Source organism: Salvelinus fontinalis, chromosome 36, assembly GCF_029448725.1.
Source record: "Salvelinus fontinalis isolate EN_2023a chromosome 36, ASM2944872v1, whole genome shotgun sequence".
Lineage (NCBI taxonomy): Eukaryota > Metazoa > Chordata > Actinopteri > Salmoniformes > Salmonidae > Salvelinus > Salvelinus fontinalis.
The window spans coordinates 8,923,208-9,057,220 of NC_074700.1; the positions used below are offsets into that span (position 1 = coordinate 8,923,208).

Consider the following 134,013-nt stretch of genomic DNA (forward strand, 5'->3'; position numbering starts at 1 on the left):
AGACCACATGTAACAACACCTGCACAGGATCAGTACATCCGAACATCACACCTGCGGGACAGGTACGGGATGGCAACAACAACTGCCCAAGTTACACCAGGAACGCACAATCCCTCCATCAGTGCTCAGACTTTCCGCAATAGGCTGAGAGAGGCTGGACTGAGGGCTTGTAGGCCTGTTGTAAGGCAGGTCCTCACCAGACATTACCAGCAACAACGTCGCCTATGGGCACAAACCCACCGTCGCTGGACCAGACAGGACTGGCAAAAAGTGCTCTTCACTGACGAGTCGCGGTTTTGTCTCACCAGGAGGCGATTGTCGGATTCGCGTTTATCGTTGAAAGAATGAGCGTTACACCGAGGCCTGTACTCTGGAGCGGGAACGATTTGGAGGTGAGTGTCCGTCATGGTCTGGGGCGGTGTGTCACAGCATCGTCGGACTGAGCTTGTTGTCATTGCAGGCAATCTCAACGCTGTGCGTTACAGGGAAGAGATCCTCCTCCCTCATGCATGTGGCACCCTTCCTGCAGGCTCATCCTGACATGAGCCTCCAGCATGACAATGCCACCAGCCATACTGCTCGTTCCGTGCGTAATTTCCTGCAAGACATGAATGTCAGTGTTCTGCCATGGCCAGCGAAAAGCCTGGGTCTCAACGTCTGGGACCTGTTGGATTGGAGGGTGAGGGCTAGGGCCATTCCCCCCAGAAATGTCCGGGAACTTGCAGGTGCCTTAGTGAAAGAGTAGGGTAACATTTCACAGTAAGAACTGGCAAATCTGGTAGTCCATGAGTAGGAGATGCACAGCAGTACTTAATGCAGCTGGTGGCCACACCAGATACTGACTGTTACTTTTGATTTTGAGCCCCCCTTTTTCAGGGACACGTTATTCAATTTCTGTTAGTCACATGTCTGTGGAACTTGTTCAGTTTATGTCTCAGTTGTTGAATCTTGTTATGTTCATACAAATATTTACACATGTTAAGTTTGCTGAAAATAAACGCAGTTGACAGTGAGAGGACATTTCTTCCTAACTAGTTCTGGAAGCCAAGCTAGATCTCTGTGAGACATTCACAGTGATGGGGGCAGACATTTTCATTAAGAGAGACCTTTAGAAAATATGCACAGTCTCCAACACTAAACATACAAATATAAATTTTACAGTCATAAGGAAGGTGAAATCTTATAGTAAGTCGTTTTATAATTTGATTATACTATATTTTGAAAGCATATAAGTAATTTCAAGCCTTATTCCTACAGTTTTGTTGAATAGGAAATACATATGAAATATTATTGTTAAGGGCCATCTCATGATAAATAATTTCTTTTTGAGATTACATAGATTACATTTAGTTACATTTAACTGGTTTTAACTTGCTTGACCATGCTGTAGGCCATGTAACTGTTTGTTACATGCAATATGCTTTGTGGACTTCACCGGACAGATTTTGCTCAGGTTTTGTGATGAAACAAAGATGTGGTTGAATTTATTCTGCCACCGTTTCTTCTTATTTGCTCGGCCTTAGGCCTATCACAGTGACAAGGCATATGAACTAACAGGTTATAAAGCAAACAACACAATTATTACAACACATAGGTTGTAATGTGGCTTTTTTATGTTGTAATATGGCATCCCCCCCCCCCCCCCCCCGGGCTTGGCTTACCAGTGATCTTACCCTTCTAATTGACTTAATTTTGTGGCTAGAGTCAAATACTTTCTGTGGCACACACTGCTGGTCAACATGAGCTACCAAAATGATTCTGAAGTGTGACAGGCCTTGCAGTCCCAAGATAGAAGGGAGGAATGGAAATATTTAACACGAATAACAAGTAAACAAGTAACAGAATCGATCTTCTCAGTACCTGTTAGTGTATTAAGTTGACACAGATCAGAATAATTATTTTATGTGGGGTCCTTTACTTGCATATTGGTTGGCCTCCTGCTACATCGTTGTGAACGTATGACAGGTATTGCTTGCAGTTGCATGCATGTTACAGAGGCTGAAGCTAAACATTTAACAAATAGATAAATAAGCTATTTAGCTTACTGTTGAAGAATGATAAATAGCCAGACTTGTCGTGTTTTACTGTAAAGCTAATATTGCATGCATTAGGACTGCTGGTGTTTTATTTCTAATGATCAGGCTTGCATTGCATACAATCATACTACTATAACACCCATTCATATTATTAAATGACTCTGATGTTCAAGATAGCTTGGTTTTATATTCAACTCATGCATTGATAACTAATATTGCTCTGCGATATGATGCAATATAACTAGATTAGAAGGCCTAGGCTACTTCATCCGCTAAATGCATTGGATACAAAACAATCACGGGCATATTGTAAAGGATAACATGTCCAATTTAATTATTTGCATGCATATAAAACAATAATATTTTACATTAAATGAATACACTACTGTAATATTATTAATGCCTTTCTCTCCTCGAAGGGAATTAGACAGATTAACTACAGCCCCCAGATGCCCAAGCTTCAAAACCAGAACTTTGGAGAATGGCGAGACATCAACACATGTCATTTTTTATAAATATGAACACGTATTGGTTTTCCTGTATCTGTGCATGAATCCTTAGAACACAGTCCATTGTACAAAATAAGTCATCCCCAAGTGGGGGACATGTGAAGGAGATGAACCTCCAACATTGTCGTCTCAATTGTAGACCATGGATAGTTGAACAAGGTGTTCATGCTGGGCAGGAATAAAAACTTGCACACAGTCCAGTACCCTGGGACACAAATCGCCCACATCTTTATTTTAGAATGAGCTGACAATTCTGCACGATAGAAGTAGATCCACACTTTATTCTCCATCTAACATAGGGATGTTGCACACTGCTGACTAAACTCACTGCTCAGATTTGACTGCTGGTTCAAGTTGTGAGAACCACAACTACCTTTATTCACGTGCAATGGTTCTGTAAACAGTTTTGCATATTCATAGGCTTGATCGAGTTATCACCGATTTATTTTTAATTGATCATTGGAAAAAATGGTCTTCATATGCAATGGTGCAACACAAGCTGGGAGGGGGAAATGACAACAAGACAGACACTGCATGCATGTATTTACTGATCACATAAGAATGCATAAATAACCTGGCTGGCTAGCAAGCCTAGATCGAACCAAACACAGCCAACTGCATTTCCTACGTTTTTACTCCGATGTTAAAACATCGTACCTCCAAACAAGTCGGACACGACTGTTATGTCCTGCCAAGCCGATGCCATGGAGTGAAATGAACACATAAGTTGCCAGCTGTCCCTGAAAAAACCCGATATGTTAGTTTTGTCTTTAGCTGGATAGCAAATTCACGAATGCAGGATTATAAAACTGTTAGTGTCTTCACAATTAACACAATGCTGACCTTAAAAGATCGCCTGTTAGCTAGCTATCAAGTCAGACGTTAGCTAGCAAGTAAGCTAACTTAGCTTGGCTAGTGGGCTGATAAATCTCACCAGTGATTCAACATTTTAATTCAAAATTAGAAAGTAATTTGTTGAACTTTAACATAATTTGGTGAATAAATACACGTAATAATTATATTTCACAAGCTTATTCCAAGTGTGAACTTCTGTCCATCGTTAATTCAGAGATTTTTGTGTCGCAATATGTTATGGGATACGGTCCCCGGCGAAGGGTTTTGACTAGAAAGAATACAGCCAAAGACAGAACAGTATGAAGATAAGTAAAAATTGAAATCCCCAATCTAAACTCATGCGTAAAAACACATTATCGGGTCTAACGGTAAATTGCGCATGTGTAGACTGTCAAATCAAAGGCAGTACTTTGATATAAAGTTGTTTTTGACAGAGTGAGGGCTTTTGCATAGGTGTTTTTTTTTGCGTGACAAAACAAAAATGCCCTAAATGTAAATTAACGTTATTAACTGGTTCCCATGCTTTTAAAATAAAGGTTCTGTTCTGGAACAGTATAGATCACTTTTGTTTTTCGGTTTGGGTGCTGTTCCTCAAATAATTTCTTTATTTTCATGTTTTTGGTTCTGTTCCCTGAATCGGTTCCAACCCTACACTTAAGACATTGGCTCGAATCTACAAAGTGAACTATAAAATATGGTTCATGCTGCTTTGTTTTCCAGATCTCCCAAGTATCCTTATAGAACTTCCGGTAAAGTAAGTATATACTTATGTTTACAGAAATATATGGATATCAATGAAACTCTGGAAAATCATCTAAACAGTGCATACTATGATTGACAGTCCATGCTGTAGGATGGTTCATGAAGTATATTTTTCATTGCGTCGACCTAACTTTTTCAATCCATTTGTCCTTAGGAATGCAATCTTTTTTGTGTGTACCCCACACGGTCCCCACGTGTTTGCCCAAGAGGGTTTCATCTACAATAGGTTAAAAATGGGTAGATGCGCGTGAGGGCCCCCACCGACCCAGGGGACTGAGTCATCTCACTCTCCAAGGCCAACAACAGTAAGGACTTTAATCAGGTCAACACTCGCAAGGACAGACGTATTCCAGGGCGCGTTCTCGCAGCATGCGCAGAACAGCTGGCAGGGATATTCATGGTCATTTTCAAACTTTCCGTGTCCCAGTCTGTAATCTCCACGTGTTAAGCTGACCACCATCATTCCTGTTCCCAAAAACCTCCCTGTAGCACTCAAATCTGTAATCATGAAGTGCTTTGAAAGGCTGGATATAGCACACATCAACTCCATCATCCCAGACACCTTAGACTCCAATATGCATACTGCTCCAACAGATCCATAGACGACACAATCTCAATTGCACTCCACACTGCCCTCACCCACCTAGATAAGAGGAATACCTATGTGAGAATGCTGTTCATTGACTACAGCACAGCGTTCAAAACTATTGTCCCCTTCAAGCTCGTCACCAAGCTTAGGACCCTGGTACTGAACACCTCCCTCTGCAACTGGGTCCTGGGCTTCCTGACGGCTGACTCCAGGTAGTGAGGGTAGGCAACATCCCCTCCGCCACTCAACACGGGATGTGTGCTTAGTCCCCTCCTATAGCCCCTGTTCATCCACAACTGCATGACCACTCACAACTCCAACACCATCATTAAGTTTGCTAACGACACTTTATGGTAGGCCTGATCACCGGCGGCGATGGGACAGCCTACAGGGAGGAGGTCAGTGACCTGGCAGTGTGGTGCCAGGACAACAACCTCTCAATGTCAGTAAGACCAAGGAGCTGATCGTGGATTACAGGAAACAGAGGGCCCAGCACACCCCCATCCACACTGATGGGGCTGCAGTGGAGCTGGTTGAGCGGTTCAAGTTTCTCGGTGTACAAATCACGTACACTTGGTATGGCAACAGCACCGCTCTCGATCACATGGCGCTACAAAGGGTGGTGCAGAAAGCCCAATACATCACCGGGGCTAAGCTCCCTGCCATCCAAGACCTCTATTTCAGGCGGTGTGAAAGGAAGCTCCGGAAAATCGTTAAAGATTCCAGCCACCCAAGTCATAGACTGTTCTCTCTGCTTCCACTAGTGTCCTTCTATAAACTGTAACTCAGTAAAATCTTTGAACTTGTTGCTTGTTGCGTTTATATTTTTGTTCAGTATATACACCTTGTTCAACTATTTATGGTCTACAATTGAGTCCACAATTAGTTGATTGAGGTGTTAGTGAAGGGCTGGAACAAATACCTGTAAACTCCTGTCCTGTGTAAAAACAACAACAACCGGTGGTTGTCAGGACTAAATTTTCCCTCATGTACTAAACAAGTTTTTGAGGTTCCTCCCCTTGTTATGTACCCCACTTGGGGATGACTTATTTTGTACAATGGACTGTGTCCTAAAGACTCATGCACAGATACAGGAAAGCCAATCACTTAATATTTCTTACAATTACAAGTATTGTCTCCCCACGGTTCTGGTTTTGAGGCTTGGGCAACTGGGGGCTGCAGTTCATCTGTCTAATCCCCTGCAAGGAGAGAAAGGCATTCATAATATTAGAATGGTGTATTCATTTCATTTAATATATACTGAACAAAAACATAAAAGCAACATGCAACAAGTTCATAGATTTAAATCAGTAAATGTAAATAATGTCAATTGGCCCAAATATATGGATTTCACATGACTGGGCAGGGGCTTAGCCATGGTTGGGCCTGGGAGGGCATAGACCCACCCACTGGGGAGCCAAGCCCAGCCAATCAGAATGAGTTTTTCCACACAAAAAGTATTTATTACAGACAGAAATACTCCTCAGTCTCATCAGCTGCCAGGGTGGCTGGTCTCAGATGATCCCGCAGGTGAAGAAGCCGGATGTGGAGGTCCTGGGCTGGCGTGGTTACACGTGGTCAGCGGTTGTGAGGCCGGTCGGATGTACTGCCAAATTCTCTAAAACGATGTTGGAGGTGGCTTATGTTAGAGAAATGAACATTAAAGTATCTAGCAACAGCTCTGTTGGACAGTCCTGCACTCAGCATGCCAATTGCATGATCCCTCAAAACTTGAGACACGTGTGCATTATGCTTTGTGACAAAACTGCACATTTTAGAGCGGCCTTTTATTGTACCCAGTACAAGTGCACCTGTAACAATTATGCTGTTTAATCAGCTTCTTGATATGCTAGTGGGTGGATTATCTTGGCAAAGGAGAAATGCCCACTAAACAGGGATGTAAACACATTTGTGTGAAACATTTTAGAGAAATAAGCCTTTTGTGCATATGTAATATTTCTAGGATATTTTATTTCAGCTCATGAAACCAACACTTTATATGTTGCGTTTATATTGTAACGAGGGTCGTTACAATATTGATGTTCAGTATATATATTCCTGTTTGATATGCATGCATATACACTGAGTGTACAAAACACTAAGAACACCTTTGTCATATTGAGTTGCCCTCATTGAAGGACTTTTATTTTAAAAACGAACAGCAAATTCCCCTATTGTGGCTAGCTTCACACAGGTGCTAGCTAGCACTATCACCTTCAAACTACTTAGCACGTTCACATACTTGTCATTGTATAAAGAAAGAGACGACCATGGCGAATTGTGACTATTTACAAACTCAGCTAACATCTGTTTTGAACTCGCTTGTTAAAATTGCGGTCGTGGAACTACTGCGAATTGTAGAGGATAGCGCCGTTGAACTTCGTCTGGAGGTGTCCAAGAGTAAATTTGAGAACGAAGCACTGAAAATTGAGAACGAATCTAACAAAAATAAGTTACAGAGTTTGGAAGCAGAACTGTGGACAGCGGGAAATCGACCATGTTCCTTATGTTATCGTTGTGTTGGTATTCCAGCTCGCGGTAAAGGTAGTTAAATTTGCTAACATAGCTAACGTTAGTTTATTCGCTTGCAATGATGGAGGCGTTACAAACTGGACAGTGCATGGATAAGATAAGCAAGATACAGTATCTAGCTAGTTAACGTTCGCTTGCTAATGGTGTTTCTTCTGTTTGTGGCCCAGGTGGATGCGTCAGTCCCAAAAGAGATAATGATGCTGCTGGTCCTCCTAATTCTTCAGAGGAGGACAATGCATCATCATGGCTGCAACAATCTGCTCATACCATGGAAGAGGTACAGTAGCTAGCTGTCTAACTTATATTGCTACCTAGCTAATGTCATAATAGCAGTCTGTTACCTAATATATTTAGCTAGCCCTTGATCATTATTCTGTTCTATTACACATAAGTCGGACTGTACAGAGTTTTGTTAAGAGTTTAAGAGCCCGACACTCAATCTGGACATTAAGACGCATTGCTTGCGGTACTGTACGGTTTTTAGAAGCGTACGGAACTTATTTTTCATATCAGCTAGAAATAATTTCCAATAAACAAAAGGTTAAATTGATACACACCTTTTTATAGGATTATCTCCATATTACAGCGTGTGTTTATGAAAGACCGAGCGACCGCTTGTGCTAATTAGCTATCTAGCGTTCTCTGAATGCCTGTGTGTAACGGAAGAAGGCCGCCAGAAATTCACGTTTATAAGAGTAACGTTACATCTAGCCCAAGAGTAAATCTTGGACTACATAGATGCATAATTTGCATCCATGTGCATATTCTTCCATGGTCTGTATGCAAACATGTGGGACTTCATTCCACTGTACTTGATTCAACACTGTACTTGATTCAGACTACAGCAGCCATGGAGAGGGATGGGATTCAAATCGTTGTCATTAAGAACGAAGCTGGGCATGAAGGCACACATCGGAAGAAGGACACACAGGCTGGAATTTCAACAGAAGGTAACAATTCGTATTTGTCTCATGTAGAAAGTGTTGTTACATCAGATTGTATCAGGTCCCATTGTCGATGATTTGAAATAATGTACTTCAAACTGTCCTACACCTGATTTACAAAGCTTGTGTCTGTTTGCAGGTGAGCAGGCTTGTCCCAAAGTGGACATGGTGTATGGCAAGGAGTGGAGCCAAAGCTTGTGGCGAGACAGAGATGCTGTCAAGGAGGACTCTGCAGGACCATCGGTGACCCATCGACAGGTCAGTTCTCTTTCTAAGGCAGAGATCCTTATCGGATAAAGGCATGTAGGCTTTACATACAGAAGCTGTTGACACGGTTCCGAGTGTCCGACTTGAGACCTACTTCCACAGAATTAGATTAGAAAATGTTTCTCCACATCTCCTGTGCAAAATGTGCTGATGACGCAAGTGCATCATATGATAACACTTTTAGATATTAACTCTACTGCTGGCATGCAAACACATTTGGGGACCATTTCAACAGTGGACTAATGAAACAATACTACACGGTTCTTTTGAGTAAAATATCCCTTTAAGTAGATGCGTCTCTCATACCTTCTCTTGCTACTTCACTTGACTGAGTTCACATTCCAATCACAACAGACTGAGATCCTTTGACAATGAATGGGAAAGAAAAGGAAAGGATGTAACGCAAACTCAGAGTTGACAGAAGTGAACTTGGAGGAGAAGGATGGCAAGAACAGTAGGGATGTAGTAATTCACTTAAATGTACAGGTCCCCGGTTCAAATGTTTAAGAGGAGCCAAACCGATTGAACATTGTGAATCACCGGTTCACTAATGTTTTTTAGTCATTGTTATATTCTGAAAATATCTCTTATCTGTTGTGACTGAATTGATGCTTCCTCTCCTTCGGTTCAGTAGCCTATGAACTTTTATGCTTGTAACTGTATGACTGTCAGATAACAACTGTGCGCACAGTTCGGGAGACAGCTGCTCGAGCCAACGAGAGGTAGGCCTATCCCTGTTCCAAGGCTATTCATACATCTGCGTGGCATCTTTAACATTCAGATGCTTATAAAATGTCTTTCACAATGTCAAATCATAGGCTTTATTAGTTGAGTGACAAGCAATGTAATTTGCTTGTCACTAAACTAATTGTAACTCAACTAATTGTTACCAAATCCACTGTAGAAAATTGTTTTACCGGAGTTGTGTAGCCTTGGGGCGTGGACGCAACTCACATCCAACTGCAGATTGGGGTTTTCAGTCAGATTTGATTTAGATTACTCAGGTTCACCATAACAAATAGTATTGGTAGTTTTTCTTTAAACAGTAATTTTTACCTGAACAGGTTAAGACGGCAACATGTTTTGGAGCTGCGCATGGTGTCATTCATTGGTCAAAGCATAAAATTCCAAACGGTCTAACCATTCGAATTTGAGACCCCATAAAATCCAAAGCTTTGTTATATTAATTGGCTAATGCCAGGCTAATTTCTAAAGATAAATATTGTCATAGGACTAGCTCACAATATTTTTTTTATCATCAGTAAAAATGAGAAGTTAATCAGTGGGTGATGGTGATTTCAGATTAAAAAGTGGGGGGTCAAAAAGCATAAATTGCACACACCCCTAATCTGATAGTGGGATGGAGGATGCTCAGTCTGCCCTATGGCTCAGGGGCAGTGCTATCCAGGATCCTTGGGACGTCCCTACCCTACTTTTCTTATTATTCTTAAATAAAAGGTTAACTACAATCTGCTTCCTGCTGTTTAGGGAAAGGCAAGACCTATTTCTAAAAAAAAAATCTTAGTTTTTTAACTAGCTCATCGGTATGTTTTTTAACTTTAAATCCTAGTCAATCCAAAAGCCCAGATTTTTATAGGTGGGAACCCGATCAATGGGAGAACCATTCAATTAATAAATAAATTGAGTGTACAAAACATTAGGACCACCTGCTCTTTCCATGACATAGACTGACCAGGTGAATCCAGGTGAAAGCAATGATCCTTTATTGATATCACCGGTTAAATCCACTTCAATCAGTGTAGATGAAGGGGAGGAGACAGGTTAAAGAATAATTTTTAAGCCTTCAGACAATTGAGACATGGATTGTGTATGTGTGCCATTGAGGTTGAATGGGCAAGACAAAATATTTAAGTGCCTTTGAACAGGGCATGGTAGTAGGTGCCAGGCACACCAGTTTGTGTGTCAAGAATTGCAGCGCTGCTGGGTTTTTCATGCTCAACAGTTTCCCGTGTGTATCAAGAATGGTCCACCACCCAAAGGACATCCAACCAACTTGACACAACTGTGGGAAGTATTGGAGTCAACATGGGCCAGCATCGTTGTGGAACACTTTCGAGACCTTGTAGAGCCCATGCCCTGACAAATTGAGGCTGTTCTCAGGGCAAAAGGAGTGGGTGGGTGCAACTCAATATTAAGGTGTTCCTAATGTTTTGTACAATGTATGTAGTCCATATGATTTTTTTGTTGTTGTGAGAATTAGAGAACAACCTATATTTCATCTTGGCCAACCAGGGCATTTCGTGAGGCAACAAAGTCAGATTGCAGCTCTAACAACGCCTGGACTACAGTTGGGGCAATGACATACATTACAGTATAGTCTACATACAGATTAATATTACAAGTTAACAGACCAATATTATTTATATAAATAGTAAAGAGAACATGTCCCAGTGCCGAACCCTGTAGTACACCTTCATTAATATCCAGGAATTTAGATTTAACACCATCAGAAATCACAATGTTCTGTCTGACAATTCTCAAGCCACTTGCAAGAAGTCTGATACAGGCCTATTTTAGTCGACCTTTGAATTCAAATGTGATGGTCAACCGTGTCAAAGGCCTTCGAACGGTCTATAAAAAATAAGGCCGCACAATGGTTTTTATGATCTAAGCAATTGAACACATCTAAAACAAGAGTAGCAGCTGAAACTGTGCTATATCTAGGTCTGAAACCTGATTGGTGGACATTAACCATAACCATTTTTAAAGTTCAACTTCAATGGGGTAGGGAAGTCCCAGGGATCCCGGATAGCACGGATCTATGGCTCAGCTCCGGTACCTACACACACCATTGACGCACACAAACACACCCTCTTTTTATTTGATTTATTTCTAACACGCTGATTGAAAAACATAGCTCTCTCTCCACAGTGGCTTACACCTGGGCAGTCAAGCTCTGTGGACTTACGAAATCTGCGCCGGCGCCGAAGAGTAAGAACTCAACCGCATCCGCAAAGGAGAGGGACCTACCTCAGGTATACTCCCGAGCAAAGGGCCAAGATTGCGCGGATGTGCATGGAGGTGGGTGCACAGATGGCCGCAGCCATGATGTCTGAGGAATTGGGAAGACGCATCAGCCCCAACACTGTGAGGTCCATGAGGATCAGCTACGAACAGACGGTCGAAAGCATGGGCGTCCAGAAAGTGGAAGATCTACCCCATTTGAGGCCATTCAGAACAGACATGTTTGATGAGGAGATTACTCGCTTCGTAATGGTGAGGAGAAGAGCTGGAGGTCAGGTTAGCCCGTCTATGCTGATGGTAGCCACACGAGACATTGTGATGCGCAGAAACCCGGAGATGCTGGCAGAGAATGGCGGTCATATCCTAATCAGCACAAATTGGGCCCGTTGTTGGCTCCGGCGGTTGGCAGGAAATAGAATCACGTCAAAGAGGTAGTGAAGATATTGCAGGAGTCCTCTACTGTTAGGACAGTGTTTTTACATGAATGACAATTCCTCATGTTTGTGTGTTGAAGTTAAGGAAGACGTGTAACATTCCGTGTTGACTGGTGTCCAGTGTGGTTAGGAGAATCTGCATGCAGTATGTAACCGGTTGCCATTGTGCTGTGTTCTCTGAAGTTGGTGTTGGCAGTTCATATCTTTAGTATTTACATTTTCTGAATATTCAAACTTTTTGAAGCGAACTATTCAGATCAATGCTTTTCATATATTTTGTAAGGGGATGGATGGGTTTGGTGTTATAACAATGGTATGTAACTTGGCTAATGTATTGTATGAGGTAACCACGTGGTTTTGTTTGCTTTTTATGTATTGTATATATTGATGTGTGTGTGTATAGTGTAATTGATGTTATCATGCAGGGCTCACCTGCAAAAGAGACCATGGTATCAGCATGACTCCCTGCTTAAATAAAGGTGAAATTAAATCAACTCTATTAGAAGATTCTGAAAATAAAAATACAAAAAATCCTTAGTGCCTCTTATGTTTTATTTCTTTAGTACCTTAGCGTGTTTGTGAGAGAGAATGTGTTCATGCGATTGTGCTACCACTACAGAGAAGCATCGGCATGTGCCATGAAAAAAGTAACAAATGAAAGCTGTAACATGTAATATGTCAAACACACAGGTCAAGACTGTTTCGGCTCAGAAAAGGTGGAGTGTTTGTGTGAAGAAGTCGGTCATAGAAGATGAACCTGCTGACTCATCAGATGCTGGTACCCAGGTACATCAAAATTAACCTCATTTTATACCACAAATAATGGAAGGTGGGGAAAGCTGCTTGTTGCACTCAGAATGTGAGAAGAAAAATTATGCTTCTGATCGGTCAAGCCCTGAGAGTGAGGCTGATTACTCAATCAGAATCAAGTACATTTACATATACCTGGAATTTGACTTAGTGAATAGGCGCTGCCAGCAATGGACAATGTACAAACAGAATACATACAATATCCATACAGTAAACGTAACGAAGATTTACAGTGAGGATATACAATTTACAGAGGGGATGGATATCTATATGCAGAGGAAAGGACGCTACCATGACAAACATATACAGTGTTGTGTACATAGTGCAGTTATTAATGAGGTAATTAATTTAAAGGTGCAGTGTTGGGCTCAAATGCGTTGTATCAGGTACAACTTCAGTTAAATGGAAATGTATGTGTAGACAGTGTGACAAACGTTCCTCTTGGTCTTTCTCCACAGCACCAGAACACCACCGAATCCTTTGATGTGGAGAAAAGTTGTGCATTTGGAAGTTTTGAACCAGAAAGTTGTTTGAACTTTGAAGAAAACCACTTCTTGACTTCACCAGTCAACATCATGGTCCCGAAATGTGTGAAGCTACCAGGTGCAGCAGCTGTCATGGACACCCAATTAGACAAGTCCATGGACATTGGCAACATGAACAACTCCGGAAGAAAGAAGAGAGGGAGAAAAAATGGCCCTTGTAAAGGCAATGTAAATTACTGTTTTGTATGTGGAGAGCCCCAATCGAAGATCTCCCGCCACTTGAAACAGCACGAGAAGGAAAATGCTGAAATTGCTTATGTCTTAAGTCTTGACATAGCTTCAAGACAGCGGAAAGTGTTGCTGGAGAAACTGAGGAACAAGGGAAATTTCCAACACAACACTAACGTCGTAAATAAGGGATCCGGGTGTCTCAAAGTAAAAAGGAAACCCAAACCGAATAGTGGCGCGAAGAGATTTGAACCTTGTCTTTACTGTAAAGGTATGTTCATTTGGCAAGATGTGCGGAGGCACATGGGAAGATGCCCTTGTAGACCTGAGGGTGGAGATAAAAACCAAGAGCATCATTATGGCAAGAAGAGGTTCCTACAGAGCTGCTACACTGGACGAGTGAGCAGCATGTTTAATAAAATCGATGTGCAGCTCACGCCTGACGGGGGGGATTAACTAGCACTTGTATTTTGCCTCGCCACGCTGGCTTCGCCCTCGAGTGGGTGCTAGCAAGCATGCTAGGCATCAACAGCCAATCCATTAGGGTCTAGAAGCTATAGTGAGCTTCAATTGGTCAATCGCGCTGCGTAATCAATCAATCAAATGTATTTATTAAGCTCATTTTATACATCAGCAGATGTCACAAAGTGCCAACACAGAAACCCTACCTAAAACCCAAAATAGCAAGCAATGCAGAAGCACGGTGGCTAGGAAAAACTCCCTAGAAAGGTTGGAACCTAGGAAGAAACCTAGGAAGAAACCTAAAGGAACCAGGCTCTGAGGGGTGGCCAGTCCTCTTTTGTCTGTGCCGGGTGGCAATTATAACAGTACATAGTCATTAAGGCCAGATTGTTCTCCAAAGTGTTCAAATGTTCATAGATGACCAGCAGGGTCAGATAATAATCACAGTGGTTATAGAGGGTGCAACAGGTCAATATTAAGAGTAAATGCCACTTGACTTTTCATAGCTGGGCATTCAGAGGTCGAAATAGCAGGTGTGGTAGAGAGAGGGAGGGTTGAAAACAGGAGGTCTGGGACAAGGTAGCACGTCCGGTGAACAGCTCAGGGTTCCATAGCCGCAGGCAGAACAGTTGAAACTGGAGCAGCAGCACGTCCAGGTGGACTGGGGACAGCAAGGAGTCATCAGGCCAGGTAGTCCTGAGGCATGGTCCTAGGGCTCAGGTTCTCCGGGAGGGGAAGGAGAGGGAGAATTAGAGGGAGCATACTTAAATTCACACAAGACAAGAGAATAACACCAGATATAACAGACTGACCCTAGCCTCCCGGCACATAGAGTATTGCAGCATAGATACTGGAGGCTGAGACGGGGTCGGGAGACACTGTGGCCCTGTCTGACGATACCCCCAGACAGGGCCAACCAGGCAGGATATAACCCCACCCACTTTGCCAAAGCACAGCCCCCACACCACTAGAGGGATATCTTCAACCACCAACTTACTATCCTGAGACAAGGCAGAGTATAGCCCACAAAGATCTCCACCGCACGAGCCCGAGGAGACGACAAACGGGACAGGAAGATCACGTCAGTGACTCAACCCACCTATGGATGGCATGGAAGAGCACTATTAAGCCAGTGACTCAGCCCCTGTAATAGGGTCAGAGGCAGAGAATCCCAATGGAGAGGGGAACGGGCCAGACTACACTCAATCATAGGACCTACTGAAGAGATGAGTTTTCAATAAAGACAAAGGTCGAGACCGGGTCTGCGTTTCACATGGATAGGTAGACCATTCCATAAAAATGTATCTCAATAGGAGAAAGCCCTGTCTCCAGCTGTTTGCTTAGAAATCCTAGGGACAATAAGAAGGACTGCGTCATGTGACCATAGCATATGTGTAGGTATGTACGGCAGGACCAAACCTTGAAATCAGCATTAGCCTGAGTATTCGAAGAGTTTTTGCATAAAGTTCAGCTTTCCGCAAATAAGGTCCCGCTCTGTTCACGCTCACATTGCCCAACGCTCCCTCCCCAATTTCACTTCTCTTCCACTGAAAATGAATGGCTTTCCGTAGTTTAATCGTCCACATCGTCTTTAGTTGAAAGGTACCGTGAGAGCGTTTGATAAAGTGGCTCAGGCTTTCTCCAGGATACATTCTGTAGCAGCTAAATGCCTACAATGACGGCCTGCTTTCGTTACGACAACGCTACGCCCCCAGTTATAGCACTCAAATCGCTAAACTCATAAACCAGGTTGCAACCATAATGTGTAATACTCTATAAATGATCCCAACAGTGTTCAGAGTGGACTGTCAGATTTGTTTCTTCTTCTGTTTAAAAAAAAAAGAATTTCCTGATTTAGCCTCGGTTTAAATTCTCCTCTTTAGGAAATGCGACAGAACGAGGTTTGGGATTCGGAGGTGTGCTTTGGTGTGTGTGTGTTTGAACATGGGAAGTGTTTGTACTTTCACCCTGCAAAAACATTACAGTCACTCACCTTTCTAGATAACGTGAAACCGGGTAACCAGGTGTTGTCTTGAAGTAGCTTAGACTAGCTAGCAAGCTTTCCAACTTCTTTCGCCAATTAGCTTCAGCCGGCAGGTGTGCGACCGTGGCAGTTGGTTTGAATTTGGTTAGCCTACCTGTGAGGCTAGCAGGAGTTTAAGTTCTCAGTCACTGCTGGTTTGGAGATGACATAGCCTAATACAGACAGAAGCATGTCTGTTCTACAAAATGTATTCCCAAATAAACGTATTCTCAAATATTTAATTTTCTCTGTTACGCTGTGTGCACTGAACTGACATGCATGGTGGTTGATGACACTGATGTTCAGATGAAGGGAATTAAATAGTCTATAATGTGCACCAAAGCAGCGCTTAACTCAAACAGCGGTGTGTAGCCTACCGTAGCTGGTAATTCAAAGCTTATACTTTATCACTCATTATGCAACTTTCCAGTGCTACTATTTTTGCCAAGTAATGTTATAAACTTAAATCAGACAGCCCAATAGTAGAATAGTTGACCTATTTACCTAGTTGGCTTGTGTGTTCTGTATGCAAGATAAATATTCCACTCGAGCACAGTAGGTTGGTGGCACCTTAATTGGGGAGGATGGGCTCGTAGTAATGGCTGGAGCGGAATAGGTGGAATGGTATCAAATACATCAAACATATGGTTTCCATGTGTTTGATGCCGTTCCAGCCATTATCATGAGCTATCCTCCCCTTAGCAGCCTCCTGTGCTCTCAAGATGCATTCAAGTTACTAGAGCCATAGGAGGGGAAAGTATTCTGACAAGCCAATGCACAAAAGTTCTATATGCAATCGCAGGAAAACACTTTTGGCCTTTGTTGCTAAAACATGTTTAATTCACACAAACTTACTCTGAAAGCTTCAGTATTGATTATTTTAAACGCAGGAACATGTTAATTTGCTTTCATGAGTTTATTCTCTCACTGCCCTGAGTTTAAGACTAGCGTTTTGCTATCTTGGAATTAAGAACATTTCCAATAATTTTATTTTCAAGAATCTAATTTCTTAACTTTTTGCTTAGTGCAATACATTTTTCAGCAACTTTTTTGAGGAATACCAACTTTGCTAAATTTTCTTCTTAAGTCTATAGTTAAGGAAAAAAATGGTAGTTAAGAAGAAATGTCTTATGAAGGTTTTGTGAATCTGGGCCCTTGACTTAATCCACATTTTGTTACGTTACAGCCTTATTCTAAAATTGATGGGAAAAAAACTCAATTTAATCTGTCTACACACAATACCCCCATAATGACAAAGCAAAAACAGGTTTTTAGAAATTTTTGCAAATGTATAACAAACTGAAATATCAAATTTACATCAGTATTCAAACCCTTTGCTATGAGACTTGAAATTGAGCTCAGGTGCATCCTGTTTCCATTGATCATCATTGAGCTGTTTCTACAGTTGACAGTGCATGTCAGAGCTAAAACCAAGCCATGCTGTTCCTAGGCTGTCATTGTAAATAGGAATTTGTTATTAACTGACTTGCCTAGTTAAAATAATGGTTAAATAAAAAATAAATGATGTCGAAGGAATTGTCCATAGGCCTCCGAGACAGGATTATGTCGGCAGAGATCTGGGGAAGGGTACCAAAAAATGGCAATGGAGTAGAATGTCCTTTTTACAAGTAATCAGAACTGAGCTTCCCAGTTCATCTACATAAAAAATATCCCGGGGAGGACCCGTACCCTCTAAGGGGACTGGAATTGGTGAAAGTCGCAGTTTAACACACATACGAAATGAACCTCTTTCCCTAAAGTATGAAGGGGGAGGTTAACTTGGCCCCAGACAATCGATATAAGATCGACTTTAAGTTTCAGTCATATTTTTTTGTTGCTTTAACCAGAGTTAGGTACCGTCAATACATTACACAATGTAAATGGGACAATATTTTCATGTTGCACACCTTTTAGTTGTCTAATTTAAAAGCGTTCAATATTTGAATATGCATTTTTACAATTTATAGTTGGTTTGAAGTTGTCATTGAAATTTTGAGCTACTGACATTTTACAATATTGTCCCATGTACATTGTGTAATTTGCTGATGGTTCTTAACTAGCCCCATGGGGGATATCGAATAGCACAACAAATTGACAATGGGCATTAAGCGTCTATCATAGTCCAAAACGTGTATGCGTACACACTGCAGTGTTGTCGAATAATGGACCGTTGACTTTCATAATTTTTTAATTCTCGGCACAGCTCAAACAGTATCTCTACCTTTCAACACGTTCAAATTAGTAGAGAACGCATACCGGAATTGTGGGGAGGTGGCGTTCAGTGTTTCAGAGCAGTGTATCTATGTCACAATGGGATGCCGGACTATCGCGTCTCAGCGTCTAGACTAGGATTTGGTATCGGGTCGCGTACAGCAGCACTCCGAATGTATGATTTACTTGGATGCTGCCAGTTGTGGGCAGGTTTGAAATAAACCCAAGTCAATGGAAATTTATGGTATTATTTATTCTGTGACTTTTTTTTCTCCTAATCTCGCAAAGCTCCGTTTTGGACAAGACTTTATGACTGAAATGATCGTATTTACACTTTGTAGTCAATTTTCACACTAGAATCCATGTTTGACTCATATCGAGGTTTATGTGTGGTGTTGTTTTAAATGCTCCCCCATTTCTACTGGTATTAGAAATAGTTGATTAGTATTGAGATTACAGTAGAGGCACATTGAGATAAATTATATTTCTAAGACATCATTTAAGAGACATTTGTAGCACATTAAGTAAACATAATATTTTGACTAGTGACATTTGACTAGTGACAGTTGCTTGTTGTGTAGTTGAATTGATGGCAATTACATTTGAAATCAATCTCAAATTAAATTAATTAAATTCGAAATGAATTTTGTATTTGCACAACACGATACTTATTGTATGACCTCGTGATAAATCTCGTCAATAGCTCCGCCCCAAATAGGAAGTCATGCACAACCATTGTTCAACCATTTGTTTTGCCAGGGAAAGGTAAACGTGGAGGATACGAGTAGATTTAGATAAAGTCTAAACACTTGTTTTATAAACAAAGCTAAAGATTTACTAGCATATGACAATGGAGAATGCTGCCCACCTTCAAAGTCAGCTAACCTCTCTCATGAACGCGGTAATGAGGGCAGCGGTCGTGGAAATAGTCCGACTTGTAGATGGCAGCGCCGTGGCCCTTCGCGAAGAGTTGTCCAAGAGTAAACGGGAGAACGAAGCACTGAAAGCCGAGAATGAGTCGAATAAAAATAAGATGCAAAATTTGGAAGCAAAACTAGCTGCGGAGCAGCGTTCTGTCGGTTGTCATGTAGCCGAAGCTGGTGGCGGTAAGGTAGTGTGTGTGGATAGTTGAAAGCTTTCTATTGTATTGATTTTGTTAACGTTACACGATTTCTTTCTGGGCAAATAAAATGTAATGGTTTCTGTTTATGGTAATTACATAGATCAATTTTTCCAAACAAAGGAAGATGTTAAGGCTTGTGCAGAGAAGACCCGTGCAAGGCTGCAATCTTTGAAGCCAGCAGGCCAATCCGAGGTTAGTATATTGTATAAGCACAGATGGAACAATGAGCCAGATATTTCACCGGATGTATATTCAATACCAAATCTAGTAAAGAGGAGTTATTGCACACGCGCTTCAGAATAGGCTTTCACAAACGGAAATATGCAAATACAAGCTAGAACGCGCCAATAGGATCTGGCTAGATCGTACTTGGCTCTGCCCCACCCTCCTTGTTTGCTCTGCCAACTATGAATAATTTGTTCCCATTGGAAATGACAGGCTGTGGTCAGTCTTGTTAGTTATAAAACATCTTTGGTATAAGGGCAGTTCCATGGTAACGGACTGATCCTTGGGAAGGCCCTATACCAGGGGTGTCAAACTCATTCCACGGAGGGCCTAGTGTCTGCAGGTTTTTGTTTTTTCCTTTCAATAAAGCCCTAGACATTTACATTACATTTACATTTAAGTCATTTAGCAGACGCTCTTATCCAGAGCGACTTACAAATAGACAACCAGGTGTGGGGAGTTCCTAACTAATTAGTGATGTTAATTCATCAATCAAGTACAAGGGAGGAGCGAAAACCCGCAGACACTCGGCCCTCCGTGGAATGAGTTTGACACCTGTGCCCTATACCATCAAAGTTCACATTTTTAAATGGTAAGCTTGGGGTCTTAGTATGTGTGCTCTAGCCAACAGCTTGCAGATACACTGCAGGTTGAGAGCTTGAAGTTCCTTGGTGTCCACATCACCAACAAACTATCATGGTCCAGACACACCAAGACAGTCGTGAAGAGGGCACTACAAAGCCTTTTCCTCCTCTGGAAACTGAAAAGATTTGGCATGGGTCCTCAGATCCTCAAAAAGTTATACAGCTGCACCATCGAGAGCATCCTGACTGGTTGCATCACTGTCTGGTATGGCAACTGCTCAGCCTCCGACTGTAAGGCACTACAGAGGGTAGTGCGTACGGCCCAGTATATCATTGGGGCCAAGCTTCCTGCCACCCACGACCTCTATACAAGGCGGTGTCAAGAGGAAGGCCCTAAAAAATGTCAAAAGATTCCAGCCACCCTAGTCATAGACTGTTTTCTCTGCTACCGTGCGGTACCGGAGCGCCAAGTCTAGGTCCAAAAGGCTTCTTAACAGCTTCTACCCCCAAGCCACAAGGCTCTTGAATAGCTAATCAAATGATAACCCAGACTATTTGCATTGTCCCTCCGCTTTTACGCTGCTGCTACTCTGTTTATTATCTATGTATAGTCACTTTAACTCTACCTACATGTACATATTAACTCGACTAACCTGTGCTCCCTCACATTGACTCTATTGGTACCCCCTGTATAAAGCCTCGCTACTATTATTTTCCGGCTGCTCTTTAATTATTCTTATTTATTTTTTAAACTTATCTATCTTTTACTTAACACTTATTTTTCTTAACTGCATTGTTGCTTAAGGGCTTGTAAGTCAGCATTTCACTCTAAGGTCTACTAAACCTGTTTTCAGCGCATGTGGCAAATTATATGTGATTTATAGCCTACTACATGGTGAGATTGTTATGGACAAAAGTGTGAATTATTTTGTCAAACGGCAGCCAATCATTGATGGTCATGTCACCAGAATAAGACCCACTATTTATTGGAATGCAGCATCAAGCTCATCGCTGTGCACTTTCACCACCCTGTGAAGTTCATAACTTATGTCATCTGTAGCCTAATAAACTACATGCTTTCCCGAGTCGTAGTGTGAGCACCACACAACATATCATAGTGTTTACTTCGATATGGTTGTTATATCAATATTTGCGCATAAAGGCATTTCTTTTTTTTTTCTTTTTCTTTTTTAAATTTTATCCCCTTTTATCCCCAATTTTCGCGGTATCCAATCGCTAGTAATTACTATCTTGTCTCATCGCTACAACTCCCGTACGGGCTCGGGAGAGACGAAGGTCGAAAGTCATGCGTCCTCCGAAGCACAACCCAACCAAGCCGCACTGCTTCTTTAACACAGCGCGCCTCCAACCCGGAAGCCAGCCGCACCAATGTGTCGGAGGAAACACCGTGCACCTGGCCCCCTTGGTTAGCGCGCACTGCGCCCAGCCCGCCACAGGAGTCGCTGGAGCGCGATGAGACAAGGAAATCCCTACCGGCCAAACCCTCCCTAACCCGGACGACGCTAGCCTAATTGTGCGTCGCCCCACGGACCTCCCGGTCGCGGCCGGCTGCGACAGAGCCTGGGGGCGAACCCAGAGACTCTGGTGGCGCAGTTAGCACTGCGATGCAGTGCCCTAGACCACTGCGCCACCCGGGAGGCCGCATAAAGGCATTTCAACCACCATTTCTCATGTAATTAATTTTACAGAAATATAAAGATCCCACCTTTTAGAAAACTAACTGACAAATTAGCTGTTTCCATCAGGCCTGTCGTGACATTTTTGTATCCGCCATGTACTTTACAAACATAAAAAGGTTGGATGGAAACCTGGCTACTGAGACTCAGATTTTTCACTTTAAAATGAACATGTACCAGTCAAAAGTTTGACACTACAGCATCCCGGGTGGCGCAGTGGTCTAAGGCAGTGCTAGCTTTGCCACCAGAGATTCTGGGTTTGAGCCCAGGCTCTGTCACAGCCGGCTGTGACCGGGAGGCCCATGGGGCGGCGCACAATTGGCACAGTGTCGTCCAGGTTAGGGAGGGTTTGGCCGGCAGGGATATCCTTGTCTCATCGTGTACTAGCGACTCCTGTGGCGGACTGAGCGCAGTGCACGCTGACCAGGTTGCCAGGTGTACAGTGTTTCCTCCGACACATTGGTGCGGCTGGCTTCCGGGTTGGATGTGCATTGTGTCAAGAAGCAGTGCGGCTTGGTTGGGTTGTGTTTCGGAGGACACATGGCTCTCGACCTCGCCTCTCCCGATTCCGTACGGGAGTTGCAGCGATGAGACAAGACTGTAACTACTACCAATTGGATACCATGAAATTGGGGTAAAAAACAAAAAAACAAGTTTGTACTCATTCAAGGGTTTTTATTTTTACTATTTTCAACATTGTTGAAAACATTATCAACATTATCAAAACAATGAAATAACACATGGAATCATGAGGTAACCAAGAAAGTGTTAAACAAATCAAAATTAAATTTTAGATTCTTCAAAGTAGCCACCCTTTGCCTTGATGACAGCTTTTCACATGCTTGGCATTCTCACAACCAGCTTCGCCTGGAATGCCACATATGCTGAGCACTTGTTGGCTGCTTTTCCTTCACTCTGCGGTCCAACTCATCCCAAACCATCTCAATTGGGTTGAGGTCGGGTGATTGTGGAAGCCAGGTCATCTGATGCAGAACTCAATCACTCTCCTTCTTGGTCAAATAGCTCTACACAGCCCGGAGGTATGTTGGGTCATTGACCTGTTTAAAAACAAATGACTGTCCCACTAAGCGCAAACCAGATGGGATGGCGTATCGCTGCAGAATGCTGTGGTAGCCATGCTGGTTAAGTGTGCCTTGAATTCTAAATTAATTACTGACTCACCAGCAAAGCACACCATCACACCACCTCCTCTATGCTTCACGGTTGGGACCACGCATGCGGAGATCATCGTTCCCCGACTCTGCTTTTTACAAAGAAACAGCGGTTGGAACTAGACATTTCAAATTTGGACTCACCAAACCAAAGGACATATTCCCACCGGTCTAATGTCCATTGCTCGTGTTTCTTGGTCCAATCAATTCTCTTCTTATTGGTGTCCTTTAGTAGTGGTTTCTTTGCAGGAATTTGACCATGAAGGCCAGATTCAGAGTCTACTCTGTTGATGTCTGTTACTTGAACTCTGAAGCATTTATTTGGGCTGCAAATTCTTGTAACTCTAATGAACTTATCCTCTGCAGCAGAAGTAACTCTGGGTCTTCCTTTTCTGTGGGGGTCGTCATGTGAACCAGTTTCATCATAGCTCTTGAAGGTTTTTGCGACTGCACTTGAAGAAACTTTCAAAGTTCTTAACTTTCCGTATTAACTGACCTTCATGTCTTTAAAGTAATGATAGACTGTCGTTTCTCTGTTTATTTGAGCTGTTCTTTCCATAATATAGACTTAGCCTTATTTGGTTAAAGACAATCTTCTGTTACCATTCCTACCATGTCACTACACACACAAATATTTTGATTAACACTTTTTTTAGGTTACTACATGAGTCCATATATGTTATTTCATAGTTTTGATGTCTTCACTATTATTCTACAATGTAGAAAATAGTAAAAATAAAGAAGAACCCTGGAATGAGTAGGTGTCAACTTTTAAAGTACCACTTTTAAAATGTACTGAAGATTATACAAAAACACATTTACTTGAACAGTGCAGATGCACAGTTTGGTAACATAATGTTTGTGCTATTTGTCATCATTCTTTTGCCAAATTTTGCATCTGCACTGTTATTCTTGTGCATAGAGTTGTATGCTTTATTTAACTCTGCAATCATTTGTTTTTAGTTTGACACATTTCAAAGGGAAATATCTGAGTCTATTATTGTGGAATTGCCTATAATTATATACTAACCTGTATATTCAGATGTGTTCAATGCATGTACTATGTGTTATGTGCAGTTGTTTCCTAGTGGAAATCATGTGGGACGTCATTGTGTTTTTGATGCAGGCTACAGCTTTCAATAAAGGGGAAGGCCTAAAAGTTGTTGCCATGGAGAAGGATGGAATAAAAGTACTTCGCATAAAGAAGGAAATAAATGAAGGCACAGAACATGACACACCATGTCCAATGACAGGTGAGTGCGACAGTAAATCATCATTGCCCCATAAGTATTGGAAATATGGATACATTACGACTCTGTTTGAGAATAGTGGATCGTTATTTTCCTCCCCTAGACACACTAAGTTAAGTTGAAGAGAAAGTAGTTTTTACTGTAATGGCACCGGTCTCTGTTTGCAGGTGAGCAGCCGTGTCCCAAAGTGGACATGGTGTATGGCAAGGAGTGGAGCCAAAGCCTGTGGCGAGATGGAAAAGAAATAGACCATAGCGACAGAACAGGGGAGAAAGAAACTCCAGGACCATCAATGACCCAGCATCAGGTCAGTCCCCTTTCCCCTCAGAGTTTCTTTTTGAATGAAGGCCTATTTAATACAAACACACGTGATGTTGACATGGTCGCGATTATCAGGTTGATTGTGACCTATACGCGCACACAACACACCAAGACGGAACTCACACAGTGCTTCATTCCATGATTTGATTCTCTTGAGCCATGTTGTGGTCATAAAATAAAAAAACAAATCAGACATTACGAAGGATGGGAAAGGGAAGTGAAACACCGCAGTCCAACAGTCAAACCAAACATTGCAAACGTTCTTCAAGAAGGAAACTTGTACCAGCTCTTCAAGTGCTTTGCGTCTCCCAAGGTCCTGCAGCAATAGGAAATGAACAACAAACTCAACAAAAACAAACTCCCCTCAAAAGACAATGGAGAACAATAAAAATACAAAAAAAACTCTTAAAGCTTATTGAATGTAAAGAAATAGCCCTTTGTATCAACATGGGCCTCAGACTACCAGGCAGGCTACTAAGTCCCTTTACGTGTTTATTTACATACAATTCGTCGTCTTCTTACAGAACGGAGGTCCACTTCAGTGCAGTAAGCTGAATCCATCCACTCCTATCTTCAAAGTCTTCTGTGATCCTGAACGAGACACGTATCCCGACTAATGACTTAAGTGGGAATTTCTGAATTCTGTTCTCCTTGTCACTGACTGGTCATGACAGATAGACGGCAACGTTAAAAATCCTTGTCTTTATTTACTGTTTGGCCCACGGGACCTCCTATAACACTGTCTCAGAGACTTTCGGAATCCCTCTGTCCAATGCTACCCGAACCCCCAACAATGTCCAGGTGAACAGCCCCTCCCTACCATCAACAGACGCCTGTGTGCCTCACACCATATCCAAAGTCTGATCAGAACCCGGAGCACGACCAGTTTAACCAGCACCACGCCAGGGTTTTCTTCCCCCATTGAGAGGACCTTTGACATCATGAGAAAGCGCTGGCACATCTTCCTCAAGCTCCACCCATTCTTCATCCTGAAAGTGCTTGCAATGTGCACCGTGCTGCATAACATCTGCCTCCGGTCCGGGGACGTGCTGGAGCCAGTAAAGATTGAGGACAGAAACAAGGTTACTGAGGCTCTGAAGGAGTGGCTAGTGTCGAATGAGACCAGTAGAGAGGCGTTGAGGGACAGTTTGGCTTAACTTCTCTAGGATAGGTGGGACGGTAGCGTCCCACTTGGCCAAAATCCAGAAAAAAATGTAGCGCGGCAAATTCAAATATATTACTATAAAAATCAATCACACATGAAAGACACCAAATTAAAGCTACACATGTTGTGAATCCAGCCAACATGTCTGATTTCAAAAAGGATTTATGGGGAAAGCACACCAAACAATTATGTTAGCTCAGAACATAGCCACAGAAAAACAGCCATTTTCCCAGCAAAAGATAGTAGTAACAAAAACCAGAAATAGAGATAAAATGAATCACTAACCTTTGAATATCTTCATCAGATGACACTCGTATGACATCATGTTACACAATACATTTATGTTTTGTTTGATATTGTGCATATTTATATCCACAAATCTCGGTTTACATTGGCGCCATGTTCAGAAATGCCTCCAAAATATCCGGAGTAATTACAGAGAGCCAAATAACAGAAATACTCATCATAAACTTTGATGAAAGATACATGTTTTACATATAATTAAAGATACACTTGTTCCCAATGCAACCGCTGTGTCAGATTTAAAAAAAACTTTACGTAAAAAGCACACCATGCAATAATCTGAGACGGCGCTCAGATGTAACAACATTTCTCCACCATGTTGGAGTCAACAGAAATACGAAATTACATCATAAATATTCCCTTTGATTATCTTCATCAGAATGCAGTGCCAGGAATCCTAGTTCCACAATAAATCGTTGTTTTGTTCGATAATATCCATTACTTATGTCCAATTAGCTAATTTTGCTAGCATGTGTAGTACACTTGTCCAAACGCTCGCGCAGATACAGGCAAACGTCGGACGAAAACTTAAAGTTATTTTCCAGGTCGAATAAACTGGTCAAACTTAGTAGAGAATCAATCTTTAGGATGTTGTTATCATTTATATCCAATAAGGTTCCAACCGGATAATTCTTTTCAGTCTCTATAAGTAATGGAATGCAAGACGATATAATGAGGAAAGCGCGTGACCAAGAACTGGCAATCTGCCAGACCACTGACTCTGTCCCATCCGGTCCCACAACACAGCATAAGCTTCATTCCACGTTCTACTGACTGTTGACATCTAGTGGAAGGTGTATGAAGTGCAAACAGAAACATATATTACAGGGAATTGAATAGGCGATGACTTTAACAACGACCACTCTCAGGAAGTGAAAATTCTGTTTGGATTTTTTTTCTCAGGTTTTTGCCTGCCATATGAGTTCTGTTATACTCAGACATCATTCAAACAGTTTTAGAAACTTCAGAGTGTTTTCTATCCAATAGTAATAATAATATGCATATATTAGCTTGTGGGACAGAGTAGGAGGCAGTTCACTATGGGCACGAAATTCATCCAAAAGTGAAAATGCTGCCCCCTATACCAAAGAAGTTAACAGATCTCTACAATGAAATTAATGGCCTCGGTGAATGATGTGCAAGGGAAATCTGCACCGGCAAACATGGCGGCAGTGCAACAAGAATAGGCTTACGACATAGTGGTGATGGAAATTGATTACTTCAGGAGCCAATAAGAGGTGGTGGAACTGTCACTGCCGACCTTTTACGTTTTTCCTGAAACAATTTAGCAAAGTCACCTCTCCTATTCTAATGCTTTTATACAGTACCATGTAGAACATCCACTTTATTTCAAATTATATATATTTTGTATACTGTACATGGTGAAGTGAAACACGATTGTTAGTTTTTTTGGTATGGTGTGAATGTGGGACTGGTATTCTAACTATTAACTTGTTTAAAAAAAAAAGCCCTGGATGTGGTATGCATTCAAGTCTTTGATGAAGCCTTCTTCATTGTGTCACCTAAAGGGACATTTTATCTTAGCGGAAAATACATGAAAAGTTCATTATGCCAGGCGTATTTCAACCACTAATGCATTGTATACCAGTGATGAAACAGACCAAACCATCCTTGTATTCTTATGTTGTTACTGAATGCTTGAACCTTGTGTGGTGTTCGGGTCTGTGGGACCCATTTTCAATGTTTACTAAAATGAAAAACCTGAGACTCATTGGCCTTGGCTTGTTTTCTGTGAACATGTAAAATAACATATTTTCATTGAGTGCACATTGTGCACTCCCCTACACATCTATATTACGTACGTGGTGTTCGGGTTCACTGGACCAGAGGGTAATAAAAGTGTGTTTGTAGGTGGAGGGAAAAAAAGTTTGCGATGTGCCTTCACTCCGTCTTCCTCCTCCTTGCGCGTGCTGTTTCAACAGCACCAAGAACCTGTAGTGTCTCCCTGCCTGTCTCCCGCATTTCTCGCACTCTTTACCCTTTGTGGTGTGTGAAAGTACACAATGTCTTGCCTGGAACCTGCACAATGTTGTTACAATTCACTATTTCGATACGTTGTAAAAAAAAAACTGTATTTTCCCACACTCTTCCCCCAGCCAGGTGCAAATTGGGGGAGGGACACAACAAGTAAATAGCATTGCGTGTGTGGCTCCACAATCGTTCAGTAGGGAAGAAAAAAAAATGTAAATAATAAATTAAGAATTTTCCAAATATGAGGATCGTGTCTCTGTCAATTCGGAGTCTGACAGTGAGTTGGAAGAGGAGGATGAGACTGACCCGCAGCCAGCCCTAGGACCAGCCTGTCAACAACCAGCTCATCAGCGGTCTGCAGGAGGAGAAATATAGATGTCAAAATTGTTTGAAATTGAATGGTCTTCTTGAACAAGGAATGAGCCACCCCACATGCCAATGTGATAAGGATGCAACCAGGGCCGACGCGGATGGCGGATACTCATGTGCAGGGCATAAAGTCTTCTAATGAACTGTTCATCCCAGACACCATCCAGAAAATCATTCTGGACTGCACTAATTTGGATGGAAGGTGTGGTTTTGGAGAGGGTTGGAAGGAGATGGACCAAACTCATTTACATGCATACTTTGGGGTTCTCATCCTTGCTGGTGTTTTCAGATCGAATGGTGAGTCCACAGAATCCCTGTGGGAGGCAGAAACTGGCGCACAACTTTTCTGTGCAACAATGTCTCTGGAAAACTTCCACATTATTTCCAGGATTATCCGCTTCTATAACCGAGACACCAAACCAGCTAGGCGGCAGAGAGACAAGCTAGTTGCAATCAGGTCAGTGTGCGACAAGTGGGTGGACAGCCTTCCACTGTTTTACAACCCTGGGCTCAACGTTACTGTTGATGAGCAGGTTACGCCATTTAGCTGCCCCTTCAGGCAGTACATACCGTCTAAACTCACAAAATATGTAATCAAGATCTGGGCTGCCTGTGATGCTGCTTCATCATATGCATGGAACTTCTAAGTGTATACGGGGAAGCCAGATGGAGCCTCTGAGAGGGACCAAGGGATGCAGGTTGTCCTGGACGTGACACAGGGACTCCGTGGCCACAACATCATCTGCAATAACTTTTATTTTCTTTTTTACTTCGCAAGCTGGGACAGGAGCTCCTCGAGGAAGCTGACTATGGTAGGAGGGATACGAAAAAACAAGCCAGAGCTCCCACCTCAGCTGTTGAATACACAGAATAGGCCTATCAATTCCTCTGTCTTCACGGCCAACACGTCCCTACTGTCCTACCTGCCAAAGAAAGGCAAAAATGTGGTGCTCTTGAGTACGCTGCATAGGGATGGGAGACTTTGTGCCCAGGAACATCAAACGGAAATCATAATGGATTACAATGCCACAAAAGGAGGGGTGGACAATTTAGACTGGCTACAGCTGCAAAAAGAAGAACCCTATGCTGGCTACTTGTGATATTCTTGGACATTCTCAGCATACAACACTTATGTCATGTGGATGGCGTTGACCCCAGATTGGAACAGAGGGAAGCTCCAGAGGAGACTGCTCTTTCTCCAGGAGCTGGGCAAGGCATTGGTAAGACCACAAATCCAGAGGAGACAACATATCCCAAGGACCTCATCTTCTGCAGCCATCGTGAGGAGGATGCTGGTGCCGCGTCCGCCTGACCCACGGAATCAACTACTCCAATACCGGAAGTAAGTTTGAGTGATCTTGGTGTGTGTGTGACTCTCCTACCTTGGCCTGCTGTAGCTATATATGTGAGTGAATGAGATGTTAGTAACATTCCTGAACTAAGTGTTTTCATCATTCTAGATTGCAACTGGTAGCAACAAGAAGAAGCGCTGCGATGTGTGTGGACCCAAGAAGGACAGGAAGACACAGTACACATGCGTCAAGTGCAAGAAATACATTTGCAGCACACACACAGTAAAACTCTGCCCCTCGTGTGGTGTGTAGACCAGCCTTAATTTGTGTACAATGCGGCGCATTTATCTTTTCCATAAAATACTGTATGTAAAATTTGTCCTTCCAATTTGTTCAGTTCAAAGTATTAAACATCGATAGTGATGAAAACCTTGTTTCATTTATTTGTTTAATATAACCTTGATTTATTCCACCCATGTCTTGATGTTAATAGATTAAAAAGCTTTTTAAATTTTTTTTTTACGAATAGCGCTTTTATTGATAAATGTGATCTAGCAGAGGTAAATGGCAAATATTAACCATGTATGCTGTATATATTGCTTGTAATTAATTTAAGTCAACATTTAAGTATTTTTATATAAATTAAGGCTGTATTGTTTTAACCCAATAATGTTGTGGGTCCATCAGACCCAAGAACATTGGGTGAATAACAAAAAAACATGAACCACCACACAACGGTTAATATGCTACTTGACTTTTTCCACATTTTGTTGTTACAGCCTGAATTTAAACTGGATTAAAGATGCAATATGCAGAAATCGCTACACCATTTCCTGATTGCTAAAATTCTAATAGTTCGCCTTATTTCAGTTTGTGACAAAACAAGCAATACAGTGTATTCAGACCTCTTGACTTTTTCCACATTTTTGTTACGTTACAGCTTTATTCTAAAATGTGTAAAATAGTTTTTTCCTCATCAAGCAATACCCCATAATGACAAAAAAAAAAGGTTTTTACATAAGTATTCAGACCCATTACTGAGTACTTTGTTGAAGCACCTTTGGCAGCGATTACAGCCTCAAGTCTTCTTGGGTATGACACTATAAGCTTGGCACACCTGTATTTGGGGAGTTTCTCTCATTCTTCTCTGCAGGTCCTCTCAAGATCTGTCAGGTTGGATGGGGAGCGTTACTGCACCGCTATTTTCAAGTCTCTCCAGAGATGTTCGATCGGATTCAAGTCCGGGCTCTGGCTGGCCCACTCAAGGACATTCAGAGACTTGTCCCCAAGTCACTCCTGCATTCTCTTGGCTGTGTGCTTAGGGTCGTTGTCCTGTTGGAAGGTGAACTTTCGCCCCAGTCTAAGGTCCTGAGCGCTATAGAGCAGGTTTTCATCAAGAATCTCTCAGTACTCTGCTCCTTTCACCTTTCCCTCGATCCTGACTAGTCTTCCAGTCCCTGCCGCTGAAAAACATCCCCACAGCATGATGCTGCCACCAACATCCTTCGTCGTAGGGATGGTGCCAGGCTTCCTCCAGACGTGATGCTTGGCATTCAGGCCAAAGAGTTCAATCTTCATTTCATCAGACCAGAGAATCTTGTTTCTCATGGTCTGAGAGTCCTATAGGTGCCTTTTGGCAAACTCCAAGCGGGCTGTCATGTGCCTTTTACTGAGTGGTTGCCGTCTGCCCACTCTACCATAAAGGCCTGATTGGTGGTGTGCTGCAGAGATGGTTGTCCTTCTGGAAGGTTTTTCCATTTCTGCAGAGGAACTCTGGAGCTCTGTCAGAGTGACCATCGGGTTATTGGTCACCTCCCTTCTCCCCCGATTGCTCAGTTTGGCTGGGCAGCCAGCTCTAGGAAGTGTCTTGGTAGTTCCAAACTTCTTCCATTTAAGAATGATGGAGGACACTGTGTTCTTGGGGACATACAATGATGCAGAAATTGTTTAGTACCCTTCCCCAGATCTGTGCCTCGACACAATCCTGTCTCGGACCTCTACGGACAATTTCTTCGACCTCAGGGCTTGGTTTTTGCTCTGACATGCACTGTCAACTGTGGGACTTTATGTAGACAGGGGTGTGCCTTTCCGAATCGTGTCCAATCAATTGAATTTCCCACAGGGGGACTCCAATCAAGTTGTAGAAACATCTCAAGGATGATCAATAGAAACCGGATGCACTGGAGCTCAATTTCGAGTCTCATAGCAAAGGGTCTGAATACTTAAGTAAATAAGGTATCTGTTTTTTATTTGTAATAAATGTGCAAAAATATCTAAACCTGTTTTTGCTTTGTCATTATGGTGTATTGTGTGTAGATGGATGAGGAAACCATGTAATTTATTCAATTTTAGAATAAGGTTGTCACGTAACCAAATGTGGGAAAAAGTCAAGGGTTCTGAATACTTTCCAAATGCACTGTATGTAGTGTACAGAATCATTGTACCATCTAAACCGCTGTGATATTTTCAATAACCAAAAATATTATATTTTCAGCTGTTTGAAGCTGGTGTACAAAACCGAAAAGTAAAAGACTCAAAAAGGAGATGGGAGGCATAGAAATAGAACACATAACACATCTACAGCTTCTTAGACTTACTTTCAATGAGTGACAGATCTTTAACTCACATTTCTATTTCAATTTGATCAAGTCGCCTAAAAAGTTATATATTGCATCTTTAAATAGAGCTTGTTGGTCACTGGCCAACACAATACCCCATAATGTCAAAGTGGAATTGTGTTTTTAGAAAAATTTTGCAAATAATAAAACAATGCCTTGTCATTCAACCCATTTGTTATGGCAAGCCTAAATAAGATCAGTAGTTAACGTTTGCTTAAGTCACATAAGTTGCATGGACTCTGTGTGCAATAATAGTGTTTAACCTGATTTTTGAATTACCAGCCTCTGTACCCCACACACAATTATCTGTAAGGTCCCTCAGTCGAGCAATGAATTTCAGACACTGATTCAAGCACAAAGACAAGGTAGGTTTTCCAATGCCTCGAAAGACGGGCACCTATTGGTAGATGGGATAAAATAATAACGCAGACATTGAATATCCCTTTGAGCATGGTGAAGTTATTAATTACACTTTGGATGGTGTATCAATACACCCAGTCACTACAAAGATACAGGCATCCTTCCTAACTCAGTTGCTGAACAGGAAGGAAACCACTCAGGAATTTCACCATGAGGCCAATGGTGACTTGAAAACTGTTTTAATGGCTGTAATAGGAGAAAACTGAGAATGGATCAACATTGTAGTTACTCCACAATACTAACCTAATTGACAGTGAAAGGGAAGCTTATACAGAATAAAAAATATTCCAAAACATGCATCCCGTTTGCAACAAGGCACTAAAGTAATACTGCAAAAAAGGTGGCAAAGCAATTCACTTTTTGTCCCGAGTACAAAGTGTTATGTTGGGGGCAAATCCAATACAACACATTACTGAGTACCACTGTCCATATTTTCAAGCATAGTGGCTGCATCATGTTATAGGTATGCTTATAATCCGTTAAAGACTGGGGAGTTTTTCAGGATAAAAAATTATCAAAATGGAGCAAAAAATCTTAGAGGAAAACCTTGTTTTCTGCTTTCTACCAGCATTAGGAGATTAATTCACCTTTCAGCAGGACAATAACCTAAAACAAATGGCCAAATCTCTACACTGGAGTTGCTTACTAAGAAGACAGTGAATATTCCTGAGTGGCTGAGTTACAGTTTTGCCTGAAATCTACTTGAAAATGTATGGCATGACCTGGAAATGGTTGTCTAGCAATGATCAACAACCAAATTGACTTGAAGAATTTGTATTTTTTTTGTGTACATTTTACAAATTTTTCTCCCCAATTCCATGATTTCCAATTAATAGTTAAAGTCTTGTCCCATTGCTGCAACTCCTGTACGGATTCGGGAGAGGCGAAGGTCGAGAGCCATGAGCCCTCTGAAACACGAGCCTGCCAAGCCGCATTGCTTCTTGACACACTGCTTGCTTAACCGTGAAGCCAGCAACGCCAATGTGTCGGAGGAAACACTGTACAGCTGGCAACCGAAGTCTGTGTGCATGCCCCCAGCCCACCACAAGGAGTCACTAGAGCGCGATGGGACAAGGACATCCCAGCCGGCCAAACCCTCCCCTAACCCGGACAACGCTGGGCCAATTGTGCGCCGCCTCATGGGTCTCCCGCTCGAGGCCGGCTGTGACACAGCCCGTGATCGAACCCGGATCTGTAGTGACGCCTCTAGCACTGCGATGCAGTGCCTTAGACTGCTGCACGACTTGGAAAGCTTGAAGAATTTTTTAAAAGAATAATGGGCAAATGTTGCACAATCCAGGTGTGGAAAGCTCTTAGAGACTTACCCAGAAAGACTCACAGCTGTAAATGCTGCCAAAGGTGCTTCTACAAAGTATTGACTCAGGGGTGTGAATACTTATGTAAATTTGATATTTCTGTATTTAATTTTCAACAAATTTGTGACAATTTCTAAAAACATGTTTTCACTGCGTTATGGGATATTGTGTGTAGAGGGGTGGGGAAAAAATTATTGAATCCATTTTGAATTAAGGCTGTAACACAACAAAAATGTGGAATAAGTCTATGAGTTTGAATACGTTCCGAAGGCACTGTATATTATTTTGACAACTGATCATTTTGATTATTTAGTTAATAAATAAAGCAATCCTTCTGCCCCCCCCCCCCCCCCCCCCCCCCCTTAAATGATCTAGATGCACTATTGTAAAGTGGCTGTTCCACTGGATGTGTGAATGCACCAATTTGTAAGTCGCTCTGGATAAGAGCGTCTGCTAAATGACTTAAATGATGTAAATGTTAATTATCATTATTTGGACTTTTCACAGAAAAGGAGAATTGTACATTATGCGGATGATTGGATTGAAGAGGACTGGATTAAAGAGGAGGGCGTACCAGTGGAAACCAATGAAAGTGTAAGTGTTTGGCGAGTAACCATATTTAGTGTTGGTGAAATTGATGTTAAGTGGTCACTTAGTAGCACCACATTTACAGTCAAAACCAAAATAAAGTTATTTTACAATTGAAACTTTGTTTGTAATAAACAAATCAGTGTTTATAATAAACAAATCATTGTTTATAATAAACAAATCATTGTTTCCCATGTTTTTGCAGATTAATACTTCAGTCATCCCATTCATGGCGGACAGTGATTTGTCAGAGTACGGAGACGGACTATCTACACTCTGCAGCCAAGCGAATTACATGGATGCCATGACAGAGAGCTTGAAAGGCAGATTAGGGTCTGTTAGGGATAAACAAACCACACGATTAAAAACTGGATTGTTGGGGAATACCAATGCCAAGAAGAAACAGAGAATAATTGAACTAGGCTGGATGGACTTCAATGAGAAGGGGCAAGAGTTCAAGCAGGTCAGGACAGTAAACGGTGGCGGTACAAGACACCTTTATGTTGACAAAAAGAAATCTGTTGAGGAAATCAAAGTAATGGCAGAGGAAATGTTTTTCCCAAATGGCCTTTCAAAGAAAAACACACAACTGGGGGACTATCACACAGAAATCAGATGGAGGTACTCTCAAGTAAACAATTCAAGCACTGTGGAAGAACTTTATGAGGAAACCAAAGTGGGATGTCTACGACTCTATCTTTGCACAAAGGCACACAATGTCCGAGATTTTGGGGTTGTAGTCAGTGCCGCCTCTGGCTATTCACAGAGTACGCGCTGCGCGTAGGGCCCCGCCTATACACAGTACACGTTGTGCTTAGGGCCCCGCGGCCCCTAGAGGGCTCCCCACCTAGGGACTTTAGGAACTCAGTCGGGGTCTCAACCTACTGTTGGGAGTTAAAACAGCAGAATACAAATGGTTGCAATTCAAAATTTGGTTGTGCATCAGCAGTTTTCTTTTTGTGTCCGTCACTGACAGTCACTCAATTAGCCCATGTCAACTAACATTTTATAGATTGCTAGGTAACTTAGTCTGGCCAGCTAAAACCTTGTAGTAATCATGGCTGAATTACATGGAGCGGGGACCCTCCAACCAAATTATTTGATCAAATATTGAATTTGGTCTTTACTACTATAGCCCATAGAAACACATTGAATAGCACATTCATAAATGGCCAAAAATACAGTCAAAAATAAATCATAATATTTTGAAGTGTCTGTCCTATGTCTAGGAGATGTAAGAAAGCTCAGGAAATATTTAAGTTTTTTGGACACATTTTAACCGCTTATTTTTGTTGGCACAACTACCTCCATTCATTTGTATGGTTTACCTTCAGACGAGTCCCGAGACACTTGTGTTGGTCATAGAGGAAAATGGAGAACACCATCGATTGGTCTGACAATCAGGGCTGGAACTCTGCCACATTCCACCGCAGATATCTATATTTTAAACTGACGGATTTTGATGGGGTTATCTTTATCACGTTAGTTAGATTGCATCAAATAGACTCGACTGCCTAATTCTGTAGGACACAATTACCATATATTTTTGATTCATTAGATTATAATGTATATACAATAATTTAGCTGGAAATGTTTACTCAATGTATTAAAACTGTGACTTGTTTTGTTTGTACCAATGATCTCAAATGTAATTTGTTTCTGATGTGGATTTTTTAAATTATCCTTTCTTTAGTTAGGCGGCAGGTAGCCTAGTGGTTAGAGCGTTGGGACAGTAACCGAAAGTTTGCTGGATCGAATCCCCAAGCTGACAAGGTAAAAATCTGTCGTTCTACCCCTGAGCAAGGCAGTTAACCCACTGTTCCCCGGGTGCAGAAGACGTGGAATGTCGATTAAGGCAGCCCCCCGCACCTCTCTGGGGGATTGGGTTAACCCTTGTGCTTTTCTGAAAAGAAATGACGTCCATTGTGACATGGGTCAGATTGACCCGCACAGTTTAAACACTCAAGACAGTCAAAGAATCAAGTGAAAACAAGACAACTTTATTTTGTCTTCTCAGACCTTTCAGAAAGAAGAAATATAGTACCAAAACTCTATATTTAATAACTATTTGTTAAAACATATCTCGCAAACAAGCATTTGTTTCCCCAAGTAGGCATTTGTTTTGTATTTCCCAGTAACAGTAACACTTAGGTGTCATTTGACCCTTTTGTTCAAAAGTATCCCTTGAGTCTTTCTCTCCGCATGTTGAACACAATGTACGTGTGTGCTTTCTGCAGCTGTATTTATTGCATTCTACACAAGTGGTGCTGGTTTTACTGTCTTGGCGAGGGATTGTTAAGGCTGCGAAGGTTCAACTGAGATAGGAACAATAGCACACCTGAACTTGGTTAAAATAATTGTTTAATTCAAAAGTTAATAAATGGCAAATGCAATTTCCGTATATACGGGTTCAATGTTTCATCACGCAGGATAAGACAGAGAACTGATTTGTTCCTGACAAAGATAATATATATACTCATGACAGAGATAGTTCCCGCTTCCGAGCCGGCCTGTCAGAGTAGAGACTGGGCGTGGTTTAGACTCACCCAGCCTATCGTTGGTGTTGGCGCTTAAGCTGGTCCCAGCCCCTTTGCGCTCTCTGGTGTCCTGTCGCTGTTGCTGTGTAGATTACGCTCCCTCACCCCAGAGACTGAGGTCAGACAGTTCTGCAACATTGTCTGAGCTATTTGCACCTGTATACAATGCCCACTGTTCTCGTTCAAGGCTAACTACAGCTTCCCAGCACACTTATCTGGGGCTAACTGTTACTTCCAGCACACACACACAGACACCCAGGCGCCCAGGCCAACAGTTTGCTAATATTCAATCACGTTGAGTATTCAATCAAATATACAGTTGCTAATATTCAATCACGTGTGTTATAGTATTGGGTTATAGTGCATAACAGAACCTCACAGATGTTCTTCGTGTGTATAGTTTACTGTTATTGTCTATTGTACACCACAGTCAGCAGTCTCCTGATTCACCCCCCTCCCTCTACACCCCTCCTGTACCTGTCTAAGATTAGCACAGTTTCGGTCACACAGTACAGTGCCCTTCTTACCACACACACACACACACACACATTATTTCACACTTCTGCTCATCCCTTACGTCCTGATACATTTGTTGCAAACACACACATATTTCAGGCTGTGGCCCCATGGTTAGGCCTTGAGCACTGGTAAGCCTGAGAACAATGGAAAATGCAGGTTCACATGAGTCAGCAATTCAAACTTTAATGCATAAGAAGCCCTACTAGCTTATAGTTAGTTGTACATGTCAAAAACCTTATAAAACCCCACAGGAGGCAGAGCAAATCCTGTAGGCCCTGGAACAAGTTTGATTACATTGGAAGCTGACAGTCTACCTTGACTTCGTTGTAGTGACGGTGACCATTCTATATTACCATCTTTAGACTTCCATGTCCTCTCTTCTCTGGATGATGGTTGTCGCATGCTCTCTCTCTCTCATCTGATGGAAGGGATGGTATGGCGGAGTCCTCTGTGACTTTTTCTTTGGTGAAGAGGATTCAATCTGGATCATCTGTCGTCCTCATCTCTGAAACCTCTTCTTCTATTTGACTGTCACAGTCCAGAACTTGTGTTAAGGCTTCATTGACTGAACATCTTTTGGAGCTCATTGTTGACTGTGTCAGAGATCTGCTGCTCTCGCACTGAGAAGGAGAAGCTTTGGAAACTCATTTTCACCCAAACACAATCATAAAAGTGCAACCAGGACCAGTCAGAGCAAAATACATCAAAGACACTTGTTTATTTTGGACCCGTGCAAATGTCGATACACATGAAAGCCTCTGGGTCAAAATGACCCACAACATCCTGTTGGTATACAAAATCTGCACAGACATTCCACAGCATATCAGTGTCCACATTTTGAAGTTAGGTTCATGACCCTAAATGAGGAAAAGGGATTTCATTTCATGGAGAAAAAGACAGGTTAACTAGTATTTTAGGCAATTCAAAAGTGGAAATGGGTCAAACAGACCCGCAACATTAAGACACATTTCCGTTGAGTGTATTCAGTTGTACAACTGACTAGTTATCCCCTTTCCCTTGCCTCCTGTGTGGGAAGTTGAACACAACAGTTCATTCAGTGCAGCCCTCTCATTATCCCTTCCTATTGCCGAACATTTTTTAGTAGGGCTGTGATCTACATTATGGGAGGAGCATCCTAGCCATATGCTATGCTGTATTTGATTCAACCGGGATCATGGAAAATGAAGGTTTTGGTGCTCGGGCCGCCTGGAGTGATACATTTACCGTTTAACAATTTGTAATTATGACCTTCGTGTTATCGCTTTGGTATTCACAACGACATCCGCTTTGTTTACCGTCGCGACAGTGAAAACATTGAGCTGACTACCACGTTTCTCGTCACCACAAGGTGAGTTGGCGCAATATGAGTCTGGCCTCTTCCGCGGCTTGATACAGAAAGCGGGAATTAATTAATACAATTGTTTCAGTTAATTGTAGCGGTCAATTGTTTGTGAGTATAATCGTGTGAATTGGTTTTCGTCATTGTCGGTCTTGCCGTTAGGTGATGCGACAGACAAAGCAGCTCTTGTTCGCCTGGCTTCTGGGATTTATAAATGGGCCCCTTTTTGTAGTGTTGCTAGAATAATGTTACAATACTGCTACAACTGGGTTGTTTAGTGAAATTAGATTATTGGTATTTAATATGCTGAAGGGAAATATACATCACATCCCCCGACATCTTTAGGCTGAGAACAAGTAACGTTACTCAAGTTCTCTCGTAATGCATATGCCAACGGAGGCATGCTGTAATTCACAGAAGTCTACGTCAAATCCTAAACTGTATTTTCAATCAACTAGATGTATTTAATTCTATTGAAATTGCATATCTGTTGAAGAATGACGCGACAGGTGCATTACGGCATGCTCTCAACATTCAGCCAGTCAGCCGAACGGAGTCTTTCACATCATGCGTGTGCCACGACAGAGCGTTTGTTCAGTCAGTGCTTGGAAATCATCACCAAACGACACGCAGTTTTGAATATTCATAATGGGAATTTCTGTAAACCGACATGCTTGCTTTCTGGACACCACATGGCCAAGACTGACGCAGTCGAGAATTACTCGTAATCCCTGATAAGAGATTCAGTGATAAACTGCGTGGCCTTTAGGCTATCTCTTCTGGAAATTCTGTGTGATCGATCAGACGGGTTTCTTTTCTGTACTGGTGTCTGCCATATGATTTGGAAGTGAAAATCAACAGTTCTACTGAGAAGGGCTCTTTAATTATTTGTTACTTTTATTTATTTATTTTCTTAACCGCATTGTTGTTTAAGGGCTTGTAAGTAAGCATTTCACTGTAATGTCTACCTACACCTGTTGTATTTGGCGCATGTGACAAATAAAATTTGATTTGATAGGCTACATTTACATCTAGGTTCTTTAAAATGTTTCCCTGTGTAGCCTAAGTAAATAATCAAATGAGCTATTTGAGTAAATAGATTTTTAAAAATCACAATGGAAACGATTTGAGAAAATTCCACCTTTTTATCATGTTAGATATGAAAACAATGACAGAATAGATAAATCCTAATCTTTCTGTTTTGGTTATGACAGTAACAACTAGGCCAGTTGGTGTTCAGAGACACTGATAAGTCAGGGAGCTGCTCCACTTCCAATCTGGTTTACACGTGTGTGTGTGTGTGTGTGTGTGTGTGTGTGTGTGTGTGTGTGTGTGTGTGTGTGTGTGTGTGTGTGTGTGTGTGTGTGTGTGTGAGTGAGATGGAGAGAAGAAAGAGCAAGAGAGTATGTGTGTTGCCCATGAAAGTAATTACACAGTGCTATGACACATCTATGGCTTGGAAAGACTGGCAAAGATCTCTTTGTAGTCCTGCTGTTCAAGCGAGCCCATGTCACCAATAAATGCCGCTTTAATCTGATGGACAGCTATTCTGTATTCAAGACGGCCCATTCGGAGTCATGGAATTAAAAACCTAAAATGAATGTCATTTATCCTACTGTACTGTTAATAGGCTACTGTCTGTGTGAACTAGTCTGCTAGTGTGACTTCTAGTCTAGAGGAACAGCAAGATGCTGAATTGGTGTCTGTGGCTAGTTTAGGGCAGTGACAGAGCGTTCCCAGAAACAGCCCAGAATCACCGTTACAAACACATTACTTACTCATTCAGGAGACAAAGGGGGTCCTGTTCATGAGGATCCTGACTGCTGTGCTTCCCTCATCAACAAGCAGCAGCATATTTACAAACCCTCTCTGGTGGCTCTGAGCCCTGTTTCTCAAAAGCTTCTTAAAGGAAAACTCTACCCCAAAACTATATTTTGGTATTTGTTTAATTAGTCCATTGTTGATATAGTTCCAAAATATTTTGCATGTTAGGAATCCGGTTTTCAAGATATGTAGCTTTACAAATACAGAAATACAGCTGGCATGATGCAAAACACAGCATCATATGATGCAAAATACGTCATACTGACAGAGCAATGGGACACGGACATCCCGCCTCCTCTTTGGTCTTCCGGTCGCTGCCGGCTGCGACACAGACTGGGATCGAACCCAGGTCTGTAGTGACTCCTTAGACCTCTGCGCCACTAGAGAGGCCCAATGAATCGAAGTTTAATGCTAGTATTATTTTCTCCTTCATGGCATGAGGAGTGGTGGCTTATAAACCGAATAGAATTTATGCGATAAGCTCGATTGGCTTTTTTTCTCTCGTTGATACGTTTCACACCTTCCCAATCCAGACCCAAACACACATTTGCGTTACACACACATGGGGACTTCATTAACATAACGTGGGATGTGAGGGATATATGGTCTTCTCTATTCGCTGTAGAAAATTGTAAAGGAATAATGTTGGGAAACGAGAATCTTAACCTACAGCGATTTGGCATAAATAGAAGCAGGCACCAACAGCTTGAGGAAAAGTGTAAAACACAAATGTCAAAGCTTTATTACAATATTAGTGGGAATATGTCCATAAAAACAAGAGCAAGGAATATAATTGGATAAATTAGAAATAAGACTAGAGATGCAGACAGATCTGTTTCTAAAATCAATATGGACAGCGGCCAGTGCTGAAAGTTGAGTAGGCACGTTATACTAACAAGAGGGCTTTGTTGGAGCACTAAGAAATAAGAGGTGTGCTTACCTGTTTGGCAGACGCAATTAGGTTTATCCATATATTTGTCGGTATAGCTATTTCCTCCAATACTGTCACCATGCACTCCTTAAATAGGCCACCTACCTCCTTTCTGCGTCGGACTCGGGCCTCATGTCTGGGGTGGAAAATGTACTTCTGAAAGTACCATGCTTAGATTCATAATTGCATCTCAGAATGAATTCCTTGCAAACAGTGAGAGTTTTGTTGCAAACAAGACACACTGGTTTGGCATTGGAGAAATGTGCTAAGATGAATATAGGTAGACCTATTAATAGAGACATTGGTGATTTTACCACTCTAATCAGATCTAAATGATTATTGTCATTGAATTGATTATCCCACTAACCCCGTGTTAAATGTGTAGTGTTATGAATTGGGCAGCGAGGTGATTTGCTATAAGTCTAATTATGTTCTGGCCCGCCGACTAGCTACAAGCTCAGGAACAAATTTGCTGAAGGCTTAACCTAGTTACCAACCCCCCTGTATATTGAAGCAATAAGGCCCGAGCAGGTGTGGTATATTAGGCCAATATACCACAGCTAAGGGCTGGTCTTGTGCAAGACGCAATGCGGAGTGTGGACCACAGCCCTTAGCCGTAGTATATTGGCGATCTATCACAAAACCCCGGGGTGCCTTATCACTATTTTAAACTGGTTACGAACGTAATTAGAAGAATAAAAATAACAGTTTTGTCAAACCCGTCGCATACGGTCTGATATACCACGGCTGTCAGCCAATCAGCATTCAGAGCTGAATTAGGATAGAAGTGTTTTTTGCTCTACATGACTGCAGTTTAGAGTGTGTGTCATCCTGCAGCACAGCATTTTGGGGGAAGTTGAGGACCGTTCCAATATTTGCTCTGCACCCAAGAGGGAAGAGATTGGGCCATCCTAGAAATGTTTTAAAGGAATATAATATATACAACATAGCTGACACTTTTATCCAAAGCGACTTAGTCATGCGCGCATACATTTGTACGTATGGGTGGTCCCGGGAATAGAACCCATTATCCTGGCGTTGCAACGCTCTACCAAGATGCATGACAAGGTTATAAATACTTTGTGAAGCCTCAATTTAATGATTTATAAAGCCTTTATTAAGCGGTGCTTATGTCACCCTTTATAAGACACAGGTTTATGTCACATTTTACATAAGTGGGTTTCAACAATGAAACCACTAATGTGCTCATGGCAAAGTGCTATAAATTGGAAGGGAAACAGAAGAAGGGGTGGAAAAGCAGATGAAAAGGAGGGAAAGGAAATCAGGAAAGAATAAGCTAAAAACCTACTTGGCTTGTGAGACGTATTATGTTGATATAGTGTGAGAACATTAGTAGACCGTTATTGCTTTGTTATTATTATTTTTCTTACTGTTCAAGTGTTGAACTTGAACCTGCGATGGGGAAAAATGCTGAGAACATTGTCCAAGCCTCAGAACGCATATCATAAGGTTATATAGCCTTCAAGTACCAATCCTCCTTACTTACACATTCTTTGCATTAAGTCATAATGCATTTATAATCCCTAACATCACCTGGCATGTGTCACGTTCCTGACCTTATTTCCCTTGTTTTGTATTTATTTAGTATGGTCAGGGCGTGAGTTGGGGTGGGCAGTCTATGTTATTTGTTTCTATGTTTAGGTTTGTTCGTTTGGCCTAATATGGTTCTCAATCAGAGACAGGTGTTTGTCATTGTCTCTGATTGGGAGCCATATTAAGGTAGGCTGTTTTCACTGGTTGTTTGTGGGTGATTGTTGCCGTGTCTGTGTTTGTTCGCCACACGATACTCTTTTTCGTTTCGTTCGTTCGTTCCTGTTCGTGCGTTCATGTTTTATGTTCTCAAGTTCAGGTCTGTTCACGTCGTTTTGTTATTTTGTATTTTGTCAGTGTTCTGTTTAGTTGGATAAATCATTAAAATTCAACATCATGAACATTCACCATGCTGCGCCTTGGTCCTCCTCTCTTCCACATAAAGACGAGTGTTACAGGATGTGATTGTGTGCTGATGAGTCAGCTAGATAGCTGGCTGATTCTGCGTTGTTCATTTTCCTCCCAAAACCTGTTTGACAGCAGCCAATGCCAAGTTATGTGAATGTGGGAGTAACATTTTGGTGTTCTTTTTGACAGATTCCATTAAATGTTCCCAAGGCCTGTTATCACATGACTACTGGCCACAGTGAAACCTTCCCCTAGTGTGACCTTGCCTGTCTATGACCTGTGATTTGTCTTGAAAGAAATGACAAGTCGCCTGAAACACTGAAAGGACAGCTTTACTGAAATGACTCTTTCATGCCTGTCACGTTCTGACCTTAGTTCCTTTGTTTTGTCTTTTGTTTTAGTTGGTCAGGGCGTGAGTTGGGTGGGTAATCTATGTTTTCTATTTCTGTGTTGGTTTTCTGTGTTTGGCCTGCTATGATTCTCAATCAGAGGCAGCTGTCAATCGTTGTCCCTGATTGGGAACCATATTTAGGTAGCCTGTTTTCTGTTGGGTTTTGTGGGTGGTTGTTTTCAGTCTTTGTGTGTCTGCACCAGATAGAACTGTTTCGGTTTTCACTTTGTTGTTTTTGTATTTTGAGTTGTTCACTTGCATTAAATAAGATGAACAATTACCACGCTGCGCATTGGTCCTCTGATCCTTCAAACTTCTCCTCCTCAGACGAGGAGGAAGACGACAACCGTTACAATGCCACAGAATCAGGTTGCCCTGTTCTATTTTTTTTCAGCGCCCTCGGTATATAGGTGTTTTCTAATGTCTCTTTCAGGAATTGAAATATTAGTCTGTAATAAACTCTATTATTTTTTTATTTTTTTTACATATTCCCCAATCCATCAATTCTTAGCCTTGAGTCTGTGAAAATAAGTACACAAGAATCCTGTCTCCAAGTTTCTGCTTAATCAGCTGCTTAAATTGTCATGGGGCAGTGATTGTGTACATGCTATTCTCTTGATCGTCTTAAGCTCCCCTTCTCTCTGGGTGATGATGTTGAGCACATCTCTCTCTCTCTCGCTCCTTCATAAGGTAGCGTTGTCCATGGTTTACCCAGTTTCATCACTTCTGCTTGACTGCTTGTCGTGTAGTTAGTTATGTTGAAATGACTTTGACCAGACAGATTCACAGCATAGCCAAACAATAGGCCTATCTCCGGTCTATCACTAGAGGACTGGGTGATCTCGGTCTCCGAGGCCGACTTGAGTAAGGTCTTGAATCAGGTCGACACTCACAAAGCTGCGGGCCGGACGGTATTCCAGGGCGCTTTCTCAGAGCATGCGCAGATCAGTTGGCAGGCATATTCACTGTAATTACACATGTAGTCCCCACATGTCTTAAAATGGCTACCATCATTCCTGTTCCCAAGAACTCTAAGGCTTCATGCCACAATGACTACCGCCCTGTTGTACTCACGTCATTCATCATGAAGTGCTTTGAAAGACTGGTTATGGCACACATCAACTCCATCATCCCAGACACTCTAGACCCACCCACCTAGATAAGAGGAATACCAATGTAAGAGTCCTGTTCATTGATTACAGCTAAGCGTTCAACAGCATTGTCCCCCTAGCTTGTCACCAAGCTTAGGACCCGGTGACTGAACACTTTTTATGTCACTGTACTTGTGCACGTGACATTAAAAACTTGAACCTACTACAGTGCCTAGTGGAAGTCTACACACCCCTTGCATACGGAACGCCGTTTTGGTCTTTACGTGTCAAATAACACTATTTGACGCGTTAAATAAACTGGTTGACCAATCAGGATCTGAATATGACGTCACATAATAATATAACACGTTCATACATTTCTTTCATAGTGTAATCAATGTGTAATAACTATCGCTCGTATTTCATATGCACAGCGATCCCCCCCGAAACGTTTGCTATGAAGCTGGTAAGGTTTTGGCACCTTCCGCTGCTGAAGAAGCGCAGACACTTCCCCAAGCTCTGGACAGTGCTGGTCATAAAAAAAGCAAGCTAGCTGATGGATACAAACCAGTGTTCTTCCCCAATATCATAGCAAAACGACAATCTAGTTCAGTAGCTACATCTTAAATACCCCTAATTTATAAGACAGTTCTTATTTGATTGATGGTGGTCAGATCCACCTATGTGAAGCTAGTTTCAATAAGGATTAGCCACAGTAGTGGAATTTGCGGTTTGCCTTCAAAATAAAAGTATGTCATTGACAGTGATACAAATAGTGGAATTATGTCATAATTGAATATATCATGCAAAACGAGGTTGGAATGTCATAGAAATTCAACTAAATACAATGTGTTAATTTGATAAAAATCTAATCACACTGGATATAATAGATTTTAGAATTGCCTTGGGGGTGTACTTATTTCACTGTACAGGATCAATGACATGGGGTATCAGTCTACTCCGTGACAGCCAGAGAACATTAACGTTGTAGCTGTTATTGCGGGACTCTGAGACCACTGAATTGAGCCACATTTATTCTACCAGTCCACCGACTATGTGTATTGAACACTATTCCAGAGGAAAAACAATACTGCGTGGATGTTTTGGAGTCTGAGAACTCTGAACTCTGAGGAAGACATGTGGGGGGGGGGGGGGGGGGGGGGCACTGAGTAGACTGATACCCCATTTAATTGATCCCCAATCCTTAGGTAAGGCTGTACAGTGCAATATGATTGTCAGTACGTGCAATAGGCTGACGGGAGGTGATTTCCCTCAGGCAAAGTCCCTGATAAGAGCTACCATGGTAATATTTGCGGAAACCTTTCACAGTTGTGTTCAGTGGGTGTCACCGAGTAGACTGATTCCCCATTTCATTGCTCCACATTACAACATTATCTAGTCTAAATATGGCATGATTCCACCAATTTGTAACCTTCTGTGTCACTTTCAAAGAAGGACCTTATAGCTTGAAGGCCAACCGCAAATTCCACTATTGTGGCTAATCCTTATTGTGGCTAAACAAAACACATAACCCGCTCCGGTCAAGCAGCCTCACTAGTCAGAGGAAGCTAGCTGGCTGCTTATAACATAAGCTTTGGACAACAAATGCTAGCTAGTTATTTACATGAACTGAAGTTCAACAAAAGTGGCTACCTAGCTAATACTTACTCACATGGATTCCTAAATCATTGCTAAGAATATTGAACATTACTGCAGTTTCTACTGGTCATTGCTGCAGTTTCTACTGGTCATAGCTAAAGCTAGCTAGCTACCGCAGAATTTGCTAATAACATCTGTATCGAAGATATTTGCAAACATTTTTTATCCTGATCTTGTTTCAAATGCTCACACAGACGTTTGCCCATTTGGTTGAACAAATAATGCCTTATTACCAACGCGGTATTGTAAACACATCGTTCGTGGCCGGTGTGTGCTTGTTTGCAGACTTATTTTTTGTACAGCTTTGACAGTGCTACTTTTAGTACTGGTGGAGCTTGGCTTGAACATGCAAATTCAGCACACACAACATTCTATAATAGAATTATGTTATTTGACGTGTGAAATTAAAATCTTATTTGATACACTTCAAATAACACTATTTGATGCATTATTTTTGACACGCAAAGACCCAAACTGCGTTCCATACTTGCACAGTCTTCACATTTTTCTGCCTTTTAAATTAAATTGTGTAAATTAGATTTGTTTTCCTACAAATCTACACAACGTACTCCACATATTCAAAGTTAGAGAACATTTTCTAATTTAAAAATAAATGTAAAAAAATTCTTGATTGCGGATGTTTTTACACCGCAGAGTAAATAGTTAGTGGATTACCTTTGGCAGACTTTACAGCTGTGAATCATATTCTACCAATTTTGCACAACTCTTATGGCAACATACAGTGCCTTCGGAAAGTATTCATACCCCTTCACTTATTCCACATTTTGTTGTGTTGCAGCCTGAATTCCAAATGGACACATTTTTCCTCACACATCTACACACAATACCCCCCAAAGCTGTTTGTTCTTAGAAATTGTTGCTATTTTAATGAAAATGAAATATCTAATTTATATAAATATTCACACCCCTGAGTCAATATGTGTTTGAATCACTTTTGGCAGTGATTACAGCTGTGTCTTTCTGGGTAAGTCTTTAAGAGCTTTGCACACCTGGATTGTATAATATTTGCCTGGATAGTATACACCTGGATAGTATAATATTTGCACATGATAATTTTTACAGTTCTTCAAGCTCTGTCAAGTTGGTTGTTGATCATTGCTAGACAGCCATTTTCAATTCTTGCCATAGATTTTCAAGAAGTTTTCAGTCAACTGTAGCTAGGCCACTCTGGAACATTCAATGTCGTCTTGGTAAGCAACTCCAGTGCATGTTTGGCCTTGTGTTTTAGGTTATTGTCATGCAGAAAAGTGAATTAATCTCCCAGTGACTGTTGGAAAGCAGACTGAACCAGGGTTTACTCTAGGATTTAGCCTATTCTTAGCTCTATTCCGTTTATTTTTGTCCTAACAAAACTCTATAGTCCATGCCGATGCCAGTGATGTTGGATTTGCCCCAAACATGATGCTTTGTATTCAGGACATAAAGTACATTTCTTTGCCACCTTTTTTTGCATTACTTTAGTGCCTTATTACAAACAGGATGCATGTTTTGGAATATTTGTATTCTGTACAGGCTTCCTTCTTTTCCCTCTGTCATTTAGGTTAGTATTGTGGATTAACTGCAACGTTGTTCCATCCTCAGTTTTCTCCTATCACAGCCATGAAACTCTAACTGTTTTAAAGTCACCATTGGCCTCATGGTGAAATCCCTGAGCGGGTTTCTTCCTCTCCAGCAACTGAGTTAGGAAGGTTCATCTATGAACATTTGAACATCTTGGCCATGTTCTGTTATAATCTCCACCCGGCACAGCCAGAAGAGGACTGGCCACCCCTCATAGCCTGGTTCCTCTCTAGGTTTCTTCCTAGGTTCTGGCCTTTCTAGGGAGTTTTTCCTAGCCACGGTGCTTCTACACATGCATTGTTTGCTGTTTGGGGTTTTAGGCTGGGTTTCTGTACAGCACTTTGTGACATCAGCTGATGTAAGAAGGGCTTTATAAATATATTCGATTGATTGATGCCTGTATCCTTGTAGTGACTGGGTGTATTAATACACCATCCAAAGTTTAATAACTTCACCATGTTCAATGAGATAGTCAATGTCTGCTTTTTTTATTTTACCCATCTACCAATAGGTGTCGTTTCTTGCGGGCGTTTGGAAACCTCCCTGATCTTTGTGGTTGAAAATGTGTTAGAAATTGAGTGCTCGACTGAGTGACCTTACAGTGCTGTTGAAAAGTATTTGCGCCCTTTCTAATTTTCTCTACTTTTGCGTATTTTTTTATACTGAATGTTATCAGATCTTCAACCAAAACCTAATATTAGATAAAGGGAACTTGAGTGAACAAATAACACAACGATTACATACTTTTTTCCTTTATTTCATAAGCAAAGTTATGCCACACCCAATGCCCCTGTGTGAAATGCCCCTTACACTCAATAACTGGTTGAGCCAACTTTAGCCAACCGCTTCCTGTAGTTGTTGCTCAGTCTCTCACGTCACTGTGGAGGAATTTTGACCCACTCATCCATGCAGAGCTGCATTTAACTCAGCAACATTTGTGGGTTTTCAAGCATGAACTGCTCGGTTCAAGTCTTGCCTCAACATCTCAATTGGGATTAGGTGTGGACTTTGACTATGCCATTCCAAAACTTAAAATGTGTTGCTTTTTAACAATTTTCACGTGGACTTGATTGTGTGTTTTTTTTAAAACATTGTCTTGCTGCTTGACCCAGCTGCGATTCAGCTTCAGCTCACAGACGGATGGCCTGACATTGTCCTGTAGAATTCTCTGATACAGAGCAGAATTTATGGTTCCTTTTATTGAGGCAAGTCATCCAGGACCTGAGGCAGCAAAGCATCCCCTAACCATCACACTACCTCCACTATGCTTGACCGTTGGTGTGAGGTTCTTACTGTGGGAATGCAGTGTTTGGTTTTCACCAGACATAATGGGACCCATGTCTTCCAAAAGGTTGACTCAAGTTTGCCAAAAAGCACCTGGATGATCATCAAGACTCTTGGAAGAGTGTTCTATGGACACGTGTGTCAAAAGTATAACAATTGTCTGCAAATCTTGGCGCTACCCACCCCACCATTTGGAAGAGGAGATATGGGAATGAAGCTGCGACTTGCTGGCATTCCACCACCATGGCAAAGACCCCACTACCGCAAGCGAGCGAAGGATCTGAAGTCACTGGTTGAGTACACGAGACCGGAGACTTACCTGAAGAGCGTTGCCTACACTTTCAAGCTGCAGTTGTGAATGCTCTAAAATCCACCCTAGAAAAAGGAGTGCCTAGCCTAGTTGGACACTTCTTTGTGACACTTATCAATTTCAACCCTTTCAATGACTCCCAAATCCTTATTAGACTAGAACACACAGCACATTCTTGGACGATTTGTTTGTGAACTTGTTTTTATGGGGCTGTTTTTTGGTTTATTGGTTATTTGAAATAAATGTTTTAGGTTGACTTACTTTTGCCCCATTTTTAGTATTTTGCGAATCTTATTTGTTAATAAATAAATGTTTTATAGTGAATGGTTGGTGTTAATGGATGGCGTAAACACTATATAAAATTAAAATACAATCTTTAAAATTAAAATACAATGTAAAAACTATATAAATATAGTATAGTCTGTTTTTAGCCTTTAGTCTTTATATAACCATATGAATGAATTTATATACAATATTCTGCCCATATTAATGAATTTATATAGCCCAGGGGTTCCCAGACCTTTTCACTAAGGCTCCCCCCTCTTCCAGCACTGGGGAACATCCCATGCCCCTCCCCTGCGTGCGCCACGTCTATTTCTATGAGCACAATTATTCTTCATGACACAAACTGTTCACACCCCTCTTCTTGGTAGAGAGAATTTTGCATGTTTTAAAGCTTATTTCCTGCAATTCTACACATTTTGTCATCACGGGGTGCAAAGAAAATGCTTCCGTTTTTTAAAGCACATGTTCATGCACTTCTATTCACTTTGCCATGTCTAATGTGTATTCATGTGATATTTGAGTGAGTAATAAATTACAACAATATCTATAGGCTAAAAAACCTACATTTAAAAAAAATAATGGTTGTTAACGGTTGCTAGTTGTTCTGGACATCTCTTTTTTTTTCATAAAAAAAAATGTTTTACCCTTTTTTCTCCCCAATTTCGTGGTATATAGTAGTCTTGTCTCATACAGTCTTGTCTCATCACTGCAACTCCCGTACGGACTCGGGAGAGGCGAAGGTCGAGAGCCATGCGTCCTCCGAAACAACCCAACCCAAGCCGCACTGCTTCTTGACACAATGCCCATCCAACCAGGAAGCCAGCCGCACCAATGTGTCGGAGGAAACACTGTACACCTGGCGACCTGGTCAGCGTGCACTGCGCCCAGCATGCCACAGGAGTCGCTAGTGCGCGTTGAGGCAAGGATATCCCTGCCGGGCCAAACCCTCCCCTAACCCGGACAACGCTGGGACAATTGTGCGCCGCCCCATGGGTCTCCCGGTCGCGTCCGGCTGCGACAGAGCCTGGACTCGAACCCAGAATCTCTGATGGCACAGCTAGCACTGCAATGCAGTGCCTTAGACCACTGCACCACCCGGGAGGCTGATCTGGACATTTCTGACAAGTTATAAATAGCTCTCTAAGGTATGCAATGACTAACATGACGAGGAACTGATGAAGCCTTGTATATTTTACTATTACAACTTTCAAAACAAAGTTTAAAGCGCGGCAGGGAAGTGCGGCAAATTGCATCCAATATACGGAGTAGAGTGTTGGAGGCTATTTTATAAATGACTTCGCGGAAGTCAAGGATCGGTAGGATAGTCAGTTTTACGAGGGTATGTTTGGCAGCATGAGTGAAGGATGCTTGAGAAACAGATGCCTCACAAGTCCTCAACTGGCAGCTTCCTTAAATAGTACCCGCAAAACACCAGTCTCAACGTCAACAGTGAAGAGGCGACTCCGGGATGCTGGCCTTCTAGGCAGAGTTCCTCTGTCCAGTGTCTGTGTTCTTTTGCCCATCTTCATCTTTTCTTTTGATTGGCCAGTCTGAGATATGGCTTTTTCTTGGTAACTCTGCCTAGAAGGCCAGCATCCCGGTGTCGCATCTTCACTGTTGACGTTGAGACTGGTGTTTTGCGGGTACTATTTAATGAAGCTGCCAGTTGAGGACTTGTGAGGCGTCTGTTCTGAAACTAGACACCAATGTACTTGTCCTCTTGCTCAGTTGTGCACCGGGGCCTCCCACTCCTCTTTCGATTCTGGTTAGAGCCAGTTTGCGCTGTTATATGAAGGGAGTAGTACACAGCATTGTACGAGATCTTCAGTTTCTTGGTAATTTCTCACATGGAATAGCCTTAATTTCTCAGAACAAGAATAGACTGACGAGTTTCAGAAGAAAGTTATTTGTTTCTGGCCATTTTGAGCCTGTAATCGAACCCACAAATGCTGATGCTCCAGATACTCAAATAATCTAAAGAAGGCCAGTTTTATTGCTTCTGTAAATCAGCACAACAGTTTTCAGCTGTGCTAACATAATTTCAAAAGGATTTTCTAATGATCAATTAGCCTTTTAAAATGATAAACTTGGATTAGCTAACACAACATGCCATTGGAACACAGGAGTGATGGTTGCTGATAATGGGCCTCTACACCTATGTAGATATTCCATAAAAAAACTGCCTTTTCCAGCTACAATAGTCATTTACAACATTAACAATGTCTACACTGTATTTCTGATAAATTTTATGTTATTTTAATGGACGAGGAATGTGCTTTTCTTTACAAAAATCGTGTAAATACAATATTTATAGCCGTACATGTTTTAATGAAACGTAGTAAGCATAACATTGTTTCACATTCTTTAACAGACTACTAAACACAATCACGCCTATAGACTACACCTCGCTTCAGTTTCCCCGGCACTTCACAGCTTCCCTGGGGAAACTCAATGTATTGTAGCCTCATGCGGAGAAAAGAGTAGCGGAGGAAGGTTAGCTTCTGTTGCAGTGTTCTTGGTAAAATATTAGCCGTTGCGGTGGTGCTTCAAGAGCTTCACTAGCGACTGTTTATAATGCTTCTGTGACTTTCATGCATTGGTAAGCACTTCAAAGGAAATGGAGTGTATGAATGAGACATCACACCAATAGAAAGCTTGGCTTTTAACTCAGCCTTAGTGTGAACATGCTGGCAAGTGGTTGGTTCTTGGTGAAAGCATGCCTCCTGGCAGAAAGGTTGCTCTCTGTGAAATGAAATGTAACAAAGCAAAGAGCGGAAGGGTTGTTTGCATGAATGCCTTGGATGTTCTCACCCACTCACATTCTGGATTGAAATATCACTCTCCAACTTAAACTCTTTATTAATATTCTCCTGGTAGGCCACAGGTGTGTGTGCATGTTAGAGCTGGGCGATATGGGCAAAAATACCTATCGTGATAAATTGCCTGAATTGATGCAATAACGATAAATTGAACGATAAGTTTGTAACATTAATGTGCTCTGCAGATTTTTTGAAATTATACTTTAAACTACTACTACTACTAGTGTGATAGTTGAATGGGTGTAACAATCACTCATATTAGCAAACTTATTTAATTTCCTACATCACATTTCACTAGTATAGGCTACTTATCGCAATGAATGATATCATCAGAATGCTTGAGATAAGTGATCGGTATGGTCGGTTTATCTTCCCAGCTCTGGTGTGCGTGTGTGTGCAGGCAGTGCTTGTTTGTGGATTGTTGGGGTTGTGGGTTGTTGTTGATGACTGAGGTCAGCTATGTCTAAGAGGGAAACAAAGCACGTCTGAAATGCGACCCAGGCTTTGTTCACTAGTGACCAAGCCCAGGAAATATTTGGCATGTGTGGTGTGGGTTACAAACACACTTTTCATCAATGATGAGACCCAAAACCCAAGAGCTTTCTGTCAAATGACTGCTCTTTTAAAATGTCAATCCTACCTCAACAACTGGGATTTGTAAAAAAAACAAAAACATTTTTTTAATGGATTTCTGCATTGAAAAGCATGTATCTGGTTGACGCTCACAGATATGGTTTCTCCCAGTCAGCACAGGTAGGTACTTGCCAACCCATCCCCTCACACCCACCCTGCCACTGTTCCACACAGACTAGTCAAAACAAGTTGGGTAGCCATGTTTTGCTCCCACAACAGAGCTCAATGGCAGACTCAGATGATACATTTCAACTGACGGGATTGTCAATGGGGTACACCTTTAAAATAGAGCTACGTTCTTCGTACGGCGGAAGCAGTAGGACCTAAACTTTTGGATAGATTTTTGTAAACTACGCAGCTGTGCTACCTGGGCAATTTCTATTTGTGTTGGGTCGTAGTGTGGAGCCTATCAGTTTGTGTGTGTACAGAACCAAGTGTGTACATAGGGAGTGAACTCTTGCTTAATCTACAGCTTTATAGAACTGACTGTTCCTATTGAAATCAATAGAGTGTGAAGTTGTTGAACTGGGAGAGGGGTCGGGTCTCTCTCTATCCAGCTAACAGCCTCACAGTGCAGGCTACTATCAAGTGGCTCTTGGACTAGGCTTGGGCCGTATACCGGGGTATTTGGAAAAAGCCACGGGAAGCTTTTTCAATAACGTCAGTACCGTCAACTATTTCTTTGAAGTTTTTCAATAAATTTGAATATTTGTAGCTACTTTAAGTTACCACCTGCAGTCAACTTGTGTAATGCGCTAGGAGGTGAAGCAGATTGTGTTCTTCATTTCACGTGTCACATTATTTTACATTATGAAGCTTACCGTAGTTCACCAGAACAGTTGAGCCAGTCACGTGTTTGTAAATAGCACAACGGGAGAAAGCGGGAGCTGGCGAATCCAGCTGTGTCTTCGGTTTAACTTGCTATTGCTAGTTAGCTATAGTGCATTCGTTAAGTATTCAGACTGCTTCACTTTTTCACATTTTGTTATGTTACAGCCTTATTCTAAACTGGATTAAATTGTTTCCCCCCTCATTAATCAACACACAATACCCAATAATGACAAAGGGAAAAACTGTTTATTTGAGAGAGAAAAAATATATATATATATATATATCACATTTACATGAATTTAATCCATTTTAGAATAAGGCTGTAACATAACAAAATGTGGGAAAAGTTAAGGGGTCTGAATACTTTCCGAATGCACTGCAAGTAAGTGGCTGAATATACAAGGAGACAGGGAATCATGTATATGTGTGTATGTAAATATATGTGTGTGTGTGTTTAGCGTTTTGCCTTGTTTGAGAAGTCAAAGCGCTTTGGATGAGTGATCTGTACAGCTGTTAACTTGATTTCCTGTGTTGATTCTTTCTCCTCCATTCTCAAGCCCGTCTGCTCCTCCCCCCTATTCCTAGAGCAGAGCAGAGCAGGCCTGTTGTCTTAGCGATTCCACACAGACACAGCATATACACATACTGCTCCAGAACCAGCCCTGTTCTTCCTTCAGACAAGCATGCGTCAAAACATTGTTCATTTGCACAATCTCGCTCGTTCACATTCGCTTGTAAATGTCCAAACTCAGTTACTACCTATACTTGTATTTATTTATTTAACTAGGCAAGTCAGTTAAGAACACATTCTTATTTATAATGACGGCCTAGGAATAGTGGGTTAACTGCCTTGTTCATGGTCAGAACAACATATTTTTACCTTGTCAGCTCGGGGATTCGATCTAGCAATCTTTCGGTTACTGGCCCAACACTCTAACCACTAGGCTACCTACCGCCCCCTGTCGTATCACGTTATGAGCTGGATTGCCTAACTTTGTGCTTGTTAGCATATTTAGCTAGCATCCTCTATTGAAATTCTCTATTAGTTTGTGACAATTTTGTTAGCATTCTGTTTATAGATGCCCAATGGGCTTTTTTGCGTCTTTAGAGCCCCTTTTATATACTAAGACTGTAATACCATAAATCCCGGGAGGAGAGAAGGCCGGTATCACGATATGAAAATCTGAATACCGCCCAACCCTATCTTGGACATGCTGTCGTGTAGTGGGAATGGCTCCTACTCCTTGCCGCAATGTTCTAGAATGTGGAAAATGAACTGTATTTGTATTCTGTTAATAAAGTGCTTAGAGAGGATAGACAAATCTACACTTGGTCTTCATGTTGACTATGTTCCCCTTTCTTTTGCCCCTAGTTTGAACCGAACCCCATAGCACAGGATGAAGAACCGGACAGACGCCCCGCGTGATAGGTGGGTCGCTGGCACCGCTTCCTCTTGCAGACTATAAGTATCTACTCTCGTTTCTTTCTCGTTTCTGCTCTCACTCTCAACCAGAGTCCTATTTTTATATTTTGAGTTGAAGTGAAATGCGCTCCAAGCGAAGCAGTGGTGCTGAAAAGGAACTTTGTGCCGTTTTTAATCAATTTACGTCGTGAATTGATTTAATTTCTGATGTACTTCTATAAAGTTCACTATTGTCGTATTTTATCTCCCTGACTGGTCGCACTTTATTTCACGGTACATAAACTACCTGCTATTTTTTTTAAGAAGCAACATGGTAAATACATATCAAAAACCTAAGAATGACATGCTTGTTTCTGATCGTTTCGTATTTTCCTCCCGTTCCCAGGGGCTGGTTGGTGGGGATTACCTTCTTCATTCTGGGCCTCGGGACACTGCTACCATGGAATTTCTTTATGACCGCCTCCATGGTAAACCCAACCTCATATGTCTTCATAACAACAGGGGGCCAGTCACACTAAATCCTTCTCGGACCAAAAAACTTGACTTGAACATACCAACAACTCAGCTAATCCTCTATGTACAATACACATACAGAACAAATACAAACAGTCAACACAAATACGGAGTCAACACAAATGGAGTCAACACAAATACGAAATTACATCATAAATATTCCCTTACCTTTGATTATCTTCATCAGAATGCAGTGCCAGGAATCCTAGTTCCACAATAAATCGTTGTTTTGTTCGATAATGTCCATTACTTATGTCCAATTAGCTAATTTTGCTAGCGCAGATGCAGACAAACGTCGGACGAAAACTTCAAAAGGTTATATTACAAGTCGAATAAACTGGTCAAACTTAGTAGAGAATCAATCTTCAGGATGTTGTTATCATATATATCCAATAACGTTCCAACCGGAGCATTCTTTTCAGTCTCTATAAGTAATGGAACGCATGGCGATATCATGAGGAATGCGCGTGACCAAGAACTGGCAATCTGCCAGACCACTGACTTAAACACTTCCCATCCGGCCCCACAACACAGCATAAGCTTCATTCCACATTCTACAGACTGTTGACATCTAGTGGAAGGCATAGGAAGTGCAAACAGATCCATATATTACAGGGAATTGAATAGGCGATGACATAAAAACGACCAGTCTCAGAATTCTCACTTCCTGTTTGGATTTTTTCTCAGGTTTTTGCCTGCCATATGAGTTCTGTTATACTCACAGACATCATTCAAACAGTTTTAGAAACTTCAGAGTGTTTTCTATCCAATAGTAATAATAATATGCATATATAAGCATCTGGGACAGAGTAGGAGGCAGTTCACTATGGGCACGCAATTCATCCAAAAGTGAAAATGCTGCCCCCTATATCAAAGAAGTTAAGCTATAGAACATCACATAACTATTCCACTTTGGAGCTGTGTAGTCAACCATGTGAATGTGTGTGTGTGTGTGTGTGTGTGTGTGGCCTAGCCTATAAGGCTAAGCCCGCTCTATGTTCAAATGTCAAACCCCACAACTCATAGGGTTAGCTTTGATTCTTGGTATACAGTACACGTTTGTAGAATGACTAGACCTATTTGTATAGCAACAAGTGACATGCGACCACTGATGTACCATTACTGTATATACTTAGCCGATAGTAACTAACAACATATTGATTGTTGATCTAAACTGGGTCATCTCTTGAGTCCTGTGTGGCTCAGTTGATCGGGCATCCTTGTGACGTACCAAAATGTGGATAAAAGTGTTTGCAAAAAGACCATTTTATCTCTTCTGTCAACAGTATTTCAATAGACGCCTCAACAAGGAAGAATGGAGCAACGGCACGGTGGTGGCCCAGAAAGAGTACTACTTCAACAACTGGATGACTCTGCTGTCCCAGCTCCCCCTGCTGCTCTGCACTCTGCTCAACTCCTTCTTCTATCAGCGGTGAGACAGCACTTCTCCACCAGGTTTACATGTCATCCAAATGCTAAACAAACACCTTTTTTTTACTGCGTACTTGGCTGACAATCTAGTGTGTGTGTGTGTGTGTGTGTGTGTGTGTGTGTGTGTGTGTGTGTGTGTGTGTGTGTGTGTGTGTGTGTGTGTGTGTGTGTGTGTGTGTGTGAACAACCCTTTTGTGTTGGCCATTTTATTCAACTGCAAATAGGTGCAAAAAAGCCAATATGCTTTGTGATATAGTGGATTAAAGTAAAAATGTGTAATTTTGTGTGAATTTGGTGTCTAATCCAGTGAGATTGTGAACTAACCTTTTTAAATGTGTGTGTTTGTGCGTAGTATATCGGAGATGGTGCGGATAGCAGGCAGCCTGGTCTTCATCCTCGTCCTCTTCATCCTCACTGCCATCCTGGTCAAGGTCCCTATGGAGGAGCACCGTTTCTTCTCTGTTACCATGGCTACCATCTGGTTCATCAACTGTGAGTAGGACATGGTTGTCTGTGTGTATGTGTGTGTGTGAAAGAGAGAAACCATTTGTCACAAGATGTGTGTGATGTCATTAATATATGCATGAGTAAGTTGTGGGCGGGGGGGTGGTATCATTAATTGTTTTTTGACGATGATGTGTGCTATATTATTAACCCTGCCTCTTTCTCTCTCTCTCTCTCTCTCTCTCTCTCTCTCTCTCTCCTTGTAGCGTTTGGAGCGGTGTTACAGGGCAGTCTGTTTGGCCTGGTGGGCTTGCTGCCTCAGAGGTACAGCGCTGTGTTTATGAGTGGCCAGGGGCTGGCCGGCACCTTCGCCGCTCTCGCCATGCTGGTCTCCATAGCCAGTGAGTCACCCACACAAACCAATATATCAAATATACAAAGAAATACTTGGAAATAAACACACACAGCTCAAATCGGATATGCTCAGTGGCTGACTAGCAAATCATTCAAATGAGGCAAATAGTCAAATGAGTATGGTGTGGCCTTTGCAACTCCACTTGGAATTGACCTCTCCTTTTTCTTTCCTGTGTTGTGTGACAGGTGACACAGACCCTGAGACCGCTGCGTTGGGTTACTTCATCACTCCTTGTGTAGGAACCCTGCTCACTCTCCTCAGCTACCTCCTCCTGCCTCGCCTGGTGAGTGGCTCAGCCCTACGAAGCACCAGGACTGGAATGTAACAGAATCATTTGATAGATATCGCACGTTGGGCCTCAGAACAGACCCTGTATCCCTCGGGACTACAGCCCAGTTTTATTTTGTAACGTAGACGCAGGGAGACAGGAAGCAGGTGCAGTTAGTGAGTTAAATAACAACGAAAATGGGCCGATAACAAAACAAGAGCAGAGTCTGACATGGAAACACAAACATACTACCGATGACTGATAACAAAAGAGTGCTATATAAAAGGTGAGTAATCAAGGGAGTAATGAAGTCCAGGTGTGACTGATAATGAGACGCAGGTGTGCGTAATGACGGTTGCCAGGTGTGCGTAAAGGCGGGTTCCCAGGACCGGTGGTTAGTAGACCGGCGACGTCCAGCACCAGAGAGGGGGAGTGGGAGTAGACGTGACATATCTAGAGAATCTGTGTCGCAGGTTCTGGCTCAGAACAGACTTTGTGTCCCCCAGGGCTGTAGCTGACCAGGACAGCATTACTATGTTTCATCCAAGGAATCCGTGGTTCAAGTTCAGCGAATGTTCTGTCTGTCTCATTTGGCCTCTGCTCCGGTCTTATCTAGGAGTTTGCCCGGTTCTACTTGGACAAGAGCAGGAGCTATGAGGTGGAGACCACAGACGAGCTGCTGAAAGGTGAGGCTGTTGAAAGGTCTGAGAGACCTATTCATTTTGTGCTCCTATATATCTCAATGACCATCCAGTACAGTGCAGTCTGTCACTGCTAGTTTTCCGCTTTATACTCAGGGGGGCTGTATGTATCAAGCGTCTCAGAGTAGGAGTTTTGATCTAGCATCAGGTCCCCCTGTCCATGAGGGTCATTGGCTGCCACCTGCCCTCCATCGAGATCCTGCACGACTCCAGGGCAAGGAAGCGTGCAGGAAAGATCTTTGCCGACCCCCTTCCACCCCGGTCACCCCCTCCTTCAACAATTCCCCTCTGGCAGGCAGTTCAGATCACTCATGACCAAAACCTACCCACCACCTGAACAGTTTCTTCCCCCGGGCTGTGGCCCTAGATGGCGCTGCACCCCCCCCCCCCTCCAACACCGGCCATTACTCCCTCACACATTTACCTCTGCCTGTTGATTTATCAATGTGAGGTCAAGTTGACCGTTTTCCCTGGCATTTTCCCCGTTCTTCCTCACCTGGCAGAGAGTGGCACGGAGCAGAACGGCACGCTGAATGGCAAGGCCAACGGCTCATTGGCCAATGGTGATGCCAGCGGCGAGGAGGTGGAGGTAGAGGGGGGCAGTCCTAAGCATAACTTCCTACCCCTGGAGCAGGCTGAGGACAGGCACCGGAAGTCCACCGTCATGGAGGTGTTTAAAAAGGTAACGCTGACCTCTGTTATTACTCAGCTGTTTCTATAGCAGATATATATATATTAAATAAATAAACTCAGCAAAAAAGAAACGTCCCCTTTTCGGGACCCTGTCTTTCAAAGATAATTCGTAAAAATCCAAATAACTTCACAGATCTTCATTGTAAAGGGTTTAAACACTGTTTCCCATGCTGGTCCAATGAACCATAAACAATTAATGAACATGCACCTGTGGAACGGTCGTTAAGACACTAACAGCTTACAGACGGTAGGCAATTAAGGTCACAGTTATGAACACTTAAGACACTAAAGCCTTTCTACTGACTCTGAAAAACACCAAAAGAAAGATGCCCATGGTCCGTGCTCATCTGCGTGAACGTGCCTTAGGTATGCTTCAAGAAGGCATGAGGACTGCAGATGTGGCAAGGGCAATAAATTGCAATCTCTGTACTGTGAGACGCCTAAGACAGTGCTACAGGGAGACAGGACGGACAGCTGATCGTCCTCGCAGTGGCAGACCACATGTAACAACACCTGCACAGGATCGGTACATCCGAACATCACACCTGAGGGACAGGTACAGGATGGCAACAACAACTGCCCGAGTTACACCAGGAACGCACAATCCCTCCATCAGTGCTCAGACTGTCCACAATAGGCTGAGAGAGGCTGGACTGAGGGCTTGTAGGCCTGTTGTAAGGCAGGTCCTCACCAGACATCACCGGCAACAACGTTGCTTATGGGCACAAACCCGCCATCGCCTGACCAGACAGGACTGGCAAAAAGTGCTCTTCACTGACGAGTCACGGTTTTGTCTCACCAGGGATGATGGTCGGATTCGAGTTTATCGTCGAAGGAATGAGCGTTACACCGAGGCCTGTACTTTGGAGCGGGATCGATTTGGAGGTGGAGGGTCCGTCATTGTCTGGGGCGGTGTGTCACAGCATCATCGGACTGAGCTTGTTGTCATTGCAGGCAATCTCAACACTGTGCGTTACAGGGAAGAGATCCTCCTCCCTCATGTGGTACCCTTCCTGCAGGCTCATCCTGACATGACCCTCCAGCATGTCAAAGCCACCAGCCATACTGCTCGTTCTGTGTGTGATTTCCTGCAAGACAGGAATGTCAGTGTTCTGCCATGGCCAGTGAAGAGCCCGGATCTCAATCCCATCGAGCACGTCTGGGACCTGTTGGATTGGAGGGTGAGGGCTAGGGCCATTCCCCCCAGAAATTTCTGGGAACTTGCAGGTGCCTTGGTGGACGAGTGGGGTAACTGCAGTACTTATTGCAGCTGGTGGCCACACCAGATACTGACTGTTACTTTTGATTTTGACCCCTCCTTTGTTCAGGGACACATTATTCCATTTCTGTTAGTCACATGTCAGTGGAACTTGTTCAGTTTGTCTCAGTTGATGAATCTTGTTATGTTCATACATGTTAAGTTTGCTGAAAATAAACGCAGTTGATAGTGAGTTGACATTTAATTTTTTTGCTGAGTTTATATAATATTTTATATATATTTTTTATATATGCCTCTGGTCTATAGTTGCGGTCCAATTCCCTACCCTTTTCCCAAAGTGTACACTTGTTCACTCCCCTACATACATTTAGAAGTAGTGTAAGCATGGACTAAAAGTTTCCACCATATTTTTTACCTTGTCACTGTCCCCCTCTCTTCAGATATGGGTGATGGCGTTCTGTGTGGTTTTTGTCTTCACCGTCACCCTCGCTGTGTTTCCTGCCATCACTGTGGACGTCAAAACCATATACCCTGGGAAATGGGGTATGTATACTCTCTTTGATAAATAGGTTTCAAAAGGGTTCTTCGGCTGTCTCCATAGGAGAACCCTTTCTCGTTCCAGGTAGAACCCTTTTTGGTTCGAGGTAGAACCCTTTTAGGTTCTATATAGCACCTTTTTGTATACTGTATGTTTAGTATGCATGTCATGAGACTTAAAAACACCTATTAACCACCTCTTCCCCCCCCATCAGAGTCCTATTTTATCTCAGTGTGTTGCTTCCTCATCTTCAACGTGTGTGACTGGATCGGTAGAACCGTCACCAGCCTGTTCCAATGGGTAGGTTTCTGATTCATTTGATCTGTGTGGATTGTCATTTTATCACACACTTGATAGGATCATGATGGATTAGATTTCTGTAAAAAAATTCCAAGTTTCTCAGTGTTTTATAATCCTCCACAAATTGAAAATCTCTCACTTTCTACCCCATGCACGAAAGCTTCAGTTATTACTCGTATTACATTTAGTTGTTATTATTACTTTGCCTTATTAGTGTCTTACTAGTAACATTTCTCTCTGTATTTGTTCCGCAGCCTCCCAAGGAGAGTCGTCTGTTCCCGGTGCTGGTGGTCTCCAGGGTGGTGTTTGTTCCCCTGCTGATGTTCTGTAACGTTCAGAGCCGCTCCTACCTCCCCGTCCTCTTCTCCCACGACGCTGCCTTCGCCTTCATCATGATGCTCTTCTCCCTCTCCAGCGGCTACTGCGTCTGCCTGTCAATGTCCTACGCCCCACAGTGAGTAGAAGTAACACACACACACACGGCGGCAGCTTACACTGCAGGTAGCCTAGCGGTTAGGGCTGCTGGTTCAAATCCCCGTGCAGACAAGGCGAGAAATCATGCCGATGTGCCCTTGAGCTAGGCACTTAACTAATTGCTCCAGGTGCGCCGTTCATAATGGTAAACCCTGGCTGTGACCCTACTCTCCAAGGGTGTCTCAGGGAGAGTGGGATATGCAAAAAAAACACATTTAAATCACAGACTTGGTAACGTGTGAAATAGGACAAGTACAAGTGCACATGTGCACGCTCCGTACGTGACAGTCCACTGTCGTAACAATACGCCAGTTATGCACATATTAACTCCTTTAATCTCATTTTCATGGCTTGTTTACACACAATCTCTCTCTCTCTGGCATGTCAGTCTGTTGACTTAATCAAATGAGGCTAATTAGCATCATAGCAAAGTTCCCGTCAAAATCCGTCTGTTTAACCTGTTAGTGTGTAGGGGGCGCTATTTTCACTTTGGGAAAAAATCGTGCCCAAATGAAACGGCCTTGTACTCTATTCTAGATCGTACAATATGCATATTATTATTACTATTGGATAGAAAACACTGTCAAGTTTCTAAAACTGTTTGAATTATATCTGTGAGTAAAACAGAACTCGTTTTGCAGCAAATTTCCAGACAGGAAGTGAAAAATCTGAAATCGAGGCTCTGTTCCAGGGCCTGCCTATTCAACTGGCTTATATCTATCGATATACATGCACTTCATACGCCTTCCACTAGATTGTCAACAGGCAGTGGGAGGTGAAATGGGGTGTCTAGCTTGATCTGAGGTCGAACAAGAGCTTTTGGAGTGACAGGTCTGTAAATTTCATTGTCTTCGAAGGCGCGAGAAGGAACCCCAGATTGCCTTCTGAAAAGCGTTCGGTATACACGGCTAATATCTCCGCCTCTGATTTTATTTGATACATGTGATAATATCATCGTAAAGTATGTTTTTTCAACCAAGTTTTATCAGATTATTCAACGTTTATCGGGACTTTTGGAGTTTTTCGTTGTTTGCGTCGAGAGAAGATGGACATGTTCGCGCCACTTGGCTAGCTAAGGTTGCTAATTCGACAGAAAAAAGGACATTCTAAAACCAAACAACGATTTATTCTAGACCAAGGACTTCTTGTACAAGATTCTGATGGAAGCTCAGCAAAAGTAAGAACAATTTATGATGTTATTTCGTATTTTTGTGTGAAATGTTTAGTCCAATTCTCCGCCCTTTTAGCGGGCGCTGTCTCGCAATAACGCAAGCTGTATGTCGTACTAAAGTTATTTTTAAAAATCTAACACAGCGGTTGCATTAAGAACCAGTGTATCTTTCATTTGCCATACAACAAGTATTTTTATGTAAAGTTTATGATGAGTTATTTGGTCAGATTAGGTGAGTGTCAGAAATATATCCGGACATTCTGGGAAAAAGTTGCTACATTTTCACAATGTATAACCACGGTTTTCAGCTCTAAATATGCACATTTTTGAACAAAACATAAATGTTTTTTGTAACATGATGTCATAAGACTGTCATCTGATGAAGTTGTCCAAAGGTTAGTGATTTATTTTATATTTATTGCTGGTTTTTGCTAAAGCTATCTTTGCGGTGAATAAATGCGGTTGTGTGTTTGGCTATTGTGGTACGCTAATATATTTCTATATTGTGTTTTCGCTGTAAAACACTTAAAAAATCGGAAATATTGGCTGGATTCACAAGATGTTTATCTTTCATTTGCTGTATTGGACTTGTTAATGTGTGGAAGTTAAATATTTCTAAAAAATATTTTTTGAATTTCGCACTCTGCGAAGGCAGCGGAATGTTGTGGGTGTTCCGCTAGCCGAACCCCGGGGCGAGAAAGGTTAAACTAGCTATATATATAAAAAAAAATTGCGTGGGTTGTGTCTCATTCCATCACATCTGCTGATTTCGGTCTTCCACATCTACGGTTGAAGGTGGCTGAGCTACAGCAGTGTTTGTCAGACCAGGAGACATAGCGAAAATGGGTCTTCTCACGAAAACGTCTGTAGTGTCTGAACGGTTTGGCCTACAAACTAGTATGCACAAAGCGAGCGCCATATAGAAATGGTTTGTCGAGATCGGTGTGGAAGAACTTGACTGGCCTGCACAGAGCCCTGATCTCAACCCCATCGAACGCCTTTGGGGTGAATTGGAACGCAGGCTGCGAGCCAGGCCTAATCGCCCAACATCAGTGGTCAACCTCACTAATGCTCTTGTGGCTGAATGGAAGCAAGTCCCCGCAGAAATGTTCCAACATCTAGTGGAAAGCCTTCCCAGAAGAGTGGAGGCTGTTATAGCAGGAAATGGGGGTACCAACTCCATATTAATGTCCATGATTTTGGAAATAAATGTTCGACAAGCAGGTTTCCACACACTTTTGGTCATATAGATATAAGAAAGATCAGGAATATACACTATCTCTCAGATATTGTCACGTTCCTGACCTATTTCTGTTAGTTTGTTATATGTGTTAGTTGGTCAGGACGTGAGTTTGGGTGGGCATTTTATGTTTTCTGTTTCTATGTTGGTTTTTGGGTTGCCTGGTATGGTTCTTAATTAGAGGCAGGTGTTTGGCGTTCCTCTAATTAAGAGTCATATTTAGGTAGGCGTTGTCACAGTGTTCGTTGTGGGTGATTGTCTTCCGTGTCTGTGTCTGTACACCACGCGGGACTGTTTACGGTTTGTTCGGTTTGTGTAGTCTATGTTTCCTATTTGTGCGTTCTTCTTGTTTTATGTAAGTTCGTCGTCTAGGTCTGTCTACACCGTTTTGTTGTTTTTGTTAGTTTAGTCAAGTTCGTGTTTTCGTTAATAAAATATGTCATTTCACTACGCTGCGCCTTGGTTCCCTCAATACTCCTCCTCTTCAGATGAAGAGGAGGAGGACTGCCGTTACAGATATAGGATAGACGCTTCAAAACAGTACAATTTTTTTTATCAAAAAGGAGTTTATATGTTTTGCCATGCAATGTTATTCAATGTGTTTCTAATCGCTAATAGCAGTAAGGCCAAATTCAATGTTTTATAAAATATTTTATATAATTCAGGGATGTTTTTAAATGTTTTACTTTTTAGTAGTTACAGTCTTGTCCCATCGGTGCAACTCCCATACGGACTCGGGAGAGGCGATGGTTGAGAGCCAAGCCGCACTGCTTCTTGACACACTGCTCGCTTAACCCGGAAGCCAGCCGCACCAATGTGTCGGACTAAACACCGTCCAGCTGGCGACCCCACAAGGAGTCGCTAGAGTGTCGTGGGACAAGGACATCATGGCTGGCCAAACCCTCCCCTAACCCAGACCAACTTCTGTGTTTACTTCCTGCATAACCTCTAAAACCAGAACCATGTACTGACACTATACACACACACACATACAGTACCAGTAAAAAGTTTGGACACACCTACTCATTCAAGGGTTTTTCTTTATTTTTCATATTTTCTACATTGTAGAATAATAGTGAAGACATAAACTATGAAATAACACAGATGGAATCATGTAGTAACCAAAAAAGTGTTAAACAAATCAAAATATATTTCATATTTGAGATTCTTCAAAGTTCCCACCATTTGCCTTGATTTGCACACTCTTAGCATTCTCTCAACCAGCTTCATGAGGTAGTCACCTGGAATGCATTTCAATTAACAGATGTGCCTTGTTAAAAGTTAATTTGTGGAAATTCTTTCCTTAATGCATTTGAGCCAATCAGTTGTGTTGTGACAAGGTAGGGGGGTATACAGAAGATAGGCCTATTTGGTAAAATACCAAGTCGATATTATGGCAAGAACAGCTAAAATTGGCAAAGAGAAACAACAGTCCATCGTTACTTTAAGACATGAAGGTCAGTCAATCCAGAAAATTTCAAGTACTTTGAAAGTGTCTTCAAGTGCAGTCGCAAAAACCATCAACCAGCTTGAATGAGTAGGTGTCCAAACTTTGGACTGGTACTTTACATACAATCATCATATACGCTGCTGCTACTCTGTTTATCATAGATCCTGATGCTTAGTCACCTTACCCCTCTACATATCTACCTCTATCACTCCAGTATCCCTGCCCATTGTAAATATGGTATTGGAACTGACCCTGTATATAGCTTACTTACTTTCCTGTGTTCTTATTTCTATTTCTTGTGTCTTTGTTCTACTTCACTTTATTTAATAGTACTACTGAAATTGAGTACTGCATTGTTGGGCAAGAGCAAGAAATACATTTCACTGTACCTGCATACTGTATCTATGTGTATACTGTCTGTGTCATCCTCTATTTCTACATCCCTGTAACCCTTTCTCTCTGTCCTCCCAGGCTGGTGGCGTCCAAAGATGCAGAGACGGCCGGGGCCCTGATGACTTTCTTCCTGGGCCTGGGCCTCTCCATCGGGGCTGGCCTTTCTTTCCTGCTGCGTCTACTGGTCTAGACAGGCACACCAGAGGGACCACCACCATCCGTCACCAGTCCCTGTTGTTTCGAACAACAGGCGCCTTCATGGCCATTCATAAATTGAGCGACCACTGCTACCAAATGCCATTTTTATACCTAGAAGGACCTAGGCTGGGAATAGAGAGCTGCCTGCATATAAAGCCTGTATCAAAATGAATTTAGTACTAACCACAATAGATATTATACAAGCGATTTGAGTGTTACCTCTCCATCTGCCACATACATACACTATACTCAATGAAATAACTGCAAGAATGGCCTTAAGAGCCGACTTTAAGGGAATAATTATATATGAATGCTTGCTACCTACTTCACAAGTGGTTTACAGTGATAAGAAGACATCACTGGTTGCCTCTCGGAATAATGGACACAGTCAGTGCCAGACCGCTCTAAACTTGGGTCGTTTTCGTTATTTTTGAGTTGGACCATTTTAAGGATTTTGAAGGGGGAAAATTGTATAAAGTTATTCGTTTTCTTAGCTTTAGAGCTTTTTATGTAAGGCATTAACTTTAGTCAAGTACTGTAGCTGTGTGAGTTTTTGGAGAGCTGATGTATTGTTACACTAAGTAGTCCCATTTATTATAATCCTGCCTAGAAACGACAGAGCAAATCATACGATTTCTGTCTCTGAAGTTGATTTACTTATTCTTTTCAACAAAGTATTTGATTTGATTTAAAACTAATGTTTCGGTTTTGATATCATGACGATATGAAATAGAACATTGTTTTACCACGGAAGAGCAATGAAATCATTTTTTGTATATTCAGTTTGGTTACAGCTAGGTCTCTTCATTATTGTTATTTACACATCAGAACAGAGTTACCATATTACACAGAAAACATGGACATTAGTCTGTCGACATCAGCACATTCCTACATTTTTAGCCCATTGGAGTGGAGGTACCACCTATGGCGTGTTCAGTAGAGTAAAACCGATGTCATGTACAGAAAAAACCCTATTCACCATTCCACATAAGATTATCGTGTCTGCTCAGTTATGTTACCTTTCTATCTGTGACTCATCGTTTCAACCACCTGACCTAGGTGTCGCAGTCATCCGATTGCCCTGTGTCTGACTCACTTCCTGTTTACGTGAGGATAATGGCCTAGTAGGACTGGTTTTAGAAACAAAATAAGTTTATTGATAGGACCACTCCAGTCCCCTGTTAGCCAAGCAGCTTCTGGGAGCCTAACCATATTCCTAACCCATTCATGTCCTCTGTTAGCATCGAGTCTGACCTTAACTCCATTCCGCTTACCCAACCTACCTAGTCACTTTGTTTAAATAGAGATTTTGCCTTAGGTGTGGTGTACACAAAGGCGTGCTGTTCCAGCTTTCTCAAAAAGGAAAAAAACCTAGGCTTCATGCTTTGTCGTAAGCAGGGTGTGCTTGTCTCGATGTAATTAAATGTTTCACTTCTGACAATGACCCCGAAAAAGTGGCAGCTATTCTGTAGTGTCGATGAGGTGAATTGGTTGGATTTAAAGTAACGGTTTTGTTTCGCTGTTGGTCATTTACTAGAGTAACCTATTTTGAAGTAGGATCACAACCTAGAATGGCTGCTAGCTGTCATTGTTTGAGGAGTTAGCGCTGGGCAAGGTGTCTGTATCTGCCAATCTTTGAGCTTCATACTTCATAGAGTGTCACACAGTGGGAGTACTAGCTAAACTGCATTACAGTAGGCCATTATAGGGCCTTACATTTTACGACATTACCATAACACTAAATCACAATTCGAGATACAATTCTCTGCCGATTTTCATTTCTTGAATGTGTCATGGCCACGATGACTGACTTGGAGTCAGATTTAACATTTTTAAAATGCCAGTATAAAGAGTGCCATGAACACAATAAATGACAACAAATCACTTTATTTTCTAAAACTGGGCTTTCAAGCTAGAGATTTCTAGGACTATAAATGTATTTATTTTTGCCCATTTCCAATTTTATTCTACGAATGAACGCAATGATTAGAACCTTAACTACTGCATGAACCATGTTGTGTGTGTTTGCTCTTTTTTGGTTTCTAGACTTTCTCCATTACTCTTATTTTATTCTCCATTGTTTTATTGTTTAATGCTCCGGAACTTGTGACTTCTAAGTCTTTCTTTTTTTAACGTTCCACTTTGGGCTGTGTCAAGGTGTAATTTATACATGTGTAGTCTATGAGCAGAATTACTGTCTTACCTCAATTAGCAACAAAATCCCTAGTTTGAAAGCCTATTTTTCGAGAACCTGTTTCATTTTCCCGACATTTTCCCCCACGTTGGGCCACTCTAGCAATTTGAGTTATAGCCAATGAGCTTCAGTGCCCTCGCCATTTGAGTGACAGCTAGCAAGATGCACACACAGCAGAGGGAGAGCCATGACGTGGTGCACATATCTGCACGTGATGTAGTGTGCAATTTTCTTTTTTGGCTCATGAGCGCTACTTTCACAACTACTAGCTAAAAGGTATACAAAAGTACCGGAGAATCTCTTTATTCTAATTTCCCTCTCATGAAATCTTTTCTTTTGATTTGATCAATGTGTATGAGTGATTTTTCGGAATGGAGTGAACTAAGTCATAAACGAGGTACCTGTGCATGAAGTGTTGTTGAGTGAAACAGCCGTTTGGTTTCAAAAGGGCTGGATGGAGGGCTGATGAGGACAATGGCCCTGTTTTGAATACACCCCAATTCTCCACCCTTCACCCAGTGTGCACTTTCTTGCATTGACGTTAACAATAGTGGAAAGTGGAAACTCCCTCCAAGCAATGCTTTTAAATCCATGGCGAGGAGTGTGCACACTTCAGGAAAATGGTGGAGAATCGGAACCATTACTATGACTTATTTCTGTCAGGAGTCAGGACTCTGGGTCATGACCTTGTCTGAATGATTTAACATGGGATTGTCGTCACAGTGAGGTCGTATACTGTAGATCACCGTTGACAGCCTAGAGTTGCGTAATAACACATTACTTGAGTAGGAAAGACTGAAATATAGCAAAGGCCAAGAGTCCGACATACTTTTGAACACCCTCTTTTTAGGGAGCGAGACCAGATCGAGGCAATAGCCATTCAATTATTAGTTGTAAGATAAATAATAGCTGTTGTAAAAGTACTTTAGGCACTAAGCCTTAACATGGTTTTTGAGACCCTGGTTATGAGAGGAGTTTTTTTCACGAATATAAATGCCATTGTTACATACATGTTACTGTACAGTGTTTTAATACAATTTCAGCTTTGTTTTATGGAACCACAATCATGCCAATCAGTTTTAGGTTGTGGCTGTGAGCAGGGATTTGATCTGTCAGGATCGTACTGTATGATTGTGCAACAGACATTTCACATGCGCTACTACAGCGAAGGGAATCATGGCTATGTCTATGTACATGTTTTGCGTCGTTATTCTGTGTTGAGGAATTTGACTTTCTGTTGGAATAGTTTTTGATGACATTAAATGGATTCTTTTTAGATTTTGGTTCATGTCTTTGTTCAGTACCTGAGTGAACATCGAAACAAACAAGGATTAATGGAGTAGGTGTTCTATTTGTTTCTGCATAGAAGGCACTATCAATAAAAAATCAAATAAAAACCGGACCATATAATAAAAAGGTTTATTCCCCATTTTTTTGTAATTTTATTGAAAACCCAGCAGTCGTCATTAACACCTGTTCTTACTGGATAGGAATGAAATGCTCAACTGGAGCTAGTAGCCGGTCATTCTGCCATAAGCCCAAAAACGCAAGAAGAAGAAAAAACACTTCTGCAAACAGAATGACTACTTTTAAAAAACAAGTGTGGTTGGTTACACAGTTGCTAAAGAAGCCTTTGGCAGGAGAGCGGCGCGTGACAAAAGTTCAGAGGGGAAGTCAAATCAAAAAACGGGTGGCGGAGGGCATAAAATCAAAAACTTTGCTTTGGGTTTTATCTACTTTCGCTAACAAGTGTTTTCTCTTGTGGAAAGCGGATGAGGGACCGTCGCTCGTCCACGACGTCCGCTCATCTCCTTCCTCGCTCTCGCTCCCACCTTCACCGTTTCTTTGGCGGGACGGCTGTGCGGGGCGGGGTGACGGGTCGGCCGGAGTTCATCCCTCCGTACTGGTACTTGGCCTTCTTCTCAGATGGCTTCAGGATCTGCACAGTTATAGTGGACAAGGACAGATACACGGATCATACATCTAAATCCCAACCAAAGGCATATACCACCTGTATAATTGTACCCAATTCTTTAATATGTTTGGTGAATCATTAATATCAATAGACACAATAAGAGACTAAACAGTATAATTATATCACACCTAAGGGTTGTTCGGCCCCAGGTGTATCCCAGTGATAGTCGTGATATAGTTACAATACAGAATGGACAAAAGGCTTATTGCTTAAACATTGTACAAACTTCACTGTGTGGAATGATACATTTTAGGGACTTATGAGAATGTTCGCAGTCAGTGTCTCGGATTTTACATCCACACCAATTGTACGCCATACAGACGGAAACCAGCTGTGGTTGTCAGTGGTGCCAATGGCACCGCTTTTACCTGGAAGGAGCACATCAGGGTCTCATCAACACTCATCATGCCGCCGGCGTTGTCAAACTCTCCACAGTAGTTAGGAGCTGAGAACAGAGTCACCAGCTGCCGCTTGGCAAAGAACTCATATCCATCCTCCACCACCTGGTGGAGACACACACAGTCAGCACATCAGAGGACCCGCAGTATCACAGTCAAGATAGTCAATGTATTTTACAGAGTTAAGTTGTAGTATTGCAACAGCAAGTGAGGTGTATAATACTTTTCATGTGCTGTTGTCTGTGTGTATGTCAGTGTATGAGTGCTTTATCTAAGAGTGAAGGTAGTCTTTTTTTTTCTTAACGAGTGGCTTATGAGCCTGGCGGGTAGGAGCGTTGGGCCAGTAACCAAAAGGTTGCTGGATCGAATCCCCGAGCTGACAAGGTAATAATCTGTCGTTCTGCCCCTGAGTAAGGCAAGTTAACCCACTGTTCCCCCGGGCGCCGATGACATGGATGTCGATTAAGGCAGCCCCCCGCACCTCTCTGATTCAGAGGGGTTGGGTTAAATGCAGAAGACACATTTCAGTTGTACAACTGACTAGGTATCCCCCTTTCCTTTATGGGAAAGATAGACAGTTGGAAAGACACAGGAAAGGTAGAATAGGAAGGGCAAGGGTCACTGGCCATGAATGTAGTAGTACATTATGATTATGAGCTTGCTTAGTCTAGAACCTAGACTAGACTAAACTATAGGCTACCTACTGGGCATATGTGGATAATTGGGTCCTATTTGGTTGAGACGTTAAAGAGTTTACAACCTATATTCACTCACTCAAAAAGACAGCCAAAATTGAATTTGCTTGAATTTAGTTGAATTTGCAATGTGTTATCACTATGCTTTAAACCACCTAAAAGCACAACCAAATTCCAATGGAAAAATTAGGTCAGATTTTTGGTTCAGTTGTCACCAGAATGTCATACGCTGTGCTTTCAACCATTTAAAAGCACAGCAAAGTTCAAATGGGAAAACAATGTCATATATTTTTGATAAGAGATGAATGTGTTATCACTGTGGTTCATCTAATAGCAGAACCAAATGACCTGGATTGCAGTTGAGATTACATTAAAAGTACATGGTACAGGGCCTCCCGAGTGGCGCACCGGTCTAAGGCACTGCCCTGCAGTGCTTGAGGCGTCACTAGAGACCCGGGTTTGATCCCAGGCTGTGTCGCGACCGGGAGATCCATGAGGCGGTGCACAATTAGCCCAGCGGCATCCGGGTTAGGGGAGGGTTTGGCCGGCCGGGATGTCCTTGTCCCATCGCGCTCTAGTGACTCCTTGTGGCGGGCTGGGCACATGCACGCTGACTTTTGACATTGGTGCATCTGGCGTCCGGGTTAAGCGAGCAGTACGGCTTGACAGAGTCGTGTTTCGGAGGCTCTCGACCATCGCCTCTCCGGAGTCCATAGGGGACTCACAAAATCAGGGCTAAAAAGTCTAAAAAAATAAATTGTACCTGGTACAAGTAATCAATACTGTTCAAGATTCTGCGCAGATTATTACAGCAATTGCGAAGTTCTCTACAGACCTGCGACAACCTATGCATGCGATCTGGAACATACATCTTTTATATGATTACAGAAGAAGACCTTTATAGAAACAGGAACCTTAAAATGTCACCATGGATGTATTACTCATTTTAAGGTTGAACGTTACAAACGTTTGTAAAAGAGCCTTAAACTTTAGTCTATTTACGGTATTACAATGTAATATTGAATCCTGTTTGGTTGACAATATAACCCAATATCAACATTTAAAGGAGATGTATCTACTGCTGGGATAGTTCCATCTGAGACACTCCCATTCTTTAACGTTCATTTTTGGTTGAGATTGAGATGTGAATCCAACATATTAATGATTCATTTGAAAACTAATTGGAATTAAAGCCAGACTAAGTCAGTGGCACAGATGGAAGTATCCAAGCAGTAGATACATCGCCTTCAAATGTTGATATTTGGTTGCGTTGCCACTAAATATCATTACATTTTAAATCAAACCAGAGCTTGTAACCCTAGGCCTATTGTATTGTCTATTTTTAGGTGCATCCTTGGTTTAATTGAAACAATGGCTGTTGATGACTTTGCAGATGCAATATAGGCCTAAATAGCATCATTGAGGATAAAAGCGATAATGTATGGTCCCATTTTAATTTGCTCTGTTAAACCTACTCTTTGGAATGACGTATAGCAACAGTGAATCTATTTAGTTTTAAAGTGAACTTCTCTCAACAATCATTCTCACGATAGCACCTTGTTAATAGTCAGTGTCAAACATCATAGCTAATCATGGCTGGGCTTGGTTAAAACCCTGGATGGGAGACTGTAGATATATCAATTCTTTAGTAGGTGCTTACCCAGCCTATTGTTTTTTCTGACAGTGGATATAACATTGAAGATCTGACATTGTTTTAAAGGTACAAACTCAACATATTTTATACAAGGTTTGTCTCTGTTGAAATTTGGTTACCATGATGACATAAATCGTGTGGTTGAAATGTTACCGTCAAAAACGAAATGTTACCGTCAAAACAACAGTTTACGGTGATGACTTTAAAAAAAATACAATTTATGTTCCACGTAGATTCCACGTCACAATGCGCTGACTAATTATGTTCAAACAATGTTGACTCAACCAGTTTGTGCCCAGTGGGTAGTCTTTTTTCCCTAGCAGAATGACAGGTCAGTTCAGTTGTACCTGGTGGGCTCTGCAGATGAGGTCCAGATCGTGGCGGTTGAGGAACTTGCTGACCACATCAGCCCCAAATGTGAACGAGACCCCGCGGTCATTCTCCCCCCAACCCTGAACGTCTTTGTCTGGGTCCGACCACAGCAGGTCACACAGCAACCCTGGAAAACACACACACACACACACACACACACACACACACACACACACACACACACACACACACACACACACACACACACACACACACACACACACACACACACACACACACAGCAGGATCTGAGACGTGAACAATGGCCTCGGTGGTTCACATCGCGACCATATAAGGAGATGTGTTCTAGAAAGGTCTGATGAGCCGATACTGGACTTGGTCAAAATGTACTTCTCTTTAAAATGAACCAGACAGTCAGGTTTCTGTGACTTATACAGTGAGTATCAGAACCTTATTTAGATATAACTATACATAGGTCTACTGTATTGACATAACAATAGGTTGTCCTGGACACATGAACAGTCTTTTAAATCATTTTTAAATAACCCATATATGGTCATGTCAAAAGTCAATTGATTTAGAGAATCAGAAAATCTTTAAAGAATTAGCTCCATTGTACAGTACAATAATCTGGGATCACACTTTACTGTGGGCAATTCAATAAAAATGTTCTTAGGAAATACTGACCACTACTGGCCGCTAAAGGAAGTAGCACTTGTTTTTGTAATGTTGTAGAGGTGTGTGTGTGTGTGTGTGTGTGTGTGTGTGTGTGTGTGTGTGTGTGTGTGTGTGTGTGTGTGTGTGTGTGTGTGTGTGTGTGTGTGTGTGTGTGTGTGTGTGTGTGTGTGTGTGTGTGTGTGTGTGTGTGTGTGTGTGTGTGTGTGTGTGTGGACCTACCCGTGTCAGGGACGTCTGTGGGTCTCATGATGCGACGGATCTGCTCCATAGACTGCAGGTCTGGAGAGAGGCCTGGTAGGAGACAGAGGAGCACAGAGACAATAGCACTCAGTCACAGTAATCAAAAACACATCCATTTAAAATCCACACACTTTCAAGGTCACTTTTCCTACCAGAACCAGCACGTTGTAGGATACTGCTCTACACGGAGTCTTTAACTATTGTTTTGCACCTAGTCATAGTCATGACTCATGTCCAATGCCTGCTTGCATTGTTATTCCGTTGTATACATATGGAACAGATGCATAGTATGTAATAATTATTGTAAAGCACTAAATAATGATTTGTTCTATAGGGTGTTCGTTTGACTGACAGTTACGGGAAAAGGTTTGCTACATCTACTTTAATATTCATTTGCTGAGCAAGACGACGATCGTTCAACAGCCAGGTCATAGACAGGGAGTTTTGAGTGGCAGCTCCTCCAGGAGTGCTGTACCTCCATGGCAACAGAAGATCTTCTCATCCACGATGGCAGCGATGGGAAGGCAGTTGAAGCAGTCAGTAAATGTCTTCCACAGCTTTATGTTGAATCTGCGCTTACCTGGAGAAACAGTGAGACAAAAAAAACTAAACTTTATAACATCTGGGCTCTTGTAATTCCAGCAACTTTACTTTTGTAACAGATGCTGCCCTGTGTTGAAGGGCTGCATGTGTTTTTCCAAATAAGCATTCATTAGTGTGCGTGTCGCGGCGGGGTATTTGGCTCAATTACTTGTATGAAACCCAGACAATTGCACTAGGCAATGTGTTGAAGTGTCTGTGTGTGCCGAGCGTGTGTGCAAGCAGGCGTGCGACTCACACTCGTCGTAGAAGCCGTAGATACGGTTGATGGAGGCACACTCGTGGTTGCCCCTGAGGAGGAAGAAGTTCTCGGGGTATTTGATCTTGTAGGCCAGCAGTAGACAGATGGTTTCCAGGGACTGCTTCCCTCGGTCCACGTAGTCCCCCAGGAACAGGTAGTTGGCCTCGGGCGGGAAGCCCCCGTACTCAAAGAGCCGCAGCAGGTCTGTGTACTGGCCGTGGATGTCACCTGAGAGAGGGAGGAGGCGAGAGATAGGAGGAACGTAACTACCCTAGCCTAGCTATCCACAGTCAGGGCAATTCATGAATAACAGGTGCAGAACTGGACATGAGGGGGAAACGATGTGCGTTCGAGATACACAGATTCTGCGCCGACCAACAGATCTTCATAATCCCCGGAGAGGCATTTACTCAATGCGCTAGACAGAGATCCTATAATAATGTAATTGTACGGCGCTATAATAAATCACACTTAATGTGATGAGGTTAAAAAGTGGAGGGGAGATGTAGTGGGGATTCATCATCACTGTCGTCATCATCACCACCTACCACAGATTTTGAGGGGAGCCTCCAGTTCCAGGAGGATGGGCTGGCTGAGGAAGATCTCTCTGGACTTGATGCAGAGGCCCCTCACCTCAGCCTCTGACATCTGCACGATCTTCCCAGGGCGACATCCCCGCACTGACACAGAGACCGACAGAGACAGTTAGATTTGATGGCAAAGGGTACTGGAACTTAAAGACACATTTCACTCAAAAGTCAGATGTTTTCAGACCTCAAAATGTAGAGTGGGGTCAAGATTAAACCACATCCCACGGCATCAGTTGTGGTTTTAATCTTGACATTAGAATACTTCAGAGGTCTGTAAACGTCTGGCAGACTTTGATTTGAAAGTGTGATGTCCCTTTAAGAACGGCATCTCATCTGTAGTGACACTTCATCTTTCTGCCAAGTGCAACAGACATACGTGTCGTTCTTTTTTGGCTTCTCAGTAGTCAGCGTGATAGTGCAGTACTACCGAGGCCTGCCTGAAGTGATGACTGAAGGGGGGTGGCGTGGAGAGGGCGGGACTAATCCAGGTTAAGAGCGCAGGCACACCACTCTACTAAGCAGGTACCCCCTACTACCCCCGAGCACGCACCCCTACTTACTTTTACTTACTTTTCACGTTTTTTTAAAATCTGTGTTTATAACCACAACAGGAACACATGGCGAGTCCGTCCGGCCCAATGTCCCGAGGGTGAGGTTTTCATGAAACAGCCAAAAAGGGTCAATATGAGGGCCTGAGTTGTGTCAACACAGTGGTCCAAATAGACTGACAGTCTATTTGCCTTCACAACGCCAGCCATTCACAATAACTGGGGCAGGGATGGGACTGTGTGCAGTAAGTGCCTTTTCTCACACTATGGCAGCTACAGGTAGACCTACTCCTATTGTAACAGTAAAACAGTACTGGCTGTGGTTGTTGTTGTTATTTTACATGACATTAAGTGCATTTGGAAAGTATTCAGACACCTTGACTTTTTCCACATTTTGTTACGTTACAGCCTTATTCTAAAATTGATTAAATCGCCCCCCCCCCTCATCAATCTACACACAATAGCCCATAATGACAAAGCAAAAATTGTTTTTTAGAAATGTTTGCAAATTTATGAAAAATAAAAACCAGAAATATCACATTTACATAAGTAACACTTTACTCGGTACTTTGTTGAAGCACCTTTGGCAGCGATTACAGCATCAAGTCTTCTTGGGTATGACGCTACAAGCTTGGCACACATGTATTTTGGGAGTTTCTCCAATTTTTCTCTGCAGATCCTCTCAAGCTCTTTCAGGTTGGATGGGGAGCGTTGCTGCACAGCTATTTTCAGGTTTCTTTCTTCCCTTTTTCTCCCCAATTTCAAGGTATCCAATTGGTAGTTACAGTCTTGTCCCATCTCTGCAACTCCTGTACGGACTCGGGAGAGGTGAAGGTCGAGAGCCGTGCATCCTCTGAAACACAAGGATCCAGCCGCACCAATGTGTCGGAGGAAACAATACCGTACACCTGACGACCGTTCCAGCGTGCATGCGCCCGGCCCGCCACAGGAGTTGCTAGGCACGAGGGGACAAGGACATCCCGGCCGGCCAAAACCACCCCTAACCCGGACAAAGCTGGGCCAATTGTACGCCGCGCCATGGTTCAGCTGCGACAGAGCCTGGACTTGAACCAGGATCTCCTTAGACCACTGCACCACTCGGGAGGCCTCTCCAGAGATGTTCGATCGGGTTAAAGTCCAGGCTCTGGTTGGGCCACAAGGACATTCAAAGACTTTTCTCGAAGCCACTCATGCTTTGTCTTGGATGTGTGGTTTGGGTCATTGTCCTGTTGGAAGTTGAACCTTCGCCCCATTCTGAGGTCCTGAGCGATTTGGAACAGGTTTTCATCAAGGATCTCTCTGTACTTTGCTCTGTTTATCTTACCCTCAATCCTGACTAGTCTCCCAGTCCCTAATGCTGGAAAACATCCCCACGACATGATGCTGCCACCACCATGCTTCATTGTAGGGATGATGTCAGGTTTCCTCCAGACGTGACACTAGGCATTCAGGCCAAAGAGTTCAATCTCGGTTTCATCAGACCAGAGAATCTTGTTTCTCATGGTCGTAGAGTCTTTAGGTGCCTTTGGCAAACTCCAAGCGTGTTGTCATGTGACTTTTACTGAGGATTAGCTTCCATCTAGTCACTCTACCATAGACTACCATAGAAGGCCTGCTTGTTGGAGTGCTGCAAAGATGGGAGAAACTTCCAGAAGGACAACAATCTCCACAGAGGAACTCTGGAGCTCTTTCAGAGTGACCATCGGGTTCTTGGTCACATCCCTGACCAAGGCCCTTCTCCCCCGATTGGTCTGTTTGGGCGGGTGGCCAGTTCTAGGAAGAGTCTTGTTGGTTCCAAACTTTTTCCATTTAAGAATAATGGAGTCCACTGTGTTCTTGGGGACCTTCAATGCAGCAGACATTTTTTGGTACCCTTCCCCAGATCTGTGCATCGACACAATCCTGTCTCGGAGCTCTACAGACAATTCCTTCGACCTCTTGGCTTGGTTTTTGCTCTGACATGCACTGTCAACTGTGGGACCTTATATAGACAAGTGTGTGCCTTTCCAAATCATGTCCAATCAATTGCATTTACCACTGCTGGACTCCAATCAAGTTGTAGAAACATCTCAAGGATGATCAATAGAAAAAGGATGCACCTGAGCTAATTTTCAAGTCTCATTACAAAAGGTCTGAATACTTACAGTACCTGTCAAAAGTTTGGACACACCTACTCATTCAAGGGTTTTTCCTTATTTTTACTATTTTCTACATTGTAGAATAATAGTGATGACATCAAAACTGAAATAACTTATGGAATCACGTAGTAACCAAAAAAAGCGTTAAACTAATCAAAATATATTTGAGATTTGAGATTCTTCAAAGTAGCCACCCTTTGCCTTGATGACAGCTTTGCACACTCAAACCCTTGAATGAGTAGGTGTGTCCCAACTTTTGACTGGTACTGTATGTAAATAAGGTATTCCTGTTTTAATAAATGTGCAAAAATGTCTAAAAACTTGTTTTGTCATTATGGGGTATTGTGTGTAGATTTGATTATGATTTAGATTTTATTTAATCAATTTTAGAATAAGGCTGTAACGTACATTTGTTTAGAAAAAGTCAAGTGGTCTGAATACTTTCCGAATGCACTGTAATTGGGTCACATTCATTTAGGTAGCTATATGTAGACACAGGTGTCCCTAAAGTATTCCAAATGAAAAAGTCAATTGTGAACAATGGGCACAATTCATCATAGATTTTAGCAAACTAGGTTTCTTAAGTTATAACTAAGAGAAAGGGTTTTTCATAGCATGCATTTGGGAGGGAAAAAAGCACCAAATATTCAGTCTGTTAAAAAATAGCACATTGCAGATGTAGATGGCAGATTCCCAAAGTCATGCACAATGGATTAGTTGCCATATCCCTAAGCATGTATACCATTTAGCAGTTTCATTGATACCCATTTAATGACAGACTACAGTTCCGGCATGAGCCAGAGAACCAGAGATTCCTAGAAGTGACTGAGCCACTGCCTAGCACCCCACCCATAGCACTGGGGTAAATCCATGTTGATTTGAATGAAACCTTCCAAACATATTTGCCCTTTGTAGAACTGCACAGAAAGCGATAAAAGCCTACAAACAGGGTTGTCAAACTATTTTATAATTGATTTAATTAAAAATAAAATAATGTAATTTTTTTAAACCTTGAAATGCTAATTATCTAAAAATGTGTATCTTAGACTCTATTTTACATCAACTGAGGTTTTTGTGTTGTGCCCGCCAACGGTTGAGACACAAAATGCTCTTGAATACAGAGTGGCTGATAAATGTACTAAAATGGGAATAAAATTACAATTTCAACTTTCGATGGTTGGAGGTCCACACATCAGAGAATATTTGTTGTTTTAAATTATACTGTCAATCTGCCATAGGAAACCTATTGAAATCATAGAAATATTGATTATAGAATGGACATTTAAGTTGACATTTGAGGGTGGGAGTACCGGTGGCCATCTTTGTGGTAGTAATTAGATGTTAAAATGTAATTCAAATGTAAATGGTGTATCAGCTAAATTGCAGTGGTCTGATGGGATATGACCATTCTGGGATTTATATTTCTATGATTGAATTGACACCCACCCTGTATTCAAGAGCATTTTGTGTCTCAACCGATAGCAAGCACAACACAAAAACCTCAGATGATGTAAACTACAAAAAGAAAAAAAGATAATTGAAGTTAAAGGTAAAAAAAAGTCATAATTTATAAAATAATTTGACAACCCTGTTTTGTAAGCTTTTAAATTATATCAAACTCAACCGTTTCTCTTTTCCAGTGATAAAGACACAAACATCTCAGTATGTTAGGGTTTGCAAAATGGGTCAACTTTGAGCACCTTTATGTTTTGGCATTCAGGTCCAAAAGTCATTTTCTGACCCCTTTTTCCACGGGCAAACATGAAAAGTTTTGTTTCAATCAAAAGGGATGCTGTCAAAAAAGTGATTTTGAATTCAAATGGATTGACCCGCTGTCGACTGATACTTCGTGTGACCCGGCTATTTCTGCATTGAGACCTTAAATCAAGCTGAATAAACATTCCCTCTTCTCCTCCAAACCCACAGGAGAACATTATCTAAACACATATCATATTTCTAGTATCCCGAAAGGAGTCATATACAATGAGGCCGGGAGGTAGACCTAAGTGGACCTAGCCTTCCTGTTGAACAGTCTGCCCTCCTAGTTATTGATTTAGACGGGGGTCTCTATCAGAAAATATAGTCACATTCAGAAATAGAAACAACACCGTCTGACTTCCAGCACACACACACACACACACACACACACACACACACACACACACACACACACACACACACACACACACACACACACACACACACACACCAGTGAGGATGAAACCCGAGGAGGATGGGGTCAGCGGGGTGTGTGCATGTCTCTGTGTGTGGTGTCCTCAGACCCTCCACACACTTCCTCCACCTCAGACCGGTGGTGAGGTGTTTGCAGAGAAGCGACTGGGAGTCCCAACATATGAGAGGAGAGAATCAACGCAGACTCCAAAGCCGGGGCTCCACCGCACTGCAACACTGGACCGGAGTGCATCGCCTTACATGTAATGGAAAGGTCTACATGACAGGCATGCACATTCGCAGCCGAAGCTACAGGGCAATTCCACGACAACGGAATTACACGTTGACTCAGATTTCTCACATTAAAAATGTCTGCCACAAAAGGATTACATTTCTTTTAGGTCCAACCAAAACTTGACTTCCACTTTTATCCCCAACCCCTCTGAATCAGAGAGGTGCGGGGAACTGCCACATTGGTCATCCGGGAGCTGTTGTCGAGGGGGGTTAACTGCCTTACTAAAGGGCAGAACGACAGAAACAGATGTCTATGACTGGCTCAGATTTGGCCCGGCCAGGGCAGACTGACCGAATTTCGACTACTTTTTTCAGAGTCCATGGACGTCCGTTGTGGGTCAGTGGTCAGTGGGTGAGGATGCTCGTCACAGTAAATGGAAAGAGGGTACATTCTTAGAATGGTGCTAACTTCCACAGAGGGTTCTATATGGAACCCAAAGGGGTTCTACCTGGAACCCAAAATGGTTCTACCTGGAACCCAAAATGGTTCTAGCTGGAATCACAAAGGGTTCACCTACGGCACGTGTCAAACTCATTCCACAGAGGGTCGCGTGTCTTCGGGTTTTCCCTCCTTCCTTGGACTTGATTGATGAATTAAGATCACTGGTTAGTAAGGAACTCCCCACACCTGGTTGTCCAGGTCTGAAAAACTAAAAACCAGCAGATACTAGGCCCTCCATGGAATGAGATTGACGCCCCTGTCCAATGGGGACATCCGAGAAATCCTTTTGGAACCATTTTTTCTAAGAGTGTGGGTGGTAGGTGTCGTGGTAGGTGTCAGTAAGAGCCGGGAGAGGTGGCATTAACTGGAGAGAAATAGGAGAGAGAAAGAGAGAGAGAGAGAGAGAGAGAGAGAGAGAGAGAGAGAGAGAGAGAGAGCGGCAGAGAGAAAGAGGGAAAGTGAGAAGGAGGGGTTGTCCAGACTGTTTTCGCAGTCTTGCTTTGACAACAGAAAGAGGGTAAAAAAAACAGTAATGAGCTGAACATAACAGTATGCCAGTGGATGGGAGAACAGTTATGAGCTGAACATAACAGTATGCCAGTGGATGGGAGAACAGTTATGAGCTGAACATAACAGTATGCCAGTGGATGGGAGAACAGTTATGAGCTGAACATAACAGTATGCCAGTGGATGGGAGAACAGTTATGAGCTGAACATAACAGTATGCCAGTGGATGGGAGAACAGTTATGAGCTGAACATAACAGTATGCCAGTGGATGGGAGAACAGTTATGAGCTGAACATAACAGTATGCCAGTGGATGGGAGAACAGTTATGAGCTGAACATAACAGTATGCCAGTGGATGGGAAAAGGGTTATGAGCTGAACATAACAGTATGCCAGTGGATGGGAGAACAGTTATGAGCTGAACATAACAGTATGCCAGTGGATGGGAGAACAGTTATGAGCTGAACATAACAGTATGCCAGTGGATGGGAGAACAGTTATGAGCTGAACATAACAGTATGCCAGTGGATGGGAGAACAGTTATGAGCTGAACATAACAGTATGCCAGTGGATGGGAGAACAGTTATGAGCTGAACATAACAGTATGCCAGTGGATGGGAGAACAGTTATGAGCTGAACATAACAGTATGCCAGTGGAAGGGAAGATAGTAGCAGGTGACACAACTGTAGTTTGTGACTACTATCATTTCCCATTGTTGCCAATTCAATTGCAGTAATTCCGTTACTGATTTGGTAACAGAACTGAGTTTTAATCACTTAATAATGAATAAATTTGACAAGGCAACGTTTCTTAAACTTACAGAAGGAAAATAATTGATACAAAACTAAATATAAATGTCGATATTGGTTTGCAAGGGTCTTTACGTCAACATGATTGTGTTTTGATGTATTTCTAATACCAGTAGATGTTGTCTAAGACCACTTTTCCATCTGGTTGACCAGAAATTAAAGCTTTTGCTTATTCCCAAATTTTAGAATGGAAAATGGTTGAAAAATGTATCTATGTCTTCATTTCCCCCCAAAATATAGACTCTTAGCTTTCATTAGACACGTAATTTGACATGCTCCTATGAACTTCACATGTTGGTGCTCATGGGTCCTTTTACATGGAAATGCCACACACACACACACACACACACACACACACACACACACACACACACACACACACACACACACACACACACACACACACACACACACACACACACACACACACACACACACACACACATCATTGTAAAATACATAAAGGTGTACACACACACAAACACACAGAAAAAGACGTGTACACTGACACGTACACTGCTCCCTGTCAGCCACAGTCTTGTGACCTTGACTTCAGATGCAACCGCTGGCGGATTCACGGGAGGTATCAACCCACTAATCCTGCCCCTTTTCTCTGCACTGCAGCGTTTCGACGGCGAGGGGCGGTACCACAGGCAGTCACCATGGCAACACACCAGGGAGGTCATCTGCGAGGCAAGGTGTTGATGAGCGTTGGTTGCTAGCTGAAGGCAGAGCTGATTGGCAGACACAGAGCCTCCACCACTCCACCTACCCCATGGTGTGAATACTAATGTGTCATGTCATGGCCACTGACTGACGTGGCGGGCAGACTAGAACAGCACACCCTAGGCCCTGGATGTTTATGAATAGGCGTCACCACTTGTTTGGTTGTGCCGAGTCAAAATGAGCCAGAGCCCTATAGAATAAACTGTAATTTTGACAAATGTGCTTGACCTGAAAAGACATTGAAGTGTGTTGTGGATTTCTATTGCTTTGTATGAGAGGTTGGTACGGGTTACAAGTTAGGTTTTTCTTTGGTTTTGTTTGAAAAGGAAATCTCTCGCTCCAACATGCAATTTATCACTCCTAATTTGGCCATGTTCTGACAGAGTGTGTGTGTGTGTGTGTGTGTGTGTGTGTGTGTGTGTGTGTGTGTGTGTGTGTGTGTGTGTGTGTGTGTGTGTGTGTGTGTGCACGCACGCACATGTACAGACTGCAAAGGGGGGTAAGAGGAGAATAGGGGTACAGAACCTGACCTTTCGTACGCCAGTACAAGATGTCCTTTCCAGTGCCCTGCAATCTTCCCTCTGCCAGATCAGATCACTGCTATGCAGCCCTCCCATCCAGACCCTCTCCTTCTATCCTCTCCTCTTCTTTCCCCCTTTCTCCCCCTCTCATCTATTTATCTTATGGTTCATCTAAAAGCTGTGGAATCCTGCCCAGCTAGCGCATAACATTCTGAGAACCATATGTTTCTTAGAGCTTGGTGAGAGCATGGTTGTCCTAATGTTATTTTGCATACAACCTTCACACATCTTTCAGGGAATGGTGCAGGATAGTTGCTTGGTTTTGTAACGTTCTCAGCACATTTAAGGAACTTGACAAAATAATGCAATTTTTGGGTAATTTCATTACTTTATCCGAACATTTCCTAAAAGTTAAAATATGGTTACATTTAATAACATTTTTGGAACATTTTCCAACTGGTTTGACATTCAGAGAACGTTAACAAACAACGTTCTTCTGTGGGGATTTCAGTATTTCATAACATTTCTTACAGGCTTCCTCATGGTTCTATTTAAAGTCATGTACTCAGAACATTTAGAAAACGTTCCATAAAAACCACAAGAAAACATTACTAACGTTCTAAGAACGTTCTAAGAATGTTATTTAAAAACATTTAATTCTAAAGCGTCAACAACTCTCTCTCTATCCTCTATTTTGTTAAGTGCGTACAGGTGTGTTGGCCACGCCCACTAATTGGCCACACCTAATCTTAATGAGTGCTTGTTTCCTTTGAAATGGGGTCTGTTTGAATAGACTAAAATGAACAGCTTTGTATGGGAAAAAAAAAACATGGTGTGCTAGTGTAACAGTATAACTTTAGACCGTCCCCTCGCCCCGACACGGGCGCGAACCAGGGACCCTCTGCACACATCAACAACAGTCACCCACGAAGCATCGTTACCCATCGCTCCACAAAAGCCGCGGCCCTTGCAGAGCAAGGGGAACCACTACTTCAGGGTCTCAAAGCAAGTGACGTAACCGATTGAAACGCTATTAGCGCGGACCACCGCTAACTAGCTAGCCATTTCACATCCATAACACTAGCTCCATCTTGGTGATGCAGTGGATTAAATTAATGGATAGAGAACAAAAGATCATAGATTCAAATCTCACCGATGCCGTGCCACAATAAAAATACATGTGTTTGCATTAATGTCTAAGCAAATTAATTTCCATGTGTTCTGTGTTTGAAGTTCCAAACACTTAACCCAAACTAAGTCAGCAGTGTTATTAAAATACTTATTGAAACATTCAGTTAAAGTTAAGTTACTCAGATAACCTCCAAATAACCTATAATTTCTGTTCTCAGAACGTTAATAAAACCTCCAAGGAAAACTCAGGGAACCATTGTAAAACATCCTCAGAATCTCCCTGCAACCTAAAAATGTAAGTTTCTAGAACAGGCAAAATTCTCACTACCGCTCTCAGAACATTCTGTTTTACCGGTCAGGAAACTTATGGCTTCGTTCCCAGAACCAACGGGAAACCAAAAACGTACATTCCCACAACTTCCAAGAAAGCAAATGTGCTAGCTGGGTGGTCCTTCCACCCCCCTCCCTTCTATCATGTATCTGTCTGTGAACTGTGTGTGACTTCACAGGACAGTCTGGCCCTGCCCCTGCCCTGAGATACACAACATTCCACATGGCCTATGCACACACACACACACACTTAGTGTACACACACACACACACACCCCCCAGCTAGCGCATAACGTTCTGAGAATCATGTTTCTTAGAGCTTGGTAAGAACGTGGTTTCCCTATGCTTATATTGTATACAATCTTCCCACAACTTTCTGGGAATGATGCAGGATAGAAACAACAATCTTCTGTGGGAATCTCAATACTTCAGCATAACGTTTCCTACAAGTTTCCTCAAAGCACAGACACACAACACAGCAGAACACCTCCTGAGAGCTAGCTTGTCTTGTCTGGGCCAAAAAGGAGAGGAGTCAGTCACGTTCCTACACTACACCCTGATGTAACAAACCCAACCAGAGAGAGAACGTTGTGCCACAAAGCGATCCCTGGTAGATGACGAGCCTGAAAGGAAGGTGTGGAGCGGGAAACTAAAGCAGAGTGCATATCTAAGGGGCTTAGAGCAGAGAGCGACAAAGGCGAGCTGCGTTCATTTGAGAGCGTTGTTATTCAGAGAGGGCTGAAGGCATTGGAGTTAGAGAAACATTTTTTCATTACTTTTCCCCTGTTATTGTCGGCTTGTGTTTTTAGTGTTTGGACAGCGGTCAACATTTTCACATTTAGCAAAGTAATGAAAGGCTGTCTAGTTGGGTAAAATATAACATTAGGGATTTATCTTTAAAAAAGGGTGGTTTTATGCAATTCAACAACATTTGGAACATGGAAGACTTAATAAACATTTGTGTGTGGGGGGGGGGGGGTTGTAATTTCAGTTTGTGTACATATGTGGTTGTATTCTAGACAACACGAAGATGGTCTTGTGGTTAGTTATAGGGCAACTTGTAGCCTACTTAGCCATCATATTTTTCACTTCCTTGCCTGTGTTTTAAGTAGGAAAGGAGTCAGGTGGGTTGAGAAGTTTTCCAGTCATTGAAAAGAGCAAGGTTCCGTTAATGTTGGCATAGAAGGAGAGAGAAACAGATTCACAGAGTCAGACCGTGCGTCTCCCAGCATTACCATATATGGGTGCTGTTTCGGAGGAGAGGAAGTAGGAAGTAATCTCTCAGGACAAATGAGGACAGAGAGAGAGCACTTCAAAAGTCTTCAGCCACGACCAACTGATGCTAAGTGCACTAGCTAGCCACTCAGGGCTGTAGCCAGGGTCTGTGTTTTAGTGAGGTTTGGAGAACAGCAAAAATAAGCTAAAATGACATCAGCCATTATCACATTAGTTGCTGTAGCTTCAATCACGTTAGTCGATCTACAAACACATAGCAGTCATAGCCTATTAGCTATACAGTTAGCCGCTACACATTAACTCAGCACTGGGATTAAAAGCTACAATTTAATACGTACAGAGGGATCTGTTAACAGAACAAGTATTTTATAAACAAAAAGGTAAATAAATACATTTGCTTTTACATCACTTTTTGTTGTTGCAGTTTTACAACTCATTTCCTGCAATTGTACACATTTTGCCATGACTTATGCCAGGTTACAGTAATATGATATCTAAGTGAGAGTGACGAAGAAAATCAATGGGATCCCCCTGTAGGTCAGGGCCCCTGGGCCTGGTTGGTAATTCGGCCATGATTACTACAAGTTAAGATTCCTGAATTAGTCTAGCCAGCTATCTAAAAAAATTTTTTTTTACTGGCATAGGCTAATTGAGTGACTATCAGTGAGTGACATAACAAGAGGAAAACTCCTGACGCACAACCAAGTTACGAAATTTCACCTTGTGTATTCTGCTATTCCAACTCGCAACAGTAAGTTGAGACCCCGACTGAGTTCCCAAATTGTATTTGATTTCATTCAAATAAATGACCGAGGTCCGGACCTCGGTGTCCTCATAGGTACTGTAGCTACGGCCCTGTAGCCACTAGCTAGCCTGGTTCACTTAACAACAGTCTGACAAGAACAACAACAAGTCACACCACTGGCAGCCATGACGACGGAGGCCCATAACAATACATCCCCTGTCAGCTGCAGTTAGCCAATCACAACATCAGCCCATTCACTATGTGGCAGAATGGGCAACTCAGACTGATGTCAAACTGACATACCACACCTAATGGGAATGCTTTTTAGTGTGGTTTTAACAGATACATTTGAACAGTATATTGTCAGATGAAATATATTTGCTTTTTCTACATCCAATCCAGCTAGAAATATTCAAACCCCAATCAAGGCATAAAAGTCTCCACAAAAACATCGCAGTCTCTTCACACCAGTGAACAAAACTCATGAATTTCAAGCAGCTTTTTCCGGGACCACCACAGGCGTAATGGCTCAACTACGGTAATAGCCTCTGTGACATTTCGCCAGTCTCCATCTCCATTCTACTTTGTTGTTGTCATGCATCTCGCTTTCTCCCCTCGGGCACCAGGCCAGGCTAGCTCAGCTGCCCCCACCATCCACTCCCGCCATACCTCCTCCGTCCTCCTCTCCCACACAGGGGATGGAAACCAGTGACCCCACAGTGGACACACAGTGGCTCGAATCTGGGTCCGAGAACAGGAGAGAATGTCAAGCAGAAATCCCAACTGCCTTCCATGGCATTTCAGAAATGTTTCCCCCCTTAGTTTTTCTTCAGAGTGCTTTTTTTGTTCTTTGTGAAGTGTCGTGGTGAAAGGCCGTCATTGTGGAGCGAAAGAAAGTAAGAAGGGGAGGGAGAAATGGAGAAAGAGAGAGTGAGGGAGAGAGAGAGAGAAAGAGAATGATGGATGAAGAGAGAGAGAGAGAGAGAGAGAGAGAGAGAGAGAGAGAGAGAGAGAGAGAGAGAGAGAGAGAGAGAGAGAGATTAGAGAATGAGAACAGTTTATCTAAAAAGCTCTCGAGCTGAAAAGCCTCCATGAGTCCAGTGCTGTGCCATGGCTGGTGCCAGGGGGAGACGCTCCACGCTGCCCGCCCTGGGCCACACACACAGGCACCACCATTGTTGTTTCCATAACAGTGGAACACCACCCTCACTGTCATTGTTGGACATCCATCCATCCTCTACCCAGAGAGGATAGAGAGAGAGCACCATCATACCCATCAACAACAACAACACCTTAAAAACCATAGCTATACTACGTATAGAGTACTGTGCTCAGTTCAGGGACGGATTATGGGACATAATCCCAATTTGTGATCCATAAGCATCCTTTATGCGCGTACATTTTCGTGTAAATCTTCCGTTGACATCAACTCAAGATTACAAGTAGGTAAGGATCTCAATGAGGTTTCGGGCCAGAATGACACAAACAGCATGGCTTGCGTCTCAAATGACACCATATGGGCCCTGGTCAAAAGTACTGCACTATCTAGGGAATTAGAGTGTCATTTTGGACACAACCCCATAGCTGCACTGTGCCCCCACAGTGAAGGCTCTATCAACTCAACTCAGTTCACTTCATGAATAGGAGAAGAAAAAAACCACCCACCTGACGCCCCGTAAACAAGAATAACACAACATGACTCCAGCTCTAACTGCAGGTCGCCATGCTCATGTACGGCCGAATTGTCTTGTTTGTGCCCTATAAAATCTGTTAAAAGGCCACGGGCCACCTGGGATGGCAACGAGACAGAGAGGCTGTTGTTGGCATGTTGTTGGTAAGCTAGGGCTTGTGGGCATACAGAGAGAGAGAGAGAGAGAGAGAGAGAGAGAGAGAGAGAGAGAGACGGGGGTGAGAGAGAGATGCAGTGGAATAGTTAGTGCTGGCTCCCTTGCATATTACACACATACTAATAAAGCTAACGAGAAGAAGGGAGGGGGGGAGATGCAAAACTGACACAAACATAAAAACACACTAGATGAAAATGAATGGTGGTATAGGAAACTGGTAGTTTGGACAACTGATAGTGTAGACAACTGGTATAGGAAACAATTAAATGACATTTTGTCCTTTGATACGCTTCCTAGCAGGCATGCACTAATGGCTGGAATTCCAATGACTTGCTCTCGTGCTCACGTTCCTGTACAAAAGCTAGGCACTAAATAACACAGATAGAACAATAGAACATATTGTATATGTACGGTATGGAGAATGAGAGAGACCCCCTGAGAGATAGAGAGTCCATCTATCAGAAGACTGTACTGTACAGCCAGAGGCCAGTGGCTTAGGGACAGACAGACAGTAAACAGATGGAACAAATGTCAAACAACCTCGGTTCTTGTGTGTGTGGCCGTGACATCAAAGACCACAGGCATGGGACTGATGTAAACAGTTCATCACACACACACACACACACACACACACACACACACACACACACACACACACACACACACACACACACACACACACACACACACACACACACACACACACACACACACACACACACACACACACACACACACACACACAGCCATTTCACATCCGTTACACGTGTATCTAGTTAGCGGTGGTGCGCGCTAATAGCCTTTCAATCAGTGACGTAACTTGCTCTGAGACCTTGAAATAGTGGTTCCCCTTGCTCTGCAAGGGCCACGGCTTTTGTGGAGTGATGGGTAACGATGCTTCGTGGGTGACTGTTGTTGATGTGTGCAGAGGGTCCCTGGTTCGCGCCCGGGTCGGTGGGCGAGGGGACGGACTAAAGTTTAAACTGTTACACACACACACACACGGCCTCACGAAGACGCACAGACGGCTTATAACAGTGGCTGGAATGGAGAATTGGAACGGCATCACGCATATGGAAACCCATGTGTTTGATGTATTTGATACCATCCCACTGATATTGCTCCAGTCATTACTACGAGCACGTCCTCCCCAATTAAGGTGCCACCAACCGCCTGTGACAGACAAGTACACAGACACACACAGACAGAAACACACAGACACAGAGCAAAGTAGCTTATTTGAAAGTATCGTTACATTACTCCTGCCGCTTTCTTCGCCTCCACATGATACGGCCAGAAGGCTTTCTCTAGTCATACAACAGGAGGGAGGGCAGATTATACTCTTATCACTAGATCAGTTAGCCAGCTATGCAGTAGAAACACAGGCTCCCCCTGTTCCTGCCTATTGCAGATCACCATCAATAAACCACAACGTGTTCTCTGTCTGTGTGTGAGAGAGACACAGAGATAGGTAGAAGTGGGTATATGTGAGAGAGAGAGAGAGATAGTCTTCGAAAGCCAAGTTAACAAACAGATCACTGACCATTTCGAATCCCACCGTACCCTTCTCCGCTGTGCAATCCGGTTTCCGAGCTGGTCACGGGTGCACCTCAGCCACGCTCAAGGTACTAAATGATATCATAACCGCTATCGGTAAAATACAGTACTGTGCAGCCGTCTTCATCGACCTGGCCAAGGCTTTCGACTCTGTCAATCAGCACATTCTTATCGGCAGACTCAACAGTCTTGGTTTCTTAAATGACTGCCTCACCTGGTTCACCAACTACTTCTCAGATAGAGTTCAGTGTGTCAAATCGGAGGGCCTGTTGTCCAGACCTCTGCCAGTCTCTATGGGGGTACCACAGGGTTCAATTCTCGGGCCGACTCTTTTCTCTGTATATATCAACGATGTCACTCTTGCTGCGGGTGATTCCCTGATCCACCTCTACGCAGACGACACCATTCTGTATAAATCTGGCCCTTCTTTGGACACTGTGTTAACAAACCTCCAAACGAGCTTCAATGCCATACAACACTCCTTCCGTGGCCTCCAACTGGTCTTAAACGCTAGTAAAACTAAATGCATGCTTTTCAAACGATCGCTGCTCGCACCCGCCCGCCAGACTAGCATCACTACTCTGGACGGTTCTGACTTAGAATATGTGGACAACTACAAATACCTAGGTGTCTGGCTAGACTGTAAACTCTCCTTCCAGACTCATATTAAACATCTCCAATCCAAAATTAAATCTAGAGTCGGCTTCCTATTTCGCAACAAAGCCTCTTTCACTCACGCTGCCAAACATACCCTCGTAAAACTGACTATCCTACCGATCCTCGACTTCGGCGATGTCATTTACAAAATAGCCTCCAACACTCTACTCAGCAAACTGGATGTAGTCTATCACAGTGCCATCCGTTTTGTCACCAAAGCCCCATATACCACCCACCACTGTGACCTGTATGCTCTCGTCGGCTGGCTCTCGTCGGCTGGCCCTCTCTACATATTCGTCGCCAGACCCACTGGCTCCAGGTCATCTATAAGTCCTTTCTAGGTAAAGCTCCGCCTTATCTCAGATCACTGGTCACCATAACACCCACCCGTAGCACGCGCTCCAGCAGGTATATCTCACTGGTCATCCCCAAAGCCAACACCTTTGGCCGCCTTTCCTTCCAGTTCTCTGCTGCCAATGACTGGAACAAATTGCAAAAATCGCTGAAGTGGGAGACTTATATCTCCCTCACTAACTTTAAGCATCAGCTATCTGAGCAGCTTACCGATCGCTGCAGCTGTACACAGCCCATCTGTAAATAGCCCACCCAGTCTACCGACCTCGTACTCATATAGTTTTTATTTAATTTTTTGCTCCTTTGCACACCAGTATTTCTACTTGCATCTGCACATCTATCACTCCAGTGTTAATTTGCTAAATTGTAATTACTTCGCTACTGTGGCCTATTTATTGCCTTACCTCCTCACGCCATTTGCACACACTTAATATAGACTTTTTCTATTGTGTTATTGACGGTACGTTTCTTTAATCCATGTGTAACTCTGTGTTGTTGTTTGTGTCGCACTGCTTTGCTTTATCTTGGCCAGGTTGCAGGGTTAAATGAGAGATTGTTCTCAACTGGCCTACCTGGTTAAATAACGGTGAAATAAATCAATTTTAAAAAGAGAGAGATAGAAGTGGGTATATGTGAGAGAGAGATATATAGAAGTGGGTATATGTGAGAGCGAGAGATAGAAGTGGGTATATGTGAGAGAGAGAGAGATAGAAGTGGGTATATGTGAGAGAGAGAGAGATAGAAGTGGGTATATATGTGAGAGAGTGAGATAGAAGTGGGTATATGTGAGAGAGAGAGATAGAAGTGGGTATATGTGAGAGAGAGAGAGATAGAAGTGGGTATATGTGAGAGAGACACGGAGATAAAGAAGAAAGAGAGCAACAGATGTGAACCATAAGAGGCAATTTCCACAACTGTGCAGTATGCTGCTGCCGTGTGTTTGTGTCACCAGAAGGAGTGTGTTGGTAATTCCTCAGAAAGGGGACAGCTGCGTCTGTTGACATTTAATGGTGGATCAGAGAGGGGTCGGGAGGAGGGGAGCTGAATGGCACTAGGGCTCACCGTTAAAGAGGTGAGGGAACGATTTGAGGGAGTAACCCAGAACCTCCAGTGTGTGTGTGTGTGTGTGTGTGTGTGTGTGTGTGTGTGTTTGTGTGTGTGTGGCATTTCCATGTAAAAGGACCCATGAGCACCAACATGTGAAGTTCATAGGAGCATGTCAAATTACGTGTCTAATGAAAGCTAAGAGTGTGATGAGGGTCTATCCATGGCCCGACTTTTTGACTGTGCGCCTATTAAAAAGGGGTATTCTGCTATTGGTACATACGTTTTAAGATGTTTAAATTAATGATAAGTACCCATTGATTCTTGAAGAATAGTACTTATAAATGCCTCATGAGCTTAGTTCAAATGTTATACTCCATCATAAACCAAAGTACGAACTGGTTTGAAAACAATGTAATTGTAAACAAACACTGTATAGCCTCAAAACGTGGTTGAAACTATAATTTTGACATCATGTATGGTCAGTCCTTGGATCCATAGCTCTGTCTATGAATTTAAGAGTGGTTACATTTCTCCAGCCCCATCCTTCAGCTGTTTACCAAAACAGTGGTAGGGTGATCGCTTTGTTGGAGTTTGATCGGTTTTGAAATTTTAACTATAGATTGCACCTTTAAGGGTTGACGTTCAGTGTTTTTCCTGCCAACAGGATAGAAAGTGGGCCAGTAGTAGTGCATGAAGCTAGCTCTCCTAATTCTCCTCCTGCTGGGTCTCTGGTGGGACACATACACACACACAGACACACACCTGGAAGCCTTTAGGAACAGATCAGGCAAATTTCCCCATCTGAGGTTCCTCAGTGCTACGGAGCGCTTGGCCAAAAATGCAGCCTGCCTCTGGCTCAGTCTCTGGGCACAACTGGCTCTGTTCTGAAGACATCCATCCTCTCCACTACTGGCTCTCTCTCTGTTTGTCCAGAGACTACATTCCACAAAGTGTGTGTGTGTGTGTGTGTGTGTGTGTGTGTGTGTGTGTGTGTGTGTGTGTGTGTGTGTGTGTGTGTGTGTGTGTGTGTGTGTGTATTCAACGTTTGTACATCAGTACTTCGGTCCATATACAGGTTTACAAAACACACAGGAAGAACAGTATCTTTGACTGTCGTTCCTAAGAGCACATAGCCACGCCTATCTGGAGATCTCTTATTTAGCCTTGCATTCGTGAGACATCATCCCCAGCTAACTCTGCTCATAACACCGGCTATGGACACAACAGGCTTTCATTGAAAAATAAAAGGTTACCTACTGGGTCAGGAGCACTTAAGAGTATTCTTATTGATGCAGTAGCTTTAAGGTTAAAACTCTAATGCTGTGTTGCATTAATAATATGACGTATTTTCTTTTGCCATGTTTACGAGATCAGCTTCTTAACTTTAACTAGCCAAAATTCACCCGACTTATTGTGGGAAGCTCGTGGAAGGCTAACCGAAACGTTTGACCCAAGTTAAACAATTTAAAGTCAATGCTACCAAATACTAATTGAGTGTATGCAAACTTCTGACCCAGTGGGAATGTGGTGAAATAAATAAAAGCTGAAATAAATCATTCTCTCTACTATCATTCGGACATTTCAAATTCTTTAAATATTTTTTTTTACTAGGATTAAATGTCAGGAATTGTGAAAAACTGAGTTTAAATGTATTTGGCTAAGGTGTACGTAAACGTCCAACTTTAACTGTATATGCAGTGTATTATAAGCATTATATAGTGATTTAGGCAAATGTTTTTTGAATGGTTCTTTGCAACCGCTGAATAGGTAAATGAAGTTGTAAAGTCCAACAATTGTTTATTTTTTTATATGAAGTTTTTTTAATAAACTGTTAATAGGGAAAAATATTTGGTGGTCTGCTTCTATGTTGTGCTTTGAGTAGGAAGGCTACTTCAGAAAGAGACAGTAACTTACCTAATTATGTAGGCTAGACTGTTCACTTTTCTGCACATCAAAACAAATCGATATCGAGATCGATTGACTGCTGTTCTACCTCTTACCATATGTGAGTAGCAGTGGTGTAAAGTACTTAAGTAAAAATGAAAGTACTACTTAAGTATTTTTGGGGAGTATCTGTACTTTACTATTCATATTTTTGACAACTTTTACTTTACTACATTCCTAAAGAAAATGATGTACTTCTTACTCAATACATTTTCCCTGACACCGAAAAGTACTCGTTACATTTTGAATGTTGAGCGGACAGGAAAATTGCCTAATTCACACGCTTATCAAGAGAACATCCCTGCTGCCTCTGATGTGGCAGACTCACTAAACACGTGCTGTGTTGGAGCATGCACCTGGCTATCCATAAAAATGAATCAAAGAAAATGATTTATACTTTTGATACTTAAGTATATTTAAAACCCAATACTTTTACTCAAGTAGTATTTTACTGGGTGACTTTTACATGAGTCATTTTCTATAAAAGGTATCTTTATATATATATATATATATATATAGAGAGAGAGAGAGAGAGAGAGAGACAGAGAGAGAGAGAGACAGAGAGAGAGACAGAGAGAGAGAGAGACAGAGAGAGAGACAGAGAGAGAGAGAGACAGAGAGAGAGACAGAGAGAGAGACAGAGACAGAGACAGAGAGAGAGAGAGAGAGAGAGACAGAGACAGAGAGAGACAGAGAGACAGAGACAGAGAGAGAGAGACAGAGAGACAGAGACAGAGAGACAGAGACAGAGACAGAGAGAGAGACAGAGACAGAGACAGAGAGACAGAGAGAGAGAGAGAGAGAGAGAGAGAGACAGAGAGACAGAGAGACAGAGAGACAGACAGAGAGACAGAGAGAGAGACAGAGAGACAGAGAGCCAGAGAGACAGAGAGAGAGACAGAGAGAGAGCCAGAGAGACAGAGAGAGAGACAGAGAGAGAGACAGAGACAGAGAGACAGAGAGAGAGACAGAGAGAGAGAGACAGAGAGACACAGAGAGACACAGAGAGAGAGAGACAGAGAGACACAGAGAGACACAGAGAGAGAGAGAGAGAGACACAGAGAGACACAGAGAGAGAGAGAGAGAGACACAGAGAGACACAGAGAGAGAGAGAGAGAGAGAGAGACAGACAGACAGACAGACAGACAGAGACAGACAGACAGACAGACAGACAGACAGACAGATTATTGGCTCAATACTCAGTTTGTTTTCCTAAAATAGAGTATATCCTTTAATTCAACCTGACAGTAACAGTCTATATATACAGTACAAGTCAAAAGTTTGGACACACCTACTCATTCAAGTCATGTTGTGACAAGGTAGGGTTGGTAAACAGATGATTGGCCTATTTGCTAAAAGACCAAGTCCATATTATGGCAAGAACAGCTCAAATAAGCAATGAGAAAACGACAGTCCATCATTACTTTAAGACATGAGGGTCAGTAAATCCGGAAAATTTCAAGAACGTTGAAAGTTTCTTCAAGTGCAGTCGCACAAACCATCAAGCGCTATGATGAAACTGTCTCTCGTGATTATTGTCACAGGAAAGGAAGATCCAGAGTTACCTCTGCTGCAGAGGATAAGTTCATTAGAGTTAACTGCACCTCAAATAAATGCTTCACAGAGTTCAAGTAACAGACACATCTCAACATCAATTGTTCAGAGGAGACTGCGTGAATCAGGCCTTCATGGTCGAATTTCTGCAAAGAAACCACTAATACAGGACACCAATAAGAAGAAGGGGCTTGCTTTGACCAAGAAACATGAGGAATGGACATTAGACCAGTGGAAATCTGTCCTTTGGTCTGATGAGTCCAAATGTAAGATTTTTGGTTACAACCGCCACGTCTTTGTGAGACACAGAGTAGGTGAACGATTGATCTACGCATGTGTGGTTCCCACCTAGAAGCATGGAGAAGGAGGTGTGATGGTGCTTTGCTGGAGACACTGTCAGTGATTTAGAATTCAAGGCACACTTAAACAGCATGGCTACCACAGCATTCTGCAACGATACGCACTGTCCTGTTTTTAAACAGGACAATGACCCAACACACCTCCAGGCTGTGTAAGGGCTATTTGACCAAGAAGGAGAGTGATGGAGTGCTGCAAGAGATGACCTGGCCTCCACAATCAAACAACCTCAAACCAATTGAGATGGTTTGGAATGAGTTGGACCGCAGAGTGAAGGAAAAGCAGCCAACAAGTGCTCAGCATATGTGGGAACTCCTTCAAGATGGTTGGAAAAGCATTCCAGGTGAAGCTGGTTGAGAGAATACCAAGAGTTAAATAGAAAATGACTCAAGTAAAAGTACTACTTGAGTAAAAGTTTTAAAATATTTGGTTTAAAAATATACATAAGTACTGAAAGTAAATGTAATTGCTAAATTATACTTAAGTATTGAAAGTAAAAGTCTAAATAATTTCAAATTCCTTATATTACGCAAACCAGACCTCCTAATTTTCTATTATATATATATATATATATATTTACAGGTGGCAAGGGACTTTATCTTGATAAGTGCGTAAATTGGACCATTTATCTGTCCTGATAAGCATTTTAAAAATTACAAGTGCTTTTGGGTGTCAAGGCAAATGTATGGAGTAAAAAGTATATTTTCTTGAGGAATGTTGAAAAGTAAAAATAGTCAAAAAAATATAAATAGTAAAGTACAGGTACCCCTCAAAACTACTCAAATAGTACTTTCAAGTATTTCTACTTAAGTACTTTGCACAACTGCAGAAAGAGGGGGTGTTAAACGTATAGATGTGCCTGTGTTTCTGATAAGTGACGGATAGTCCTATACAACTCCGGGCTCTCCTTCCCTCGAACCATGGCCTCCTGTTGTAAACTAACCACTACAAGGACAGGGTTTCAGACCGCAACGCAATGGCCAGCGCCTTGATTTGAAATGTGAAATAAAGAATGTGATAAACTCACCCTCTAACAGCCGGGCGATCAGCGAGTCGACGTCCAACTCCCCCTCCGCCATTTCTATAGTGGGTGCTGCTCTCCACTGCTCGCTGCTGCCACAGACCCTGGCAGGCACCGCCTGAACACCGGCGCCGACTCACAGCCGCGGAATGCATGCTCCCGGGTCTCTCCGCCCGAATTTTTTGTTTCTACTGAGAGGGAATCAAATGTATGATATAAGCCGATATAATACAACAGGTTCATGATAATAACATCGTTCCAATATGAACATGTAGGCTAATCATAATAGGTGTAGGCTAGTGTATGTTTTATAGATCAATAACAATGCAGTCATAGCCTAATAATAGTATTGAATGAAGCCCAATATGTCCAAAGACCATGCGTAATATTCAGTTAGGTAGGCTATAGGAAATTGCAATAAGCGATTTCTTCATTCATGGTTTGCTTATGTCAGTGCTTGATTAGGGATGGAAGAGGTCGGTCCATTAGACTAGCATATGTTAACTGAAATTCACAAATTACATTACGCTATAAAGAGCTCTGATTATTCACTGTTAATGATTCATACACAATTTGACAGATGGAATGTCATGACTTTTCCATGACTTCTCCATGACTTTTAACATTTCCATGTCCAATAATTGATGGCGTCTCCACGTAGCCTATAAATGAAAAAGTAACGTTATGCCCTTGATCAAGGCACTTAACCAAACTATAATAAATGCACTCTTATGTTATTCTTGGTTAAAGCAGAAACCTAAACAAATGAGTAAATAATTCAGTAACAATGAAATACATCTCACAGGGTCGCCTAGATTTGTAAATCACTTCAAAATCAATGGTGAATTTCATTGATATAAATACTGTCAATCTTATAGACTGACCGGATTCTATTCCTCCTGGAGTGAAACATTTTATACCTCTTGGAGTTGAGTTGACTTTCTGAGTGAGCTAGTAGAGACTGGAGAGAGTGTGATGGGCCAGCTCCCGCTTCTAAACGTGGCTTTTGGCGCTCTCTCTTGGCCTTTTGGCGCATGATCCAAGAGCGCACGAGGATAAACGCGCACACTGGTGACTTTCCCCTTTTAACTCGCTTGAAGACAGTACCAATTTGTGTTCTATAAAGAACATATACAGGTACATGTATTTTAGCACGACCCACACTACATGTAGGTACAATAAGGACTTTACCTTTTTTTTGTATAGTATAGTGATAGCACATGCCTGTAGGTCTACTGGCCCAGTTGTATATACAAAACCACTGTATTCTGCCTTGCTGACCTAGTCTCTGACGTCTCTACTCAGCTTCAACATATTAACATGCCTTTAATATAGGCTAAAATAATAAAATAGAATAGAATGTAACATACAACTAATACGGCTGTAAATTGCCCTAAACCTCGTTGAATAAGGACTTCAGCCACCTGAGCCACGGCATATTCACTCCGCTAACTTCCAGAAGGAGGAGACAGCTTCAATCTCCAGGCAATCAGACTGTTAAACAGTCATCACCAGCTAACCTCCGCCCTGTCCTGAACTTTAGACACGGTCACTAACCGATTACAACTTGGTACTCTACCCTGCACCTTTGAGACTGCATTCGGAAAGTATTCAGACCCCTTCCCTTTTTCCACATTTTGTTATGTTACAGCCTTATTCTAAAATTGATGAAATAAAAAATGTACTCAATCTACACACAATACCCCATAATGAAAAATAGAAATACCTTATTTACATAAGTATTCAGACCCTTTGCTATGAGACTCAAAATTGAGCTCAGGTGCATCCTGTTTCCATTGATCATCCTTGAGATGTTTCTACAACTTAATTGGAGTCCACCTGTGGAAAATTCAATTGATTGGACATGATTTGGAAAGACCCACACCTGTTTATATATGGTCCCACAGTTGACAGTGCCAGTCAGAGCAAAAACCAAGCCATGAGGTCGAAGGAATTGTCTGTAGAGCCCCGAGACAGGATTGTGTCGAGGCACAGATCTGGGGTAGGGTACCAAAACATTTCTGCATCATTGAAGGTCCCATAGAACACAGTGGCCTTCATCATTCTTAAATGGAAGAAGTTTGGAACCAACAAGACTCTTCCTAGAGCTGGCCACCCGCCCAAACAGAGCAATCGGGGAAGAAGGGCCTTGGTCAGGGAGGTGACCAAGAACCCGATGGTCACTCTGAAAGAGCTCCAGAGTTCCTCTGTGGAGATGGGAGAACCTTCCAGAAGGACAACCATCTCTGCAGCACTCCAGCAATCAAGCCTTTATGGTACAGTGGCCAAACAGAAGCCACTCCTCAGTAAAAGGCACATGACAGCCCACTCATAGTTTGCCAAAAGGCACCTAAAGGACTCTCAGATCATGATAAACAAGATTCTCTAGTCTTATGAAACCAAGATTGAACTCTCTAGCCTGAATGACAAGCGTTACGTCTGGAGGAAACCTGCCACCATCCCTACGGTGAAACATGGTGGTGGCAGTATCATGCTGTGGGGATGTTTTTCAGCGGCAAGGACTGGGAGACTAGTCAGGATTGAGGGAAAGATAAATGGAGCAAAGTATAGAGATCCTTGATGAAAACCTGCTCTAAAGCGCTCAGGACCTCAGACTGGGGCGAAGGTTCACCTTCCAACAGAACAATGACCCTAAGCACACAGCCAAGACAACGCAGGAGTGGCTTCGGGACAAGTCTCTGAATGTCCTTGAGTGGCCAAGCCAGAGGCCGGACTTGAACCAGATCGAACGTCTCTGGGGGAAAAAACGATTTAATACATTTTAGAATAAGGCTGTAAAGTAACAAAATGTGGAAAAATTAAAGGGGTCTGAATAGTTTCCAAATGCACTGTACATAGAGACTGATTTAACACTGGTCACCTGAATTTCTTTCTCCATATGCATATACTGCATTTTAGTCGTGGCTCATCCTATGTAACTACTGCTGTACACAACTTTTCTATTCACACATGCTACTGTCCATATTGTCTATACACACCATTCAAATACATACAGTGGCTTGCGAAAGTATTCACCCCCTTCACATTTTTCCTATTTTGTTGCTTTACAACCTGGAATTAAAATAGATTTTTGGGGGTTTGTGTTATTTGATTTACACAACATGCTTACCACATTGAAGATGCTAAATATTTTTATACCACAGATTCTCAATTGGATTGAGGTCTGGGCTTTGACTAGGCCATTCCAAAACATTTAAATGTTTCCCCTTAAACCACTCGAGTGTTGCTTTAGCAGTATGCTTAGGGTCATTGTCCTGCTGGAAGGTGAACCCTCGTCCCAGTCTCAAATCTCTGGAAGACAAACAGGTTTCCCTCAAGAATTTCCCTGATTTTAGCGGCATCCATCATTCCTTCAATTCTGACCAGTTTCCCAGTCCCTGCAGATGAAAAACATTTATTTTTTACTTCACCTTTATTTAACCAGGTAGGCCAGTTGAGAACAAGTTCTCATTTACAACTGCGACCTGGCCAAGATAAAGCAAAGCAGTGTGACAAAAAACAACAACACAGAGTTACACATGGGATAAACAAAAGTACAGTGAATAATACTATAGAAAGATCTGTACACAGTGTGTGCAAATGGAGTAAGGAGGTAGGCAATAAATAGGCCATAGTAGCGAAGTAATTACAATTTAGCAAATTAACACGAGTGATTTATTTATTTATTTTATTTCACCTTTATTTAACCAGGTAGGCAAATTGAGAACACGTTCTCATTTACAATTGCGACCTGGCCAAGATCAAGCAAAGCAGTTCGACACATACAACAACACATAGTTACACATGGAGTAAAACAAACATACAGTCAATAATACAGTGAAAAATAAGTCTATATACAATATGAGCAAGTGAGGTGAGATAAGGGAGGTGAAGGCAAACAAAATATATATATAAATAAATAAAAATATAAAAAGGCCATGGTGGCGAAGTAAATACAATATAGCAAGTAAAAAATAACACTGGAATGGTTGGTTTGCAGTGGAAGAAGGTGCAAAGTAGAGATAGAAATAATGGGGTGCAAAGGAGCAAAATAAATAAATACAGTAGGTAAAGAGGTAGTTGTTTGGGCTAAATTATAGATGGGCTATGTACAGGTGCAGTAATCTATGAGCTGCTCTGACAGCTGGTGCTTAAAGATAGTGAGGGAGATAAGTGTTTCCAGTTTCAGAGATTTTTGTAGTTCGTTCCAGTCATTGGCAGCAGAGAACTGGAAGGAGAGGCGGCCAAAGGAAGAATTGGTTTTGGGGGTGACCAGAGAGATATACCTGCTGGAGCGCGTGCTACGGGTGGGCGTTGCTATGGTGACCAGCGAGCTGAGATAAGGGGGGACTTTACCTAGCAGGGTCTTGTAGATGACCTGGAGCCAGTGGGTTTGGCGACGAGTGTGAAGCGAGGGCCAGCCAACCAGAGCGTACAGGTCGCAGTGGTGGGTAGTATATGGGGCTTTGGTGACAAAACGGATGGCACTGTGATAGACTGCATCCAATTTATTGAGTAGGGTTTTGGAGGCTATTTTGTAAATTACATCACCGAAGTCGAGGATTGGTAGGATGGTCAGTTTTACAAGGGTATGTTTGGCAGCATGAGTGAAGGATGCTTTGTTGCGGAATAGGAAGCCGATTCTAGATTTAACTTTGGATTGGAGATGCTTGATGTGAGTCTGGAAGGAGAGTTTACAGTCTAACCAGACACCTAGGTATTTGTAGTTGTCCACATATTCTAAGTCAGAGCTGTCCAGAGTAGTGATGCTGGACAGGCGGGCAGGTGCAGGCAGCGATCGGTTGAAGAGCATGCATTTAGTTTTACTTGTATTTAAGAGCAATTGGAGGCCACGGAAGGAGAGTTGTATGGCATTGAAGCTCGCCTGGAGGGTTGTTAACACAGTGTCAAGAGAAGGGCCAGAAGTATACAGAATAGTGTCGTCTGCGTAGAGGTGGATCAGAGACTCACCAGCAGCAAGAGCGACATCATTGATGTATACAGAGAAGAGAGTCGGTCCAATAATTGAACCCTGTGGCATCCCCATAGAGACTGCCAGAGGTCCGGACAACAGACCCTCCGATTTGACACACTGAACTCGATCAGAGAAGTAGTTGGTGAACCAGGCGAGGCAATCATTAGAGAAACCAAGGCTGTCGAGTCTGCCGATGAGGATGTGGTGATTGACAGAGTCAAAAGCCTTGGCCAGGTCAATGAAAATGGCTGCACAGTACTGTTTCCTATCGATAGCGGTTAAGATATCGTTTATGACCTTGAGCGTGGCTGAGGTGCACCCATGACCAGCTCTGAAACCAGATTGCATAGCGGAGAAGGTATGGTGGGATTCGAGATGGTCGGTAATCTGTTTGTTGACTTGGCTTTCGAAGACCTTAGAAAGGCAGGGTAGGATAGATATAGGTCTGTAGCAGTTTGGGTCTAGAGTGTCTCCCCCTTTGAAGAGGGGGATAACCGCAGCTGCTTTCCAATCTTTGGGAATCTCAGACGACACGAAAGAGAGGTTGAAAAGGCTGGTAATAGGGGTGGCAACAATTTCAGCAGATAGTTTTAGAAAGAAAGGGTCCAGATTATCTAGCCCGGCTGATTTGTAAGGGTCCAGATTTTGCAGCTCTTTCAGAACATCAGCTGACTGTATTTGGGAGAAAGAGAAATGGGGAAGGCTTGGGCGAGTAGCAGAGGGGAGGGCAGTGCTGTTGACCGGGGTAGGGGTAGCCAGGTGGAAAGCATGGCCAGCCGTAGAAAAATGCTTATTGAAATTCTCAATTATAATGGATTTGTCGGTGGTGACAGTATTTCCTATCTTCAGTGCAGTTGGAAGCTGGGAGGAGGTGTTCTTATTCTCCATGGACTTTACAGTGTCCCAGAACTTTTTTGAGTTTGTGTTGCAGGATGCAAATTTCTGCTTGAAAAAGCTAGCCTTGGCTTTTCTAACTGCCTGTGTATACTGGTTTCTAGCTTCCCTGAAAAGTTGCATATCACGGGGGCTGTTCGATGCTAGTGCAGAACGCCATAGGATGTTTTTCTGTTGGTTAAGGGCAGTCAGGTCAGGAGAGAACCAAGGGCTATATCTGTTCCTGGTTCTAAATTTCTTGAATGGGGCATGCTTATTCAAGATGATGAGGAAGGCATTTAAAAAAAATATCCAGGCATCCTCTACTGACGGGATGAGATCAATATCCTTCCAGGATACCTCGGCCAGGTCGATTAGAAAGGCCTGCTCGCTGAAGTGTTTCAGGGAGAGTTTGACAGTGATGAGTGGAGGTCGTTTGATCGCTGACCCATTACGGATACAGGCAATGAGGCAGTGATCGCTGAGATCTTGGTTGAAAACAGCAGAGGTGTATTTGGAGGGCAAGTTGGTTAGGATGATGTCTATGAGGGTACCCGTGTTTACGGAATTGGGGTGATACCTGGTAGGTTCATTGATAATTTGTGTGAGATTGAGGGCATCAAGCTTAGATTGTAGGATGGCTGGGGTGTTAAGCATGTTCCAATTTAGGTCGCCTAGCAGCACAAGCTCTGAAGATAGATGGGGGGCAATCAGTTCACATATGGTGTCCAGAGCACAGCTGGGGGCAGAGGGTGGTCTATAGCAGGCGGCAACAGTGAGAGACTTGTTTTTAGAGAGGTGGATTTTTAAAAGTAGGAGTTCAAATTGTTTCGGAACAGACCTGGATAGTAAAACAGAACTCTGCAGGCAATCCTTGCAGTAGATTGCAACACCGCCCCCTTTGGCCGTTCTATCTTGTCTGAAAATCTTGTAGTTAGGGATGAAAATGTCCGAATTTTTGGTGGTCTTCCTAAGCCAGGATTCAGACACGGCTAAAACATCTGGGTTGGCAGAGTGTGCTAAAGCAGTGAACAAAACAAACTTAGGGAGGAGGCTTCTAATGTTAACATGCATGAAACCAAGGCTATTACGGTTACAGAAGTCATCAAAAGAGAGCGCCTGGGGAATAGGAGTGGAGCGAGGTACTGCAGGGCCTGGATTCACCTCTACATCACCGGAGGAACAGAGGAGGAGTAGGATAAGGGTACGACTAAAAGCTATGAGAATTGGTCGTTTAGAACGTCTAGAACAGAGAGTAAAAGGAAGTTTCTGGGGGCGATAAAATAGCTTCAAGGAATAATGTACAGACAAAGGTATGGTAGGATGTGAATACAGTGGAGGTAAACCTAGGTAATGGGTGATGATGAGAGAGATATAGTCTCTAGAAACATCATTGAAACCAGGTGATGTCATCGCATATGTGGGTGTTGGAACTGAGAGGTTGGATATATAGTGAGCAGGGCTAGAGGCTCTACAGTGAAATAAGCCATTAAACACTAACCAGAACAGCAATGGACAAGGCATATTTACATTAAGGAGAGGCATGCTTAATCGAGTGATCATAAGGGTCCAGTGAGTAGAGGTTGGTTGGGGTCACGGCGATCCAGACAGCTGGCCGGGTAGCTGGCTATCGGTAGCAAGATAACATAGGATGGAGGTCTGTTTTTATTATTTTTTTATTATTATTTTTTTTTGTCACCTCGTTCGTTTCCGTCGGTAGATTAGTGGGGTTCCGTGTGGTAGAGCGGATCGATCCAATTGGCAAAATAGATATAGTGACCCAGGAAAAAAAGAAGAAAAAAAAATAAAATAGATGTTGAGTTGAGTTTATTTTATTTTTACAGGGACAGTGCACATTAATCAACGTTTTAGTAAAAGTGCCGGTTTTAGCCAGCCGGCTAATTTTCAACCGCAGTCCCTGGGCAGGTTATTAAAAACAATTACAATATAAACGATCATTGAGCAGTGAGCACACGCAGAGCAACATAGGACAAGCAAGACGTAGCATACAGACAGAGCAACATAGAACAAAAAGCAGTATGACAAAATTCATAAAAGCAACAAAGTGTTTCCAGATGATGTGTGCAGATGACATGTGCAGATGATGATGTGGAAGTAGAGATACTGGTGTGCAAAAGAGCAAAAAAGTTAATAAAAACAATATGGGGATGAGGTAGGTAGTTGGATGGGCTATTGACAGATGGGCTATTTACAGATGGGCTATGTACAGCTGCAGCGATCTGTAAGCTGCTCAGATAGCTGATGCTTAAAGTTAGTGAGGGAGATATAAGTCTCCAACTTCAGCGATTTTTGCAATTTGTTCCACATGTCTTTTGGCAAACACCAAACGTGTTTGCTTATTTTTTTCTTTAAGCAATGGCTTATTTCTGGCCACTCTTCTGTAAAGCCCAGCTCTGTGGAGTGTACGGCTTAGTGGTCCTACGGACAGATACTCCTATCTCCACTGTGGAGCTTTGCAGCTCCTTCAGGGTTATCTTTGGTCTCTTTGTTGCCTCTCTGATTAATACCCTCCATGCCTGGTCAGTGAGTTTTGGTATGCGGCCCTCCCTTGGCAGGTTTGTTGTGGTGCCATATTCTTTCCATTTTTTAATAATGTATTTAATGGTGCTCCGTGGGATGTTCAAAGTTTCAGATATTTTATTATAACCCAACACTGATCTGTACTTCTCCACAACTTTGTCCCTGACCTGTTTGGAGAGCTCCTTAGTCTTCATGGTGACATTTGGTGGTGTCCCTTACTTAGTGGTGTTACAGACTCTGGGGCCTTTCAGAACAGGTGTACATATACTGAGATCATGTGACAGATCATGTGACACTTAGATTGCACACTGGTGGACTTTATTTAACTAATTATGTGACTTCTGAAGGTAATTGGTTGCACCAGATCTTATTTAGGGGCTTCATAGCGAAGGTGGTGAATACATATGCACGCACCACTTTTCCATTTTTTATTTTTTATTTTTTTTAAACAAGTACTTTTTTTCATTTCAATTCACCAATTTGGACTATTTTGTGTATGTCCATTACATGAAATCCAAATAAAAATCCATTTAAGTTACAGGTTGTAATGCAACAAAATAGGAAACATTTTAGGTACACTGTATATACACACTGCGTATTTATTAATATAGGGCCCACTGGATTCTTGACATAGCTTACTCTAATATATCTACTGCTGTACATATTCTCAGTAGGCCTATATCTTCTGTAAATACATTCGGTGTACCAGTCAAAGGTTTGGGCACACCTACTCTTTCAAGGGTTTTTCTTTATTTTTACTACATTTACATTTACATTTAAATCATTTAGCAGACGCTCTTATCCAGAGCGACTTACAAATTGGTGCATTCACCTTAAGATATCCAGTGGAACAGCCACTTTACAATAGTGCATCTAAATCTTTTAAGGGGGGGGGGGTCAGAAGGATTACTTTATCCTATCCTAGGTATACTATTTTCTATATTGTAGAATAATAGTGAAGACATTCAAACTATGAAAAAACACATATGGACTCATGCAGTAATCAAGAAAAGTGTTAAACAAATCTAAATATATTTGAGATTCTTCAAAGTAGTTACCCTTTGCCTTGATGACAGCTTTGCACACTCTTGGCATTCTCTCAACCAGCTTCGCCTGGAATGCTTTTCCAACAGTCTTGGAGTAGTTCCCACATATGCTGAGCAGTTGTTTGCTGCTTTTCCTTCATTCTGCAGTCGAACTCATCCCAAACCATCTCAATTGGGTTGAGGTCGGGTGATTGTGGAGGCCAGGTTATCTGATGCAGCACTCCATCACTTTCCTTCTTGGTCAAATAGCCCTTACACAGACTGGAGCTGTGTTGGGTCATTGTCCTGTTTAAAAACAAATTATATTCCCATTAAGCACAAGCCAGATGGGATGGCATATTGCTGCATAATGCTGTGGTAGTCATGATGGTTAAGTGTGCCTTGAATTATAAATAAATCACAGACAGTGTCACCAGCAAAGCACCCCCACACCATCACACCTCCTCCTCCATGTTTCACGGTGGGAACCACACATACGTCGATCATCCGTTCACCTACTCTGCATCTCACAAAGACAGTTAGAACCAAAAATCTCAAATTTGGACTCATCAGACCTTAGGACAGATTTCATCCAGTCTAATGTTCGGCGCTCGTATTTCTTTGCCCAAGCAAGTCTCTTCTTCTTATTGATGTCCTTTAGTAGTGGTTTCTTTGCAGAAATTTCGACCATGAAGGCCTGATTCACGCAGTCTCCTCTGAACAGTTGATGTTGAGATGTGTCTGTTACTTGAACTCTGTGAAGCATTTATTTGGGCTGCAATTTCTGAGGCTGGTAACTCTATTGAACTTATCCTCTGCAGAGGTAACTCTGTATTTCCTGTGTCGGTCCTCATGAAAGCCAGTTTCATCATAGCGCTTGATGGCTTTTGCGACTGCACTTGAAGAAACTTTGAAATTGTGCTGTCTGGTTTGCTTAATATAAGGAATTTTTTAATATTTGTACTTTTACTTTCGATACGTAAGTATATTTTAGTAATTCTATTTACTTTTGATATTTAAGTACATTTAAAATCAAATACTTTTAGACTTTTACTCAAGTAGTATTTTACTGAGTGACTTTCACATTTTCTATTAAGGTATCTTTACCTTTATTCAAGTATGACAATTGGGTACTTTTTCCACCCCTGACTGTATATATATATATATTTGCATTTGGATTACTGTTACAGCGCTATTTCGGTAAATTGGATTCGTTCAAGATTTCATGTTTAATTAAAAAAACGGAATATGATTTGTGTAGGCTACTTGTTTGCCATTGTACTATATAGTTTTAAAGCACCAATAAGCAGTAAAACAAATTAAAGTGTTTCCCTTCCTCTGTTATGGTAGAAAGCTGAGGGATGGGGCTGAAGAAATTAGAGCATTTTCAAATTCATAGACAGAGCGATTGATGCAACGACTGACCATCCATGATATCAACCTTTTGTTTATCCATGTTTCGAGGCTACAGTGTTTAAATTGTTCACACAATTTTGAGGAAAACAAGCTTATATTTTGGGTTTCGATGGGGTTTGGAGAGTTGAACTAAGCTCATGAGGCAATTTCTAAGTTACATTTTCAAGAATCGATGGGTACATATAATGAATTAGAAATCCAAAAATTGATGTAGCAATTACAGATTGCCTTTTAAACATAGGCCTACGTCATTTGGGTATTTCCGCACCATTTGAGGGGGAGGTGGTAAGTTGAATTGGAGACTCGAAGTTGGGGGTGGCGAAAGAACAAGCTGTCAAGAGAAGGTAACGCTGTGTTTAAGGGACAAACAACCTATAGGGAAAAGGCTATTCGATTAATCACGGTGGCCGACGTTGGAAATGGATGGTAAGTTTGTTTACAAACTGATCCTCAAGGTAAATGCATGCTGGAGTCTCGTGTGAAACGTAGCAATTTGTTTGCGCACAAGGGTGAAGCCCGCATACTATTGGTTTTGTACTACATCAGGAAGAGTCAATACAAAATAATGGAGATAATTGGCGCTGACTTGCCAGCACTGTACTAGGAAGTAGATAGGCGTACGTCTATTAGGCTATAGTTCTAGAACTGCACATCATATCTAGTAGAACATATCATGGTCTATGTTCATTATGGATGCTTTAAAACATTATTTAAAATCCAAACATTAGAGTAGTGCGGCAGTCAAGCGCTTACGTGATTCTCCAAGATATTTGACTTTAGCCGCAGTGAGATATTTAACTCGTAGGTCTATGACAAGATATACAATGTTGACACTTAATTGATAAGGGGACGCCGTTGTCCCCAAAATTACGTCATACAATAAATGATAAAAGTATGCTAGCTGTGGGTAAATGTTTGCAATGTAACGTTATGAAATGATCCTACGTCATCAATGTTTTGTGCTTATACATACATATATAGGTTAATAGCTTGTTAATAAAGCCACACAACGATATGACATTACGAAAAGTTACGTTGTTTACTTCAAGGTCGACAAACATGGAAGGCATCCCTTTCTCTTAGAGAGTGGCCATTTCAAAGAAAAGTCTTCCATGAAACAGTGGTGGGTGGGGCTATGAACAAGCGCCACAAATCAAGTTTCCAGTCTTTTTCCATGAACCAGGACAGTGCTTTTAGTGAAGATGTGTTAAATTGGACACCGACTGCTCACAGACACAATAGGAGCGATGTAATCTGAGACCTTTTATTGTCCCGGTCGAAATACTTTTCAGTATTCATTCGCAGTACACTTTCAGGGCGATCCTGGCAGGTCAAACATTATGAGCGATTATGCCTTGTCTGCTACTGTGTTTAAGATCAACCTCCAGTGTTTTCAATGCAAACCTATTAACTTCTACTGTTAGTTAACACCCTTCTACATATGGAGGAGATTCATTTCTATCGCAGATCTGTGCTGAACTGTTGTGATCTTCAATGTCACCAGTTCTTGTGTGCCTTTACTTATCAGAGAGTAGTTGAGGGAAATTATAGGTTGTGGATTTTGATTGATCATCCTTTCTTACTGATTTCTTTGTTCTAGTAAATGTTTGTCAATTCCTCCCATCTCCTTAGGAATGTATGGATGGGAACAGGCCCCTTTGAACCAAGGTAAGGAGATGTCTATCACTCTGTGTAACTGTTTCCTGTTCCTCTCAACTGTTCATGTTGATGGGTGACAATCAGTGAGTCAACTTTTTGGCTTCTCTCTCATGAATGTATTGACTTGAATCTTCAGCTTTGCTTTAAAACGCATACAAACATGATGAATCACAGCTGTTGCAAAAGCTCAACACTGCTTTAGGTACATTACATTGTGATAGTTTAGAGATGCACTATGACCTTCATTACATTGGTCTCCCCCCTCTCTATCTCTCTTTATATATCTCTCTCTCTCTCATATCTGTCTCTGTCTCTGTGTGTGCAGGTAATCCCTTCATTGAGATCATTGAACAGCCCAAGCAGAGGGGCATGAGGTTCAGGTACAAGTGTGAGGGACGCTCTGCGGGAAGCACCCCGGGAGAGAAGAGCAATGACACCACCAAGACACACCCTGCCATTAAGGTGAGGGCGCCCTTTAATGACATACAGATAATTAACCTGTCATTTTATAATGATTCCATGCCATTGTTTATGTAACAGTATAACTTTAAACTGTCCCCTCGCCCCGACACGGGCGCGAACCAGGGACCCTCTGCACACATCAACAACAGTCACCCACGAAGCGTCGTTACCCATCGCTCCACAAAAGCCGCGGCCCTTGCAGAGCAAGGGGCAACACTACTTCTAGGTTTCAGAGCAAGTGACGTAACTGATTGAAACGCTATTAGTGCGTACCCGCTAACTAGCTAGCCATTTCACATCCGTTACACTTACTCTGTAGCGTAATGAATTCATTCCGAGACCTTAAAGGGATACTTCGGAATTTTGGCAATAAGCCCCTTTATCTCCTTCACCAGATTCAGATGAACTCGTGGGTACAATTTTTATGTCTCTGTATCCAGTATGAAGGAAGTTAGCATGGTCTCGAGAAATCGACCTCTAACTAGTGTTAGTGCAATGACAAAGTCTATGGGTAGTGGATACCCATAGACTTCCAGTCATTGCGTTAGGTAGCAATTGTGCTAGCACTAGTTAGCAACTTCCTTCAAACTGTACGCAGAGACATAAAAATGGTGTCCACAAGTTCATCTGACTCTACGAAGTAGATGGAAGGGCCTCATTGCCAAAATCTCGAAGTATCCCTTTAATAATTGTAGCTAAGTCACCATATATTCTGAGATAGTCGATGGATCAACTATTAATCAAAGTAAGATTTGTTATACAAATGAGCCGTTTTGTCTAGTTATAACCAAGGTAGAGCAATCTAATTACTACTACACCATGCTTTACGACACTTTATTTATCGAGATTTGAAGGTGATAAGGAAGTGGTGGAGATTCTAAGGTGAATGATGATACACATCCTGCTAACCTGGTTGGTCCCATGCAGGTGCACAACTACAATGGCCCCCTGCGTGTCCGCGTCTCCTTGGTGACCAAGAACCCACCTCACAAGCCCCACCCGCATGAACTAGTGGGGAAAGACTGCAAACATGGCTACTATGAGGCAGACCTGCAGGAGAGACGAGTACACAGGTTAGACGGAGGGTCTCTGTATGTGTTGGGGGCTTGAGGGTGGGTGTGAGGGCAGGTCTGTGAAAATTACTAGAGAGGCGTGGATGTGTGTGTACCTGTGTGTGGGCAGACTTGTTAGTGGGTGGGTGTGTGATGAAATACAAAGAAACAATGTTTGTTTAGTGCAGTGTGTACCTGCCAACATCTTGATAGAGAACATATACTTGGATGACAAAAGGGTACCAGTTAATGATTTATATAACCATTCGGAATAAATTGTTTCACATAGTCTTGGTTTTTAAAGGCCAGAAACAGAGGAGGGTTGAATAATCACCCTCTTTTGATCGATATCTACAGTATCTCACTTTCACACACGTTCACTCTGACTCCTTGTCTTACTGTCTGCTCTCAGTTTTCAGAACCTGGGCATTCAGTGTGTGAAGAAAAAGGATGTGGCCGAGGCAGTTTCCTGTAGGCTACAGACCAAAAACAACCCCTTCAACAGTGAGTGTACACACATTTGTTTTACTATCCTTGTGGGGGCCAAACAATTGATTCCTATTCAAAATTATATTTTCCCTAACTCCTGACCCCTATGCTTAAAATAGCCTTTTTCCTTGTGGGGACTGGTGAAATGTCCCCACTTGTCTGAATTGTCCTTGTTTTACTATCCTGGTGAGTACTTCTGGTCCCCTAAAAGGATAGGTAAACCAAAAACACACACACCGTACGTGACAATCCACTGTCATAACATTATACCAGTTATATAATTCACTCCTCCAATCTAATTTTCATGTTTGTTTACCTTGGTTAATTCCAATAATATTGTGTGAGTAGGAATTTATTTTTCCTCTGTTGACTGACTGACTGGCTGGCTATCTGACACCCACTGTATCCTATCTCCGATGCCACACCAATTTGCGTTGTGTCTGATGTGTTGTTTTGTCTGCAGTTCCTGAGGCGAACGTGTGGGAGGAGTTTGACCTAAATGCAGTGAGGCTGTGTTTCCAGGCCTCGATCACTCTGCCTACCGGGGAACTCTGCCCTCTGGAGCCCGTGGTGTCCCAGCCCATCTTCGACAACAGTGAGTCTGCTACACACACCAAACGCTCACTAAGTGCACACTGACTCCCTCGTCTGTCACTGTTCTGTCCTGGGTGTTCCTGTTTTATTGTGAACAATAATTTTTTATTATTTTCTGTATGAGGCTAAATATAAGCAGTACATACAAGCAGTACCCAGAGGGAGCAACATCACTCAAAAAGTGGAGAAAAAACTAAAGAATAAAGATAAGAATCAAGGAAAACGCAAAACAAATTGCATACATACATATTCAAATTTGGGCTATCAAACGTTTCAAGTAAGTGAGTTAATGGCATTAGGAAATTGTGATGAATCACAGTTTTTGAATTTGCTCAAATTTGGCGCAAAATATATATTTTTCTATTTGAACAGCAGTGCATTAAGTTGCAGGTATACTATGCTTTGATTGTAAGTGTCGGAAACAGAAGGATCTACATCAGAACGTTTTAACGTTTTCACCATGAACAACACAGAAGTCCCTGTAACATTCAGCTACTAATGCTCCCAATGTTTAAGTAGGCCTGCTCACTCTCATCAATAACACTTACACACACACTTTTAAGTACTGTTAAAGCTTCAGGCATTCTAAATGGGTGTGACTATTGGGAAAAAGACCTGGCTCTGTGGACACAAAGAGCTTTTAAACTTGTCTGACAATGTTATGAAAACACTAACCATCTGTACTGTTCAGGTAACTTTACACACACATAGGCCTACACGCTCTTCCCTTCCTCCCACACCCTCTCACACACATCCTCTCTGACACACACACACACAATCATACACACCCCGCAATTTTGGCAGTTGATCTTACGAATATACAAATGTTGTACATTTAAAACCCAAAGCCTGCCAAGTACAACGTTCAGTTCAAACCAGCTTTTGAGAGCGTTTTTTTTTTTTTTTAAATTCTTGAAAAGAAATGTTGACATTTTGGGTTATAACCACAGAGCATGAGAGCGGGACATCATTTTCAGAAGAACTTCCAACAGTTTAAACAGTGCCAAAACATATGCATGCATGTTTCACAGTTGACGGCGTGTCAGTTTTACTAATTTATGAAGCCCCTTTCGCACTCCATCTCTATCGTTTCTGTCTCACAGGAGCACCCAACACAGCAGAACTGAAGATCTGTCGAGTGAACAGAAACTCTGGAAGCTGCATGGGGGGGGATGAGATCTACTTACTTTGTGACAAAGTGCAAAAAGGTTTGTCTGTCACACACACGCGCTTCTATTTTTGTTGGCATTAATGAGTTGAGTCTTTTTAGATTCTTTAACCTTACATCAACGGCTTTGTTCATATATGCCTTTTTTTCTGTAGTTCCTCTTTGCCAGACACAGATTTGAAAGTCTTGTGTATATAAGCCCACTGGTAACCAGTTATTTAATTGGTTAAACTTAACCTAGTTCATTGGTTCTATCTCCTTCCTGTATGACATGGAAAGGCGGCCAATGAAAGAATGTTGTTACAGAATGTTACCAAGGCAGTTGCCAAGGTCTCTCACACCTCACTGTCCCACCCCTCCTCCTTCCCGTCCCCTCTCCCACCCCATTCTTTCTCCCCTCCACAGAGGACATTGAGGTGCGGTTCTTCCAGGACTCGTGGGAGGGGAAGGGCATCTTCTCCCAGGCGGACGTCCACAGGCAGGTGGCCATTGTGTTCAACACCCCGCCCTACTGCGACACCAACCTGACCGAGCCAATCCGAGTGAAGATGCAGCTCCGCAGGCCCTCGGACCGTGAGGTCAGCGAGCCAATGGACTTCCAGTTCCTGCCCTCCGACCCAGGTCACTTCCCTTTCCGTTACAATGGCGATCCACTTTATTTTCTGTGGCATAACTCCTGTATCCTGTGGTTGTCATGCAAAACATTTTACCCAGGCCAACTCTAGAATTTTTCACTGTACAGATGAATATGGACTGATGGAGAAGAGAAAACGGACAGAGGGAATGTTACAGAATCTGAAGCTGGGGTCCCTGATGTCAGGTAAGTGTCTAAAATGATCCATGTCGCTGAACTAGACAGCTGTGTCCTCTGATGGTTTTAATGTGTGATGGTGTATGTTTGAATTCCAGGGGCCATGCCAGCAGGGACAAGGCCTTTCAACATTGCCAGGAGAACAGTCACCGCCAAGCCAGCAGCTAGCCAGCCTGGTAAACCTTACTATTTATTTAGCTGTTTATTATTAATGGGTGCATTTATACGTTAAAGGTTGTTTGTCTATATGTAACATTCTATATGTTATCAAAAGTTAACATAGATACTACTGTTTAGAGACCCTACGTTTATTTGTACATTTGGTAGTATACAGAATTGGGTAAGGGACAGCGGCATTGACTGTTTGTCTCTTGCAGTGAACCCAGTGGCGCCCCCTAGTGCCGTCTCTGTGAAGCCCCAGCCCTACTACAACGGCCCCCAGCCAGGCCAGTTGTTTCAAACCCAGCCAAAAGCAGAAGCCTCCACCACAGCCGAGACCTGGAAGTTCCTCAACAGCCTGACCCTGGACTCCCAGCCCAAAGCCACCCCCGTGGCCAGCTTCACCACCAACCCACAGGCCTCTGCAGCCACAGCTGCCTCCTCCCAGGCCTTTCCCACCGTAAACCTGTCGGACCTCCAGGGATTTTCTTTCCACACATTTGTTTGTCCCCAGGAGCCGGTGAGTGCAGCCGCTACCCCAGAGCCCACCTCTAGCTTCGGGGTCCAAGGCTCCCAGTTCAAGGTGGACGAGGAGCTACCCGAATTCCCCAGCTTTTCTGAGGCACAACCGGCCGGGACTCTAGATAGTATAAACATTGACGACTTCCAGGCTATGCTGGGCCAGAGTTGTCTGGCTGGAGAAGGGCCAAAGAGCAGTGAGGCGTCGGCCCCTCAGGCACCCTGCCACTTACCCTCCACCAACAACGTGGCCCAGAACCAAGCAGACCTAGCCAACCACCACATCAGCTGTGGCAGCAGCACCTGGATGAACTACCCCAACAGCATTGTCAACCTGCTCCAGAACGAGAGCATGATGGACAGTTCCCCCGGCAACGCCAGCCAGCCGGCCGCCCTTGACGACCTGGACGTCTTAAGCTCCATAGACGAAGACCGTCTCATGTCCATCCTGAACAGTGGCAACCAATACAGTTTTGTGTCCGGACATCAGACCTAAGAGACAACCGTGTGATTTGACTGACATGTTTACTGACATAATCCCCCTGGTAGACAACTTTTATCTGTTCCCTCGCCCTTGAGACCCTGGGCCCGGTTGCATAAAACATCTTAAGTTAATTTCCCCCTCATATTTTCCTGTAACTTTAAGTCAGTTGCACAAAACTTGTGAATTTTCCCCTTAAATTTAGTACAAAAGTTAAGGGTGTCCACGAGGTCCCTTAACTGCCTTATTATGTATGGATATCAATGGAAACAGCATTTATAGAGGTGAATGTTGATTTCATCTGCTCTGGTTACAAAAGGAAAACGTCAACCAGCTAGCTACTTAGCTAAACAATGGAAGGTGCACAATCCATGGCTACAAAGCTAGCTGGCTAGTTAGCTACAGCTACTCTGTAAGCTAGCTTGACGTAATATAAACAAGTTGAGAAAAAAGTAACTACAAGAAAGTGGTTTGTTATCTGAAGCAATTTGGTTATCCTGTCTTCATTGTAGAAGTTCTATTTTGCCATCTCACAAAATGAAAGCGATCTCTTTGAAGAGACATTCAGTCACTGAATCAGGCCATCTCCATGGTAACCAGATACTCTTTGTGCCATACGTGCCTTCAAACTACCGTAAAACCCCTTAAGTATGCCCTTACCTAAGGAAATATTTGAGCGGCTCTATGCAACGCCCTTAAACAATTCCCTTAGGTAAGGGAAAATTATTCCGTAAGTTAAACCCTTAAGAAGTTTTATGCAGTGGGCCCAGTTCCCTTCCAACCCAATTTCCCTTTGTACTTGCTATTCTAAAGGGCTTCAAAAGGAGAGTCATTTGAAGGCTGGCAAAAAGAAGAGTCCGAAAGTGGTGCTTTCTGCTCTCTTCTCTATATGAATTGTGGACATGTTTATTAGGACAGCTACAGAACCCTGCCTGGACACAATTAACAGAGGGAATAGAAGGGAGAGCTACAGGGAAGTAGCCAGTTTGTATCTGCCAGTATGTGGGCAATTGCAACACCCGAGGATGAGCTGAATCGTCCCTTTTCGTCACCCCTAAAGATACACCCCCACTGAGTTGTGTATAAACCCAGGCTTGTTTCTAATCTCCAAAGGCAGTGGTATTCCCGTCTGGTCCCAAAGAGCGTCAGGGTTTCTAAATGTCTCTACTTCAATCATTCAGTTCAAGAATGGGACGAAATCAAATCAAACGTTAAAAGTTTGATTTGATTTAGTCCTGTTCTTCTAAATTTCATTACATTTTAAATCAACCAGAGCTTGAAACCCTAGGCATTTTGTATTGTCTATTTTTAGTTGAATTATGTGTTTAATTCCAACAATGGCTGTTGATGACGTTGCAGATGCAATATAGGCCTAAATAGTACCATTGAGGATAAAAGCGATAATGTATGGTCCCATTTTAATTTGCTCTGTTAAACCTACTCTTTGGAATGACGTATAGCAACAGTGAATCTATTTAGTTTTGAAGTGAAGATCTCTCAACAATCATTCTCACGATAGCACATTGTTAATAGTCAGTGTCAAACATCATAGCTAATCATGGCTGGGCTTGGTTAAAACCCTGGATGGGAGACCAAAGGGTAGCTGTAGATGGATCAATTCTCTAGTAGGAGGTGCTGCCCAGCCTGGTGTTTTTTTCTTATAAGTTAAAGATCTGACATTGGTTTAACTTCAACATTTTATACAAGGTTTGTATATGTTGAAATGTGGTTACCATGAAGACATAATCCTGTGGTTGAAATGTTGTTGATTCAACCAGTTTTTGCCCTGTGGGTATTGACTAAATAGTCGATGTGAGGAGAAATTACTGAGCCAACAGACCAGGAGTTGACCCTGCCAAACAATCAATTGATCACAAAATGTGACCATTATTCTATTATGGGGAGTAGGGTGAGTTTTGCATTTTCCCCACTTACAGTTGAGTGAAAATACTAAAGCAAGATTGTAATTTCAATGTTCATAAGCCTTAGGTGATGATATACACTGAGTATACAAAACATTAGTTGAGTTGCACCCCCCCCCTCAGAACAGCCACAATTCGTCAGGGCATGGACTCCACAAGGTGTCAAGTGTTCCACAGGGATGCTGGCCCATTTTGATTCCAATGCTTCCCACAGTTGTCAAGTTGGCTGGATGTCCTTTGGGTGGTGGACCATTCTTGATACACATGGGAAACTGTTGAGCGTGAAAAACCTGCAGCATTGCATTTCTTGACACGAACCAGTGCGCCTGGCACCATACCACATTCAAAGGCGCTTACATTTTTGTCTTGCCCATTCACCCTCTGATTGGCACACATACACAATCCATGTCTCAAGGCTTAATCCTTCTTTAACCTGTCTCCTACCCTTCCATCTACACTGATTTTTGAAGTGGATTTAACAGGTGGCAACAATACGGGATCTTAGCTTTCACCTGATTTGTCTTATGTCATGGAAAGAGCCAGTGTTCTTAATGTTTTGTATACTCTGTGTACGTGACCTATAGTACTCACCTTGATGACATATCTTAATGTTATGTACAGCTTTACCATGTCAACATCTGCAAGTATAACTTGTCATTTTAGGTTAAAATGTTCCAATACATCTTTGGAACAGGAAGGATATTGCTGTTTTATAAATGTACAATACATTAACAATGCATCTGCTACATTCTAACATATCAGTTAAAATGAAGACTTATTCCATATCATGTTAGTAGTTTTGAGTCAGTGATGGACAGAAATATATTGAGACACTATGTCAATTATGCTTATTCACAGTGCGGTTTGCATTTAGACCAGTGCAATATTATTACATTTTGCTGTATGGTATATGAACATCAGTGGCAGTTTATTTTACATTGTCAATTAGGACATGTTTAAACCATAACTTTGTACTTATTCAATGCTGCCTTAAAGAAAATGGAAAATGTTATTTTGTACAAGTATACAGTACCAGTCAAAAGTTTGGACACACCTACTCATTCAAGGGTTTTTCTTTATTTTTACTATTTTCTACATTGTCGAATAGTAGTGGAGACATCAGAACTATGAAATAACAGATATGGAATCATGTAGTAACCAAAAAAATTGTTTAAAAAAATCTAAATATATTTTATATTTGAGATTCTTCACAGTAGCCACCGTTTGCCTTGGATGACAGTTTAAAATAATTTTATTTGCAATTGTTGTAATTAACTGATAACTGAGTGCAAAATATGTTGAAGCCACACAATAAAAAAAGATAAGACAATGTCACTGATAGGCCGGGAGTCAGGATGCAGGTGCCGAAGGTGAGTTTAATAATGATAAATGCAGATAAACATAAGCGTACAGAACATGAATCAAAACAAACAAATACTGCCTGATGACTGAGGCTACTGAGTGCTAAATAAAGGGAAGGTAATCAAGGTGATGATGTAGCAAGATAGAACAGCGGCATCTGGTAAGACAAGAGGCGGCAGACTGTTCTTGTAAATAACAACTGGTGCGTGATATCTAAGGAAGTCTCAAGGTTTTGCTCGCCTGATGTAGATTGTCTCATAAACTGTAGACCACACTATCTACCTAGAGAGTTGTCATCTGTATTTTTCGTAGCTGTCTACATACCGCCTCAGACTGAATCTGGCACTAAGACCGCACTCAATGAGATGTATTCCGCCTTAAGCAAAGAGGGAAAACGCACACCCAGAGGTGTCGCTCCTGGTGGCTGGGGACTTTAATGCAGGGAAACTTAAATCAGTTTGACCAAATTTCTATCAGCATGTTAAATGTGCAACCAGAGGAAAAAAACTGGACCACCTTTACTCCACACACAGAGAAGCATACAAAGCTCTCCCCCGCCCTCCATTTGGTAAATCTGACCATTTTATCCTCCTGATTCCTGCTTACAAGCAAAAATTAAAGCTGGAAGCACCAGTGACTCAATCAATAAAAAGGTGGTCAGATGAAGCAGATGCTAAGCCACAAGACTGTTTTGCTATCACAGACTGGAATATATTCCGGGATTCCTCCGATGGCATTGAGGAGTACACCACATCAGTCATTGGCTTCATCAATAAGTTCATCAATGACGTCGTCCCCACAGTGACCATACTTGCATACCCCAACCAGAAGCCATGGATTACAGGCAACATCTGCACTGAGCTAAAGGCTAGAGTTGACGATTTCAAGGAGCGGGACTCTAACCCCGAAGCTTATAAGAAATCCCGCTATGTATTCTGACGAACCATCAAACAGGCAAAGCGTCAATACAGGACTGGCTCTGACGCTCGTCGTATGTGGCAGGGCTTGCAAACCATTACAGACTACAAAGGGAAGCACAGCTGATAGCTGCACAGTGACACGTGCCTACCAGACAAGCTAAACTACTTCTATGCTCGCTTCGAGGCAAATAACACAAACATGCATAAGAGCATCAGCTGTTCCGGAAGACAGTGATCACGCTCTCCGCAGCCGATGTGAGTAAGACCTTTAAACAGGTCAACATTCACAAGGCCGCAGGGCCAGACGGAATACCAGGACATGTACTGCGAGCATGCGCTGACCAGCTGGTAAGTGTCTTCACTGACATTCTCAACCTCTCCCAGTCTGTAATACCAACATATTTTAAGCAGACCACCATAGTCCCTGTGCCCAAGAACAGTAAGGTAACCTGCCTAAATGACTACCGACCCGTAGCACTCATGTCTGTAGCCATGAAATGCTTTGAAAGGCTGGTCATGGCTCACATCAACACCATTATCCCAGAAACCCTAGACCCACTCCAATTTGCATGCCGCACCAACAGATCCACAGATGATGCAATCTCTATTGCACTCCACACTGCCCTTTCACACCTGGACAAAAGGAACACATGTGAGAATGATATTAATTGACTACAGCTCAGTGTTCAACACCATAGTGCCCTCAAAGCTGATCACTAAGCTAAGGACCCTGGGACTAATCACCTCCCTCTGCAACTGGATCCTGGACTTCCTGACAGGCCACCCCCAGGTGATAAGGGTGGGTAACAACATATGCTCCACGCTGGTCCTCAACACCGGGGCCCCTCAAGGGTGCGTGCTCAGCCCCCTCCTATACTCTCTGTTCACTCATGACTGCACGGCCAGGCACGACTCCAACACCATCATTAAGTTTGCTGATGACACAACAGTGATGGGCCTGATCAACGACGAGACTATAGGGAGGAGGTCAAAAGACCTGGCCGTGTGGTGCAAGGACAACAACCCATCCCTCAACGTGATCAAGACAAAGGAAATGATTGTGAACTACAGGAAAAGGAGGACCGAGCACGCCCCCATTCTCATCCACGGGGCTGTAGTGGAGCAGGTTGAGAGCTTCAAGTTCCTTGGCGTCCACATCACCAACAAACTAACATGGTCCAAGCACACCAAGACAGTCGTGAAGAGCGTATGACAAAACCTCCCCCTCAGGAGACTGAAAAGATTTAGCATGGGTCCTCAGATCCTCAAAACGTTTTACTGCTGCACCATCGAGAGCTTCCTGAAGGGTTGCATCACTGCCTGGTATGGCAACTACTCGGCCTCCCACCGCAAGGCACTACAGAGGGTAGTGCGTACGGCCCAGTACATCACTGGAGCCAAGCTTCCTGCCATCCAGGACCTCTATACCAGGCGGTGTCAGAGGAAGAGCCTAAAAATTGTCAAAGACTCCAGCCACCCTAGTCATAGGCTGTTCTCTCTGCTACCGCACGGCAAGCGATACCGGAGTGCCAAGTCTGGGTCCAAGAGACTCCTAAATAGCTTCTACCCCCAAATCATAAGACTCCTGAACAGCTAATCAAATGGCTACAAAGACTATTTGCATTGCCATTATTCCATTAAAAATAAGCCGTTTCCAGCTACAATAATCATTTACAACATTAACAATGTCTACACTGTATTTATGATACATATTGTTATTTGAATGGACAAAAAAATAACTTTTCTTTCAAAAACAAGGACATTTCTAAGTGACCCTAAACTTTTGAACGGTAGTGTATATATATATTATTTTCTCCAGTTTTTTTTCACTTATTTATTTTGTGTTATTTACATGTACACTGTTCCAAATGGTCAGAAAATAATAATAATAATATTGTAATCTAATAGCAACTGTTTGGCACACATAATGCTTGCTCCTATACCCTCTGTTTTCTTGATCTCAAGTAGTCCACAATATGTACATACAGTGCATTCGGAAAGTATTCAGACCCCTTCCGTTTCCCCACATTTTGCTACGTGACAGCCTTATTCTAAAATGTATTCAGTTATATTTTTTCCTCATCGATCTACACACAATACCCCATAATGACAAAACAAAAACAGGTTTTTAGACATTTTTGCAAATGTATTAAAAATACAAAACAGAAATACCTTATTTGCATAAGTATTTAGACTCTTTGCTATGAGGCTCGTTATTGAGCTCAGGTGCATCCTGTTTCCATTGATCATCCTTGAGATGTTTCAACTTGATTGGAGTCCACCTGATGTTTGACGACGAGCAGGTGTCCACACACTTTTCGCCACGTAGTGTATTTGTTTATGGTTGAGCAGAAGCTTTCAAGATTTGGTTGATCTTCCTGACTGACCTATTTTCGATTTATCCATACATATCTATGTCTCCATATAAATATATGGATGGGAACAGCCCCCTTTGAACCAAGGTAAGTAGATTTCTATCACTCTGTAACTGTTTCCTGTTCTTCTCAACTGTTTATCTTGACTCATCATGAATGTTTTCACTTGAAGCTTCAGCTTATAAACAATGAACAAAAGTGAGAAGACACCAGACAACAATAACAAAAATCTATAGCAATTGAACAGTAAATATTGCACTCAAAAAGGTTTCAAAAAGATTCTCTCTCTTTCTCTCTCACTCTCACATCCCTTCATTGAGATCATTGAACAGCCCTATCAGAGGAGCATGAGGTTCAGGTACAAGTGTGAAGGGCCCTCTGCGGGCAGTATCCTGGGAGAGAAGAGCAATGACACCAAGACAAACCCCGCTATCAAGGTTAGGGCGCCCTTTAATGACATACAGATAATTGGCACACTGAGCTTTTTACACTGTAACTGTGTATGAAGGGGACATGCATCATTTGTACTGTAGCTAAAATGAGACTTTCAGAGACTTTCAAAACCATGGTTACTTTCACCATATATTCTGAGATGGTCGATGGGAAAACTATTAATCAAAGTAAGATTTGTTATGCAAATTAGCCATTTTGCCTTGTTATAACCACGGTAGAGCAGTCTAATTACTACTACACCATGCTTTACGACACTTGATTTATGGAGATTTTGAAGGTGATAAGGAAGTGGTGGAGATTAAGGTGAATGATGATACACATCCTGCTAACCTGGTTGGTCCCATGCAGGTGCACAACTACAATGGCCCCCTGCGTGTCCGCGTCTCCTTGGTGACCAAGAACCCACCTCACAAGCCCCACCCGCACGAACTAGTGGGGAAAGACTGCAAACATGGCTACTATGAGGCAGACCTGCAGGAGAGACGAGTACACAGGTTAGACGGAGGGTCTCTGTGTGTGTGTTGGGGGCTTGAGGGTGGGTGTGAGGGCAGGTCTGTGAAAATTACTAGACAGGCGTGGATGTGTGTGTACCTGTGTGTGGGCAGACTTGTTAGTGGGTGGGTGTGTGTGTGATGAAATACAAAGAAACATAATGTTTGTTTGATGCAGTGTGCACCTGCCAACATCTTGATAGAGAACATAGACGACATCTGTGGGAAGGCTTGGATGTGTGTGAGGACGTGTGTGTAGTCTTGGTTTTTAAAGGCCAGAAGCAGAGGAGGGTTGAAAAAGCACCCTCTTGTGGTCGATATCTACAGTATCTCACTTTCACACACGTTCACTCTGACTCCTTGTCTTACTGTCTGCTCTCAGTTTTCAGAACCTGGGCATTCAGTGTGTGAAGAAAAAGGATGTGGCCCGAGGCAGTTTCCTGTAGGCTGCAGACCCAAAACAACCCCTTCAACAGTGAGTACATGCAAACGCACACGTACTCCGTACGTGACAGTCCACTGTCATAACATTATGCCAGTTACATAAAGTAATTGACTCCTCCAATCTCATTTTCTTGGTTTGTTTACCTGTTTGCTTTTCATGTTTTGTCCTCCATTGACCGTAATTTAAAGGATACAGCCAGTGCCAGATAGCCAATTTCAGATGCCACACCCATTCGGCTTTGTCTGACTTTGTTGTGTTTTGGCTGCAGTTCCTGAGGTGAACATGTGGGAGGAGGAGTTTGACCTAAATGCAGTGAGGCTGTGTTTCCAGGCATCGATCACTCTGCCTACCGGGGAACTCTGCCCTCTGGATCCCATGGTGTCCCAGCCCACATGTACGTACACACGGGCGTGCACGTACATACACATGTGAATGCGCACACACACACACACACACAATACATTATCTTGATACACACTCTCCCCAAACACAGACTACAGTGCAGTACAGACTGGCTCCTTCCTCTGTCACTGCTGTCCATACTGTTTCACTGTGGGCCAATTCCACGGTAACGGAATTGCTCCGAAACGGCGATTCTTCACTTAAAATGTATGCCAAACAAAAACAACTGACTTAAAAGTTGAACAAACCATACAGCTCTGTACACAAGGACTACTTTTAACAATTTACACTGAACATTTTTCAAAAACACATTTACTGGAAGAACTGTGCAGATGCAGTTTGGTAACAACATTTCAGTAAAATCTCCCTTCGTTCACTGTCACGTGTGCTCCCTCTCGGGCCTTCAGGTCACCAGGCTGCTCGTTATGGCGCACACCTGTCACCATCGTTACCTTCAGACTCACCTGGACTTCATCACCTCCCTGATTACCTTCCCTATATATGTCACTCCCTTTGGTTCCTTCCCCAGGCGTTATTGTTTCTGTTCCAGTGTCATGTCGGTGCGTTGTTTGTGTTTCTTGTTTTGTATTTAGTTGCGTTTATTCATTAAAACACTCACCTCGTGAATTTGCTTCCCGACTCTCAGCGCACTCGTTACAATCACGCTTTACAAAAGCTCTAAAATATCTGCTTCGAATGAAGATTCAAAGATGTCTGCAGAATGAATGACATGGCACCTTGAGTTTGAAGAAAACCTCTTTTGGTTATTGAACTACAGTAAGTGAAGTGGATTTACACCCGGTAACAGAATTGCGGTAACGGAATTTCATCATGGGTCCCTGATCTGTACTACACAGAAATGCATAATTATGGATATGAATATCATTCTCTTCATGGTGATATCCTAAATAGGTGCACAAATGTAGAAATATGCAATATCCTCCGCTGCATATTTGGGTATTATTCTACACACTGGCTATTGTTTTAATGAGCTCCTCCACCAAACAAGACAACATTTTGTTGGACCGGACTGAATTTGAGCCAATCATAGACGTCTATGTTTCAGATGTTGGGACAGCACAGTAGAGCTCAGCACAGTAGAGCTCAGCACAGTAGAGTAAATTTCAGTACCAGAACTGGGGTAACTGTAGTTTTAACTATGATTTGTGAAAAGTAACTATTTTTCAGAGGGAACAAATAGTTACTTTTGAGATGACTACAACGATTCTTTAAAACACTTTTTTTTTAAGTACAGGTCTGAGAAAACAACTGCTTTTCAAAAACTATTGGATTGGCTGCCTTCAAGTAATGGCAGGGATGCATCTGAAACGGCATGTTGAAGAATACAATTGAATGAATAGAGCACACTTTAATTTTTTTATTTAACCTTTATTTAACCAGGTAGGCAAATTGAGAACACGTTCTCATTTACAATTGCGACCTGGCCAAGATAAAGCAAAGCAGTTCGACACATACAACAACACATAGTTACACATGGAGTAAAACAAACATATAGTCAATAATACAGTGAGAAAAAAAAAAAGTCTATACACAATGTGAGCAAGTGAGGTGAGATAAGGGAGGTGAAGGCAAACAGATATATGTATAGATAAATAAAAATATAAAAAGGCCATGGAGGCGAAGTGAGTACAACACAGCAAGTAAAATAAAAACTAAAACACTGGAATGGTTGGTTTGCAGTGGAAGAAAGTGCAAAGTAGAGACAGAAATAATGGGGTGCAAAGGAGCAAAATAAATTAATAAATAAATACAGTAGGTAAAGAGGTAGTTGTTTGGGCTAAATTGTAGATGGGTTATGTACAGGTGCAGTAATCTATGAGCTGCTCTGACAGCTGGTGCTTAAAGCTAGTGAGGGAGATAGGTGTTTACAGTTTCAGAGATTTTTGTAGTTCGTTCCAGTCATTGGCAGCAGAGAACTGGAAGGAGAGGCGTCCAAAGGAAGAATTGGTTTTGGGGGTGACTAGAGAGATATACCTGCTGGAGCGCGTGCTACAGGTAGGTGCTGCTATGGTGACCAGCGAGCTGAGATAAGGGGGGACTTTACCTTTACCTTTACACACAATCTCCGATACTATTCCAATCAATCTGACAGTCATATTTGAACTGCACAATACATTTCTATCTGAACATTTAGTGAATGTCCATTCTCCTGAATGTCCATTGCCCCATGTGTACATAATCAGGTCAAATCAATGATATTTTCTACAGATAAGTATAAATAAGTTGTGATGCTCAACTACTGAATGACCCTGTCAACATGCCACTGAAAAGGTTTGAAAGCTGCAATTAATTGTATGATACCTGAAAATACTGCAGAGTATTTCAAAGCCATTTGCAGACCTTGCAAACAGCAAGTTGGATGCTTAAAACAACTTCAAACCTCTTTGTTCATCTGAGGGTAAGTGTTCTTGTTTCAAACAAACACTATAGCATATTTAAAGGGATAGTTTGCTCAGAATACAAAACTAACATGATTTTCCACTTACTTGGCTGTAGTTGATTCAAGAAGGTAGTTTTGGGATATTTAATTTCCGTTCAACACTTAATAGCCATATTTGTTACTGTTAGTATTCTCAGTAACATTAACACTACTGTTCTTTTTCCTGTGTAATAAAACTGTAATTACTTTTGGAGCAACATTTTATTAGCACATTGTTACATAATACTTTTGCAATTTCATTTTAATTGCCTAGAAATGAGCAGAGTTTTTGTAACTACTGTAAATAAGTGGAATAGTGACTTCCTTATTCCACTTATGTAATAACTTCATTATTATGCAATTCTAGAAGTCCTATATTGCCAGCAGCATACCACCCTGCATACCACTGCTGGCTTGCTTCTGAAGCTAAGCAGGGTTGGTCCTGGTCAGTCCCTGGATGGGACACCAGATGCTGCTGGAAGTGGTGTTGGAGGGCCAGTAGGAGGCACTCTTTCCTCTGGTCTAAAAAAATATCCCAATGCCCCAGGGCAGTGATTGGGGACACTGCCCTGTGTAGGGTGCCGTCTTTCGGATGGGACGTTAAACGGATGTCCTGACTCTCTGAGGTCATTAAAGATCCCATGGCACTTATCGTAAGAGTAGGGGTGTTAACCCCGGTGTCCTGGCTAAATTCCCAATCTGGCCCTCAAACCATCACGGTCACCTAATAATCCCCAGTTTACAATTGGCTCATTCATCCCCCTCCTCTCCCCTGTAACTATTCCCCAGGTCGTTGCTGCAAATGAGAACGTGTTCTCAGTAAACTTACCTGGTAAAATAACGGTAAAATAAATAAATAAATGTAACAACAATGTTGCTATTGTAATAACCACAAAGTTACTACACATACAGTGCATTCAGAAAGTATACAATTTTTTTTTTTGCAACTGTAGAGAAAAAACTGAAATATGATATTTACATAAGTATTCAGACCCTTTACTCAGTACATTGTTGAAGCACCTTTAGCAGCGATTACGGCCTACAAGCTTGGCACACCTGTATTTTTGGGAGTTTCTCCCATTCCTCTCTGAAGATCTTCTCAAGCTCTGTCAGGTTGGATGGGAGCATTCCTGCACAGCTATTTTCAGGTCTCGATTGGGTTCAAGTCTGGGCTCTGGCTGGGCCACTCGAGGGCATTCAGATACTTGTCCCGAAACCACTCCTGCGTTGTCTTGGCTGTGTGCTTAGGGTTGTTGTGCTGTTGGAAGGTGAACCTTCGTGTCAGTCTGAGGTCCTGAGTGCTCTGAAGCAGGTTTTCATCAAGGATCTCTCTGTACTTTGCTCCGTTCACCTTTGCCTAGATCCTGACTAGTCTCCCAGTCCCTGCCGCTGAAAAACATCCCCAGAGCATGATGCTGCCACCACCATGCTTCCCCGTAGGGATGGTGCCAGGTTTCCTCCAGACGTAACGCTTGGCATTCAGGCCAAAGAGTTCAATCTTGGTTTCATCAGACCAGAGAATCTTGTTTCTCATGGTCTGAGAGTCTTTAGGTGCCTTTTGGCAAACTTCAAGCGGGCTGTCATGTGCCTTTTACTGAGGAGTGGTTTCCGTCTGGCCACTCTACCATAAAGGCCTGATTGGTGGAGTGCTGCAGAGATGGTTGTCCTTCTGGAAGGTTCTCCCATCTCCACAGAGGAACTCTGGAGCTCTGTCAGACTGACCATTGGTCACCTCCCTGACAAAGGCCTTTCTCCCCCGATTGACTCCAATCAAGTTATAGAAACATCTCAAGGATGATCAATGGAAACAGGATGCACCTGAGCTCAATTTCGAGTCTCATAGCAAAGGGTCTAAATACTGACGTAAATAAAGTATCAGATTTTTAAATAAATTTGCAAAACATTTATAAAAACATTTTTTTCACTTTGGCCTTCATCTATTTAATTTTAGGCTATAGGCTATTTTAAGATTCATATCTAAGAGCCACACAAACGATGTGCTTATGTGTCACGGCCGTTGTAAGGAGACCAAGGCGCAGAGTGGTAAGCGTACATTCTTCTTTATTATAAGAACGAACACTGAACAAACAAACAAAAATAACACAACGAACCGGGAAGCTAATATGAGTAGTGCAGACAGGCAACTAAACATAGAACAAGAACCCACGAACACCAAAGGGAAAATGGCTACCTAAATATGATCCCCAATCAGAGACAACGATAAACAGCTGCCCCTGATTGGGAACCATATCAGGCCACCATAGACATACAAATCACCTAGACCTACAAACACCCTATACATACAAAAACCCTAGACAGTACAAAAACTAAAGTACCAGCCCTAGTCACACCCTGACCTAACCAAAATATAAAGAAAACATAGATATCTCAGGTCAGGGTGTGACATTATGATCATACTGTTTATTTAGACTAATTCAACTAACTGTTTTATAGTTTGTTTCTTCATCAAATGAATGAGTTTTGTTTGCAAATAACATTTGTAATTAGCAAGCTTGCAATTTGTCGAGGAAATACTTTTTTCAAAAACGTTCAAAACAACAAAACCGAGCACGCTGCCTCCTCCGAGGCAGCAAATCCTCTCCCAATTAATCTCCCAGCAGTATTTTAAAAGTAGCTATTCTACCTTAGTAACCTCCTACTTTACTAAATTAGTTTAACCCTTATCCTCCCTGGAGGCAGAAGAGTAAGTATGCTTAACATGCCATTCTGCCATAGTACCTTTTTCCGGAGGCAGCAACATCTATAACATATCTCTATCTGAGATGCTACGTTCCCTGGAGGCTGCCATAAATACGCCATTCTGTCGTAGTACCTTCTCTAGAGGCAGCAGATTTTGAATCGTACCTGCTCTGCACATCAGTCAAAGTTCCTGCCCTTGGGGTAGCAAGAACATTGCTTACTAACTTCAACCTTACGCCCGCAGAGGCAGTTTAGCCAACTGTGTCACTCCTCCTGTCATAGCTTCCTCGAAGGCAGCAACAAAAAGTGTATTATTCCTATCCCAATGGCTCTTCCTTTCAGGCAGCAAAATAAATAGCAGCAGTAACTTTACTAGATGACTATAACCTTATTATACTCCCTGGAGGCAGAAGAGTGAGTAGGCCTAACATGCCTTTCTGACATAGTATCTTCCCCTTCCCCGGAGGCAGCACAGTTCTAATCATACCTTGTCTGCACATCTGACGTAGTTCCTGCCCCTGGGGTATTAAGCTCTAAGTACGGCTCCCACACATCAGGGCCATTTGAGCACTGCTCTGGATCAAAGCGTACTAGAGCAACATCCAACTTGGATTGCATGGGGTAGGCACTGTTGTCTGAGGCTCCGCTTCTCCCTCACAAAACATTCTCTATAATAATCATTTCGTTGTCTCACTCTCACTACCCTAACCCCGTTCTCTTATTGACTGAAAAGTCAATACAGGAGTAGCACATTAAACTCTGAATCTGTACACGGCTCTACATCTACACCAGATGAACATGTAAATAGAGTACATCATCATTGCTTCAGTGTTTCGGTACTTAAAGGGATGCTGGTAGTTACCCATAGACTTCCACCCATTGCGCTAATGTTAGTTAGCATTGGCCTGCGAAACTAACGTTGTGTTTCTAAAATCCCCTATGGGAAAAATTAACGGTAGAAAAACAATTGCAACCATTTCCCTGTTTGACCGCTAGGCTTATGGGTATTATGAAAGGGAAAGGGGGATACCTAGTCAGTTGTCCAACTGAATGTATTCAACTGAAATGTGTCACTCCATTTACACATCTTTGAGATCTGAAAACATCGGACAAACATTTTGTAGTGAAATTATCATTTTAAGAGGACTGCAGTGCAGATTAAAGGTGGTCTTTCCATGATTTCATTGTATTTTCTTTCTGCATTCCAGACCCCAGTAATTGTAACAAAATGAACGCCTGAAACAACGCCAGAATTTACAGAAACCTCATACAGGTTACTATTTATTGCTGATAACATTGTTACATTTGATTCAGAGGATGTTCTAATTATTGTAAGGGTGATTATTATCCTGTGGCTCCCAGGTTCTAGTGCTCTGATGTAAGTCTGTTCCAGTGCAGTTTGACAGGGCAGGTGTTTCTGACGGGGGGGGGAGGTGCTGTACAAGACTGTCCAATGGGACGAGACTCCTGCATTCTACAGGCCGTACTCATGCAGGAGCCCTGTTCAGATGCTCAGGGGTCTGTCTGTCAGCTACACCTCCCACACTGTGAGATTCCCTCTGGTGAGTTACACACCACTCGAACTATCATAAAAAATAATCAATATAATGGCTAAATGACACCCAGTGTTTTGTTGATATATCTGTTTTGCAGGAGATGGTCTTGGTTCCCTGTCTGTGACTGGTGACAGTGTGGAGGGTTTTATCGCCGCTGAGGGTGACTGACACACACACAGTGGTAAACACCAGCAACCTCTCCTTATGGGGCCTTGTCAGAAAGTACATACGGGACGCCCTGCTCTCGACCAAGGGGCAGGTGTTGCCTTTCCAATCACTCCAATCAGTTCTCAATGTGATCGTCCTGCCATCAAATGTGCCACTTGAGCAGGTAAAAAATCCCTTCTGATGGTTGGGTAACTCTGTTTTTCTACCACAGGCAGCCAGATGTGCATTGAGTTTTTAGTGCGAGTACCCTCATTGATAATCACTTCTTATTCTGTTGCAGGCGAAGTGGCAACAGACAGGGAACACTTACGTACAGGTCTGTTCGGACTGCATTCTCACTCGAGGGGAAACATACAGACTGAAGAAGATAAGCCCTAAGGTAGACTCTGACAGGTGTTGCATGCTAATAATGTCACATCTTGATCATAGTAACAGCTGTACGCTGATGCTACATACTGGATATTCCATGACAATAATTACCTCATGTTAAGTACACTTTTCTAAATGGTCACTCACACTGTAAGGTGCGTAATATGCTTGCGCAGCTGTGGAAGATGGCTAAATAGTCACGTTCAAATCAGCTACATCTATTACCTGTCTCTGTGTAGTCTCTATAGACAGACGGCTTGCCTCACACGATGTACCAATGTTCCAACATACACGTCTGTACAAGTACCTGCGTTAATTGGGACAGAGTTGAGAGGTCGGAAATGGGATGTGCGTTATCGCCTTATCCGGTGACGTCACCGCCATATCTGCTTGTTGCCCTAGCTTAAACATCCCCGCCAGACACAAAGTACTAGCTAGCTAGCAAGATGGAGAACGCAGAGGTTATTTTTAACGAGTGCAACTGTCAAGTTTGCGTCATTTACCCTCACTAAAACCACTGCAAAGGTTTTTCCCGCAAACTTTGGTTTTGAATCGCAATGTTCTGGCATGTCTGCTTTCGGGGTACGGAAAGAGTTTGATTTTTCAGGCTTGGCCCTCCTACCCAAACTCGTGATTTGTTGGGAGAGTTGTCTGTCTAAAGAGGACCCTCCCCTTTCAAAAGGTCTAAGACAGGGGTGTCAAACTCAAATACCCAGTGGGCCAAAATGTAAAACCTGAACAAAGTCGCGGGCCAACATTGAACAAATGAACATTTTAATATGGACCCAAACAAGTTTTGCTTTAACATTGAATATGGAACAAGCATCGCTTATTACCATACAGTATATAATTTAATAGTGGAGACATGCAAAATCGAATTTCAAATGAAAAAACACATCAATGGCATTCATTTATTAAATAAATAAAATTTAAATAAAAATCGTATGCCTCTTTTCTATTTGCAGCCTTCTGATTTAAATACCAAAATAAACTTTTTCCACTGGCTAATAATTTTACAAATAAAATGATAATAAATCAATCAACCATTCAAGCCCATGCCTTGTAGCAAGAAAAAGTGCACAAAGAAAACGTTAATTATTGCACACTGATCTAATCTGATGTGCCCAAGCCAGATACCTGGCATCTCTTCTTGGATGCTAGTTCATCAATGTCTGGGCTCAGGCTCTGAGCTGAAGAAATCCTCAGTATCGAGCGAAGGT

The 134,013-nt window shown here is 42.4% G+C and overlaps 4 protein-coding genes across 10 annotated transcripts; 3 read left to right on the plus strand and 1 right to left on the minus strand.

The window, feature by feature from the left end:
* The first annotated feature begins 6,761 nt into the window (after window positions 1-6,761).
* LOC129835180 (uncharacterized) lies at window positions 6,762-36,200 on the plus strand. 6 transcript variants are annotated; one of them, XR_008756391.1, is made up of 11 exons: window positions 6,762-7,295; window positions 7,451-7,560; window positions 8,122-8,233; window positions 8,367-8,485; window positions 12,604-12,699; window positions 13,182-19,243; window positions 19,356-19,447; window positions 24,060-24,186; window positions 24,351-24,490; window positions 34,487-34,573; window positions 34,773-36,200. XR_008756391.1 is itself a non-coding variant. In XM_055900617.1 (5 exons), exons 1-5 carry the CDS (start codon window positions 7,022-7,024, stop codon window positions 11,912-11,914), a joined length of 1,143 nt encoding a protein of 380 aa, XP_055756592.1. In that variant the 5' UTR covers window positions 6,784-7,021; the 3' UTR covers window positions 11,915-12,446. The 6 variants fall into 6 exon arrangements, 1 of the variants encoding a protein (XP_055756592.1); XR_008756393.1 differs by having other exon boundaries at window positions 19,376-19,447; XR_008756389.1 differs by having other exon boundaries at window positions 13,182-19,238.
* Window positions 36,201-38,667: 2,467 nt separating this feature from the next.
* LOC129835181 (equilibrative nucleoside transporter 2-like) lies at window positions 38,668-70,901 on the plus strand. 2 transcript variants are annotated; one of them, XM_055900618.1, is made up of 13 exons: window positions 38,668-38,971; window positions 55,933-55,989; window positions 56,369-56,450; window positions 57,783-57,928; window positions 58,280-58,419; window positions 58,638-58,772; window positions 58,972-59,069; window positions 59,671-59,740; window positions 60,259-60,437; window positions 62,108-62,210; window positions 62,420-62,505; window positions 62,760-62,959; window positions 67,312-70,901. In XM_055900618.1, exons 2-13 carry the CDS (start codon window positions 55,958-55,960, stop codon window positions 67,421-67,423), a joined length of 1,383 nt encoding a protein of 460 aa, XP_055756593.1. In that variant the 5' UTR covers window positions 38,668-38,971; window positions 55,933-55,957; the 3' UTR covers window positions 67,424-70,901. The 2 variants fall into 2 exon arrangements, with proteins under 2 accessions (XP_055756593.1, XP_055756594.1); XM_055900619.1 differs by lacking the exon at window positions 38,668-38,971 and adding an exon at window positions 54,230-54,389.
* A 126-nt stretch (window positions 70,902-71,027) lies between these two features.
* Window positions 71,028-99,090, minus strand: LOC129835183 (serine/threonine-protein phosphatase PP1-beta catalytic subunit). Its single transcript, XM_055900621.1, has 8 exons — window positions 98,973-99,090; window positions 76,988-77,119; window positions 76,437-76,667; window positions 76,074-76,178; window positions 75,578-75,649; window positions 74,695-74,846; window positions 71,969-72,103; window positions 71,028-71,564 (listed from the first exon to the last, which is right to left on the minus strand). Exons 1-8 carry the CDS (start codon window positions 99,022-99,024, stop codon window positions 71,460-71,462), a joined length of 984 nt encoding a protein of 327 aa, XP_055756596.1. The 5' UTR covers window positions 99,025-99,090; the 3' UTR covers window positions 71,028-71,459.
* A 10,975-nt stretch (window positions 99,091-110,065) lies between these two features.
* LOC129835186 (transcription factor p65-like) lies at window positions 110,066-120,447 on the plus strand. Its single transcript, XM_055900623.1, has 11 exons — window positions 110,066-110,222; window positions 111,429-111,464; window positions 111,781-111,917; window positions 112,845-112,990; window positions 113,382-113,473; window positions 113,922-114,053; window positions 115,156-115,260; window positions 115,626-115,841; window positions 115,963-116,040; window positions 116,130-116,207; window positions 116,409-120,447. The coding sequence occupies exons 1-11, from the start codon at window positions 110,216-110,218 to the stop codon at window positions 117,203-117,205; spliced, it is 1,824 nt and encodes a 607-aa protein (XP_055756598.1). The 5' UTR covers window positions 110,066-110,215; the 3' UTR covers window positions 117,206-120,447.
* The last annotated feature ends 13,566 nt before the right edge of the window (window positions 120,448-134,013 follow it).

What these genes read in the sequence shown, in the direction of transcription:
- LOC129835180 (XM_055900617.1), top strand. Translation starts at nt 7,022, where the DNA reads ATGGCGAATTGTGACTATTTACAAACTCAGCTAACATCTGTTTTGAAC. An exon ending in CTGCTCATACCATGGAAGAG is followed by an intron (nt 7,561 to 8,121) that starts GTACAGTAGCTA and finishes TACTTGATTCAG; the next exon opens with ACTACAGCAGCCATGGAGAG. An exon ending in CATCGGTGACCCATCGACAG is followed by an intron (nt 8,486 to 11,386) that starts GTCAGTTCTCTT and finishes CTCTCTCCACAG; the next exon opens with TGGCTTACACCTGGGCAGTC.
- LOC129835181 (XM_055900618.1), top strand. Translation starts at nt 55,958, where the DNA reads ATGAAGAACCGGACAGACGCCCCGCGTGATAG. An exon ending in ACAGACGCCCCGCGTGATAG is followed by an intron (nt 55,990 to 56,368) that starts GTGGGTCGCTGG and finishes TCCCGTTCCCAG; the next exon opens with GGGCTGGTTGGTGGGGATTA. An exon ending in ACCTCCTCCTGCCTCGCCTG is followed by an intron (nt 59,070 to 59,670) that starts GTGAGTGGCTCA and finishes GGTCTTATCTAG; the next exon opens with GAGTTTGCCCGGTTCTACTT.
- LOC129835183 (XM_055900621.1), bottom strand. Translation starts at nt 99,024, where the DNA reads ATGGCGGAGGGGGAGTTGGACGTCGACTCGCTGATCGCCCGGCTGTTA. An exon ending in GATCGCCCGGCTGTTAGAGG is followed by an intron (nt 77,120 to 98,972) that starts GTGAGTTTATCA and finishes TCTCTGTGTCAG; the next exon opens with TGCGGGGATGTCGCCCTGGG. An exon ending in GGCTCCCCTCAAAATCTGTG is followed by an intron (nt 76,668 to 76,987) that starts GTAGGTGGTGAT and finishes TCCCTCTCTCAG; the next exon opens with GTGACATCCACGGCCAGTAC.
- LOC129835186 (XM_055900623.1), top strand. An exon ending in CCAGCCCATCTTCGACAACA is followed by an intron (nt 114,054 to 115,155) that starts GTGAGTCTGCTA and finishes TCTGTCTCACAG; the next exon opens with GAGCACCCAACACAGCAGAA. An exon ending in GTTCCTGCCCTCCGACCCAG is followed by an intron (nt 115,842 to 115,962) that starts GTCACTTCCCTT and finishes TTCACTGTACAG; the next exon opens with ATGAATATGGACTGATGGAG.